At 47.2% G+C, this 132,500-nt stretch overlaps 1 protein-coding gene across 1 annotated transcript; it reads left to right on the top strand.

The window, feature by feature from the left end:
* The first annotated feature begins 40,698 nt into the window (after positions 1 to 40,698).
* Positions 40,699 to 125,261, top strand: tmtc2b (transmembrane O-mannosyltransferase targeting cadherins 2b). Its single transcript, XM_079346021.1, has 12 exons — positions 40,699 to 41,319; positions 76,026 to 76,602; positions 96,536 to 97,382; positions 99,481 to 99,595; positions 99,945 to 100,030; positions 101,785 to 101,969; positions 102,713 to 102,791; positions 106,220 to 106,341; positions 112,136 to 112,217; positions 113,991 to 114,105; positions 118,992 to 119,055; positions 124,981 to 125,261. Exons 1-12 carry the CDS (start codon positions 41,237 to 41,239, stop codon positions 125,158 to 125,160), a joined length of 2,535 nt encoding a protein of 844 aa, XP_079202147.1. The 5' UTR covers positions 40,699 to 41,236; the 3' UTR covers positions 125,161 to 125,261.
* Positions 125,262 to 132,500: the final 7,239 nt, after the last annotated feature.

The following is a 132,500-nucleotide window of genomic DNA, read 5'->3' as shown; positions in this document are numbered from 1 at the left end:
TTGTCCTCTGTGTTCGTGGTCTTGACTTCGTTCCCTCCTGTCTGATTGGTCTGATTGTCCTCACCTGTGTCTCGTTGGTCTCACTTGTGTTTGATTACTCCTGTGTCTATTTAGTCTCAGTGTTCCTTCCCTCGTCAGATCATTGTCCCAACAAGTCCTCCAACCTACACGACCGTAGACGTCGTCTGTCACGTAATACGACCCACAGGAGCGTTTCCTAAATTAGCGCCCCCTACAGGCGAACGGAGAAATGCCAGTAAATCGTCACCCTGCACCGTCACACTGCTTGATGCGCTTACCAAGGTAAGTGCTAATTAACTATTCTTTTGGGGGAAGATGTTAGCTAGCTTGGACTTGGGTTCGGGTTAGGGGTCAAACATCATTCGATGAAGGACACACATTCACCGGATCGAAGTTATTTATACGTTTGCTAGAGGTCGCTTGACTCTAAAACCTAAATGTGGGTCGTAATTTGACGCTTGCACAAACGACCAGTGGAGTCATATCGGTTGGAGGACAGGCTCGTGAGTCCATGTCCCCCCCCCCCCCCCCCCCACCGCCCCCCTCGCCCAACAACAGCTTGTATCGGCTCCAGCCCTCCTCGACCCCAAACGGGGAAAGCAGTACTGACAGTGGATTTTGTACTTTTCATGAAATGTGCCCTTTAAGAGGTGACGTTGAAAATGTCGCCAGCGTGATTTGAAAGCCTTTAAAGTCGTCATCTGGACGTGTGTGGTCACATTGCAGTGTTGATGGAGGCTCAAAGTCACATCTTCTCATTGGGCCCAGAAATCCATGCTCTCTACCCCTCGGTGAACTGTCTGCCACTGTCACCCCCCCCTCCCACCCCGCTCTGGTTTAAGCTTTTGGAAGGACTGACATCACACTTGGAGAGTTTGTAATCTGTGAGAGGCTGGGGGCTTGGACTCATCCGTGGCGCTGCTTTAGTGGTCTTACGGAGCCTCAAAGATCACGTGATGCAGCTCTGATCCGAGATACAGCAGTGGTTGGGAATGCAGCCACGCATGTGGACAGTTCATCCACTCAGATCCACGGTCTTTGCTGGATGATTGTGTAACGCTGTGGCTTCGGGGGTTTTTCAGCGGAGTGGCTCTTTTGTGCTTCGGTCAGGGGGTTGTTGTGTGTGCCACAGGAAGTTAAAGAACTCATTCACATTTTTGCGTCTGTTAAACTTTCTGCGTGTTTCTTGTGTCTTTGCACTTCTGCGCTCTGGGTAAACAATCAGAGCGTTCATGTAGGTCAGACCTACTTCAAAGAGTTCAGCGTCACCTACAAAGCTGCTAAATTTAGACCCCGTCTGACAGCTATGATGCAGTGAGTCTGCTCTTATTGTCTCTGAGCGGCTCCCAACTCGCGCTCAGGCTTCAGTAACTTCCCTCCCTTTCTTATTGAGGTTCACTGATTATTGCTGTACCGTGGCACCCACTAATAACATGGGTTTTTTTTCTTCTTCTTACAACTGACCTTTGTGTCGGACTAATTCATTCTTTGTGATCTTCAACTTGAGTTTGACCTCTAGGGGGCATCATCAAATAAGTGAGCGCTGTGAAAGAATCCAGCGGTCACAAAGAAGAGTTCTGGATACGCTTGTGTTACGTCACTTTAGGGGTTATGAATCTTCTTCTTCTTCTTTCTTTCACTACAACTCTAAACAGTAAAAAAAATAAGATGCTCATCTCTGGTAGCTCAGAATGTAGAGAGTTTAGTTTTGAACCGGCAGGTCGTTGGTTCAAGTCCTGGTGCGGACTAAAGGCTGGATTTTAAAACCTTAGAGACCTCATACACGGCGAGAAATAATCGGAGGTTTCACAGTGTTAGTCGTGCAGTGTGTGGCGTGCGGCCACACAGCAACATCAACACACCTGAACCGATCTCACTCTCAAACATCCTCCAATCAGACGTGAAATCCTCTCGAGATCAAACATGTTTTGATTTTTGGATTCGCCCGGCGTTGCCTCGCCACTTTCTGATTGGCTCTGCGTCACAGTCGACAGGCTCGTGGTCGTTTTCCCCTCAGGGGGGGGAAACACCACACACGATGAGAGATCGGGCCAAAACAATCCCACATGTTGATTATCCTCGATTTGAGATCGGAGCGGTCTGAACACACGGCAGGATTATTATTTATAAGATTATTTTATGATGATCAGGCGTCTTTAAGATGATCTGAAGGGGAGAATCAGCCAACTGATCCTGCCGTGTGAACCGGCCTTAAGTCTGGAGAGGAGGTGCCAGTTCCCTTTGTCCTGTCTGCTAATCGATTATTTACTTTATTTTATATCCTTTATTAAACCCAGAGGTGGAAATTCTGATTCTCACTGTTACTGTGGAGACATGCTTCTCTCTCACACACACACACACACACACACACACACACACAGGCCTGAATTATAAATGTATGAACAGAAGACGCTTCACTGTTAGAGACAAAAAAAAAAGCAACAAATAATACATAAAAAAAAATAATAATAATTTAAATTAGATTTCCAAGTCTCTTGATGAGCAGCAGTTAGGTGACTCTCAGTGGACGTTAAATGTGTTTACATCAAGGCTGATGATCTGCAGCGTTATCAGGGGAAACACGAGGCACTCCTAAATACTTCCATTAGTGCACGTCCATAGGATGGTGTGTGTGTGTGTGTGTGTGTGTGTGTGTGTGTGTGTGTGTGTGTGTGTGTGTGTGTGTGTGTGTGTGTGTGTGTGTGTGTGTGTGTGTGTGTGTGTGTGTGTGTGTGTGTGTGTGTGTGTGTGTGTGTGTGTGTGTGTGTGTGTGTGTGTGTGTGTGTGTGTGTGTGTGTGTGTGTGTGTGTGTGTGTGTGTGTGTGCGCAGCATGCCTCAGTAACACAGTGTAGGAGTGATTTTCTCTCTCGGGATTAAAGGACAGTTTCTTCTTCTTCTTCTATAAACTGTGAGTGAAATATTTTTAAGGAAAAACGCTGAACATGTTTACTGAGAGAGTAAATCTGAAGTGGAAATTGTAGATTCTTTCTGAAGCTGTTGTCGTCTCGGAGCTATTTTCGATCCTCTGTTACTGCTTGGTAAAATACCACAAGTGGGTTACTTCTGTCACAAACAACTCCAGCCTTCATACTCTACCCCCGTGTTTCTACAAAGCAGTGCTGACAGATCTGACTGATACTTTCCAAGGATGTGGCGTTTGGGTTTGGTTGCGCTCTCATGTTACACAGCCAACCTGACTCCTGCCTGTCGCTACGTTGGAAGTTTGGCTGCATGCAAAGCGGGCCAGCTGCTGCTATCACGTCTTATCACACATCAGGACTTATTGTGCAAGACGAGCTGTTACACGCTCCATTTCCAGGATCCCTGCAGACGCACCCCGAGCCAGAACGTTTAGCCTGCGCTGCTGTGTGACGTACTGGAACGCTTCCAGAGCTGCTGCTGTGTCACTGATCCGTCCTGTTTGTCTCTGTGGAATCCATGATGATGATTTTATTACCTCCAATTCAGAAGTGACTGAACGTTTGCGTCAGGGCTGGTCACTCCCCCTTTGAATCTGACGTCATGTCATGATGATCACATGTGAGGACCCCCCCTCTCATGGGAATATGGAGGATTACGTTTGGTGTTATTTACTCTGCTCATGATTCAAAGTGAGCTGGACCTAAGGCCTCTGCACGATGAGCATTATGCAATAAAAGACGGTACGCAGAGACACCTTGCACACCGAATCCAATATGTTTTACTCCCTCTATTAAAGGAAGGACAAAAAGACAAAGCCTCTGCTACTGTTCCTGCAGAGTGATTCAAGCAGTGAAGATGGTTCAATGACACACACACACACACACACACACACACAGTACACAAAAAGAGCAGCCAGGCAGATCTGTAATCTGAAGGACAAAACTGACTTTTATTCCGTCAATAAAAGACTTTCTACAGTATGTCATGAAAGAACAGGCGAGGCTGGCGGCATCATGTCATCAGTTACTCACCTTATGTATTTCCTGAAACAAGCGTCCAAGCTGTTTTATTTCATCTGTAACCTGTGCATGTAAAAAAAAACCTTTTTTTTTTTTTGGCTCCGGCTTTCACAAGTCCTCCTTCTCTGTCCCACGGGACTCATGTTCGGCTGTCAAAGGAGGAAAAAGGCCAGTTTTCTGTCTCACAGTTTGGAGCTAAATGCCGTTTGCAGAAATGGGTTTGTGAGTGTTATTTCAATCATGGCACAGCCTTGTTTTAGGATGAATGGTTGTTTATGTGAACAGAGCTTTGAGTTTATTCTGCTGACAGAACAAAACTCCATCTCCAGCGGGCCTATAGCGAGAGGTCAGAGCTGAGGAATACTCCCCCTCTCAGCTGTTTCTGCAGAGAGGGAGTGGGATCCTATTTCCCCTTCTTGTTTTTCTTTTTCTCCCCGTGACAGTGTTTGACAGCATTCTCAATCAATGTGTTGTTTTGATAACAACCATCGTTCACACTGATCCATAAACAGGACTCTGTAGTGTCGGTGCCAGACCAGTAGTTGGTGTCGTGACTTTGTTATGAAACAGCACATGCATTGGCACACACTGAGGTGTAAACATCAGAACTCCACCTACTCGCCGGCTGTTGTCTGGAGGCGTAAAATGTTCATTTTCAGAGGTAACGCAGTTTAAGTTTGGAACAGGACCTTTAGCTGTGATATAAGACACCGATTTTCAGTATAGTCGAATAGAAGCGTTTTACATTTTCATTTTTTCTTTTGACATTTTTTTTATTCACATTTCTCTCTTTTTTTTTGCTGGACTGGTCACTTTTACACTTTACAGTCTTCTATATTTAATATTTTTGTACAGTCAAATTACCCCTTTTATTTTTTTCTATTCTATTATTGCTAAACTGAGTGTTTGTTGTTATTATTGTTATTGCATGGCCTGCGGAGCAGTCCTCACATTTCACTGCACATCTGTATGAAGCAAGTCACAAATAAAACTCTTGACTGTTGAGAAGCGTGAGAGGAAAGCGGTGACCTCCACCCGACTGAGTCAATGATCCGCTCGTAAATGACTCATCGGCTTACGTCCTCGAATGTTTCTAAACATTTCATCTTCATTCTGCTCCGAAGCTTCATTTTGTACCCCGAGAGAAAGAACGCCATCACGCCGACAGCTTCCCCTCATAAAATAAAACAGGAAGTAGGTTGATAAGTGAAATGAAACATGCTGTCAGATGTTATAACTTAATCTGAACACTATGTTGTCACACTGCAGTAAAACAACTTTACACAATCACACAGACTCTTGTGTTTATGTGCATCCTTATAAACCTAAATTCTACGTTTCGCAGCATTTTGACGCCCGCTGTCTGACCAGGGGCCAAACCTTAAAACAGACCGCTCCCATGTGTCACCTTAACTTCTTAAACCAGCTTTTAAAAGTTATATGGAGGATTGTGCTTCAGTAAAAATACATTTCCATCGCCGTCGTGTTCTTTACAAGCCCGACTATAAATGCATGAGTGATTTATGAGGTGATAACCAGAGATAGGAAAATGTTGGATATTGTAGAGGGTTTGAGCCCTGAAGCTGTGCACAATCAGAGCAGGACTTGAGGTATATATTAGTCTCAGAGGGGACAGGACAGGCACAAACAGGCAGATACTAGAAGCTGTAAAAGTCTCCGTTAATGTCCCAACCTGGGCTGAAAGCAGACACGTGTGTGTGAGGCAACAAAGAGATCGAGCTTCCAGGAGACACTAAAGAGGAAGTAACCGGTCAAACTCAATTTAAGAAGTCAGGTGAAGCCGACAAATCAGGAGTAGGAGTAAGCAGAGAGAAAGTGGGGACAGGCGAGGGTTAAAGGAGCCAGCAGGGAGGAGGCCACACCGGCGAGGCCGAGCCACTGGGATCTACATCAAGCAGACACCAGGGTCAGTCAGTCCAGAAACCAGGCCTGCAGAGTCCTGCATAACAACGACGACCAATCAGGCGTAGAGTGGGTGAACGGGGGGGGGGGGAGACTGCCACTGACATTCTGCGTTTAGACGAGCGTCTGTGGATGGAAATCTGCACGCACACAGTGACGCTAAAGTGTATGAAATATGATGTAGCGTGCACGCTCGGTGTTTCTGTGGGCGCTGCTGTAGAACGCCACAGAGAGAGCGTGCATGCGTTGAAACTTCCTAAACTCGGCTTACCTGCTGAAACGACTCCTGGATAGAGATCAGAGCAGCTCGAACGTCCGACTGAGGGAAATAATCCGACGTGTTTGTTGTTGTCTGTCTGTGCAGCGCGAGCAGCTCAGACACACTTTTTCATTTTCAACGCGACGGTGGAACTTTTTTAAGATTTCCACTCTGGAGGGTTAATTTTGTTTTTTGTCTTTAAGCCTCCACGACAAGGCCGTCTAGACGAAAAGCACATCTGATAAAAGTTTTGTCGGTTTCCACCCGAGAGTGTTATGGTGTAAATCCAGCCTTCGATATTACTCCTTTGTAGTTTCAAAATGAATATAGTGTACTCAAATATTGAGGTGACCACACATTCCTGAGGAAGAAGTCCCCGTGGGAAGAAAACTTAAAGAAGGTGGTTAAGATGAAGTTAAGTGCATGTCAAATAAAGCATGCAGAGCGTACCTCAAACTTGGCTGCACATATTCAAATGGTGGTGAAATTCCTCTGCAGTCAGCAGCGTGTCGGGTTTGTGCGTCTGTGTGCTGCAGCAGCAACAACCACAGGATGTGACAGCTCTCTGTTTCAACAAGGTGTTTTGTGAGTACACTGTTTAAAAAAAAAAAAATGTTTCTGTGTTGAAAAATGAAAAATGAAAGAAACAGGCCACTCAAAATTCCAGCCTAAACCCCAGTGTTCACTGATCTGAACGCTTCTGCTGCTTTTCAGCCAGAATAAATCGTTCATGAGCAGAAAAAAAAAACTCACAGGAAATAATGAACAAGAAATGTGGACGCTGTTTTTGTATTCTCTGTAGATACCACGACCTCCGCCGACTCCATTCATCATACGTTCGACTTTATTTTCATGACGGATTACGCAGAAAGCCCTCGTCTCGCTGGACCGAATAGAAGAACCCCGACAGGAAGTCAGGACGAGGAAGCACATGGAACGTCCAGCCAATTTCAAAATAAAACACAATAAAGAGACTGTTCTGTTACTTTATCAAAATAATGTGGAAAAATGGAAGATCTCTTTAATCCCATGCAATCCTTCAGTCCTCCTGTGATGTGTACAGCTGTGCTCACTCTCCCGTGGACCGATCCGTCGGGGTTGGGGAGGAGTATTTGGGGATTGGGGGTCAGGCTGAGCCCAGACATCCTCCAGAGGAAACTCAGTTTGAATCTTTTATTCTTTATGGCCACTAATCCAAAGCTCACGATCACAGGTGAGGGTTGGAACCAAGATCCACCGCCCGCTTCTTCACCTCAACGGCCAACACAAAGTACCAAATCACAAGTCATCAATAATCACTGTATTATTTAGCATGGAGCTGAGATGACTGGATGACTTACTGCGACACAAACAGGCAAAGACATTCAGGTCCATCCATTCCTAACTTTATGCTTAAAATGATCAGATGTCTGACACTCATTTTGGGATTATGACACATTGACAGGATTTATTTCCAGCATCGTCGATAATAACTTTTTCTCTCGCTTTACCTTGAACATAAAGTGTCGTATCATGTTATGTTTCTGAAGGTGAAATTCATTTCATGTAGCTCCTTTTTATAAATGCAGAACATCCCACTTACTTACCCCTGTGATATGTCCCATAAAGTAACTCCTCCATAAGTTTCATATCACCCTGAGGCGGCGCAGAAGAAGAGTGTGGTGAGAACTGAATCCTCCTCAGGGGATCGGGGGGGGGGGGGGGGGGGCTTCAGTTTAAGGCTAAAGCTTCTTTTCCAACAGGCTCATGCTGATATGTTCCATCGAGGCCGTCTGTCAGCGCTGCTGCCAAAAAAATACATTAAAAAAAAATCTCTCTCGCTGTTCAGTGAGTGTCTGTAAACCGGAGCGTGCAGAGGCCTCCGAGCGAGGAGAGGGAGGGATACAGGTCTGACTTCTGAAGGTGTGGGGCTGGTTTGTAGGGCGAGTGAGTGTGCAGGTCGTGTATTTCAGCGACGCCTGATTTGAAGGCTGCATGACTCGCATAAAGCGTGCATCTTAAAAACAGATGAGAGAGGCGCAGACAGAGAGAGACGGAGACTTTGGACCTCCTACTGATAATCACAGTGATGAATGCGCACTGCCTTCTTGCTGGGTGGTACGGCTTGTTAATGTCTGCTCCAAGCAGACTGCGAATACCACAGAAGTACCAGCCACGTGTTCAGCCAGGCCGCCTGAAGGCCGTGGCATCAGTCCGGACTGACGAGAGGCTTTTTATAACCTCATCTGAGCGGACGAAATGCAGTTTGTTGTTTTTACCATCCTGGACAGAGCGGAGGGAAACTTGGATTTCAGGACGACCTTTTTCTGAGAGTCAACAGAAGTATTTGGTCGAGTTAAAGGTTCCCCTCCAGATTTAACTTCATGAGTCTCATTGGAGCTGAATTTCGTTGACATTTTCCATTTCACTTCTGCACCAGATTTGAACAGATTTCCCCGACTCATATATCTACGGTTTACGCAGCACGCATTCTATGAAGTCAGCCTATTTTCCAGCGAGTTCTTTACACTAAAAAACGCTGTGTTGTTCGTGCGAGTCCTGATTTAGGATCCAGTCCTCTCGTCCAGCTGAGAAGCTCGAAGATAATTTAAAACAATTGGAAATATTAACGTTTGGCTGAAGATGATCGTCGTAAAAGTCAGCCGGTGAGCCATAACTCACAGATGTTTTCTGGATGAGCTTAGCAGTAGAGGTATGTACAGAGTTTTATGGATGAGTCAGGATCGCTATCAATCCTGGTCAATGTTTCTGCTTTTGTTGTTGCTACTCAATGCCGTCAGATGTTTTGTTCTGGTCCCGTTGAATCTTCACCGAGCCAGTCTCCTGTGCCAGCTCCATCAACGAGGAGCAGCCGGTGCGGTTGGCACATGGTGGTCCAGGTTGATCTTAAACTGGTTTGGATTGGGGCAGAGATCGATATGTTTGATAATGCAGTTATTGGAATGAAATGTTAAACACGTTGGGCTTTTAAAGTCCATCGAAACATGATCGCTGACTAAAACCCAGGAGCTTACTCTCCGTCCATCAGAGAGTGCTTTCACATGCTTGAGGAGGCGCAGCTTTAGTTTCAGCTGCGTCTTCTCTCGGTTGCTTTGCCAACGAATAACTAAGGAAGCTAAAGTGAAAACACAAGGCAGAGACGGGGTTTAGCAGAACACGCCTGTGGTTCACTTCAATCCCAAAGAAGAGAGTTGTGTCCGACGTCTTCAAAAAGAAACCGTAAAAATGTTGGCGTACACTGCTGCACATTGCCAGCTGAATAAAAGATGGACGTCGTCACCTGTTGGGTTTAAAGCCGAATGACGTTGGTCACCAAGTTGGAAATGATATGTCCACCCAATTATTGATCAATCCAGAAACAGATAAAGAGCGAAGGCGACCTTGAACCTCCTGGAAAACATCGACAACCCGCCCATCCTTAAATCAAAACATGTCTCTAATCATGCAAATATAAGCGTCTCTTCGCCTTACACCTTTCAAAATGTATGCATCTCTTAGCTTTAAACTTGAAACACGCAACAAATCAGCTATGGAGATCAAGAACATTGTTTTTTTTTATAGCAGGCTTTAAACATCTTTTATTTTGATATTTCTGATTCCTTGGTTTTTAGAGTTATCGTCTCGTGTAACTGCAGTTTTTAGCACTTCTACATCTTTATTCTTTAACATCCGAGGTTGCTCCTAGCAAGAGTCATTGCTGATCTACTGTACACTCACTTTTGATGAGAACCTTGCACAACCCCAACATAAAACACAGAAGCACTAAAGCTCCTGCAGTGAGGAGTTTCTGCTGTTTACGATCAACCTGAAATAATAAAAAAAAAAGATGCCTCTTAAGACATACAAAATCAAAGAGGACCATAACGACTGTAGGAGTCCCCATTACACCTGGCTAGCTAACGTGCTGGTTTGACTCAACGTCAAGTGTCCTTGGTGGAGGTGATGAAAAGCTGCTGGCTTTGGAGGCTGGTTGTTGGCAAAATAATCTGGGAATAAAAATGTCAGCAGTCATGCCATGAAAGAGAGTTATACAGTCCCACTGCAGCGAGAGATTCGGCGCTCGATGAGTGGCTTGTTTGCTTCACTTAAATCCATTTTCTCAACATAACGTTTATATGGTTTGACCTTTCAGCCTCAAGGGTTCTGGACTGTCCTGGAGCATTATCTTCAAGAATAAAGGGGAATATAAGCTGTGTGAGCCGTGCAGCTCTCGGTCAACGTTGTACGGCTAAATCAGAACGCGGGGTTTGATGTGTTTAACGCCTGCCAAAGTGGGAATAACATGAGAGTCGTCACAAATCCGTTTCTCAAAACCCAAAACACTTAGCTGTAATTTCAGTCTGCCGTGAGAGAAAAATGAACTCTGCAAGTATCCTGCAGTTATAGCACGTTTCTATGAATAGACCCGGTCAGAAGTATTCTGGTGCTTGTTATGGATTATTTTAATGGAACGTTATGAAGATGTCCAAAAGAATTTATAGAGCTGCAGAGTTTACACCCGTTTCTGCCTCTCTCTTTTATTTTACTGTTTGCCCTTTGGCTAATTCAGCCTCAACTATAATGTGCATGTCGTGAATCCTAACTCGTTTGTTCTACAGGGAAGACACGACACAAAGAGGAGTTCTGTGCACAATTACCACCCCTTCTCCAAACAATAGCAAAGCGTCCATGACAATGATGTAACACCTCGACGAGTGCAGCCACTTTGCAAGTAATGAGCCACCCAGAGTTCCTCACTCCAAGAGTAAGTGAGCTTCTATTTCTACAGAGAGCCGAGTGAAGCGATCAAGTCTGTCAGCAAAATAGCCAACAAAAAAAAAACAACCTTGCAATCATGTTCCATCTCTTTATCAACACCGAATAAACACAGGAATGAAGAACAAACCATCCTCAGAAAGTAAGTTACCTTTCACAGATGAGGATCACAAAGTGCTTTACAACAATAAAAGGCGACTAACAGTTAAAAACAGAAACAGCAAGACAAACATACAATATGTAAAATAGATAAAAGAGTAGAATAAAACAGCTACTGGTCAACCAAAAGCCTGAAGTCTGAATAAAAGTGTTTTTAACTGCCTCATAAAGATTTCACAGGAGTCGACCGATCTCAGGTTTAGAGGAAGCGAATTCCACAGCTTCGGTGCGAGAACTTGAAATGCGTGATCACCACGGGTTTTAAAATTTGACTTTGATTCTGCAAGAAGTTGAAGTTGGCCAGACCTCAGAGGTCTACTGGGGAAATTCGAGTAGGGTGTTTGACCACACAGAGCTTTAAAAGTGAGCGCCAGTATTTTAAAATGAATGTGATAAAAGATCGGGAGCCAGTAAAGGGAGGATAGGACAGAGGTGATGTGGGATCTACGGTTTGTGTCTGTTAAAAGGCAAAGTAACATCATTCTTCTCTTTATTCTGATCTTGCAGTTCACCTGTGATGTGTGTACAGCTGATCATTCAAGTTCCAGAAGTGGATCCAGTGAGACAGGATGCACGCCATCAGCTGGAGCATTGACGGGCCGGGGACCTACTTCCTGTCCGAGCTCCGTTTGATGAGCTAGCATTGTGCTACAGCAACCGTCGGCCTGTACATATAATTCAACGAGACGCAAACATTTCAAGTACATTTTAATATTATTCAACATTTAAAATGTATTTCAGCACAGAACTTTTTTTTTTTTGGTTGGCGAGCTCCGTGATTGGATAGTCTGACAGGCGCAGTGCATTGTGGGGCGGTATAGTATGACCACCGGTTTCAATCTTACATATTGTGGCCGATCTACTTTACATACAGGCATTTCTCTCTCACACACAAAAACTGCATCCTGTGATTTCAGCTCACTCCATTCATACTCAATGTGACGTCTGATTTAGTATGAATTAAATGAACATGCAGTTTCAGACGCAGGTTGAGTATAATGTTCTACTTGTTAATCAAAATTAGACTCATGATGATGATGGACGTCCAGCTGAGTACTCGCTGCAGAAATATCCGTTTATGGCATTCTTTCGGTATGATGCTGTGTTTGCAGCAGGACTGATTTGAATGCCAGTTCTTGTTAGCCCGGCTCAGATGTGCCCAGAAACTGTACGACTTCATTACATCGAATGATGTTGATGAATAACTGTAACAGAAATCACCTGCGCTCTATTTGTACTTCATGAGTCTTCACACTCAAGTGTTCCCCCTCTGAAGGCTGCTACATTCCTTTATTCATACTTTGACTCCGGGCCAAAATATCACATGACATATTTTAAACAAAAAGTGTACATCTGACCCTGGAATAAAACAAATGAAACGTGTGTATGTGTGTGTGTGTGTGGGGGGGGGAGAAATATGTGCGGCTCTGCAGAGCACAGACACATAACACCCTCCAAAGTAATCACCTGAAATGAAGTCATTTTTAATCCATGATGGATGACATGTTCTCCACTCCAGTTTCTGCTCCTCAGCGTTTCTTAATGAAATAGTTGTTCTGGCCCCTCTCGGCGTATTCATCATTTTTGAGTGTTGCTGCTACATGGAACACTTGTGAACTGGCTTTAAATAAACCCCGAGGTCTGGCTGTGCGAGTGCAAATGCCGTGTGGAAAAAAAAAAAACATGCAAGGAATGATAATCTAGTGGTGTCGGAGAAGTGTTTTGGCAAAATCTCTGGACAAAAAGAATTCAACACGACTCCTCTCCAGCAAGTCCAGATCTATACATGTATATTGGTTCAGGTGCAGAGGCGTTGCTGTTTGACAACAGGCAAGGCAGACGACCGCTAGACCGCTAGAACCCCACAACCACGAGGACTGACGCACTTTAAAAGCACAGTATGTAAATTCCACCACCAGAGGGCTCTCAATTAAAACAATGACAGAGGGTGACGATGTTAGCGGGGAATCATGGGAGTGATTCACTCTGCTACTTCACTACTTGAAAACAAACTCCGAATTGACCGTAGTCGAGACGACCGGGTGAAACCAACCCAAGAAGGTTTGTTTACAGACGAGCTGACGTATCCCAGTATAATTTACATGATGTATTTTTATCACGGCAACACAAACAGCTAAAAGTGCGGCAGCTTTCAGGAGCAGCGCTCTGTGACGTAACAGCCGGGATTTTCTTGGCGACGAGGCCTGCTGACGAGACAGACGAAAAAAATCACAGCTCTATCCACAGACACATCAGAAACATCAGTTAAGACATGATCACTCTTTTAAGCATAACACCAGACGGTGACATCAGTGATGTTAGCTAAAATTTACGTACGCCGCTGTAGAATAAAAGTTTACAAACGTATGTGTTTGGATCGATGATGCTGCTGTTCAGGAAGTGAGGGCCAAGAGATTCTTCACCATTCAAGCATCGGCGATTGCTAGTGAGCTCACATTAGCTCATTAACGTTAGCTAACATAACATTAGCTAACCTAACATAACGTTAGCTAACGCTGGTTTTAGCGATAGTATCAGGATGACTCTCAGTGTCCTGGGTCAGTGATGTGAGGTGACGTTCACATTTTTGATGAGGAGAAGTCCGTTCATTTGTTCCCTCACAGTAAGACCCGGGCTCGTCTCCTCGTCGGTCAGTGTATCACACTGAACAACAACAAGAAATGAAACAAGTCGGTGGGCGACTGAGACGAATAACTTTATTAGCGTAGCATTCTGTGTGACATCAGGTGAAAGCGATCAGTTGGTTAGGTGAGGCCAGCTGATTGGCCAATGACAGCCACAGAAACACAGCGCAACAGAGTGACAGCGGACATTTAAGTGGGGGTTGAACGGGAGACTGACCCGACCGTGAAGTTACATAAAAAGTCTTACTGATCCATCTCGACCGTCCAACAGTCAGCTTGAACTCCAAACAACATGTTGAGACACATAGAAAGATAAAACCAGCGTGTTGATATATGAGACGGTTTTGGATCCCTTTGTACTGAAACCTTTTCGTCATGTTGAGAGAATCTGTTTTTCACAATCAACGAGCTCTGAGCAATAATCCCTCCCCCGAGGAACATCGGTACAAATCCAAGAAACAGCGCCGGTTCATCCTTGAAATAATATTTCTGAAGAGTAGAAGAGAAATCTCCCCGTAGGTTTGGATAATTCCCTTCTTTTCAACCGTTTATTCATTCAGAGGCAGATTTTCCTCATCATCCTTCTCGCAGTACTGACCTCCCAAAGATGACGAACAAGGAGACAAGTGGAACTGATTATGTCTTAAATCTTAGACGTGAATAAAACATGTTCAACTATTAGACGTAACGAAGCAGAAAACTGATTTCGTTGGGCTCATTGGCTTCTGAAAGTTGATATATTCAAACAAGCTAAAGTGCTCGCTGTGAAACAAGAGGCTTGTCTAAATAAAGTGCGCTGTGACAGATGATGATTGGCTTTGGGCACTTTCTAAAGTTCTGTAATTGGCACGTTTTTTATTCCCCGTAAAACACATCATTGATCAAATCTGTCCTCTAACCCTCTAACACGTTTCTCCAACATCAGGGTCCACGCTGTGTTGTCGAACAATAACGCATCTGTCTTGCCATTACCTCAGCTCGTCATACACAGAGCACACTGATTCAATAAATACATTTAATCTGAAAACTCCACTGTGGCTGAGGAACGAGAGCGCAGCAGGTCACTCTGGTCTCCTTCCATCCCAACATGTGTTTCCAGTTTTTTATTGTTTTGGTTTTTAAAAAAGCAAAAGCTGCTGTCAGAAAAAAAAAAAAAAAAAGAAAAAGATAAGAGCCATCAAGCTGAGCAATAAGCCGTGAATCAAACGTCTTCTATTCCAGCAGATGATGAAGCGTGGTGTGAATCTGTGCAGCACATGGTCGATAAATCCTCCTGAACTTCACCTGGATGGAAACCGAGACTCTGAATTCTTCTTCTCTTGCTGTGCCGAGGGATCAACAAGAATAACATTTGTTCCGCTAATATCACACAAAACAAAAACAAACACATTCTTCATTAGCTTGCGTCAGGGTTTCCGAGGCGCTTCCTCTTCTGGCTGCAGGACAGAACTTTGGGTTTATTTTGAAGGCTTTCGTGTTTACTCCAGGCCGCCCATAAGAGGGAGAGGAAGGGGGGCAAGTCGCCTGACGGAGGGCCCACGGAGGTTAGCAAAAACATGGTCCGTCTTACTTTTGAGCAACAGTAACCACATTTTACCACCGTTACCTCAGGAAACAAAAACACACTTTTATGAACTGTTGCTTCTGTGAAACGTCTCCTGTTTCAACATGTAAAAGCTCTCTTCTTTAAATCATATGAACCCTTTTTTTGTCGGGTTAAGGATACCGACGTAAGCAGGCCAGATCGAGCTAATGTTAGCCAGGAAGTTAGCGCTAACACTACTGAACCGATGTGCATATACGAGGGTTTAAATCCCATCCTGCTGAGGCCCGGATTGTTCTGTTTACTTTCTTTTGTCATAGATGTGGTGAACTTTGCACATGGCTCTCTGTTATTTAAGATCAGAAACGTTCATACACTACAACCTTTGAGCTCATTATCCTGATTAACATGCTGTGGAGTCCACTTATTCATTTGTTTCTGCATGAGTCTGCCTCAGACTTTTCTAATTGGAGCGACAAATCTAAAGGTCACAAATGAAGTCCAGTGGACTCGACAGTGATTCAGGAGTGAAGTTGTAACATCGGCAAATTGTTCATTTGGTTGGCTTTGACTTCACGCTGCTCTTAGTCAAGATCACCTAAGCTTGTCTAATGTTGTGTACCGTCGCCAGCTGAAGCTCCGGTCAGTGGCTGCTGCCATCCGGCAAACGCTGCACTGTGACCTAAAGAAAACAGGACAGAGGCATCCTGTAGCACGTGAGATGAAGTCAGGTAGAAGAGATTAAAACCACATTTAGCACAAGTTTGTAGACTTTAACCTCTTTAACTTCTACGCTCTGCTATGTATGAAATATGGAGTACGCTTCAGGCTGGACAGGATGGGAGAACCCAGACAGGAAGTCAGACAAAGAAACGCACAGAACATCCTGTCAACTTCAAAATAAAACACAACATACTTGTACTTTATTTCAACGTTATGACAAAACAGGCACCGAACAAACAACAAAACATCCTCAGAAAGACGACGCAACATGTGGTTTGCACGTTGTTGTCTTTACTCCCGCCGGATCTCAAACTTCTCAGAAACAGATTTTATTTTAAATTATTATTATATCTTGTGTAGTTTTCTACTATCTGTGCTAGTTGTTGTCAGTTGATGTGTCTATTGAAATCTCATTATTTTGCATTACCTCATTTACTTATTTTCTATTGTATTTTGCAACTGTTGTCCTGTGTCTCTTCTGTTTTGTATTGTCTAAATCCACTCTCCTTGTTTTTGCACTTTATTTGTCATGTCTCACCAATTTGTCACCTTATCGAACAAATTTTAGAAAAAAAGAAGAAACAGATCCAGTGGGGATTCGCCATCCAACGTTTGTGTGAATCGGGGGTGAACAACCCGACCCCTGTTTTTGAAGCAGAGTAGAGTTCAGTTCACTCCACCTCAAACTAAACTAATCTGACAAAGTGAAGCGGACTTTGTTCCACGCGGGCCAAACGGCTCCCCGCTGAGGCCTGTACCCCCCTGAGGGGTCTCAGCGTTGTGTTCGTGGTCTCCACTGCTCAACGTCCAGCTCCGACTGGTGCTCACAGGGATTGTGTTTTTGTTTTTTTTTGGCTTCACTTTTGTGCAACATGAGAAGGAGTCGTCCATCCTTGTATACAGTCAATGATCTCCACTATAGCTGTCTGTTTATCCTATAAGCAGCAGCTGGACCGCACTATAAAACATCCATCATTACACAGTTCAGGGCAGGGGAAGTATGCGCTGTCCTCGCCAGACTCGCTCTGAACCAAATGTGCATTTTTGGAGTTTTATGAAAAATAAAGTCGATCTGAAGCCAGAGATTCATCACACTGGAAGGCAACTCGTGTTCTGATAGCAGATATCGTTACAGCCACACAAGCTCCAACGCTGCAGAATTCATATTGATATTTTCCAGACCGACTTTCCTCACAGACACGTAATTAAAGGCCTCACGTTGGTTAGCAGGAATTTAAATAAAATAAATGCTTCAAAGAGACTCTTCAGTGTTAAAGCTTGAACTCTCATTAAGAGACGAGCTCTTGAAGTCTCTGGTAAATCATATTGCTTAAAGCGGGATATTTTGTTACAGCTATCATGCATGAGTTCATCATATAAGGACAAAATTACGGGGCTTTTAAAGACGTCAGTCACCGAACACTAAACTTCTGTCAGTTCGAAGCTGATGACTTTCAGATGGTGACGCTAACGCGATGTGGCTTCTCATGGAGACGAGAAATGTTTGGGCTCGCTGCTGCGGGCTCCCCACGCACACGACAACTCAGGGCTGTCATTACCGTCCGAGTGGATCATTACAAGTCTGAGCTCTTTGTTATGACAGACAGTGAACGTGTCCGCGTTAAACACCGCCCGATCCAGACGCAGACATTAAGAGACTGAGGCTTCACTTACAGGTCGAAAGATTTTACTAACAATGTTCGGTTCCAGGAAAGTGAGATTTGACAATCGTGCAGATTTGTTTTCAACTTGAAAAGTAAAAACAGGAAACATTAAATATTTAGAGACCGTTTAGACACGAAAGATTTATATTTGTATTTGTCACTGTGACAGCGTTGCCGTCATTTTTTTTACCCATTTTGACAGATACACAGCCGAGATTTACGAAGGAGCTGTAGGGCCACATTAAAGGCACGGTTAGTCATTTTCTCCAGATTAACTTTTTTACATTTTTGGTTAAAATTGTCTTCAGGTCTTGACAGTAATTAATAACTCCTACAAAAATAGAAAATCTGTCATCTGTGGAAACTGTAAATAAAAGTCTGAATGAGACTTTGAGTCCAAATAAGTGAAAACAATATTTTTAAATTTTTTTTTTTTAAAGTAAACAATTAAGGAATTTAGTCATTTCTAACTTTCTATGTTAATAATTTTCCGTGATTTTATTGGAAGAATCTTTCGATCTGGCGGTAAAATTAAAGGTCAGTTTCGCCTTTCTCATCGTCTCAGCATCAAAGCAGAAGCTCAGACGGACTCTTCATCTCTCATCTGTGGGAAACTCGGAGCCAAAGTCCAATGCAGTGATGGATAACGTGTACTGTTTCTTTATGTTTTATAGGCAGAGTTTATGAAGAGAGGAGCGTCTCGTGTAAACACAAAGATAAATGATGAGGGTGTCCGATACGTCTCACATCTGTGTGTGTAGTAAAACAAAAAGCTTGGCTGCTCTGCTCCGTGACGAGCGGACGCGGGGCGAGAAGCTAAACCAGGTCTGGGTTTCTGCTTTACGCTGGGAAAAGGTGGATGTGAAAAATATAGCGCTCAAGGTCTCACCGCGGAGCTCGAGGAGAAAACATGCCCAGCTAACCGTCCCACGAGTTTCACTGAGTTTTACGTTTTCCCCGCTCCTCATAATTTGTCTGTTTTTTTGGGGTCTTTTTTTTTCACTGAGCATATGGATGTTTTTCTGGACGCTCTCTCTGTGCATGGAGCCAGGCTTTGAACCGACAGCTAACCATTGTTTACGCTCTCCCACTCCCACAGAGGAGCTTCATCTGCAAACACAGAAGAATAAAAACCCACTGAAACAATATAAACCCTCACGGCTGTTTCTTTGCAAAGATTTACTGTGAAATTGTGTTTTCCTAAACACAGGAAATTGCTCCATTTGAGCTAGATTAAATATATACATTGGGTCTGCTTGTGATGTACGGCACATTGAGCTAATGAGCGTGGGCGCTGCTGATTATAATCCCGTGCTTTTCTCTCTGCGCGTGCAATCATCTGAGCTCTGATCTGTTTGTCAGACGCGGAGCTGCCGTCTCCGTCACACAAATATATATTAATATTATGTGACTGAGTGCCGATATAAACTGTCTTTAAACGTGCAGAGATGCTGTGGTTTGTTATTGCTTCTTGAAGGTATTAGGAACATTTATTGTGTAAAGTTTAAAGTCGTATCAAAATGACAGCTATGATTTTAACGTAAACTTTAAACTAAGTTAAACCAAACAATATAAACTACTATATCCTGTTTCACCAATTAAACTATGACTTTCTGAGCAACTCAATACGTCAGTCTCACAGCCTCTCTATAGTAATATGAGCTCCAAAGTTTGTTTGTACGCAGAACAAATAATTGAGCTAACGGTTAATCAAGCTAGCAACTTTAGCGAGCAAAACAAAACGACTTGAAGAGACTCAAAAACATCACAGGAAAGTTTTACAATCGTTTGTAAACTTTTATCAAGAAGAAACAAACAGATTTTATAACGCATGAATTTACCACGGGCCCCAGCAGAGGGCGCTCATGTTACACAGAGCATCAGTCCCAGTGGAAACTGTGGAAATAAGAATACATAATAAACAGCAGCTTCAGACACTTTGTCTTTCCGAGGACAATTTGTTGTTTCATGTTTTGATGTAAAGTTGATAAACTGATGGATCATACGCTCACCAGTCCGTATGTTGTCTTTTATTTTGAAATGGACCTGTTGCTCTGTGCGTTTCTTTGTCTTACTTCCTGTCTTTTCTCGATCTGATCTGTTCATATGGTGCCGCTTCTTGCATGTGCCGGCGTTGTATCGCGGCGCTAGCTGTGGAGAGCGGCGCATCGACTAGCGTGGCGGAATTGTGCAGCGCTGACAGGCGGCTGCATGCAAAGTGTATGTGGGAATGTGCAGTGAGCCCCGATATGACGACCACGATGAAGGACGCCGTGTGAAGAGGCACAGTGGCCTGATTGTGTCGCAAAGACAAAAACTGACGGAGAACCAGCAGAGACTCAGTTTGGTCTTCAGAGACCAGTGTGACGAACGGCTCGGTCGGTCAGAACATGAAGGAGTGGGCCGGGTCTGCAGAACATAAGATGCGTCTCCGGGGGGGCGATATCTTCAACGATTGATGCTGCCTTTGTTGTGGCGAGGACACTCAAAAGAAGGCTTTGATTCAGTGACAGACTCGCTGTGATGTGCAGAATTAAACGTCTCTGGTGCTGACGGTGGTTAAAACTTTAATGCTGAGGTTGAGAAGGATTTGTCTTCATCCCATCCAGACAGTCGTGCCGCAGCAGATCTGCTCTCTGTGGGTAACAGAGTTCTTTTAATATCTCCCAGAAATTAAAGCTCCTCAAAACGACCGCTTTGAAATCACTAAAGCTGACTGCTGAACTGTAAGTTGAAACTTCTGTCAGCAGCTCATTTGTAGTTTTGCTCTTTGCACCACTTGCTCACAACGCTATCTGGCCTTTTTTTTTTTTTTTTTACAAACAGCCGGTATAGGAGGAAACATCTGCCAATCAAACATCGCCTAATGCTGCCTACACGCGACTCCATTTTGGATGCCATCGTGTAGTTTTCACACATTTATGCTATCCGACTTCCTGTCCTGTACCCACAATCCTCTTTTTCTCTGATCAGGAAATAAACAATGTCAAATATAAGACTTGCAGTAAAAAGTAACAGAGCAGAGTCAATCATTGATTTCTCCTGTTCAGGTCTCGTGGTTTCCCTGAACCCCCCCTCCACTGGATCCTGGATGAGGACTGTATGAGGGGGGGCCAGTGTGAGGGAGAATATCGCTGACCAAACGTTAGCGTCAGGTTATTAATTTAACTCACACACTGGCTTCTTCATGAACGGGTCGAAAAAGATCCGTCTCTGTGTCGTGTTCGAGCGAGTCTAATTAAAGCGCTTGGCTGTGCATTCAAGCAGATCCAATCAGGCCGACCCGAGCCCCCGTCCTGTAGATGATTCGTTTAGGACCGCGCAGCGCTCCTCCAGATGTTCTTTGATTCCACGAAGCGATTATTAAAACACACTTTTCCATCAGGGTTCGACGGCTGCTGTCAAAAAAAAGTGCCGACTGAAACTGGAGGTCTGGGCTGTGTCACGATGTCATGAATCTGTGTTCCTCTCAGAATACATGAATCAAAAAATGAGCAAAACAAACAACTAAAAACGCAACAGACGAGTAAGTCTAAACATTTAAGGGTTTTATTTTTTACTATCTTTTCTTCTCTCTCCTCTGGCGATGACGTCATTTAGCGACCAATAGCTTCTTTCTTCACAGAGGAGTTGGCGACACTGGTTGAACCAAATCTGAAGAAGCCCCAGAGACTCAAACCAGGGGGGGGGGGGGCATTAAAAACCCTCGCAGAAAGAATTGGTACTCAGCCCTCAGGCAGGAACAACTGTAAATGAAAATCTCACGCTCACATGAAAGTTAAAATTACATCCAGAATGAGCACATGTCATATTTTATCTCCTGTGCAACACGCAATACCTCGCCGTGATCTCGCAATCGCTTTCTGGCACTCGCCAGGAACATATTTTTTAATTTTATTCTGCCGACGCCCCCTTTCTTCCCTGATGATGAGTGAAGATCCTGATCCTGGTTCAGGAGTTCAAGCTGCTCACGATGAATCACTATATTGATATTTATATCTCTCGATGTCTGTAAGGATTTAATTTAACAGCTTTAGATTAAAGATCCCCAACGTGCCATCTCTCTCTGGACTTCCTTTCAAGAAGCACATCGTAATCATTCCTGTTTTTTTCCTGTTTCTTATTTGGGATGCCTTCATCCAGACCAGGCTGCATGTTTGCGTGGCCGGCGATCCTCAGGTCAGATGTTTCTCAGCATGTTCTCCATCTATCCTCATATTTTACAGCTCCAGGTCTCAGGGATTTTATTGTGTGGAATTTCCTGTAATGCTGAAAAGATGGCCGGCCTGAAACAAATCACCATCACAGCTGGGACTTCGATTGGAGGTTTTTTTTTTTTTTTCATGTTACAAGTCAGATTAAGGTTCATTTATGGCGTGTAAGTGTCGTTTGGACCTTTTTTTATCACCCAATAAGAAGGAATGTTGATATTGGAGAGAGATGCTGGTCGTCCAATCACCTGAGCCCGTTAAATGCATTTGTACTCGGAGCACGTCGCAGACACCTCTAGTGACCTGTTACAGAGCGCGACATGTGACACGAGGGGAACTCTCTTTGTCACGAGCGCTCACACCCGGGGCCGAGGGAGGACAGCTGAACGTCCTCCTGCGAGTCCTTGACGTTCTTAGATCATCTGGCGTTCTCGGAGAAAGACGGTGCGTGGGAGAGTGAGCGCTGAGTTATGACCTTGATGCAATGCACCCCCCCCCCCCCCCCCCCCCCCACAGGATCAGGGTCTAAGAGAGGCTGCAGTAGTGTTGTGTGGCTGACAAAAACAGAGATGGTGTTGATGTCCAGTGTTCACCATGGCGTCCCGTCTGATGAGGCGTCTTTCTGAGGCTGCAGTCGATAACGGACGGAAACTGCACGGCTGCAAATTTTTTCTTTTTTTGGCTATTTAACCAAGACTCATCTGAAGTTGTGTCCTGCAAAAAAAATACATCAACATCACCAGCTAATTAAGCTAATTAATCACTGCCTCATTCAAAACTACACCCAGATACACGTCCACTGTCCGCTCCGTCCTCAGGCCGCATTCTCACCGCCGGGCAGCCCGAGAGCGATGTATGTGGTGTAGAAACCACATTTCAAACACATCGACAAACACACACACGTTCGTTGTTCTGAACCGTCAAAGCAGAGTCTTTTATTCTGAAAATAAACCGGATGTTTTAATGTTGTTTAGGTGTGGATCTGCTGCGGAGCGCTCTGGGCTGCTGAGCGGCCGTGTTGGAGCGGAGACGGATGGGGGGACGGGCGGCAGACGGTCCACTCTTTAAATGAACTGATGAGAGTAAACAAGTAAACATGTATGGTTAAAAACACGGAGAAGTTTGTGCTCTTCCTCATGTGTAAACATAAACAAATGATGATGTCATCACCAGCCGATGTCGACTCACAGCGAGCTACCCGAGTGTGAAACGAGACACAAGTTCAGATATCAGCCTCATTTTAATGAGGGGGGGAGGGGGAAACATATCTGTTATAACTACACTTCCCACAATCCTAGAGGGCCACAAACAACCTAAGGTGACTTAACTTCCTGTTTGGATACAGTGCTGCACCCTGAGGGACAAAATGACACATGATCAATGCAGTTAAAAAATAATGTTTGGACTTTAATCACGTTAACACTGACCGCTTTAAAAAAAAAAAATCTAATTTGACCTTTGACCTTCTTGTCTACACTATTTTTCTGACAGTTGAATTACCTGAGTTCATAGAAAAGCTCGGCAGAGATTACATAATGTCAGGAAAATAGCTGCTTGTGTTCTCGTTCGAGGCAGACACGTGGACCGCCACGATACATAAACACACACACACACACACACACACACACACACACACACACACACACACAGGGGAGAGGTGATTCATCTGCCTGTTTAACATCTGCAGTAATTGCAGAAGCCATTGTGAAGGCTTGATTACTGTGGGGAGGACATTCATCTGAGCGTGTCCTTTAAATGTCACTGCCTGCGCTCGCCGTCAGATGAAAACCTCTTACCTGAACGGATGATCCCGGGTCGGACCTGATACCGCCAGGAGGCATCGCTCTGAGCTGTCAGTCAATCTATTCGCATCTCATTTCCATCACAGCGAGGTCTTCATCGCCCGTCTGTCGTGTTCACACATGCAAATCAGTTTACCTTTTCAGAGAGCGTTATCACAACAGCTGGAGCTTCACACACACACACACACACACACTCAGGAAGGCGCTGGTGTTGACATCATCGGTGCTCTTTTCCGAATGTAGGATAGTTTCCGTAGTTTTGCCGCGTACGGATCGTGTCCTTAAACGTCGTCTTTGCTTCGTGTCTTCTCCCCACATGAACCATCTCAAGAATAAAACATGGAGGAGGGAGACACGGAGCCGGGTCGGTCATACAGCGGCCGTCGTCGACAGTCCTGTTGTCATGGAGACAGGACGGCCGTGCAGCACTTTCCGAGGACACAGCCAGCTCGGTCCTGCCCGAAGAATAACGATGAAAGACGCAAGGTGGTGCAGGGTGCCTCTGTCACAGGGATGAAAACATCACGCCATGAACGTGCAGTCTGCTGTAAAACGCGCCGTGATACCGATGAGTCAGCTCATCAAACATCACGCTCACTCGTCACTTCCTGGTCACATGGTCACATCCTGGTCACATCATGGTCACTCCTTAATCGTTAACCTTTTATATTGCTGCGTCACAGTTTCACCACCTTCTTCTTGTAAATGTGAGAAATGTGGATCTTATCTTTTTCTGTTTCCATGTCGCTGAGTTTTTTGTTCTGTGAGTCCTAAAAGTTCTGAATCTGTAAAAGTCCATGAAGAAGCAGCTCGCCAGTGTGGACGCCGGCATCATGACATCCATCTGTTACACTGCAGACACCTTCTGACGTCCGTACGTTTATACGTGGATCCTCTTTCTGTGTATTTGACATTTTGACAGGTTTATTCTTTGTCGAGCGTTCCTGCAGGTGTTCTGTGTTTGTGCACTGCCAGGCTCTGCACCTGTTTGCTTTGTTTAAAAAAACATGAAACGTTGCAAACTGCAAACGTTCAAAGTGAAATTCAGCTCGCTGGCTCGCTCGACTCTTTGACGCTCACAAACGCAGCTCGAAGTTACCGAACGCCAGCAGCCAGAGTCAAACTTTGAAGCTTTGAGTTACACCGCTACGCTTGGCAGAACTTTCCACTCTTTAAGCCCGCTCTCTGTTTACTGCGCGACCCCTCCCCTGGGTCTGCACGGTGTGTGCGTTGTGTGTCATAATGCAGAAAATGGCTGTTTGCACAGATGAGCCTGTGTTTGCACAGTGAGATAAACCCCCCCCCAGTGATATCATGCTTGGACCCTCGAACGTGGGACTTGCACGAGTGAGGTCAGAGCTTGAGAGAGCAGAGGGGGTTTGTGTGTCAGGAGTGTGAAGATGAGCTCCAGATGGCGGCATGCTGGGGATTTATGGATGAACAGTGGCTTTGTAATGTAAGAATGAGTGGGACGGGGGGAGAGATCTGTGACCTGAGTGCTGCTGCTTCAACACGGTGACGAGGCCCGGGATCCTCAGCTCTGCTCTGGGACACAAAGTGTGCAGAAAACACTTCTGGAGATGATTATGCATCCAGTGTGAAGCAAATACGTCATCTTTGAAAGTTTATGGTGCGACGTTTACTGCGTCGCTGTGCAGTAATTCTTCCTACCTACAATACGACACCTGTTGTTCGTCTGATTTGTCTTTTCTCACACTCTCCTGCAGGGGGCGCTGTTTCCCCCCCCTGCATCAATAACATCACCCCCAGCTCTTTTCCCAGTGTCGACAAACCCCTGCTCCTAAACTTCAAAGGGTTTTGCACAAGAGGCTAATTAGCCTCTTGCAGGCCGCGGTCCCGCGCTTCCTGGGATGCTACACATGGGGTGGAGCGTGTTCGGTCCAGCGGGCTCGCCACTTCTAAAGAAGAGCGGCTGCATGCAGAGGGGGGAAAGAAGAAGAAGAAGCCTTGATGAGATTAAGCACTTCAAGATGTTCACATGTTGGTTTTAAGCCGAGAGAGAGAGAGAGAGAGAGAGAGAGAGAGAGAGAGAGAGAGGGCCACTCTGGGCAGTGCATTGTCACATCCTGTTGTTTGGAACGGTGTGCACTCTCCCACTCTCTGGAAGTCACGCAGACACAAAGGAAACACTGTCCTGTGTGTGTGTGTGAGGTAAACAAACTCCATCACCGCCTACAGATACGAGTCAGTGTAGGAAGAGATGCACTTGACCATTTCTGCTGGAACAAAAAAAAAAAGAAGTGGAAAGTGGAGAATTATTCTGCAAATAGGAACATTTTAAATCCGTTAGTATTCTGCCCTCGAGCATTAAACTGAAGGAGACTTTGAAGGAGCTTTGAGGTTGAAGCTGCTAAACTCTTCGATGGAAAGAGGCCGAGCACACGAAGTCTGAGAGGCAGCGTGGTGTTAGCTGGAATCTGTCACAGTTTGTGTTTTATTTCAGAGTTTTATTATTTATCATGTTGCCTGTTTTCTCTCCTGTGTTTCTTCGGTCAGTCTTCAGTGTTTCCGGATTTACTTTGTGTTGTCTTAATGACCCGGATGAGTCTCACCTGTGTGTGATGAGTCTCACCTGTGTGTGACGATGACCCCATGTCTCTGTAGTCTCAGTGTTTCTTCCTCTCTGTGTTGGTTTCTTGTCTCATGTCAGTCGAAGGTTTCAGATGTTTCCTCGTGGCTCTTTTTGGACTTTGGATTTATTTCAGTAAGTTTTTGTTTTTTACCTTTTAGTTTAAATAAAATATTGTGGTGTTCCTGCAGTTGGATCCTCCTTTCTGTGTTTTGCATTTATGACAGAATCCTGCAAAAAAAAAAAAAAAAACCCTACAAAGACTATAAAGAGCCTTAAATCAGAGTTTAATCACAAAGGTGGCTCTTCTTGTACCTGCAGGTTACTCTGTCAGGCTCACCTGGTCGAGACGAGTGTTTCCTGATTATTCTTTGTATGACAGTTTAGATCCGCAGATGATATTATAATATTGATAGAAGTAAAACAGTAAAACAGATGAACATGTGATTCAAAAAGGACATTTAGACCCCAAACACACGTCGCTAAAGTTTCTAACTGGTGGGTCAGCTCACTTTAAATTAATGTGGTTGGTTGAAAAATATCATAAATGTGTGTCATGATTTTGTCATGGCGGTGCATCCTGAGGATGGACTGGTTCACTGATTGGTCTGTTGTAATTGTGGACTGTACCTTTAAGACAGACTCGTTGCTTTGGCGAGCGGCGGTGGTTTGTTTTTGATCCATGACGTTTGTTTTGTTGCTGTTTTCCTTCTGCCTCTGAACTCACCAGAGACGTGACGGGATTCTGCTCATGTCTAATAAAATACTCGTCTCTGATTGGCTGATACGGTGCAAACTCTTACTCGTGCGATTGTGCACTTTATCCAGAACGTACACCGAGAGATGCCGCTCCTCTCCACCGTCTGCTTCAGTGGCTGTTTTGTCTGTTTTATCATGAAGCACAGGTTGGCTGCTTCACTCACACTTACTGTACTTAATGTCCAGACTTTCATCTGTGCTTTCAAACAGTTCAAACATCAGAGTGGGGTCAGTCGATCTGAGGCAGCACACGTATCGACGACAGCCCGAGGCGAGGCCTGATGTCCTGATTTCTGAAGTGTGAAGAATCATTTAAAAAAAAAGAAAAAAATCATTTCTCTCTCTCTCTCTCTCTCTCTCTCTCTCTCTCTCTCTCTCTCTCTCTCTCTCTCTCTCAGAGTTCTCACACACCTGACACACATGAAGCTTTTCCCCTCATGCAACCTAAACGTCCATATGAGCCACATCGAGGCTTCTTCCTGTTTATTACTGAGGACGAAGAAAGACGGGGGACGATGTTTCTGTACAGACGGAGACTCAGAATCAGTAGTGTAGTAGTAAATACACAATATACTTTTTATTGATCAATAAATACACATTAGAAGTTAAGGAACCCAACGAATGAAAACGAGCCGGAGTGGACAGTTTAGAAAACGTCCAGCAGCTAAAGGAAGGACGTGATGTTTGTGGACACTTGAAGCTGATGGTGAGCGTCCCTCCAGCTGTGAGCTCTGTGCTGATCACTTTACAAACACTCTCTCTCACAGTGCTGAGCCTCCTGACCTTCCATGTGATGGATCAGTGGACTTCCTCTCTCAAGTAGCACGGCGTATTTCAGGTGTTGAAAAATGATGCAGAGTGTGAACAGCCACCGGTCGTTAATGCGCGGTGAGTCACTTCAGAGCATGTGTGTGTGTGTGTGTGTGTGTGTGTGTGTGTGTGTGTGACGAGCATCATCGCAGCAAAGGAGGAGAGAAGTCTGTGCTCCAAGTCAGCTTGTGCCTGTTGTTGGCGCTTTGAAATCTGGTCAATGAACTCAAATCAAAACGACTTATTTTAGGAGTGAGGAGAAACGTGAAGACTCAGGGAGACGTCGCTGAAGAAACCAGGAAACAAACGACAACAGAGGGAGCGCCGCGTGCACGTTTAAAGTGACCAACAGATGGACTTATTTTAAGAGTCCAGATGTAAAAGCAGAAACTTTCCAAGCAGTTTATGGTGAGAAATAATCCAGCACACACACACACACACACACAGAGTCGAGGAGGGTCGAGTTGGTCGTTTACTGAACGATGGGGAAAATCCCTGCGGAAAAATTCCCCGATCCAACCTCAGAGCCCAGCTCGCTGAGGTGACTCAAAGTGTCACGTGTAAAGTGATACGGTGATGAGCAAAGTGAGAGAGCAGGGTGCTGCGTGCCATCTCATTCCCCAAAATAAACAAAAACGATTACACGTATGATCGACCCAAAGCGTCAGAAGTCCCGATTTAATCGCTCCCAGATGTCGAGGACGAAAATAAACTTCAGCCGACACTCAAAAACCTGCAGAACACGAGCGCGCCTTCGAAATTGAGACTTTGCAGAAAAACTGTCCAAACATGATCGAGCCCACTGTTTATCGTCACTTCAAAATATTTTCCTCAGCATCCCTCCACATCTGTCCCGGCCGCGCCTGCCACGCCGCGCTGCGCCGGGCCGGGCCACGCCGCGCTGCTGACAGGATGTGCAGATTAAAGGGCCCATTAGAGCCTGATGGACGCTTGGATCTTATATCGCAGGGCGTGTGGTGGAGCTGAGTGCAGCGAGGACAAAAGAGACATGGTGTGTGTGTGTGTGTGTGTGTGTGTGTGTGGAGTTCACTCATGGTGCTACGAGGCTGCAGAGCTGCAGCATGAGACGTTCTTCATGTCACTCCTCTCATTATCTCCCAGGCTTCGGTAATAATCGACTCACACTGTGCTGCTGCATGTCGCTGATTTAGCTCTGATTAACATTAATGTTCTGCTGCAGTCACAGAATCAGTATGCTGGAAGTACATCAGGATAATGTTTGCTCCATGAGCACTCGTAAAGCTGAGCATTAGCTTCAACCGTTTAGTGTTGAACCTCTTCAGACAGGATACGAAGCCGTCTGACATTCACAAGTGGGTGATTGATTCTTAGTTAAAGTTTGGAGAGCAGGGGAGTGTAAAAAAAACTCTACTGTAACACAATGTATGAGTTTATTATATATCCATATAAAGCCATTACAACCTTTGAATACAGACAATGCAGGCATTAAAGGAGCAGTATGTAGCTCGCCCCCCTAGTGTTTAAAATGAGTACTGCAGTCTAAACTCTAATCATCACAGAGAGCTGTCTAGCTCCGCCCCCTCCTCTCTAGAGTGGATGCTCACACAGGTCAGCATGTGGTGGACACTGTATCTTCAGTGTTTAGCCAGCTCTGCATGTGGTGGACACTGTAGCTTCAGTGTTTAGCCAGCTCTGCATGTGGTGGACACTGTAGCTTCAGTGTTTACCCAGCTCTGCATGTGGTGGACCCTGTAGCTTCAGTGTTTAGCCAGCTCTGCATGTAGAGACACTGTAGCTTCAGTGTTTAGCCAGCTCTGCATGTGGTGAACACTGTAGCTTCAGTGTTTAGCCAGCTCTGCATGTGGTGGACACTGTAGCTTCAGTGTTTAGCCAGCTCTGCATGTGGTGGACACTGTAGCTTCAGTGTTTAGCCAGCTCTGCATGTGGTGGACACTGTAGCTCCAGTGTTTAGCCAGCTCTGCATGTAGAGACACTGTAGCTTCAGTGTTTAGCCAGCTCTGCATGTGGTGACCACTGTAGCTTCAGTGTTTAGCCAGCTCTGCATGTGGTGGACACTGTAGCTTCAGTGTTTAGCCAGCTCTGCATGTGGTGGACACTGTAGCTCCAGTGTTTAGCCAGCTCTGCATGGGTCTGTAAAGCTTTCTGCGTTCTAACCTCTCTCCATGTTTCATCTCCAACATTGATCCTAGTTTGAGCAGCTTTCTGCTGCTGGAGCTTATTAGAAACATGCAGAGGCTTTTTAGCTCGGGTACAATCACTTCTATCTGAAGCAGTTCCACTGCCCGCTTCCATCGCTGCAACACCTGTTCACCTGATAACTGCTCTCATATCTGGCAAACCCAGGGGCGTCCAAAACGGCCTTCAAAGCCCCGCCTACCTTCTCTGGTCCAATCAAATCCAGAGCATTCAGGAGCAGAATCTAAAGTTAGAAGGAGGACATACTGGCTGCTGCATTGTTGTCAGAGAAACTTCAACACAGCAGGTTTCCTTCATGATCACACAGGAAGAGAGCAGCTCTCTGATTGGTTGTTTAAATATTGAAGACCGTATTTGGACCTGTCAGCTGAATAGAAACAAGGCAATCTGGCACAGACGAACACTTAGATTTGAGTCTCTGCATTTTGTTTTTATTGTTTTGTTGCTGCAGTCAAATTTCGAAAACATCTTAAATTTGATCAGAACATGTGGGACAAGTTGAACGAATAATGGCCGACGCTCATTTCTTTTTCCCTCGAGTCTAGACATTTATGATGACATGATACTTCAGCCAACACAGCGAGGGACTGAGCTGAAAAAGAGGAAATGTAGAAAAAAAAAAAAAACATTCATTCACGTTTGAGTCCAACAGTCCCATTAAACCTCCTCAGACTGCAAGTTCGGCCAGGCAGATGTTGTGTAAGACCAACATGTAAATCTAATTTCATTACAAGTGATGGAAAATATGCAGCGGCTGCTCGTGGTGTCGTGGTTCTGTGAGCGCTTCCTCTCTGTTTAGTATTTGTCATCCTCTTCGTCTCGCATAGCGTGAGCTGCAAAGACGTCCTCTCAGACACGATGTGAAGCGTCTTCATTCAGCGAGTGCACAGACTCATCGTTCAGGGTCGTAGTCATAGTTTCCTCGCTCTGCTGTTGTTTATGGATTCTGCAGACAAACAAACTCTGACTCAGTGATCACGGTCTGCAACGGCTAAAGAAAGGCAGATTCAGCTGAACTACATGTGGTTTTATTTTGCCGTTATCTTTCCGAAGATGTCCGGAGGGGATGTTTGATGCCAGACCACAGCGCGACAGTACGTTTAAAATGTGCACAATTTGAAGAGGAGTCTTCTTGTTCTGGTGGTTTGTACTCAAACCTCACAGCAGGAGACAGGAGGGAGACAGGACGTCTCCTCACGCAGGACAGAACGTGTAACACGGAAAGCAGAACTTTAATTTGGTGCACAGAGATTGTGCCGGTGTACCAGATCGGCTCGGGGTCCTGCGCCTGCTCGTGACGTCACACAAAATAATATGAGAGTTTATACACTTTTCAAGTTTTTGTGGGTCTTTGAGCTAAACTATACTACAACTATAATAATTATATATAATATAATAAATTAGATATAATTAATTTGGCATATATACGGTATAAGACTGTTTTCAATATTTTCGTCCAAAGCCCAGAAACTACCCATCCCACAATCCTTTGCGAGTTATATCTTTTTTTTTTAAGTGTGTTTACTGTTCATGTGAGTGTTGTTCTAAATTGAAGTTTGTGTCCTGCAAAATAGAAACTACATTCACAGCGGTGTGACAAGTTTATTAGTGCTATTTGTGTTAGCTAACTAGCTAGCGAGCGTGCTAACAAAACTGTTACATCCGGCACAGAGGGGAGGGGAAATATTACCACGGTAACAGCAAGCTCAACCAATCAGAAACACTCTGTGATCGTGGGTCGTGCAGGCGCAGGACCCCGAGCCGATCTGGTACCGACACCGGTCATTCGCCCGTCACAGGAGGACGAGCTTACTGTCACGTCACGGAGCGCCGTCGAGGTTCCCGCCATGCAGCAGGAGGTCAGATCGTACAGATTTATCACGTTTCATGTTTGAGATTTCGCACGGACGTCCTCCTGAGCAGGAACATCTGGAAAATGAATCTACAACCATCCAAAACACTGACAGAAGCAGCGGGGGGAGGGGAAGGGGGGGATCTGACCCAGCACCGCCCTGATCATCTTGTGAACCCCGCTTTCGCTGAATCCCATTCCCATCCCAGATTTTGAATGTCGGGACGTGATTTCTGACCACAGCTTCTTGTTTGTCTCTGAGGACGCTGGTCTCATGAGATCACATCACATGCAGCTCTGTCCACCCATCCTGACCCTCCAGTCCTGAGTCCTGAGGTGTGGGCTCCACTTGAGCGCTGTGAGGATCTGGCTGCAGCCGAGCAGGGAGAAGAAAGCAGGCGGAGGACAAAAGGGGAAAAGCGTGTTGTCCTCACCTCTGAAACTATTCCTCTACGTAGAGCGCCGCAAGACGATTCGTCAAGTGTGTGTTGTCTACCAAGAGAGCAAAAATGCAAGTCAGGAGTGACATAAAAGGCCGGAGAGAGAGAGAGAGAGAGAGAGAGAGGGAGGGGGGGGAGAGAGAGGAGGGGGGAGAAGTACAAGGAGTGTGTTGGCAGAGGGAAGAGGGAGGACATTTGTATGCAAGGCCTGACTTTGGCACATCAGCATTCAGTGACGGTTCACTCTCCAGTCTCTGTGCGCTCTCCTCTATAAATCAAACAGCATGTTTACGGCTCAGGAGTGCAGCCGCCTCAGAGGGCGGACCCCGAGACCACGCTGACAGCGCCACGTTAGATTTCAATATTATCTGCAAAGTCGGCGGTCTTTGCCGTTTCTCTCCACGGAGCGGATTCTCAGGAACATCTTGATGAAATTAAAGGAGTGGATTAAATTGCTGTCAGCAGACACGAAACAGAATCTCCTCCAGTCTCCCAAACAGTCATAAAAAAACAAGCTGCAAACGCTCCGCCGTGGGTGTCTGAGTGCTGCTGGTCACCCGCTCATTTAGACCACGGGGGCAGTGACAGGGCAGAGTAGCCCACAATGCTCCTCGGCGTCATGATCCATCAACGCTCAGGAGGCGCTCTGCTCCGCTTCAAGCACGCTGCAGGTTCACGCCAAGCAGGAAGCCAGACAAGGGAACGCACAGAGCGTCCGGACAATTTCAAAATAAAAGACAACATCCGCGCTCATCACCGTCACGTCCCGATGCTTCCCCTTCTCCCTCTTTTCTCTCCTGGAGATGATCTTCATTTTTCTCTTTATTGACAAACTCTGGTTTTCAAGAATGCAGAGATCAGTGACTGGAGCGGGAGCGACCTACGGCGTAGTGAGGGCACGGATGGACGGCGGCGGCGTGCGGTGGAAAATAGGGATTAGCAGGGCAGCGTGAGTGGGCTGCTTTAGGAAGGTTTCATACTGTCTCTGCACATTTTGATCCGCTGCTTTGGATAAACTTGACTGACTGGTCCGGGGCCCCTGACTGGTCCGGGGCCTCGAGCAGCGACAGATTTAAGGAGCTGTGTGTTGATTAAAAACCTCCTTGAACATGTTTATGGCTGCAAGTGAAACATGCAGACGCATCTAAAGAGTTTAGAGTGAATCTTCACATCAGACTGGAGTTCACAGATTTATAGGAGATCATGCAGATTTTTGTGAATCCTGTAAATATTTATTTTCCTCAGTAAAGTTTTTATTTCTCATATCCGACACCTGGGAGGATTTATTAGCCCGTGCAGGAGAGTTGAAGGATTCAGAAGCAGAAACGTCCCTGCTGCTGCTGCACAGGCTCTTTTTTCATTATGTTGAGACATTTTAGCAGAATCAGGATGCTGAGTCGTGCTTTGAGTTCGTCTGACTTCAACTCGTTGAAAAGGAGGAGGATGTGTTGTCTTCCTCTCCTCCCGAGGACGGACAAATCTGCATCAAGAAAACATGAATCCAGTTCATTTCTCATCAATCAGATGAAGTTGTTTTTCTTTTTTCAATCAAGCTCAGACCGCCGAAGGGCGCCAGCTGTATCACAACTTCTACAGTTGAACTACAGCAGGTGATTGGCCGACGCTCCGGGTTCTTATGGAAGTGGGAATGACGGCGGTTACTTTGCATGAAGTCGGAACGACAACCGTTATTCAGACCGCCGTGATGTTTCACCTTCAATCTGAATGTTGCAGAGGCACGATGAGGGTACGAAGTGATCCCACCTCTGCGTGTGTGTGTGTGTGTGTGTGTGTGTGTGTGTGTGTGTGTGTGTGTGTGTGTGTGTGTGTGTGTGCATGTCTGACTGTGTGTGTATGTAAAGCTCCCGCTGTGTTGTGTTTCTGCAAAGCCTAAACGTGACTCCACAGACAGACTCAATATAGAGTATATACGCACAGAGACATGATGGCGGCTGAGCTCAGTGACGACTCCTCAGCAGTCTGACAGCGAGCTGGTGTCAGACGACGGCTGCAGGCGATTGGGCCGCAGGTGAAGGTGAAACATCATTTCTTTTACATGAAGAAGAAAAGAAAAGAACGATACGACCTCACACGCCTGTCAGAAACAAAGTCGGCTGAATGTCCCAGGAGTTTGACTTTGACGTTTTCGAGGTCGCAGCAGAGCGGCGAACGATCCGCTCGGCTCTGAAGCGTGTTACAGTTTAGACTCAGCTGGTTGCCAGTCGTGCGGGCCGTGAGTCAGAGGTTAGGAATAACCGAGGTCTCGGCGACCGTCCCTGGAGTGAAGACGCTGAGTCATCTTCGGAAAGACCTTGCTCACTGTGATTTCATTATGCAGATGAGTGCGAGCGCTCCCTGCCAGTGACCGAGCAGAAAAGGAGGCAGGCGGCGGGCAGGATGTGGATTCTGAAGCAGCAGCTACAGACGCAGTGCTCCTGTTTCCTCGGGTTCACAGTGAAAAACAACAAAGAAAAAGCCTCTGCATTCCTCTGCATATGTCTGTATAGCATAAACAGATGGGAGTTCTGGCTCCGCTGAACCGCAGCTTCACTTCACTGGAACAGCTTTTGTTTTTATTTATAGCAGAAAGCTGGCATTTTTATCCTGTGAAGAATTTAGTGCTTAATCAAAAAAATAAATAAATAAATAAATAAAGTGGAAGTTACTGAACCCTGGAGTGTTAATGATAACACGAATGAAAGTGGACATGTCATATAAAGTGTTGCAGAGCACTAAACTGGGGAGGATTTGTTCCTTATTGTCTCTGTGTGTGTGTGTTATCAAGAACTCTGCACAGACGGTGAAACAAATGAAACCAGCTTCAAGGACAACATGACAAATATCAAAAAGGATCGCAGCGATCAGGAAGTGACTCCTCTCCAGGGGTTTATTCTCGTTCTGTATTTGGAGAGTTCAGGAGAAAATTACAAATATTTCTCAGCAACTTTCAGCCACCAGGAAAAGAGAAGGATGGAGACACATAAAGAGCATGCACACATGTAGTGCCCTCCATAAGAATCTACCACCAATCACATTGTTCACACACTTAAAGCAAAACGGGCAGACAGATTTTCTTCGGTCAGTTTCTCTCCCTTCATACATTGTGCAGCATCTATATGTTATATTTCTACAACATCTATTCATAATTTACTGTGCTGCTACCTGTAAAAAACTCATCTTACCCTAATTATTTTTATTTTCTTATTCTGTTTTTTGGGGGGGTTTTCTAGCTGAGTTCACTTTAAGGTGAAGCCAAATCGTATAATGACAATAAAGGCACTCTATTCTATTCTATTGTATTCTATAAGTCGCCTGCCCTGCTCCCACACAGAGCGGGTAACGAGCAGCGGCGTTGTGATGCGTCAGGTTCAACCTGTGATGGTCTTCATTACTGAATAACAGCGTGACAGAGACGTGAGATAAAACGACATGAAGTGAAAGTTAAACACGTTTTTCTTCCTCGCTCATTTCGGAGCCAGGATGTCGACGACGGAGGACGCATTGTTCTGTACTGTCTCTTCCGCACAGCTGGAGGGACGTGAACTCACCCATCGATCCACAGCATGCGTGGAAGGTAACGACATAAGAGAACAGAGTAAAGCAAACAGACTGGAATAATGTAAATCAATGATTTTAAAGTAAGAAAGTACTGAGGGATCCCCGACACACACACACACACACACACACACACACGCACACACACACACACACACACACACACACACACACACACCTTACTTTTCTTGATACCATTTCCTCTGTGCTGTACTTTATTTCTTATCTTTGTGTAAATGTGACATGTAACGACAAAAACCTGCAAAAAATAAATCTAAAATAAACATTTAAAAATATGAAAAAGTTAAACGTATCTGTCGAAGGGGGAGACTTCAGAACGTGACGTCACTTTGAACGTCTTAAAGACTATGATCAATATGGTTTGAAACTCTTGTTTTTATTTTGTTTGAGATCTTTGAATGAAATCTTCCTGAAACCCTTTTTTTTTTTTTTTTAACACTCTGATAAAGTAATAAAAGAGTTCAGCTGCTCGCCTGAAAACATTTCCAGAGAATTTCAGGAGGACTTCGGCGTGTGGAGTTAGACTCCTTTATTACAGGCGAGAAAATAAATAATCTGAGAGGAAGTTTCATACCAATAGCTAAAAATAATATTTGAGAAAGTATTTTTAGTTCTGAGAAAGAAAAAAAAACTTCTTTTTTTTTGCTATCAATGTAAAAATATTTCCTCAAAAAAAAAGGGTTTCTCTTGAAACTTTTTCTTCTCGCTTTAAAAACCGAAGTATCGCTGTGAAAGTTGTGTCATGGGGGGGCGGGGCCACGTTCCTATTGGCCAGTCGGGTGAGAATCGTTCACACTTGAGCCCCGCTGAAAACCTCAAAAGCGCTGATCATTCTTGGACAAGATCTGCTGAATTGTCTTCAGCTGCTGTTCCACGCGGCGGTCTGTGTGCTATAGAGAGGAGCTGGAGAGAGACTCCAGCATTGTTTCATTTAACCTGACAAACAATCAGCCGTTCTGTTTGCATGCACAGAGCCGTGTGGAGATGTGCTGCAGATTCAGGGGAGTCCATCCTAAAGACGATAACATCGCTGCAGCTGAGCGCTCACACAGCACACTGAAGCCTCCGCTCGGGATTTAATTGCTTTTTAAATTGGAAATGTTGTTCTCCACGCACCGTCACACTCAGAAATGTGCTGTGTGGAGGATGCACGTAAATGTGTGAGTGTGTGTGAAAGTAATTATCTGTGAGGAGTTTATTCAGGAGGAGCAGGTGCGTCGTAATCTTCCCGTGTGAATCTCCCCAGACGTGCGCGCAGACGCAGAAGGTCCGACAAACGTCCCGCCGCTGCAGCCACGGTTAATGGACCTGCCACGTGCATTGACTCACCGACTCCCTAATGAAAGAGAACGACAAATTACATTAATGGAAATGCCAGAGTGCTGCGTGGTGGACTCACTCTTCCTCCACTTTCACTCAGTCTGTCAGTCTGAGCCTCGTTCTCTCCGGCTGCACCCTCCGCTCTGAAGTCAGAGTCGGTGAACTGATTCATCGTCTCTCGGACTGAATACACAAAAGGACAGCGGGCCTCTGCGTCCTCCCGTAGAATAGACACCTGCGTGACGGTCGTTGACATATTTTGAATTTGCATGAATTTCCTTCATGCTTCTCTACAATAAAAGATGTAAAAAGCCCAAAAATAAATCTAAAAAAAGAACGATATCAGTGACGTCTCACTCCTTCACTTAAAGTGGAAGTTAAAGAAAAGGTTTTTCTTGCCTTTGTTTGGCACATCAGCTGCACGTCTTTATAACACAATGTGACGGAGAGGCGAGATGCAGTTTTTCAAATGACCACTAGGGGCAGCGATCACATTAGGAACTTTTTTTGGTCGAGTTTGGAGCGCGCCATGATTTTTGCTTTGCTAAAGAAACAGGTGGCGTTCACAAATCTGACCGCGTCGTTGTAGCTAACGATGAGCCGTGTGACCGCGGTGAAGTCAGAGGTTCGATGTTCGGTTTGCCCGGAGCGAACGTCTATCAAATATCCAGCTTCAAACTAACTTCCTGCAGAGGAGAAAAGCACTCAGTGAGTTGCCATAGTGACGTTAATCAGCAGCTGATAGGACTTTTGAACTGAGCACGGGAATATTGATATTTGTCTCGGTCCGTATTTCACTACGTTTGGAGATTCTGCACCGCTGATCTAATCTGAGCAGTCTCACCTGTGAAGTCGTGTTGTTTTTCCTGAGTATTTGATTGTGCTAAACTGTGAGTTTACACCCACACATCTCTATCTGTGTGCTTCCTTGTTTTGTGTTGAGCTGACTGTGAGTCCCTGCTAAACACCCACAGAGCACATTAAGCCTCTTGGCTTCGTGTAAAGCCGTACTTAGGAGAGCCTGCGTTAAGCATCACTTTCTGTGTCTCACCACACGTTTAGGCTTTTTTTTTCTCTTCCATGCACAAGTGATTCGGCCCTCAGCGAACCCTGTAATTATCGAGCAGCCCGAGCAGTGTGTGTGCCTGTAATGCTTTAAAACGGTCCAGGATCCATGCGACGTGCAGGGAGGTCGTCCTCGCTCACACTCATCATCGGGGACACGTCGCTCCTATAAACAGCACAGATCAACATGTTTACAGCCTGGTACAAACAATCAGCCTGTGCCCCCCCCCCCCCTCTCTCTCTCTCTCTCTGAGGCAGGTTGGTGCACTGAGTGGATAATTGGACTCACCTGTGTTAATCAGGCTGCAGGTGCTTGAAGGAGCGGATTCATTCAGAGCTGATTCGTCCTTTTTTACACCTTTCTAATCTCCATTCTTTCATTTATTCATCGCCCCCCTTGAAATGTGGTCCTGGTCTTTGAGCCGGTCTTGACTTAACACAGACTCTTAAGTCCAGAGTGACCATGTGAGACCTGCCTACAGACACAGTGCACTCACAGTGAGCCCTCTACTGGACACTGTGGGGATAGCTTCACTCATTTTCTACATGGTCAAACCTTCATCAGCAGGAACAGAACCTGAGGACACTTTGAGTTTCCCATAATAAAAGAAAGGTCCTCTTTTCCTGACATTTACATGGAAACAAATGTTCCCCCTTTTCCTGATTCAATGACAGACTTCAGTACAAACACATGAAGACACATGAGTTCCCTTGTTATTCTTCTTCTACAGCTGTGATCATTTGTTTAGTTTATTGAAAGCAGAACAACAGGCTGTAATGAATAAAGCAGTGAGATTCACAACACACTGGATTCATTTGCAGCCATGATTTAATTCATGTAGCCCGTAATAAGATGTGCAACTTCAGCTGGAAAATGATCAGTGACACCTCATGTCCTGCTGCTTGTGGTAATAAACCCAGAGTGACATTAAAGACATTATTGATCATTCCTGGAGCGCCCACCTGAAACCTCCGAGGTGTCCCTGAACGCCCCACCATCAGAGGACCACCTCCACGTTATTGAGAGCTGTTAGCGGCAGAGTGTGACCCGCACCGACTGCTCTCAGCATCATCAAGTGTGATTTATCCCCCAGCTCCGGAGGCGGAGCAGTGCGCATGCGCGTGACATCTCCTCGCCGCCACATGCGTTCGCTTTGCGACTTCGTCAATTCTGCAGAGAGACACTGAGAGCAGGAGCGGAAGTGAGGAGGATTAACTACAGAATAAAAGCACGAAGCAAGAATCTGATACTCGGATATTATAAACAGACTTACAGGCTGTGCATTACTTTATTAAGAGTTATTTTACAGAGAAGAACATTATCACCACATAACCAACTCAATATGTTGAGTTCATCATATCAAAGACTGTATAAAACATGGACATATAGTCTTACTGATGTCCCCAGTTTCTTTCTAAAAATTTTTCTATATTTATTTATGTATTATTATATTTATTTTTCTATGTTTTCTGTCTTTATGAACAGGCAAAGAGGTGGAGCTGAGACGAGTCACATGACTCTCATCCTTCATAAAATCAAGTGTGTGAGGAAAAAGACGTGAGCTCTTCGGCTCAACATCGTGCTACGCTGCTGCTCTGCGCGGTGCGAGGAGAGTTGTTTAAAATGGGCTTTTAATTTGATAACACTTCCTTTGGTATGATTCCTTGAATTTCCTTCGGGATCAATAAAGTATCTATCTATCTATCTATCTATCTATCTATCTATCTATCTATCTATCTATCTATCTATCTATCTATCTATCTATCTATCTATCTATCTATCTATCTATTCAGTTTCCTTAAAGTGGAACTGCAGCGAGTCCTGATGTCCTGATGTTTGTTTTCCGTGGAGTTCTGCCTCCTCTGAAATCTCTGCCGTGCTCCTGATACTCTGATTATAGTGCATTCATTTAAAGTGAGTTTGTCCTGGAAGCATTGTTTAATATGGGACACAGATAGCCTCTGCTATGGGTCTATTGGAGCCTGCCTCAAGTGGACATTAGAGGAACTGCAGTTATTTTAACCTCCAGGTTGGCTTCATTCTTCCACACAGTGAACCACGTGGCAGATAAATACAGTTGACATGAATAAATATCCAGATACTGACTGCAGAGGTTTATTAAGTCATAAGATTGTTACTAGGCAGCGACTTTAAATGTGTGCACAAATCAGAATGACAATATTTTTTTTATTGCTATGTACATTTAAATATACGAGAAGAAAATAAGGTTAAAATAGCAGTTACTTAAATAAAATATGAGACGCAATAAAATAGAATTTAAAAAATAAAATAAAAATAATGGCTTTTATTCCCGACCTTTCTGTTCTAAAAGGTTTATTGTGTTTTAAATAAAACATAATACATAAGCTGTCTCCCAGTTTTTCACATTTTACCTCCCACTCTTCAAAATGAGGTGAAACATGAGCGAGTTTAATTTTCAGAAGCCAGCCGGAAGTTGTGCGTAATCAGTGCGCGTGACTTGACTTTGGTTTTGAATCTCGACGTTTGTTTGGTGAGCAGCGGGCGTCCTCGGAGCCTCAGAGGCTGATCCTCCTCCTCCGTGTGCGGGAGGCGCGCTCCGCTGTCACACGGCTCGGTCCTCCTCTTCTTCCTCTTCTTCCTCTTCTTCCTCTTCCAGCTCTGTGCGGGATCTAAACGCGCTCCGGCTCAGAGCCAACATGGGTTAGAGACGCAGCGAGCCATGGATTACCCACTTTGTGCACTTCGGCGAAGATGGTGATGATGATGATGATGATGATGGGGGGGACTCGGACTTGTTTTCGCAGAGACACAGTGACAAAGAGCCGGGACTGAGAGGGACCCGGGACTGAGAGGGACCCGGGACTGAGAGGGACCCGGGACTGAGAGGGACCCGCCGCCGCCTCGCTTTGTCGTCTTATTATTGTCCTCTTTTTTTTTCTTTCTTTTTTTTAATTTTATTTCTCCACATTTCCCTTCGTGTGAGCGACACACAGAAATGTTTGCAGAATTGCTGTGCAGCGCCGTGGCTCTGCTCCTCTATGTCAACACTCTGGGTGCCGACTTCTGCTACGATGACAGGTAAGAGTGAGTGAATGACACCCTGTCCTCTGTGTGTCCTCACATGGAGCTTCATCATCTGCTGCTGTGACTCTTAATTATCCTCTTGTATACAGATGGATCAGTGGAGTCTGGTGCTTTTGAAGCGATCTGATGTTGCAGCTTTCACGTGTTTCTTTCTGTTTCATCAATAAGCTGAAATGCCTCCGTGCAAAGTGCTGCAGCCTCCTGAGTGTGGAGGAAATAATTGATCTCCAGAGGAAGCAGAGGTCTCCTCATCTCTGCACATGAGAAACTTCCCTTTAAAACTTTCTGTAAAGCTGCACATTTCACATTAAACGAGCTTCCAAGACATGTGGCGAGTCTCGGCCCCGACTCAACGACTCAACTTGAAACCCAGAGTCTGAGCGTGAAGCGCGGGCTCAGCTGGCCGATGCATTACTCATAGCTGGCCTTTTGATATTTGATGGCTGAACGGTTGTCAGTGCCTGGGGCTCCTCTCTGCAGCATCCATGCCTTCATGTAGGTCAGAGGCCTGCTGGTTGCCATGGCGTCACTGGGTTGCATCTTTATTAATAATGAGGTTGTATCCATAGATGTGAGGAGGGAGCGCTGTGCCGCCTCAGCGGTGAGTGAACAGGTGTTGATCTCATTCTCTAACAGAACATCGCTCAGTGTGTGTGTGTGTGTGTGTGTGTGTGTGTGTGTGTGTGTGTGAGGACGCATTCATTTAAGCTAACTTCAACATGAGTTCCTTCACAGCTCTGCAGCCTGCTGTGTGGGAATGAAAGCCTCTCCCTCTGGATCTGTGCTTCTTGTCTGGAGGTGGAGCCGCTCGGCCTCTGCTCCGTGTTACCTTCAGGTGCTTCTGCTCCCGTGCGAGACAGACGGCGCTCTAATAAAGCTGTCAGGGAGCGGCTGCTGTGCAGAGGGGAGAGGCCAGCGCTGCTGCACGGTCAGCTGCAGGAAGTCGTCTGTGAGCAGGTTTGTTCCGGTGTCAGAGCGCTCCACGCACTCTTTCCTCCGACTCCGTCGTCTGTCATTCAGCGCTCTCTGTTTTTCACACCACGCGTCAGCTGAGGCGCGTAATGATCAGCCGGCTCCCGTCCCCTCAGGCTCCACCGGAGGAGGGACGTAGTAGAGGGAGGACGGCGTGGTTCACACGGCGGCGTCACGTGTGTGGATGACGATAAATCAAACAGGCAGCCATGACGGCGTGCCCTGCAGCCTGTGGACACACTTCTATCAGCTGACACTCGTTCATGGATCACTCACACTCTGCATCATTAGTGCAGAGTGTGAGGCCTCGAGCTCCAACACAAACACGACGGATGTCTCCTTCAGATTGCATTTTAAAGTCTAATGAAGCTGCGTGTTTATGAGGAGTCGTTGCGGGAGAATTAAATCTGGATGTTTGGGTCACAGGGTGTTATCGATCGCTCTCTGAGAGAAGACTCTTAAAAAACGAAAGCATGGACTCGACTCTGCCGGTGATTAAAAGTGAACATGTAAATCACGGAGCACTTTAATACAGTGTGGTGTGCTGCTTTCTCGGGCGTGTTGTGCTGCGGGTGTCTTCTCAGAGGCGAGGACGCTGGCTACACGTGAACATGCTAACAGGCTGCCAGGAGGTCACAGTGAACACACACAGTGTTTACATGTGTTGTGAGAAATGTTTCTCCTCCAGGCGGTTTAATAATAATAATAATCAGAGCGGGGCAGTTTTCTGACCCCTGGGGCGGTTACGGCCCCTCCCTGGATAAAAAAAACAACGACAGCTCCAACGAGTGGTCTGTTGCACCGTGCCAAATCGCCCCGCAGAGCTTTTCCTCTCCGGCTCACGAGGACACACTCATCACCGGCACACACACACACACACACACACACACACACACAGCTTTGACACCTGCGCTGGAAAAAGGGAATCATGCGTCGTGTTGCTTCATGTCTGTGGCGCCCTGATGGGCACTTTGTGGAGGGTGAGCTGTGATTGCATGCATCCCTCACACTTCACTTCTGATTGGACAAAAACCAGGCGTTGGTGCTGCAGGTTCACCAGTGAAGTGTTTTCCTGTCCACTTCGACTCGCTTCCTGTGGATTATCTCGAGCTGTCAGCAGCGTGATGCAGCTCTTTTCTGTTGACCGTGTGAGGACGTGGCGTGAAGGCTGCGGGTCACGCTGAAGGACGCAGCCTTCCCGGGCACGGCCGCTGATTTCTAACACTCAGACAGTCGCTTGGTTGAAGGCGAGCTGCAGCTCTCTGAGAGCTGCGTCAGAGGAGTCGGCTTAGTGGAACTGAGCGAAGGTTTCACGCTGATGCAGCTTGATGTGAGTCGATGACGTCATGATCCTACTGACCAATCAGAGCATGGGAGGACAGGAAGTGTTCTTCTTGTTCGTGTGTTGCAGGCGGTGTGCACGGCTCGTGTGTGGTCCCTGTGAGAGAGTGCGTGTTGACCTACCTGGCCTGACATGGACTCGGTGTCTCTCTGGTGGCTGACTCGTCCTTGGCGCTGTGTGTCAGTGCGCTGATCTGGAACCCTGGAACCCTGCAGGATGGGCTGCTCGTGGTTATGTTGAGGGCGGCAACCCAGCAGTTTAGTATCTCCACTTTTTCTCTCCGTCTGCGCCCTGTAATTACCCGCCTGTCTGCAGAGAGAGAGACTCACGGCATGGTGTGGGAGACGGAGCTGCTCCGCTCTCTCTCTCTTCTGTCCGCCCCCCCCTTCACCCCCCCCCCCCCCCCCCCCCCTCCCTTCTCCGGCCTGCAGCGTCCATCATCCCTCGGCTGCCTCCACATGCTCCCGTTTGGTGAGCAGGGTTTTTCTCTCCTCTGCGGTCTGAAGTGGATTCACATGCAGGATGTTGTTTCCAGGACGGAGACATGAAAGTTGGTGATGACACAGCCGGAGGTTAACGGAGTCTTTCTAATGACCGTCCTGCTCCCCTCGCCTACAAGACTTCAGCCTCATCACTCTCAATCTGTTCTGTGCATGTTTCACCAAATCTGTGGAAATATAGATCACGGATCCGGCGCCAAAGAAGGTGACAGCCAGCACCTCGCCAGGTCACATTCAGCGTCCCAGGTCCCAGTCTGTTTGTGCTCACACAGACGGCTTCTGATTGGCTGTTTCCCGTATCACAGGCAGGATGTATGTCAACGTGGCACGCTTCCTTTGTCGTCCACTGATTGAACACAGCGTGACAGGTGATTGTCTTCAAAGCGTGCACGGTGAAGTCCGTGTCATACTCGCACACGATGAAGAGACGAACATGAGTAATAACGCTGAATGGATCCTGGAGGAGGGCTTTCATGTCCCTTCATTTCCTCCCTCAAACCGCAGGAGAGTTGAGGAAGCAGATCTGTGGGAGGCGTCTCCCTGATGCGTCACTCTGACGGCTTCTTCACAGACACACTGCGCCAGCTCGGGACTCTGTTATTCCACACACACACACACACACGAGCTGAGCACCGACAAACTGGGACGAACAAAAAAAAAAGTCATTTTTCAGTTTTCATTCCAGTTTATTTTCCCTCCAAGTACCACGCAAGCGAAAACCTGATCCTGCCAGCCCGTCCCTCACAGAACCGTCTGAGCCTGTGATTATTAAAAACGTCTTCACTCGAGCGTCACCAGCCCGGAAAGATCCGCTCGGAGTCAGAGCACGCTTAGATTGGATCTCCATCTTTTTAAGCTCTCACTTTCCAACAGAAAACAAACAAACAAAAAAAATCAATCATTAAGGTTCAACTGTTACATGACCTCTGGACAGAGTCCTGCAGAGATCAGATCCCTGTGAGGGCCGGGGGGGGGGGGCAGAACCTCTGAAAGCATCCCGGATACAGGCAGGTCATATTCAGGTCAGGAGGAAACAGCTGACTGGAGATGATGCTCTCTCCTCACTATGTATATTTTATATTTCTGCTGTAGTTCACTTCATGCTGTGCTATATTTATTTCATATTTCTGCAACATCTATTCATAATTTACTGTAAACAACTCACACTGCATCGTCCATCTTACCTTCATGACAGTTGTTTTTCTTTTTAGCTGCGTGCACTTTAAGGTGAAGCCAAATCATTCAGTTGTACAATTAATATTCTAGTCTATTCTATTCTAGTCTATTCTATTCTATTCTATTCTAGTCTATTCTAGTCTATTCTATTCTAGTCTAGTCTATTCTATTCTAGTCTATTCTATTCTAGTCTATTCTATTCTAGTCTATTCTAGTCTATTCTAGTCTATTCTATTCTAGTCTAGTCTATTCTAGTCTAGTCTATTCTATTCTAGTCTATTCTATTCTATTCTAGTCTAGTCTATTCTATTCTAGTCTATTCTATTCTAGTCTATTCTAGTCTATTCTAGTCTAGTCTATTCTATTCTAGTCTATTCTAGTCTAGTCTAGTCTATTCTATTCTAGTCTATTCTAGTCTAGTCTATTCTATTCTAGTCTATTCTAGTCTATTCTAGTCTAGTCTATTCTATTCTAGTCTATTCTAGTCTATTCTAGTCTATTCTAGTCTAGTCTATTCTAGTCTAGTCTATTCTAGTCTATTCTATTCTAGTCTATTCTAGTCTATTCTAGTCTAGTCTATTCTATTCTAGTCTATTCTATTCTAGTCTATTCTAGTCTAGTCTATTCTAGTCTATTCTAGTCTATTCTAGTCTATTCTATTCTAGTCTATTCTAGTCTAGTCTATTCTATTCTAGTCTATTCTAGTCTAGTCTATTCTATTCTAGTCTATTCTATTCTAGTCTAGTCTATTCTAGTCTATTCTAGTCTATTCTATTCTAGTCTATTCTATTCTATTCTAGTCTATTCTAGTCTAGTCTAGTCTATTCTATTCTAGTCTAGTCTATTCTAGTCTATTCTAGTCTAGTCTATTCTATTCTATTCTAGTCTAGTCTATTCTAGTCTATTCTATTCTAGTCTATTCTATTCTAGTCTATTCTAGTCTATTCTATTCTAGTCTATTCTAGTCTATTCTATTCTATTCTAGTCTATTCTATTCTATTCTATTCTAGTCTATTCTGTGTCTTGATGCTCAGACCTCCTCCCGCTCTGTCGTGATTTTGGTTGAAATTGTCTTTAGGTCCTGACAGAAATTAATAACTGAGGCGCTCTGAAAAAAGAAACAAACAAAAAAAAAAATCAGCTGTAAACACGTAAAAACTTCGACCAATGGCTGCACTCGGCACACGTTTTCTAAACCAATCACAGCCTCTCTACTCCATGCATGCACGAGCCCACACTCGAAGCCTGAGCAGAAAGGAAAGAAAATGTTGCATAGCTGCATATTTGGAAAAATGTGCAGGAGAGATTATGTTCACACACACACACACACACACACACACACACACACACACACACACACACACACACACACACACACACACACACTGCAGCTGAATGCCAGGCTCCTGTTGCCTCACTGTGGTCTTTCCTCTCTGGGTCAGCAGGTTTCTCCGGGAGAAGTTTGGCGAGTTGTTTTTTTTCACAACAAATAACGGGAACATGACTGATTGTGTCTTTGATCTTGAATCTGACAGAAACAGGAGGAAACAACATGCTGCCTTTATAGACAGCTGTGTGTTCAGTGTGTGTGAAGTTTCACAGTGAACATGCTCCTTTAAGTCACCGGACTCCTTCCACCTTCAGACCCAGGTGATGTCTCCACTCTTTACAGAAACCTGACACACACACACACACACACACACACACCAGTCCTAAATAAGTGTGATATCTGCATGTGGAGCTGGTCACACACAGAGAACCTGCCTGTGGATGAAGCTGGGTGTGAAGGGAGCGACATGAGGCCGAGTCACTGACTCCATTGTTTCTTAAAAGCCTCGCTGTGCCTCTTGCCTGGTCGGAATAAGCCTCCTCAAAGCTGCATTAATCAGGCTCTAATGCTTTTAAATCACACGACTCGTGTGCAGCAGGATGAAGAATAGGCCATATGTGGACGCCGGGTCGCTGCCCGGTGCTGGATGGAAGCGTCCGCTGCACGTCGTCTCCTCGTGTGTCACGTGGTTACAGCAGGAGAAGGTCAAGCAGACAAACTGGAATAATGTGCGATCAACTGATCATGTGATAAACGGATCTGACGCACGCCGGAGAAGAAATGAATCCTGGATGACGAGGACGCATCGTGTGTGTCGGGAGAAGGTCGTCCTGCACCCGGCGTCGTGATCGATAATCGCCGGCCGTAGGTTACGTTCCCATCGTTTAACATGGGAGTTAAATGGTTTGACTCTGCCGGGCTAAGTTGTTAATGGGTCTAGACAAGGGTTTGGATTTGCTGGGCTAATGCTGGCTGATGGCTCTTAAGCTGTGGCCACTCTCAGGCTCTTGGCCCTCTTCATATTAATGGGATTAAGGACTGTGGATGAGGGGGGGGGGGGGGGGGGCACGACGTGTGAGCACTGAAACCCAATCTATTGGAAACAAAAACGTCCCTGTCCCCCCCCCCCCTCCCCTCGTAGCCAACAGGGATGCTATAGATGAGGCGTTTCAGTACGGACGAGGAGAAGGATACCCCTCTCCGCTGGGCCCCTCCATCTTGGTGGCCTTGTTCTCTGACGAGGACCACTGGCTGCTTTCGGTAAGGTTATGACACGAGTTGGCCAGTTAGGGGCCGATGTCTTTGTCCATTGTAAGAAGAGGAGGCTGTGTGGTCCCTCTGTTCTCCCCGGGGCCGATGAAGGAGCCCGTTTGTGCCCAAACAGAGAGGGATTAAGCCCCAGTTGTGTCGGTGTGTTGTTCACGACGCACAGAGAAGCAGGACCTCAGTGTGCTGTTTGAACAGAGCAGAACACTGCTGCAGCCAAGCCTGTCACAACCAATCAGGTGGACTCATTACGGCGGGACGTGCCTCACTTAGAGTTCTCAGGTGGTGAGACAGAGGAAGGAGGGAGGAAGAGCCGCAGCTCGCTCGCTAACAAACGCTCCTTTGTGTTGTGAATATTCCAGCGTGATTCGTTAGCTTGACGTGGCGTTGGTGTTAATTGATGCACTTTGGGGTAAATACAGGACGAGCTGCTCGCCAAGCTCTCAGCTCCCGACTGCCCGCTGACAGAGCGGTCGCCATGTTTTAGTCGTCTGTAATTAAAGACATTAACGTTCGATTTAACTCAAAGCTATAAGCTAGCTGTCAGTCAGTGTGTTTACATGCTGTTAGTACAACATCATTTATGATCTGACCCAAACTGGACGGGGCGTTCTGCACATGCTCCACAGTCCACACGGCACGCTTCGACGTGGAAGTCAGACTGCAAAAAAAAAAAAACGGCGTGCAACCACAAGTCAAAAGCAGGGCGTGTAACCTTGTTTTTCTGTTGGCTAACTTGTTAGCAATGTCAACAAGAAGACGGTCCGACAGTAAGCAGCTGAAGGGCTCACGCTGCTTCCTGCTGTCACGTTTCATTCCTTCATTCGGTCGACCGGCGCTCGCCGCTCTTCACTGACCTTCTTGAGCTGCGACCGCTTCAGGACTGAGCTCTGCATGCAGACACACTGACTGTGTGAGATTTTGACTCAGAGGCTGCCGATGGTTTCAAGAAAGAACACAACTAGCTTTCTCGTTCACATTCATGAAGTGTCGTGACACACGCTTCGTTTTTCAGCCACAAGTCGCTCCAAAATAACACGACGCCACAAAACACCCGGAGCCACCGTCTGTGTGTCGGGAGGAGGTCGAAAACACGTCTGACTTAAAGACAGCTGTTTATTTCCTGTTTTCAACCGCCACTCTCTTTTTTTAAGGCTGAACGACCAGAAGCACATTTTTTTATTGTAACCATGGCGAGGAAGCTCCCAAAACATAAACAAGGTGGTGGATTGAAGGAAAACCACCTCAGCGGTGATTAGTGAACATGTTTGGAGGGCATACGTGTATTTATAGACGTGTTCCTCTGAGGGCTGGACGCTCCACACAGGTCACGTGTTACAGGAAGACAAGTGTGTTCTGTTTGTTGTGAAAGTGAAACACTTTACCGCTAGTCCAGGATGAGGAGGCTGTGGCTCAGTGGTGGAGTTGGTCGTCTCTCAAAAGAAGGGCCGGGGGTTCGATCCCCAGCTCCTGCAGCCACATGACCAAAGTGTCCTTGGGCAAGACGCTGACCCTTCACATCACTGCAGCCTTCAGGGTGCTGGGTCTACTAATTCACATCAGTTTAACAAATGCTTCCCGCTCTCGTCGGCTTCAGGTTCATTCCTAACACATCACATCAGATTGTGTTTCTGTGGCGTGTGTTATTGTTGTGGTTGAACTGGTGTTTCTTCAGAGAGGAAAGAGGGCCTGTGGTCAGCCGCTCTCCTTGGCCTTATAACACTAAACATGATGGACCTGTGAGAGCCGCCAGGCCGCTACATGAAGAGATTATCACACAAACACACACGTCACGTTTACTGTTATTTATTTGTGGTCGTTTGTCACTTGAAGAAGGCTGCAGAAGCGTCCCTAACTTTCCAATTCTATCTGCAAATATAAACATGACAGCCCAGACCAGTAGGGGGCCCCCTAACAGCTGACAAACCTTAAACCACAGCGTTGCTTCAAAATGTGCAAATATTGCAACGACAGTAGGAAACCTCCCTCATGGGGCCCCGTGTGACATCGCTCACTCTCAACGCCCTGCTAAGTGTCGGCTGCGTTATTGCTGTGAAGTTAATAATGGACGCTGGTTGGAGGGGCCAACCAGCCAAGACAGACGGACCAATCAGAGGCCCCGTGTGAATGTTTGCCCTTAACGGACCAGCCAAGACAGACGGACCAATCAGAGAGCTTTGTCCTCGTTCGTCATTGGTGCGTTTGTAAACAAACCAAACTTGATGTGATTTTTTTAACGCATCGCTCCGTGATCCAGACCAGAGCAAACGATCGATGCAGTACGAGTGAAAATATCGTTAGTTGATTCTGATTGGCCAGTTACATAGTTTAGAGGGAGCGCATCTCGTCTCGAGCTGCCTTGACGTGACGCTGTCGAGCCCTGAGAGCGCAGAGCGTTGGTTGCAGCGTTGGCCAGCCTGCAGCGAGCCCCCCCCCCCCCCCGGGACGCCGCAGGTTCTACGCTACCAGACGACCAGTCTGGCTTCAGCTTCTCGTCGAGTTCCATTTAAGTAAGTTTAGAAGAAGTGGCGACCGCACTTGGGTGTGAAGCTTGCCAAGCCTTTCATCAAATAGCTGCGCTGGGAGAGGGCAAGAGTTGAATCCAATCCAGAGCTGTAATCTCAGCTTTAGGGGGCTTTTCACTCCAAACATGTGAAACCAGAGCCTGTGTGTGCGTTAGCTTCCTTCTGCTTCGGCTGCTTTGCTACCGTTTCTGTGTGCACTGACTCTCTCCTGTGCAAGACGCATGTGAAGACGTTATTGAAATAAATGATTTCTTAATAACGAGTCATGTCCATTGTGTGCATTTACAGTGCTTAGATGACATCATCAAACCCCGCCAAATGAGGTGTGAGTGGAGGAGCTGTGACGCAGCGTGGTGAGGCAGATGAGTCTGACATGGCTCCAGATGGAGAACAGCTTGTGTTGTATTGGGTTTCACGTGCAGAGCCAAGTCTCTCCTTCTCTCTCGCTCGCTCTCCGTCATCACGAGTCAAATCACGCCGCTGACAGATTGATGGAATGGCGACGGTTCACAGGCTTGATTTGGCTGCTTTGTTTTGGCTGAGCGCTGACCCTGAGTGTCTGTGGTCGCCGTGTTTCTCCTCATCCTCGACCTCTGCCTGTTTCACCAAGTGAGCTCTTCCTCCGCCACACGAGGTGGATGCACGCAGTTGGCCTGGGTTTATTTTTTGATCCGAGGAGGAAGTTTGGGCGGGGAGAAAGCGTGCACAGCGGGGTTTTGTTTTTTTTTGTTTTTTTTTCTTCACCAGCCTGCGGAGGTTTGATGATCTGGGGAGAAGCGCTGTCAGCTCCTCTGACAGAATAATGAGACTTCTCAACAAAAATACATTTTTGCGAAAGAGGAAAAGAGCTTAGCTGGCAGGAAGAAAGAATGAGTGATGGAGCATTATGGCGTCAGATTTGAAGGTCTGATCCTGTGTGAGCGTCGGGGCCCAGAGGTGATCCCCTTCTCATCGTCCTGACTCTGCACTCCAGCTGCTTCAGGGTCGAACACCATTGACCTGATGAGACGTTAAGAGGGATAAAAACCACCGCCGATCCCCCTCGAGTGTCCTCTCCTAGCGTGTCCAAGCCTGCGCCGTGGACACGTGTCTCCACCGGCACATGGTCGAAACATCAGCGGCTGTTTTAGTTAGGAGGTTAAAGGACCGTGCTGGCTCGCGAGCTTTACTTTGACTGATGTGGTCGTGCATGAAGACCGAGACCTGCAGACAACACGAGGCTCACGACTTTTCAAACAAAGTGTCACTCAGAAACATCCGAGCGTCTCCTTTTCCTGACCTCATCCTGTCTTTAAGTCAAAAAGAGGAGACGAAAAACTAAAAAAACAAACCCGAGGTCGAACGACTTGTGAGGCTCTCCTCCTGCCTCCGCTTCTCATTTAGCACATTAGCTAGCTAAGTGCATCCATCACTCTCTCTCTCTCTCTCTCTCTGAGCATGATTGATGGAGCTGGCGACTCGTCCCTGTGACAGCTGAAGCGGGGCTGCCGGACCTCGGGCACCTGCCATGTGGACTCGTTTGCTCCCTGGAGACTCGGCTCTGTTGTTCGGAGACAATGGAGGCCTGATTGTCGCTGTGATTACATCGCCTCCTAAACGGCACGTCCTGCAGCTCAGAGTCACATTTTCATCAGCAGCTAGCTCCAGCAGCTCATTGATTTTTCTCAGGGGGAATAATCCACGGAGGTTTGCAGACGGTTGGTCCATAATGGGTGAATCAGGAGGATTCACTGCAGAGCTCTATGAAGGAGCTGTGTCTATAAATACATCCCAGCAGGATACATATCTACTAAAGACGTGTACTGGTTCCACTGCGTGTGTGTGTGTGTGTGTGTGTGTGTGTGTGTGTGTGTGTGTGTGTGTGTGTGTGTGTGTGTGTGTGTGTGTGTGTGTGTGTGTGTGTGTGTGTGTGTGTGTGTGTGTGTGTGTGTGTGTGCACACAGACGCTCTGGAACCTGTTTGAAAACTTCAGGCAGTCGTGTCAACGAAAAGTTACCGACCTTAAAACTTCTGATACTTTGAAATCTGTTAACTGAATGATTGTTCAGATCTGGAAGTCGTGAGATTATTATTATGTATTTTTTTAACCTAAAGCTGCCACAATAGACAGAGAGCACCATTTGTGTTGTAGGTCATTAAATAAGGAATCAGCTCAATATTAAAAGTCGAGGAAGAGTGTTTTAGTTTCTGCAGTATCAGAACCAAAACATGATGGTGATCTATTTGCAGATATCTTCCTATGTAAGATGTGTAGATGACTTTTATAGTGTTGATCCCTCAGATGCAGGTGAAAGCGAACTGGTGTAATACAATGAGACTCAGTGACGTGTTTGAAATCAGGTCACACCTGCCATAAAGATAGTTCCTGGATAAGCTAACATTAGCTGCTAACAAAGTCACCAGGTTACTTTCTCTCACAGGTTGTACAGTTGGCATTTCACAACGTTAGAAATCAAAGATGGATGTGTTGATGGACAGAAACATGACGCGGCCTGACGTGATTAAACACAGCTCACAGAAGCCTCCGCGGCCTGTTAATGAATCCTCGCACTGTTTGTTTATTTAATGCACAAAGTGATCTCCAGTTTCAGCCTGGCCTCGGCAGCACATTTGTTTTCCAACATAATTGGCTGTTATTTTTCATGGCTAGTTTGTGCTTTACACCAAATAGAGAATCTGGCTTCCATCCTGTGTAATCACTATTTCCAATCTGAGAGTCACGATGAAGCCTCGATCCTGCCTTCCTCCAGGCCGTGTGCTGCTGTGAACCTTCAGTCTCTGTGCTGCTTCCTCAATGCATAACCTGCGTGGACATTCGTCGTGTGTTCAGCCAAGGCCTAATCACTTAACAATGGAGCGTCTGAGTGAGTCTGTTGTTGGAAAGCTCTCTTTAGCAGTCGTGCCATCATATCATCATCATCATGAATGAACTCATATTTATTAAGAGGACTTCTGCTTTTCTTCAAGAGTCCAGAGCTGCTGTCTCACTCGTCCATTTTCAGACTGATAATTACTCCGATGAAATCAATGCTCCTTTTTTTTTTTTTTTTTTGCTTCATTGCTTTTCCAGTCCAGTCATGTCCTTGACCATAGAGAGCAGGGAACGGCCTGCAGCGTGAAGGAGTGTGTGGGACGCTGTGGGATACTAGGATTATACTACACCGGCAGACGTTCCTCCTGCTTAGTTAACTTTTATTAAATATGACACAGCTGTGTTACCTGCTTGATTCTGATTGGCCAGTTACACACAATCAGCAGTCTGCTATCCCTCGATGGATCGTTTCGAAGAAGAACGCACCGTTGCTAGAGACGCATCTCTTTTTTTTTAAGATTACATTTTGGACTTGTGGAAGTCAGAGAGAGAGAGAGAGAGAGAGAAGGGAAAAGAGCCACAGGTGGGATTTGAACCCGAGGCTTCTGTACATGGCGCTCTCTAACCACGAGGCGACCGGCGCTCAGCTCTGTTGAAGACTAACTTGCTCTGGACTTCCTCTGTGAGTATCCAAAGTGTGATGCGCAGGATGACGTAAAGTGAGCGAGCACAACAACAGCCTCCTGTACAACAGATGGATGTGACAGTGTTGTGTCCTCCCTGGAAACAGATTAAGAATATATTAATTAATTAACCGTAGGATTCTCCCCAAAGCTGTCGTAGTTTGCAGATTTGTCTGACTTAGGAGGCGTTCCATGTGACTGTCAGAGGACTCCTGGGGGGGAGTCAGCTGCTGCCGCCTCGACGCCCCCAGCCTGAACCAGATTAAGACTTTAAACCTTTTAGTCCCCGGTGGAAAGGCTGTTAAACGTCTCAGTGTTTACACCTCTTGCAGGGAGATTTTTTTATGCATACAGGAAGTCGATTAAAGGAGCCGTATGTAAAATGTGTATTAACACACACACGGCCGTTTTGGACACCCCTGGGTTTGCCAGATATGAGAGCAGTTATCAGGTCAACAGGTGTTGCAGCGATGGAAGCGGGCAGTGGAACTGCTTCAGATAGAAGTGATTGTACCCGAGCTAAAAAGCCTCTGCATGTTTCTAATAAGCTCCAGCAGCAGAAAGCTGCTCAAACTAGGATCAATGTTGGAGATGCTTTTGAAACATGGAGAGAGGTTAGAACGCAGAAAGCTTTACAGACCCATGCAGAGCTGGCTAAACACTGAAGCTACAGTGTCCACCACATGCAGAGCTGGCTAAACACTGGAGCTACAGTGTCCACCACGTGCAGAGCTGGCTAAACACTGAAGCTACAGTGTCCACCACATGCAGAGCTGGCTAAACACTGAAGCTACAGTGTCTCTACATGCAGAGCTGGCTAAACACTGAAGCTACAGTGTCTCTACATGCAGAGCTGGCTAAACACTGAAGCTACAGTGTCCACCACATGCAGAGCTGGCTAAACACTGAAGCTACAGTGTCTCTACATGCAGAGCTGGCTAAACACTGAAGCTACAGTGTCCACCACCTGCAGAGCTGGCTAAACACTGAAGCTACAGTGTCCACCACATGCTGACCTGTGTGAGAGGAGGGGGCGGAGCCAGACAGCTCTCTGTGATGATTAGAGTTTAGACTGCAGTACCCATTTTAAACACTAGGGGTCAGGGCTACTTGTTGCTCCTTTGAGCACGCAAATATTCGAGAATCTGAAAATGATGAAGATTGTTGTGATTCATGACTAAACTGTTAAAAGATGGAAAAAAAAAAGGTGCATTTGATTCAAACAAAAAAACGTAAACTTGCGATCAAAGTGTATCAGAACATCTTGATCTGGTTTGAAATGGATCAAAGTATCAACATTTTACACCGAGCCCAGCTGGAGATAAAACACAGATCTGCTCGTGGAGTGCATGCTCAGTGTTTTCTCGTGTGTACACTTATTCCCTCTGACAGCTCCAAACCTTGAAGTGGACCTTCGTAAACCTGCTGACCTGATGTCCACCTTCATGTTTGGACCGTTTGTTGAAGATAAATAACAGTCGTAATGGAAAAAGAGACTCACACACACACACACACACACACACCATGGTACAACAAGCATTCTATGTAAACACTCTTCATGTGAGCGGTGTGGCGCTCAGAGCCTTCACCTTGTCAGTCCCATAAAGCGGTCATGATGCAAGCTGGGCTCCTCGCGGTGCAACCTTTGGCTGATCCGTGACTCTGCCCTCCTGCCAGCTCCGAGGAGGAACTGTAGTTCCTCCTCGCGACTCTGGAAGTCTGGCTGATCCAGACTTCCAGACTTCATTAACGTTCGACATGTTGAGCAGCTTTTTCCCATTTTCCACTTTAATTTCTTTCAGCTTTTTTTTTATTATTATTTTTTTTTTACGGAGAACAAATTGGACGCCTTCCTAAAGGCCTCATTATCAAACAGTGAGGAGGTCAAACGCTCTTTATGAGAGGAACACACAGTTTGTTGAACGAAAGCCCGAAAAATACCAAATCCCAGCGAAGGCCTCACGTTGTTTACGACAAAGTCAATAAAAATGTAATATCCACAGACTGTATATTAAGATAGAAAGAGCAGACGCCCCCCCGTGAAGTGAAGCCAGAGTATTCAGAGCTCCCCCTGCTGGCTGGCAGCGGTACAGATCATAAAACCCCCTCAAACATGGTGTGATCATGACGCGACTCAAAGTGATTTTCTGTCCTTTTCGTTTGTGAAGAGGGTCCGTGGAGGGTCTGAGCGCCCAGCCGCGCACCGCCAAGATTTTATAAGACTGATTGACCACAGAGGCTAAAAGCACTTCACGCTGCTTGGAAGGGTTTGGAAGACGTGAGAGAGGACTGAGGAGGTCCATATGAAACGTCTCCACGTTCACAGGGACTCTAACCACCTGTAGGAAGTTAAATGTGCGTCTTTGTTAGCATTAGCATTAGCTGCAATCTCTCGCGGTTTCAAATTCCTGATAATGCCAGCGTCCATCACGGCCATCACCCGGGTCAAAAAAAAGCAACAGAGGGACGCTGTCATATCTTAAAGCCGTATCTCGATCCTTTCACAGGATGTTGTATCTTTCAATGTCTGGTGTATCCGGAGACTCATCAACACCTTGGAGGTGTATTTTTTTCTTCTTGCTTGCAAACCTCATGTCTCTGACGTAAACATGGCTCATGTCTGCAGGACTGAACAGCACGCCGTAGCAGCTTCTCTTCGTGGTTATCAGCCCAGATGGTGATGTGTTTATGGCTTTTTGGACTTTGTTTATTTGATAGGGGGGGTTTAAGGGTTTATTATGGACCAGCTTCAGTCTGGTACCTGAAATGATTCTGTGCAGCTCCGAGTGAACAGACAGTTACCCATCATGTTTTAACCCAGTGCATAAACAACATTAAAAACGATCAAAATCATTTTTAATGTTCGGGGTAGCCTTACCAAAAACAACCGCTGCCAGCCGTCTTCATTTGAGCCGCTGGAACGCTACAAGTCGATCCTCACATGACGGATGAACCTTCAGTTTGAGCCCAACACAGAAAAGCATCGTCGGAATGAAAGACTGCAGGAGACGGAGGCGGTCTCTGGTGGAGCTCACCAGCAGAGGCAGGTCATTGATCCATTAAATCCCCTGAGTGACTCTGTGAGAAGAGATGACAGTACAGTCCGGGGGGGGGGGGGCCACAGCGAGATCAATACGACATGATGAGTCTGTGCACTCAGGCCGCTGACATGAAACATGTTATTAGAAAAAGCTTTCTCACTGCTCCTGAGATTCGCCTCCTTTCAAAGAGACATCAACAACATGAGATGCACAACACAGCTCTGCAAAGGAACACACAGCCTACACTTCCTGCAGATCCCACAGCGTCCGTGTGCGCTGCTCTAACACGCCTCTGTGCTTCTACTCTGAGAGCAGCTGTTTTTCTTAGCTGTTAGCTGTTAGCATTCGGCACAGGCTTTGGCAGCGGTAACGCTCGGCCTAGTTCTCCCATCCAAAAGTCGGCGGTAGGTCAATTTCAAGTACACTTTTCAAGTCATAAAACGTCAATATACAAATGTTTTTCTTTGGGTTCAGAGAAAAATTCCTCGCCCTCAGGTGAGACGGCTGCGGGGCTGGAACGCAGTAAGGGCTCACTTTGCACCTCGTAAAAACCTGCAAGTGAACCTTGAGTGCTGAACGCCTCGCACCCAAGGTTCCTCGCTTCGCTCCCTCGCTCCCTTGTTCTGCTCCCTCACTCTGTTCCCTCTCTCTGCTCCCTTGCTCCCTCGCTCTGCTCCCTTGCTCCCTCACTCTGCTCCCTCGCTCTGCTCCCCTCAATCCTCCAAGATTCTAGAAGTGATGCGGAGGCCGGTATGGAGGAATATATCGTCTTGTCTCACACATCCAGTGTGATGCATAAAACCTGGGCTGCATGGATTCTTTCACTGTCTTTTTTTTACAGCGGTGGTGAAGTAGCGTTTTCCTGCCGGCCCCTCTGGACGGCCTCAGCTGCCAGGCGACTCTCCGCAGTGCTAAAGCGTGTTTGTCTTTGCCACGAGTGCAAGAAGCTGCACTAAAAGCATGGCTGCTGCGCCGGGCTTGATGTGTGCACTGTGGTGTGTTTTAACCCCGGTTTGCGTGAGTTAAATTTTTAATAGAAGCTGCAGGAATGCTCTGAAATAGCCGGCTGGCAGAGAGCGGAGTTTCCACTCACGCTGCTGTGAGTGATTTCATGATCCTGCAGCGGTTCAGCCACACTCACGAATGCTGCGGGCGATGATAGGAGGCTGAGCTCTCGCTGAACTTCAGTGGATGAGTTATGAGTGGATAAAGTGACAGATGAGCTCTCTGTTTCATCCTCTCTCTCTCTTCACTGCTCCGTCCACGCTGCATCGATCGGAGACGAGCCGTTTGTCCCACAGGTGGAAAGGGCGGCATCGATTATCTGAGTGCACCACAAATCAAGACCGGTCCGTCTTTTGACTGAAACATGAGCAAGCAGAGTTTATGAAGAAGCTTAGAAAGGTTACTGGAGCAGGATTACTTTTTGGACTCTGCTCCTGTGATTTAAGATTTAAGAAGGAGAGCAGCAGCAGCAGCATGTAGCCTCCCATGTTCGACTGGATCCTTCCTCTCATTCTTCATTCACCTTCTTCCTCCAGGTCCGAGCCGCCCCGCTGTTAGCAGCGCTCTGACATGCTAACATGTTGTCACGCTGAGTCTTCACACCGACACTCGTCACCTTCTTCGTCCCTCCGCTGTGACTTCATTAAGCCTTCTGTTTTCTTTAATTAAGTTGATCTGTCAGGGACGGGCTCCATGCTGCAGACAGTGTGTGTGTGTGTGTGTGTGTGTGTGTGTGTGTGTGTGTCTCTCGTGCACTGATACATATATGTTATAACACTCCCAGAGCTCTGAGACAGATAGCACATAGACATCATGTATCAATGAGCTGCATCCATTTCTGAGGTTTCTGCCTTTATGTCCGAGCTCAGACAGATAGTGAGTCTTTATGGCAATTAAAAAAAAAACATATTGTACCTGACGCTGCCGGATGAAAGCGAGAGAGCGCTGTCTTAAATGAACTGATCGATTCAGTGATAAAAGTCTAAAATGTCTGTTTCCTGCTCGTCCTCCTTCCAGCAGCAAAGTGACGTTGTAGCTGGAGGGGTCGGGTCAGTCATATTCTGCACGTGACCCGTGATGTCATCATGCACGCCATGAAACTGCTCCTTTATGTTTTTTCCAGTATCTTAACGTCATCGCAGCGTTGGTGTGACTGGACTCTGCAGCTTCGTCTGTAACTGAAAACAGCTATTGTTAGCATGTAGCGTTAGCATTTACCGTTAGCATGTAGCGTTAGCATTTAACGTTAGCATGTAGCGTTAGCATTTAACGTTAGCGTGTAACGTTAGCATGTAGCTCGCGATCGCCTCTTTTTTTTTTAAAAAGGTTTTATGGTTTTAATGAATCATCAGAAAAACTTGTCACGTTTGTGAGAGCAGAAAAAATGTTGAATTTATTCTGTAAAGTTTCTATCACAAAACACAAAACTCAAATAACAGCTAATGTGTGGATCAATATCTGCTGTGTTGATTGATGAATCCCTTCAGTATGAGGTCTTTCTGAGTGTTTCTGCTCTGAACGTGTGAATCAGGTGAATCAGTGGTTTCTGAATATTTCCGTCAGCGTCGATCCCAGACTGAACACACACCTTCTGTCAACATGATGTTTTTCAGATGATATTCCTCCCGCTCCTTCAGGAGGAAATGAAGTTGACACAGTGAATTTCTTTCCATTTAAGCAGCCTTAATACTTAATGTTGTTTTGTCTGCCCCTGGGGCCGGCTGAGTGCTGGCACACTTTCTCCTTTACCTCTGGAAGAAAAAACTTCCCCTGCTCATGCACAACACTGAAACCTGATCGTCACGCTGCAAGCAGCTCCTGCAGGAGACGCGGCGTCCTGCACACCCGGTGGAGAGGAAACGAAACATGTGCTCATTTAACATGGATTCACACCCGAGGTGAGAGGAACTCTGGGTAATGACAGGACGTGTCATGAAGCCCTGAGCACGCTCCTCGTGTCCTCTGAAGTGTCGAACGTGGACAACTTCTAGTTTTAAAGCTGTGAACAGAGTCGGGCTCTGTGTCCACCTGGCGCTTCGTTCTGAACGCCAGCGGCTTTTTTAAGAATCAGCGGCTCCACCTTTTTTTTTTTTGCTGAGCGCTCCGGTTCAGAAAAGGCGCCCCGCGCTTTTGTCTCGTGTCGTGACTGCACACACGTCCTTTTTGCTCCGTGTCTGACGGTAATAAGCGACGGAGCAAAGTGGCTCAATCCAGCGACAGACTGTTGCCATAGAGACGGGACGTTTTTTTCTTCTCAGCGCACAAACAAGCTTCATGCAAGCCTTCCTGCGATAACGCTGACTGCAGAGCTCCGAACCTGCAAACTGTGACGGCGTTCTCCCGCAGAGAGAAGCGATGACGAAGTGATAACGAGCCTTTCTTTAGTTTGAAACCAACACAACAGGAAATCAAACACCAACCTGCTTGACATCACGTGTTTTAGAATCCTTCAGGATGTTTGACTGTCTGTGTTAATTCATGAGCACATTCTCCAGTGTGTGTGTGTGTGTGTGTGTGTGTTCCCAGTGGGAGCTCATTTTTACAGCCGGATTCCTCCGGGATGAGTCTGACTGTTTGGTGGAGCGGCCCTGTGGCGGCCTCCCTGCCTCCGTCCTAACGAGCACGCCGTCTAACAGGTGGTCCATCACTATGTGTGACGAGGCTTCACGTACAGTCACATGCAGCAGCGTGTGCTCGACATGATCCAACACTTCCTGTAGACCTGCGAGGCCGCCTCCGTTTACAGACTGTTTATGGATGTTGACGTTTCATAAAATCCCCCTGAGAACCAATAAAAGCGGGTCAGAGCTGTACGAGTGATAATCACTTCCAGCTCCCTGAACGTTGTGTGATATTAATCCGTGTTCACTTTCTTTCACTTTTTAAAAACGTCGTGACAGCAATCACGTGTGCTACAGTGACTAATTCACACGCTTAACGTGCAACAACCACACGCTCAGTCAGTGACTTTGCACACCGTTCCTTCACAGTCGATCAGAGGTCAGCGTGCTCGAACCTGATGACGCTCTTCCAGCGTGCACACGACTCCTGCACCTGTCTGAAACTTGTGGGAGGAGCTGAACTTTTCACCTTGACTTCTTCATGCAAATGTCTGAAAGTGTGTTCATGTGCATACACATGTTCATGCAAATCAGAGAAAATGTTTTCCCTGTGCATGCACAATAAGTCTGTTATGTTGTGTTCAACTTCCTGGATCCAGATTCTGCACATAAAGGTAATAGCTAGCAGCTAGTAGCTCGTGCAGGGGCGGGGCCGATCTCCTTTGATATCCTGCGAATGACACACGGCCGGTGAAACCTTCCCGCACATATCTTTATAATTTGCTCATTTCTTCTTGACTGTTTTTTTTTTCTTCTTCTGCTTTAAATGTTCTGATGACATGTTCTGACATCCCGCCGTAAGGGACACAAGCCAGACGTTTCCATGTGTGAGAACGGCTTAGGTTGATACAAACTTTAAACATGGTTAGCATTCTTTGTGAGCATGTTAGCATGCCGATGTTGTTGTCTGCTCAAAACAAGGCTGCACCCGATTAAAGCTCAAAAGCAAGAACTCTGTTTATCAAACATCCACAGAGAGAGGGAGAGGGGGAGAGAGAGGGGGAGGAATAAACAAAAACAAAAGCTCTTTCCCCACAGTGTCCATGATGAGAAGACTTGATGTCCAACAGGAGGCGTCTTGTTTCCTTCAGCTGGTTTTGATCCAGAGAGGAGGAGCTGAAACATGAAGAGGCTAAAGAGCCTGAATCACAAACGATGTGCTGCTTCATCTCCAGCTCAACTTTATTCATACAGCACATCTATACATACATTAAGTCTCACTCTCAGAGGTCATAGTGCCGATGACGTTGAAGAGCTCCGTGCGGTTCGCTCCGTGCGGTTCGCTCTGGTTTGGGAGAAAAGTGAAACGCCGACTGACCAGCTCTCGCTCTGACTGGTCCATATAGAGATAATTGGGGGGGGGGGGGCCGGGGGGGGATTTCTGAGCCTTTAATCTAATCATGACCACTTCCTCATTTTTAACTCCGCCTCCTTCAGGTGTGACACTGTATCACTGTGTTCAATTCTTCTTCTACTCCTGTTATTCCTGCTGCTTCAAACTCCCCCCAGTGTGTCCTTTAATGGCCGTGTTTCCTCCCAGTGGACGACCAGTATGTCCAGTGTGACCGTGCATGTCTTGTTGTTTTGTAGTGGGAGCTCATTTAATGATGGTGTGTTTGAGTGTTAGGGTGGGGTTGGATGGGGAACCCCCCCCCCCCCCTCCCGTCTCTGCAGCTGATTTCTAATGGAATCTGGTTTGGGAGCTTGTGAATAATTCCTGTGGGGTGGGGTTTGTAGGTCATCGTGCCATTATGGCGTGTTCCTGGGATGTCTGAGGGAAGATGCATGCATGCATGCGTGCGTGTGTGTTTGTCTGGGTCTGTGTCTGTGGGGGAGGGGGGAGTAAGGCACGAAGGATTCAGCTGCATGTCTGGTCGAAGCGTCGCAGCTTCTCTTTGCACTCTGCTGTGGGTGGACACCGAGTGAACCCCTCCCCCCCCTCATCCCCCCTCCTGACCCACAAATCCCTTCCTCTGGGCAACAAAGGGATTATGGGAGAAACAGACAAACTACTTTTCTGAATTTACCTATGCAAAGTGTTTGCCCTGCTCGCCCTGGCTGCAGTCTTATCTCTCTTTGCTTTCTGTCACCTGATGCTCGGAACACTTTTATACTTTCTGTGCAGAACAGAACGCTGCAGTCTCAACGGAGGCTCTTTGTTTTCTCTATTTGAGACACTTGAGGAGGAACACTGAGCTTCTTCGGGGCCACCTGCAATAACAAATGACTCCCCAGCGTGGAGGAAACATCCACAAGCAGCACACTCTGGATGAGTCCTGATTTATTAAGATCCTGCACATGCCTGAGGGCGGTGCAGGAAATACAGCTCGAGGTGTTGCAAGAATGGAAAAAAAAAAAGAGCACCATTGTGCAGGCCAATTATATTCAGGAGCACATTCCTGGAGTGACAGTGTGTTACGTGGACAAATGCTTGGAGAGCAGCTTTCACCTGCGGTTGGTATTTCAGGACTCAAACAGCTTTTTAACTTTCCTTCCAGTTTGTGTGTGCAAGTCGAGTCTTTATGTGCCTCACCAGCTGGTCTCGGGTCAGACTGAGCACGTGCAGTTTGAACGCTCCTGAGAGAAAGCGACCCAGTCGGATCCTCCCATTATACTTCCTCCTCAGACTCCCCCGACGTTTCCTAATGAGCCTGCGTGTTAGCACGTACTGTGCCGTGATTGTTTCCGCTCCACGTTGGGCCTGATGATGAGAGATGGGCTGATATTTATGTTGAAGGGAAGAGCTTTGATTTGACACCACAGGAAGAACATGTGGGCTGCTGTTGTGTTGCACAGCGTTGGATTGTGTTTGACTCATTTCCAGATGCCGGGCTTGGGTGGTCACTCCCGTAGCCATGTTGCACAATCGGAGTTTACCGCGTGCAGTTAGTTAACTGAATCTAGTCTCTGACCTCCAGGTTTGAAAGAAGAGGAGCCTGCACGCCAGGTGTGTTTCAGCGCTCCACCACAGGATTGGAACAAAGTCACCGAGCTGTCGTGGTGATACTTCCTGTGCCACATGTTTTAATGATGATCTCATTCCCCTTGTGTGTTCACAGTGTGTTCACCATGGTCCAGCAGCATGAACTCAGGAACATGCGCCGTTTCATCCCGGCTCAATATAAGTCGACGAAGTTAAAGGCAGGGTTGGAAATTTAAAAAAACAAGCATGATTTTTGTGCTCACTTTTAAAGCCACGCCCCCTCTCTTACATGCACGCGTGCCATTGGTCCAGAAGCGTATTTCCGCTCGTGCATGGATGTGTGGGCTCGTGCATGCATGAGGTGGAGAGGCTTGATTGGTTTATTAAAAAAAACAAACCATCATCTGACATCGGTCGAAGTTTTCACATGTTTACAAACTGATTCTCTTTGTTCCTTTTTCAGAGAACTTGAGTTTTTAATCCCTGTCAGGACATGAAGACAATTTGAAGTGTGTTGTTGTAAATCCACTCTGATCCTGTATTTGATCATGTCTATAAACCCCTCTATTTCAGCCCTGCTCAGAACAGGCTGTTTCTGTGTCTGTAGCTTTAAATATGTAAATGAGCTGTGTCTGACCACGCCCCCTCTCTGGAAGGGCTCAGTGGTTTCTGGCACCCGATTGTTTATGCTGATTGATTATTTTGGTGACCTGTTGACCTTGTTGCTCACAGTGTGAAACGTACCGTGACACACGCCTGCGGTGTGTTGACATTTTGACCACAGAGACAGTGACGGCCGAGAGTAGCGTTAAGCCTCTCGTGCACCGACCGTAACAAGCTGCTGAGTGTCGTGTGAGGTATGAGGTGCGTGGCGTGCGTGGTGTGCGAGGCGGGCGCCACCGCGCTGACGGATGTGCAGTGACAGCCGTGAGATACGGCCTGTCGGACTCCCAGGTCAGGGATGGTGCGCTGAGCTCCCGTGTCATCAGAGCGGATAACGCCACTCTAAAGCCTCTTGTGTAAGAGAGCTGATCACCAAAGACAGGACGGGGGGGGGGGGGGTGACGTACGCGTCCTCCCGGCGCTCCTTCTATCCGTCACTGATCTCTGATCCTAACTCTTTAAGGAAAGGCTTCCTGAGAGGAGGCGCGGCGTGCTCTCTGCTGACCTGGAAACAGAGAGAGAGAGAGAGAGAGAGAGACGTTAGCGTTGTTTGATCTAAACCGCCTCTCTGCTTTTCTTTCTTTTTTTTTTGTTGATCTGATGAAGGACACGGCTGCATCTGTTTCCTGCTCCCGAGTGCGGCGGCGTTCCCCGTCACGTCGGATGAAGACACACGGGATAAATGGGAGGGATGAGTCACAGCTTTGTACCCGTGTTGTGACAAGCGCTTGTGCTCGTGTGCGAGCGGCTGGAGATATTGACGCGTGTGTTGGTGGTGTCGTTAAAAAGTGATGAACACAAACAACACGTCTGTCTGGAAGTGTTTACTCGTCCTTCGTCGCCGTGTTTACTCGGCTGGAATCCTTTGTTTGCTCCGTCAACAAACAAGCCGGCTCACATCGTGGGACATCAGTTCTTGTTGCCCCCCCCCCCCCCCCCCCCCCCCCCCCCTCAGGAAGCTCATCATCCACCTCCACACTCGGACCGATCCGTCTCCAGTGTGTGCGTGCGTCCTCCTGGGTGTCATCCTTCACCACCTGTCGGCTCCATTGTCCTCGCCCCTGAAGAAGAGCGAACCTGTGCGGCGACCTCTCCGCTCGCCCCTCTCCTCACCAGGCTGGTGCTTTTGTTCCTACCGGGGGTTTTTTGAAGGCAATCAGCGAGGGGGGGGGCATCCGTCTTCCCATTGACGGAGGCGTGGCGCTCGCTGCTTGCTGGGACTGATAGAGGACCACACATGATCGGGCTCCAGGACCCGGGCTCTCTCCGTGCGTGGGCACTGGCTCCTCTCTCTCTCTCTCTCTCTCTCTCTCTCTCGCTCGCTCACTCTTCTTCTCAGCCTTTTGTGCGGGCCCTTTCACTCAGCCTCAGCTCTGCTTTGTCCCTCCATCAGGGGCCCGGTGCCTCAGCGTCCCCTCCCTCAGCTTTGTTCGCTCCACCTACACTACGCCACCAACAAGTATTCCAGAGATGCCATGAATGCCGCTCTTTCTGCCGGCGTGAATGTTCCTCAGTGAAGGAGGAGAAAAGGAGTTTGAGATTTCATGTCGCTCCGGAGGTGCTGCTGATGGTTTGGGCAGTTTTCTTGACGTTGATGAATTCATCAAACACCGAGAACGACTCTCCTGACTCTGACAGGAAGTTCAGCACCATTCGGTTTTTTTTTCCTGGATGATTTCCTGCGTGGAGTTTCTTACATTTTCTCTCTTAATGAGATAAAAGTTTTTTTAAACAGTCAGTTCAAACCTCATGCATGCTTCAGTGCAGACGACCCCACAACAAAGAGCAGAGCCGGTCCCTGCAGACCCCCATCTCAGACCACAGGAATCCCCCACCAGGCCTTTCTTCATCCGACCTGCAGACATATTTATCATAGTGGAGTGAATATAAAACACAGACGGCTGCACTTAAAACCATAATATATGTCCCCCCGTCTCCACGTCCTCTGACGTCCGTCCGTGCAGCCATAAATCTGAATATGTGAGCTTTATTAAGTCTGTACGGACCTCTTTGATGTCTCACATGCAGCCCGTGAGCTTTGCGTTCTTCTTCCCTTCGTTACGTTTGACGTAGAAAAGTTCAGTCGAAGTCGGCGCTGACACTTCATCGACGTGCCGCCTGCAGGACTGACGATGAAGACGAGTATCACAGCATCCGACCTCCACGTTGTACTACTTTATATTTGTCCCTGTGGATAAAACAGGCATCAGTCACTCCATGCTAAGTGCTAATGCTAGCTCCCGGAGACTGCAGCAGTGTGGACTCATTCAAACACTTTGAATCTGTTTATCTCTCCCCACTCAGGTGGCCTTCAGGTAGTAAGGGGCGGAGCCAGTCCATGCACCGAGGCATGCTGGGTGTTTGAGTTGTAAGCTGAGGTTTTCCTCCTCTGCTCCAGTAAAATAATCTGCTCCACATACGCTCAGTTCTCAGAATCATCGTCGTCACATGAAAACTTGAAACACGCTGTTCACAGTGGTTACCACGGTTACCATCACCTCACCTCAATTGTCAAAAACAATGAACACGTGAAAAATGTTCTGGCCATCCCTCTGCAGGGACAGTTTGGGTCTCATCTCATTTACACATTCTGCTCACCACTCAGTGTCGTCTCTTTTAGTCTCATGTGATTTCATGTTTACATTTAAAAAACAATAAAAGGGGAGAAACCGACTCACAGAGTGACGTCACAAGAACAAAACACACTCTCTCTCTCCCCCCCACTCTCTCTCTCTCTCTCTCTCTCTCTCTCTCTCTCTCTCTCTCTCTCTCTCGTTTTGCCTTCACATACATCAACATTGTCTCTGTGTGAGTTGTTGATGCTTTCGTCGCCTGCTCTCCTCATCCAGGTCGCCGTGCTGCCCGGAGTGTTTGAGCAATCACAGGGTTAAAAAAAACAACAACACACATATCTTCATATCTGACCTCATCCAATCAAAGAGCAGCTCCTGAAGTGATGAAGACAGTCGGTCACAATTTAAAAAACCTCAGCGTTTGTACCCCGTCACGTCCCACAGGGAGATCAGGCTCAGATCGTTAACGGCAGCCAATTAGGAGGAAGAAAACAAGCATGTGTCTGCTGAAGAGTGAGCCGGCCCTCAGGACAAGAAGACTATAGATCAGTGAGTGTGATACGTGCTCATCGATTAAAGCCAGTTCATCCTGCAGGAGCTCAAAGCTAAACATGGAGCCGGGCAGTAATGAATCTGTTCTGAACCCTGCTGAGTGCTGCAGCTTCTATTGTGTCTAAGTCTGAGAAATGGGAAGAGAGGAGAAACGGCTGATAATACGACACGGAGCAAACATGAGCCGCACGAGGAAACACCTCTGTGAATGGAGGAGCTTTATTGGATACACACGTTCACACACACACACGCAGACACGGGACGCGTTCACACCTGCACGCCGTCGCGGAACGCGTTCACATTCAGGACGTTTCCTTCCTTTTTTCTCGTTTTTTTGCGCCTCGAAGCGTCGCTGTTAAAGAAACAAAGGCGAGTCTCCGTGTGACGGCGGCGAGCTGTGAATCAGCTGATCGACACGTTCACTGGATGTGTGTGTGTGTGTGTGTTTTAGAGAGTCTCCTCCTTCGGAGCGCCGTGTACGGAGGGCGCTGCTGCGGTTCCTGTGATTTGTGGCCATAAACACGTAAATGAGCTCCTTTGCAAAAAAGCAAATTGCCACCATGTGGAAGACAAAGCGTTTAAAAAGACGTAACGGGCTCTTGGGGTTAGTTTATTGGTGAACAAGGCAGCGCTGTCTCACGCGATGGAGGCCGACCGGCGCTGGAGAGTGGCGTTCTGAGCTGAAGAGCGTGCACCTCGCACAGTACGGTGGCCCTGAAGGTCAACACAAAAAGCTCACGATTCCATTTCTGATTCATGATTCAAAGTCTGTTACACTGTCAGACTCTTCCTGATCCCCTGAGGACCACCGAGCCCTCGTCCCTCCATCCGGACCCTGGCGGCGCCCTCGTGCTCACGTGGCTCTCGGCGGGGCGTCTCGGCTCCACGTGCCCTCAGTTAGGGAGCCTGAACGGGAGAGTTGAACAACTGGCCTGTTGTGATGGATCTAATGAGATCACTCAGAGCTGCATCCTCCAGCGCCGCCGTTCATTAAAGTAATGATTCCCCCCCCCCGTGTGTGTGTGTGTGTGCGTGTGTGTGTGTGTGTGTTTGTGTGTGTGTGTGTGTCTTGCTGTGTTGTAGTTGCAGACGGAGTCTAAGAAGAAGAGATCTGTGGAGGTTTATAAAAGTCCAATAAGCTGAGAAAAAAGCGAAGAAGTCGACCGCTCTCTGCCGACTTCAGCGTGCGCCGTTAGAGCTCGAGTTCGATTGGTTCTCTCACATTTATTTGTGACTGATTGATTGCACATTGCACATAGTCACTATTTCCCCCCCCCCCACCTGCATGCCTGCAGAGTGAGAAGAGCACTCAGCGTCTTCATATTTAAAGAGAGGGGGCCGTGTGGCGTGCAGGAGGCTTCAGATGGAAGACGGCCGGCCCACTAAAGACGTCGTCTCCTTTCTGCTCCAGCGGCCTCTCCCTGCTCCTCGTGAGCGGAGGCCTGGGTGCTCGCTCTGCAGAGCTGCTGTGCCTCGTAAAGCTGCTGGAAGGATGCAGGACAGATGATCCAGTCCCCCCCCCCCCAATCTGCTGTGATCCACACTCCAAACCCAAAGCAGAGAGCCTAAACGGGCCGATCTGGACGGGTCTCGCAGGCAGACACAGACGGTGCAGCCTCCTCGTCATCGATCGGCCTCTCGGCGCTCCGAACAGAAGAGCAGGAACAAACAGAACAAATTTATTACCCCGAGGCTGCGAAGGTCAGAGCGTGACAAAAAGGCCTCCTGTTGTGAGGAGGAGTGCTGTTGAGTGGCCCCCCTCCAATCAGAGCCGGGGCGAGGACGGCAGCATTAGACACGGGTCATTCACAGGGGAAACATGGAGGGCGAGCTGCTCTCGGAACAAAGAGCGTTTTCTTGTCTCTTACTGGGATGTGACGTTAATTTAAAGCACAAATCTGTGCGGGGAAATGTTCCACTTCAGTGTTTTATTAAAGCTTAAAGAGACACAGAGGAGCCATTTTCTTTTCTGTCGGCTCTCTGACATGTCCAGAGGTCAGAGGTCAAGTTTACAGCATATAACACATTTGAACAGGGCAAACACATTGAGACTGAAGAAATAATAAAAATCCCTGAAGTGACATCTGAACACATGTTTGAATAAAAAGCCTTAAAGTTCAATCGATTTAAATAAATGAGAGTTTGGAGACGACGGACACGTGTTGATGTCCAGCGTTCTTCCCTCGTGCGTGCTCGGCTGTCCTCGGCCAACGGGAGATCAGATTGTAAATAATGAACATCTTTAATGATGAACTCTAAAGAGGAGTTCAGGATTCAGAGAGTCCCTGACAAAGAGAGAGAGGCCGGGCGATCCAGCAGCTCCCTGCTGTCCTGCCACAGCGAGCACATGCTGACAGATTTATTGGATGGAATAAATCGGAGTGTATATCACCCCGCGCCGCTCTGCACAGGAAGCTCTTTTAATTGGCTCCTGCACCTGGAACTGACTATAAAACATCGGCTAACTTTAAAAAAAGTAGGGCTGGTGCGTTTTGTGATTTGTTTGGAAAGTGATGTCGACGTTTTAGTGTCCAAACGCTCCAAATCAGCTGTGTGTAGAAATGCTCGAGTTGAAGGGTTGGGAGGAAGTGGGCGGCTGGATCAAAGCGAGCGGCGGCCTTCAGGCCTGTGCTGGACTTCAGAGGACTGAGCAGGACTCGCTCCGGACCCTGGCTGCGTCACACCGGAGGGGGGAGGGGGGGTTGAATGTGGAGCTGCCAGGATTCCTGCCCTGCCAGCGCCCGTTGGCCGGACAGAAGTGTGGCTCGCCGGTTGGTCGGTTGCGTCGCTGGCTGGCGCCGTGCTCGGCTCTGACCATCGTCATGCAGGTCATGCCCTGCAGCGGCCACCCAGCGCAGGGAGCTCACACACACACACACGGCTCGCTGCCGGACCAGCCTGCCCCGCTTCAGGCTCGGCGTCTTCGTGTTTGCGTGTGTGCCATGAGTGTGTGTGATGGAGCCAGAGGAGCCGCTCATGCACACACACACACACACACACACACACACACACACACACACACACACACACACACTCATTAAGGGAGGCTTCTTCTTCTTCTTGACTAAACGTTATGTAATGTTTTGTTGTGCAGTCCTTACATCACTGTCGCTACGTGCAAACCGGTCGTATCGGCAGAGCTGCCATATGACAGGACACGTTGCCATGGAAACAGCGGATGTTAAGTGATGCATAAGGAAGCGTGAGCTGCTCCTGATTTTAAAAAAAACAACAAAAAACCGTCATGTAGATTCTACTCGGGTACGTTAGCTCGTTCCACTTAATTTGGTCGTCATGACAACGGTCAACTCAGTTTGTTTTCATCTGGGCTGTGTGTGTGTGTGTGTGTGTGTGTGGAGTAGCAGAGAGAATCACTCCCATGATTCCCCGCCAGCCTAACGACCTGGCTCAACGTGTTGATTAACCTCCACGGTTTCTGACCTTTATCCTGACTCGCCATCGCCACTGTGGCGGAGCGACGCATCAGCTGGAACGCTTTTCTAATACTGCGTGTCAGAGTGATCTCCAGAGAGGCTGAATCGGAGAACTCGGCTCTGTGTGAAGACAATGAGCCTGTTCCTTTTCTCCCACTTTTATTACGGTTTACTAATCACATGTGTCGAACGAGAGAAAGCAGCCATTTCATTCCAAACAAAGGAGATTTTACGGCGTCCCCTGTGGCCGTGTGTTGGCGTTCTCTCCGTGTCCTCTCCAGGCCTCTCGTGTTTTCACTCTGTGTACTGAGTGGATGTCAAAGATAACATATTTAATCATTGAGTCTCTGATGCCTTTCGAGCCTTTAATCATATTTAGCGCTAAAGAGCGACACTCAAAATGACAGCGAGCCCTGTGATTGGTCCACGGCTGCGTTCCCCCCATCCTCCTCTGTTCCAGCGGCCGTATTATTCACTCTCCTCTGTTTTAATCTCTGCAGTCGTTTCAGTTTCATCAACGGCTGCTCGATATTCTCCTTCTCCATCATCTCGCTTTTAGTCGCCATGGTTACCTGTACACAAACAAGCAGAGCGCGCGAAGGAAAACCGGAAAATTAGACACAGAAGTCGCTCTGCTCAGCTCGCGTTGGTTGTGTTTTCATCAGGGTGTAGGCTGTTGGATCCCAAAGTGGGGGGTCAGGAGGGGGTCGCGAGACGCCCTCCTTAAAAAAAAAAAAAAAAAAAAAAAAGCTCTCTTCACTCTCTGAGGTGTGTGTGTGTGTGTGTGTGTGTGTGTGTGTGTGTGTGTGTTCCTCTTTGGGTCAGGGGCCACCATGTGGACCCCCAGTCTTTGGGAGCCCCTGGTGTAGATGGAAGTATTAATCAGACTTCATGAATGTTGAATCAGTGTTCTGTCCTCATGTTGAAGAGGAGCGAGGAGCTCACCCCCCCCCCCCCCCCCCCCCCCATCCTCCCGTCCCCCCGTCCCGTCCCGTCCTCCCGTCCCCCCCCTCATTAAATGTTGATGCCTGCTTATATTTGATGGAGTTTGGCGTCCGCGCTCTGCCGCTGGAGGGTCTCATCCAATGTGTCCAAAATCATAATTGTCCTCCATGTTTGTGCATCTCATCTCCGTCCCGCTCCGCGTTAATAATTGATGTATTTAAATTTGCTCTTTTTGGGGGTTTGATTGATTTTTCTTTTTCCCACTGAATAAATTCATCTCAGCGGCCCGGAGGCACGAAAACAGGACGTCGTTCATCCGTCACTTCGGAGAGCAGAAACAAATCATAAGAAGGCTTCACTCCTTTTGGTTATAAAACATTTATTCAAGCGAGCAGATTGAATATGTGAAGTTTGCCCCCAAAGTGCAGCGAGGTGCGGCGTTAATCACGTGCTCGGTGTGCCCATGAGAGGAAACGCTAGACTGAGAGGCTGCCGGACACGGCGAGCGGGCGGGCGGCCTGCCCCGGAGTCTCCGTGGGCACTCTGTAAATACCACTGTGCCTCCTCCACATATTAAAGCTGCTTGATGACATGGACTTGGCAGACCTTCGATCACTTTTCCCCAAACTCCCACCAGAGTTCACTTTCTTCCCACAGATAGATTTTACAGGATGACGTTGGAAACTAAAGCTGGAGATTTTTTCCCCAAACCAATCCTTCAACCTTTTGACACACGCTCGCTCAGATACTTCCCGAGAGTCTGGAGATCACTGGAACGTCAGGTTGTCGATAAATCGGAGTCAGTCTGTGAAGAATTAAAGAAAAGATGAAGAGAAAAGATGATGGCGTGTTTGGGGCGATCAAGCTGCTGGTCGTTTAGACATTTTGTAGCAGATTGGCGAAATTTCTATTTAAAAAAAAAAAAAAAAAACACATATTGGATGTTTAGGATTTCTGTTTTGGTTTCCATGGTAACGAAAACGGTATCCATACTGTTTTATCTTTTTTTACCGGAATCTGAGAGTTCAGGTAAACGGACTTGAGTGTGTGTTGTGTTTTTTTTTTTTTTGTTTTTTTTTTGGCCTTCTGACCAATCAGAGCGTTTTAGTTTTAAGCGTTTTAAGTGTTTTGCTCGAGGACACATTGAACATGTGACTGCAGGAGCTGGGGATCGAACCCCCAACTCTACCACTGAGCCTCAGCCTCATTAATATCACTGAAAAATATTTTTTTTACAAAGCTTTTTTTTTTTTTTTTGTCACCAGTTATGAATCAATAACCGTAACCATGGTTACCAAATTAAAGCGAGTTCAGTCTCCTTGTCTGGCATCATCGAATGAGCCACTTTTCAAAATGGTGGAAGCGTCAGTTCCTGTTCTCCGACGTGTTAAAGGTTCAGGGACGAGGCTTTTTTTTTTTGAGCGTCCTTCAGCCGTCACCGATATTTCCAGCGCACTAAATGTAAATGTGCTCCGAGTGATTCCAAGGCCTCTCAGCACCGGCATCTATCGGTGAGGATGTTTTTGCTCTTTCTTCAGGCTTCGGAGGATTTATTCTGAAGGTTTGATTTGATTCCGACGGCTCCGTTTCACTCACCGCTTCATCTCAAATTCATGGAATAGTTGTGGAGGGAAAATCCTGATGACACGTCCTTGGTTTTCAATCTCCTTTTAGAAGATCCAGCCGCCCCTCCCGTGTGCACGCTCGATGCCTGGACTGCAAAGTAAAGCCAATCAATCTGCAATCTCTGCTGGCCTCTCTTCCCACATTATAAGTGAGACTGATCCAGGGGGTCAAGAGGTCAGCGCTCACATGATTGTTTCTCAGGAGCGCTTTTCATGGACGTATTCTGAAGTCAGCAGAAACGACTCAGAGGAGGAATAGTTTTAGATCAGACTCATGATTACACCTGATTACAGCCTCAAATGTAACAACCACTCATTACATTTTGTGTCCTTGTTAGATTTCAGGGTCCAATAAGGCGTCACAGTACGCTGCTAACCATGCAGCGTACTGTAGTACTTAGTTTCTGTGACGCGGATACACACGTTTCCAAAGGCAAATCTTCGTTAATAATGATGATCAGAGTGTCTGTGGGAGGCAGAGGAGGAGAAACAGCTGGCTCAGAGAGGAGCAGACGGCAGCAGGGACTGACGCTGAACGCTGACGTACAGCGAACACAGCTCAAAGTGTTCGAGGCAGAGAGAACTGAAAGTCAGTGTTCGACCCTTCAGTTAAATGTTCGTCTCTGTTTAAGAGAGTTTTTAAAAAAGTGAAGTGAAGTGTGTCCTGCTTCCATGTGAAGTTAGTACGCTCGTTAGCTCGTTAGCTCGTTAGCTCCAGCGTCCGCCTCCTGACACACCAACACACGGCTGAGATCCACACAAGCTGTGGACGGATCAGAGCTGGCAGCAGGAAGTAGATGATGGAGACAGAGTAATGTAGAGAGGTTCTTTAGGGGCTTCTCTTGTTAGCGCCCCCCTCCCCCCCCCCCCTCGTTCCTCTGGGAGGCGGCGCTCAGGCGCGTGGTTGTCAGAGGAATGTGCTCCCGGCTGCACACACAGGTTCCTTCCTGCTGCCAGCCGCTCCGAGAAAGGAGTCCAGAAACTCGATCTCTGTCTCCAGCTGGCCTTTTGGCTGATGATGGAGGAGGAGGAGGAGGAGGAGGAGGAGGAGGAGGAGGAGGAGGAGGAGGAGGCCTGCAGAGGATTCAGGATTTTGCTCTAGATTGAGATGACTTGACTTGACGCTCATCTGTCCCCGTGTCTCTCGGCCCGTCTTTGAGGGATCACCAGCAGGTCGTCTGAAGACGGAGGCCGCTCCTGCACGCCGGCTCAGGCGGCGACTGGCACTGGCAGCTTTCTGTGCGTCGCTGCCAGAAAATCTTTTTGTGGTTTTGAGGCAATATATAAAGTATCTGGGCTCGCTGAGCTCCACCGCAGTGCGCTCTGGAAAAAGAGAACACTTGTCTCCAGAATGGCTCTGATATGTAATTGAACCGTAATGCCTCGTATGGGAGCATCTCGCGCTGGAATGAAGATCTCGCCTGACAAATGGGCGAGAGAAAATAAGCTGGCGTATCTAAATGAAGCGGAGAAGTCGGGCTACTGGCTGCGAGGGCCCGCTGGTGGAGGGCTGCAGGAGCCAGAGAAACCCAATCATCCGTGTGCCGACATCCAGAGCTTTTCTATTAAATCCCAGCTGATCATTTCTCTGCCTCGTCCAACATCCCGAGGCCAAGGCAGGTAGTTTTCATTTCCCTCAGATCCATCACGTCTGCTCGGCCCTCTCAAAGGGAGCGCCGGTTCATTTCGGGGGGATTTGACGAATGCTGCACCACACCAAAGTCCCCGTGAGCTTCTCGGCATTGAGAAAGGAGAGCTGCCAAGGCGGAGTGTTATTTTAGAGAGCTCCACAAACAGCCGAGGGAGCCGTTTCATAACCTCCGAGTCGAGCTCCGTTCAGCGTCTCCACCATTAATATTTATTTAATTTACACATTTCAAACCCTGGTTCATCTCGTCTGGCGCTCGCTCAGCCGTCCATGTGACCTCTGTGACGCCGCTGCACTCGGATGCTCGTCACGTGTCACGTCCCAATCACCGCACCTTTTAATTGCGACACCTCCGCCTCCCGCGGCGAGCAGCCGAGCAGCCCGGCCCCTTCTGAAGGGAACAACATGTCTGCTTCTCTGTTGACCCCCGCTGGCTTCCACCCACGCCGCCGACATACACAACCTGTTGTCGGACGTGGCGGCGCTACACGGGGGTCACAGAGGTCAGGTCATCTCGTGCAGAGTCAGAGCACACGGCCGTCGTCCTGTCTCATGGAGCCATGTTTCTGTTTCCTCTGCCCTGTCGAGCATCACCGCAGCTCGCCCTCTCTCTCTCTCTCTCTCTCTCTCTCTCTCTCTCTCACGGCATTCCCCGCCTGCGTGCCAGTATTTGTTTGTGGTAAAAGGGTGGGGTGCTTTTTTGCTTAATCCCCGAGTCCGCAGCTGTAAGAGCTGTGGCGGCGGCGGTGGCGAAGCAGCCCCGAGCTTGAAGCTCACCCTCTGCTTTCTGCTGTTTGTGAACGCCACACGACCGCACTCTCAGGGCCGAGCTGTTGTGAGCGCTTCATTTCATAGCAACCTGTGTTTTGTGCTGCGTCGGCGCTAAGTAAAGAATGGCTGTGCATCTTTCTCTGAGAGTCTGCAGCGTGTGTTTTCAGACACAGCTCTTCTCCTGAATGTGGCGGGGAGATAAACGTTAGCGTTAGCTGTTAGCTGCTGTGTCCTTCATTAATCTGTCTGCAGTTTTCATCTTTCTTACTCGTGTCCTGTGTGTCTCTTTACAGCCGTGCAATCAAGACCAACCAGGACCTGCTCCCAGAGACCCCCTGGACGAACATCTTCTACGATGACTTCTGGGGCACCTTGCTCACGCACAGTGGAAGCCACAAGTCCTACCGGCCTCTCTGCACCCTCTCCTTCCGTCTCAACCACGCGGTGGGAGGCGTGGAGCCGTGGGGTTACCACCTGGTGAACGTCGCCATCCACGGGGCGGTGACGGGCCTGTTCACGTCTCTGGCGGGGCTGCTGCTGGGGGGGGGCCCGTGGAGCCTGCTGGCCGGCCTGCTCTTCGCCTCTCACCCAATCCACACGGAGGCGGTGGCCGGCGTGGTGGGCCGGGCCGACGAAGGCGCCGCCCTCTTCTTCCTGCTGTCGCTGCTTTGCTACGTGCGTCACTGTAAGCTGCGCGGCCGCGCCGGGCCCTGGAGGCTGGCGGCGTGGTTCCTGCTCAGCCTGGGCTGCGCCGCCTGCAGCATGCTGTGGAAGGAGCTCGGAGTGACCGTGCTGGCCGTGTCGGCGCTGTATGACGTCTGCGTTTTCCACGGACTCAAGCTGAGGCAGGTCGTCACGCTTCTCCACAAGGTAAACAGTTTGATCTGCAGCTTTATCACAGGGAAGAATGTGTGGAACAACATGGGAACATCCACATATGAGAGGGTCCGTGTGTGTGTGTGTGTGTGTGTGTGTGTGTGTGTTAGGAGAAAAACATCTGCCAGTGTGTGCACAGCTGTGTAGTTAAAGTTGTGTTGATGAAGGAAACAGGAAACAGTCTGTCTGTGCAGAGGGCGCACTGCTTTATTGTGAAATGTGTATCTCTGATTACGTCTGAACGTCCTGTTAGGAGCGTTGGATTCAACTCGTCACGCAGCGTGTTTGATTGAAACATCTGTCCCTGCCGTCCTCTCCCTGAATATTATTCTAATCATCAAATTAAGAAGCAATTAAACTGATTGAGCGTCCGTTAAAGCGAAGCCGATGAAGAACGGCGAGTTAGTGTTTATTTGGAAAGGCGTTCTGATTAGTTTCACACAGATGAAGTGTCTCCGGAGAGTTCTTCCACGTTTCTGAAAGAGAAGAGGAGAAAAAAGAAACTCAAATCTTTTTCTCTCTTGCTCTTGAAGAAGCTTTCTCCCTCAACAGCTCCTGTCAGAAGTCTTTAGTGTTCGCCGTCGAGTCGATGTGACATCCATGACTCTGTCCACATCACAACAAATTCAACAGGACGTGTGCTCGAACATGAGAGAAGGGGCATGGGGGAGCAGCCAATGGGAGGCGAGCTTTAAGCCCCCCCCTGCAGAGGACAGCAGCAGCGATAGAAGCAGGAAAAACTAAAAGAGAAAGAAAGAAAAGAGCGAAGTGGTTCTTCTCTCGCCTGCAGAGTGAGCGAGTCTCTGCTGCTCTCTCCTCCACGCCACCCGCTCATGATTTAAGCCTGTTCTGACTCCGTGTCCTCTGGAGGACGGCCCATCCATCGCAGCAGACGAGGCCTTCAGAAGGCTCGTCAGGCGTGGCCAGACCGGAGAGGAAGCAGGGCCAAAAGGGCTGCAGGAAAGGATGCCTCATCTCTGACAGGTTTTTTTTTTTTTCCCAGCTCTTTGATTGAACTTCCACAAAAAGCCAACTGATCCCATTATCTTTGAGAGAAAGGGGGGAAAAAAGAGCAGTGGCTAAAGGTTACAACAAACCCCGTTCAGATCCTGCAGGACGAGCGTGTGAACGTGCGACTTAACGCTAACGTGCGTCACTGCTGCAGCGTGTAATTAGGTTGCACAACAGACAACATAAAAGAAGCAAAGACAAAGAGCTGATGTAAATCACTGTCAGTCTGTAACGTGACTCTGCTCTGTGATTATGGATCCAGATGAATTCCGTGACCTGATCTGTTCTTCTGATGGTTAACCAGTCTCTCTCTCCGTCTCTGAGACGAGCCGCCACTTTAACTGATGATCAGCAAGAAGGAGTCACGCAGCTTCAGCCCCCCTGCATGGACTCTAGTTTAATGCATAAAATAATCGCAGTGATAAGAAGTGCAAAACGCCCCAAAACGTAGAGCTTGAGATCAGTCAGGCGACTCGGCCACCAGATCCCCGAACTGCAGAGAGGAAGTGGGACATTAATGTTGTGACGAGATAAGACGGATACAAGGCGTCCTCCGTGTCTCATGACTAAAAAAAAACCCAGATCTTCAGTCAGACTCGCTGCGTGACTGACGCACCACAGCGAGGCCGGCGCGCTCTCACAGAGCTCTCCACTCAGCTGCAGTCATTTTACATTTAACGATGTGAAATGGTGAAAGGATCCCGCTTATCTGATGGTGACGCACACTGTGCATTACATTAGAGCTTTATATCGGCTGAAAATCTCCTCGGTGTCGTTGCTGCTTCTGTGTGCGGTTTGATGGATGAAGGCAGCGCAGACTGGGAGCTTTGCTGTAATTCCATGTGGGCTCATAACTCATCCCATCAGGACTTTAACTGTAGTCGGTCTGCATTCAGATCACATGGAAGGGGTAATGCATGGATATTATCGTGATTGATTGGCTGCATGGACACTCTTAATAAAAAGAGATTTTTAATCTCAATGAGGTTTCTTTCCTGGACAAATAATAAATAAATTAGTGGTGGGACTTGATTTAAAAATGATTTAATTAACTCAGGGCTTTCTAATTAATTAATCAAAATTAATCACCCAAAGCTAATCTAATTTGCCTGAAACAGAAACACTTCTCAATCGAAATGGATTTTGGTGGATGAATAAATGCAATGCATGTAATCATACTTGCTTCTTAGTTTCATGAAGCTGTTTGTTTGAAATGTTTTAGTTTTTCTGCACAGCAGCTGGAAAGTTGGATCCCACGTTGCTAGCTTTAGCACATTTCCTCACCCTTTACCTTCCAGCACTAAACGTGGCCTACAGTCCAGAGTGATCAATTTAGAGAGTGAATTTATAAAGTTATCAGACGTTGAATTACTAATTTTGGCCCTGAAGACAGTCATTTATTATTATTTGGCGGCAAACGCTTCTTGTTTGTACTTGTGGCAAAGCTAGCGCCAAGCTAGCCCAAAACTAGCGATAAGCTAGGACGAAACTAGCTATGAGCTAGCGCGTAGCAATGACAAACAGTTCCGCGCTGTTTATGAGGCAAACTGTGATTTAATGCATTAAAAAAAATTTGAACGCGTTATTTTCTTGTAATTAATGAATCGTCATTAACGTGTTAAAGTCCCGCCCCTAAAATAAATATATAACATGAGTGTCTCATCTTGGAACAGGAATGATACTCGCCCAGGAGTGAAAGTCTTCATCCGGATCACTTGAAGACGGGCGCTGACTCTGATCAGGGTGTTTGACGTGCTTCTGCCTGTGATCATGTTCGAAGTACCAGAATGTTTTTGGCTGAAAGAGAAAGACGAGGCAGCGAGAGGGAAACAATGGTGGCCGAGCTGTAATTGAATAAACACATGTTTGGATCCCTCTGGCATGGAGAAGCTTTTATTAAGAGATTTAGTGTAACGTCATAATGCTCAAAGAAAAGCACGATGCTCTTTAGATAAATCAAAGTCACTCATCAGCACTTTGGGTTTTTTGGGTTTTTCAGACGATGAAGATCAGCAGTTTCCCTTTTTATGTCCTGTGATGGTCTCGATCAGGCACAGCGGGGAGAAATGGGCCTGCAGAGTTATGAGCTCCCCTTCTAATAAAATAAAGATGAGGACATTTTTTCTAAAAAAAAATCACAACAGATTGTTCTTAAAATTGTTTGAACCTAAACCTTTGTTTGAAACGTAGCAACGGCTAATCTTCCTATACGGACGTCAGATGTTTTCACATGAGAGAAGGAGAGAAGAAGAGATTCCCAAACTTTTCGGCCCGTGATCCCCAATATAACTGAGGACTGTCCCACTGTCCCACTGTCCCTGGAGCTGCTTGAAGTGTTTATCATTAGGCCTCAACAAACACGACACAAGAGCCCAAACAACGTCTTGTAAATATTTTCAAATTCATGAGAATTATGCATTTGTAAACCATTTTCCATTTTTAAATGTTTTGGAAGGACTCTCCCATAAGAGTGTCTGGTGACTCCCACCAGTGCCCGAGAGAGTTCCTTGGGAACGACCCGGCACGGGGACTGCATTCACACCCCCATGCTTCTGGGAGAGCAGCTGAAGAAGGAGTTCTAAAAGGTTCCTCTAAACGGGTTCGACGGGCTGAAAAGGTTCATCGTTCCTGCTCTGTGCAAAATCAGTAAAAAAAAGGAGGAAGGCTTCCAGCAGTGCCTGAAGAAGTCCAAGCTCTGCAGCCTCCTCCTCCAGTCACTTCTGCAGTTGAAATGATTGACAGGTGTCTTGGCACGCCTCCGTGATCTGCTCACAGGCCGTCCGCCTTTCACTGATGACACAACTGTAGTGAAGTAAAATGAATGTCAGTGCGATGCTAGTTTTGCTAGCATCTTGGCATTTATTACGGTTAGCATCAAGCTATAAAAACTCAGATGCCACTGGTCCACTGCCAGCCAACACTGTTCTACTTACCTTTTAATACCCCCCCCCCCCCCCCCCGCCCTTCTCAGTGTGTGTCTGCAGCTCACACTGACTTCTACTTATTTCCTTCCAACACTCCTGCTGTCTTTAAAAGTGAAATCAAACCTGTAATTAAACTGTTTACTCAACCTGACCTTTACAGCGGTGATACTCTCCACTTCTCATCCGAGCATTTACAGCCATGTGTTTTTTGCCTCTCAGCTCCTCCGAGCTACAAGCTGAGCGCATGCAAAGTGTAAACGAATGTGTTGTAATTTAGATTTATGTGGAAAAGTTTGCTTGTTTAATAAGACTTTCTCCTGCGCTGCGTTCGTTAGCAGGCTCATTTTCACAAACAGATACTGACACGTAATTAGAGCTCTTCATTAAGTGGAGGAAGGAATGTTTTTTATTGTGACGCTTATTCCATCGTGTAGCGCAGTAAATGATCTGTCCCGAGGACTTCTTCCTCCGTGTGCTGATTTGTACAGTATTAATCCTAGTGATGTGACAGACTACTGTTTTTGCAGCCGTTGTTCTCCTTACACTCTTTGGCTGAATTTATAACAAGAAAGAGAAAGTGTGCACGAGTCGTTTTCACAGCGGAGACACGATACTGATGGCTAACACGCAGGTGGAGTGTGAGCCGCAGCAGGCCCCCGAGGGGCCGACCATCCTGACAGGAACATGACGAGAGAGCGAGGATTTGAAAACACGACACAGAAATCTGACGCTTTGAAAGTGTAAACCGGATCAAGAAGAATCGCCTCGGTGATGTCATGAACGGTGCTGTGAAAACACGCAGGCTCAAATACATCTTCAGAGAAACGTGAGACGCTCCTCTGCGGCCGCCTTTGTTCCCCCGTCCACGCTGAGACGACGACACGGCTGGAAAACTATTTCCAAATCTGGGACGCGACCCAGCTGGTCCTTTTGAGAGTGTCAGGCCTTTACACTTTGTCTCTTCACACCTCCAATTTTCTGTTCACACTTCGGCTATTAGCGCAAGGTCACTGCTCATGCTGTGTGTGTGTGTGTGTGTGTGTGTGTGTGTGTGTGTGTGTGTGTGTGTGCCTGGAGGGCGACAGAGCTCAGGTGTAGTGGTGATGACCTCAGTGATGTCAGGTATGGAGGACAAGGAGGGCAGATGTGTGCGTACAGTAAGTGTATGTGTGAGCTACAAACTCTGCATCCTGAATATGACAGCCGTATCTCCCCTCGCTGTGTATCACACGAGGAGAAGGGAAACACAGGCCGGCCGATGCATTCCTACCTGGGGCTCCACAGATGCTCCTCCATGCTCTAATGGCTCCTGTCACGGTGTGATGGATCGGGCCTGGTGGGCTCGGCTCGTGCCCCCTGCCCCTCGCCCACCTGCCTCTCACATGGGGATACACACCGCCGCCTCTGGTCAGGATATGGAAATGGGCAGTGCGGGGCATGAATAATGGAAACACATTTAGAGACAAACAAAGTGACTCATTCTGGGGAACATGTTTGTTTGCTTCGTTGCTGAGAGATGTTTGATGTCACGCAGCCGAATCAAATCAGTACCACTTTAAATTCAGGTCCCAATAATGACCTCAGAGTCTGCCCTCCATACTTATTCAATTATCCTTATTGATAATAAGTTAGGAAGTTGTTGATCATGAAAAAAATAAAAATAAAACCAAGGCTGAAGTGTAACATCATGCAGTTCCTGGAGTGTCCACTAGAGGCTGGCTGCAGCAGCACAGGAAGTCACATACACACCCATTCAAACAGCCTGTTTTTACAGCAGACATGAACATGTTAACAGCCTGCTCATGTCTCCATCCACACACTCTGTACGGGGGTGAGTTGTAAAAAAAGTTTTTTTAATGATGGATGTTATTTATAGGTAGGCGTGTCGCTGAGCTGATTGACAGGTGGGCGCCGTGTTTATCAGGAGGTTTAAAACCCGCCTCAGCTCTCAGCCTGTCGTTAGCTTGAATCCAAGTTAGGATTTTAAGACGGGATTTCCAGCGTGGAGACTGCAGCGCCCCCTGCAGGAACAGGAATGTAAACTATACAATCTCTGGTTTTTGCTAATTGATGACGACCAGATTCTGTGAGCAGAAATAAAATAGTTTTGAAGGGTTAATTATTAACATGTGACGCCGTTGATTATTGTGGATCCTGGGGTTTGGCGTTAAGCTGCACGTTTTAGTCGTGTGACAGGAATGATGTCATTTTCGTTGGCCGGAGAGAGAGCGTTCAATGTTTGAAATGTCTGTTTTCATTGTGCTGAATGAGTGCACTTGAAAGTCCACTGCAGAGGACTCTCTATGAAGGGAATGAGGGATTTCATATATACGTGCTTGAATGTAATCTCTAATATTCACTCATAGCTTCATATGGAGGCCGCTGCTTGTCTTATTAAAGAGCAGCTGCAGGTAAAGACATTTCAAACCCAGGTAACTGTACTGGTGCTTCATGTGTTGCTTTGGGGTAAAATGAGGGGAGTGCAACCACAGTGATGGAAAGTGACTTGAGCTGGGTTTGCTTCAGCCTCCTGTTCATCAGGGATAAGTGAACCTGACAGGCAGAGAGCCAGCGACAGCCAGTACGGTGACCCTGACTTCATCCGCCGTGAGGAGAAGGAATCGAAAAAGAAAAGAGAATAGAAAAATCCCCCCAAACAGCAGCATGAGGGTGAGATACAGCTGGAGAGGGGAAATAATTCTCTCACTTCACTTCTTGTAGAAAACGATGACACATTTTGTCTTTTTATAGCCAGCGTGTCCATGAATCCATGCTTCCATATGTCACATCATGCCTCCATCCTGGATGGGGATGTGAGCCAGCACCAGCTCCCTGCAGCATCCGTCGAATGCAAACATCAGAGCATCTTTGACATGAATAGATTTATTGGTTACCTTAATCATTAAGCTTTCACGAGGGATTATTGATGAACACAGATGTGTTTCAGGAAAAAAAACACGAGCACAATATCTAAACACGGTATTTGTTGGAATGACTGTGACCTTTTTATTCCCCCTTAAGTAACACCTGAAAAAAGTGGCGTTGTCTTCTGTCCGGGGTCTGGACTTTGAAACACTGATAAACTTTCACAAACACAGACAGAGCCTCTCCTCCTCCCTCTGCACCTTTATGTAAAAGCTAAAGACCCAGATCTTTAACAACACCTTTGACCTTCAGGACCTTCTGAAGGTCACTTCCTGTCAGCACCTCTGGTCGCTTCCTGTTAGCACTTGTGGTCACTTCCTGTCAGCACCTCTGGACACTTCCTGTCAGCACCTCTGGTCTCTTCCTGTCAGCACCTCTGGACACTTCCTGTCAGAACCTCTGGTCACTTCCTGTCAGCACCTCAGGTCGCTTCCTGTTAGCACTTTTGGTCACTTCCTGTCAGCACCTCTGGACACTTCCTGTCAGCACCTCAGGTCGCTTCCTGTTAGCACTTGTGTTCACTTCCTGTCAGCACCTCTGGACACTTCCTGTCAGCACCTGTGGTCGCTTCCTGTCAGCGTCTCTGGACGCTTCCTGTCAGCACCTCTGGACACTTCCTGTCAGCGCCTCTGGTCACTTCCTGTCAGCACCTCTGGACACTTCCTGTCAGCGCCTCTGGACACTTCCTGTCAGCACCTGTGTGTCCTATCAGATTTAAAGCGGGTTGTGTCCGCCTCTTGTCCGTTCCTTTGGATGAAATCGTCAGATAAATAAAATGTAGAATCTCTTGATAAATGACTCTTGAAAGAAAATTTTATGCTCGTCTTATTTTCTGGACAACATGGTGACTGTTCTGCTTTGTGTCATTATTTCTTGTTTCTTTTATTCCAAAACAAAATCAGGGAAAGTCGTTCTGCATATTTTTACATTTAGCGCTTTGGAAACACGAGTGAAATGTATATCTTGTGCCTTTGTGTCAGAGTTCCTGTTGCTTTACTGAATTTCCTCCTGGAAGTATTTCTGATTCTGATTCTGATGTCTGGCTCTGTTTTTATGCTCCCAGCTAAAAACCTGGCGTGTCGACTCAGGACTTTGGACTTCCAGTTCTTAAAAAAAAAAGGGAAAAAAAGGAGGAGGCCTTTGTTAGTTCTCATTTGAACAGATCGTGAAATCTCACTGTTAATTTCATGTCCAGCTCTATCCACAGTTGTTTAGCAACTCGTTGACTTTTGGGCCTTTTGTGTGAGTTGTCGTGTGAAGCTAACCGAAGAGATGAATGTGTGCGCTGGAAGGCCTCACAGCTGTGCGGCAGGTTACATATTTCTCATGTGAATAGTTTGTTTAAGACAGTAAATACGACGTTTAGGAATCCTAATCCAAACAAGCATAACCACATATCCAATAAACTACAAGCTGCTGCCAAAGTCTGTGAGATGGATGAGAGAAATGAAATCGTTCAGATGTGAATCGGGCAAACGGCCACTTTCAACAAACAGCGACCGAGGAAACATGTCGGCTTCTGTCTTCAAGCTCGCCGCTGCATGGCGTCAACTCGTCCTGTAAGCGCTCCCTCCGCCTCCTGGCGACACGGCGGTCCACACGGTCACCTGAAGAAGGCGGAGTCCTCTTTTGTGCATTTTTTTCCAGGCGAGGTCTGTCATCAGCGCGGGCGCTCGCAGCACGGAGCGGGAGAGCTGAGGAGAAACGGGGCATGTGTGAAGGAGACGAGGAGGCACGGAGACGTTAACGGAGGGCCAGCCAAAGGACAGAGGGAGGGAGGGAGAGTCTGCTGCAGACATTTTCAGGAGGCGATGCGTCTGTCAGATGGCCTGTCGCTTCCCATGAAGCAGCAGAAACAGGAGGCTCTATTCTGGGATGCAAACACCCACACAGCACGCTGATGTTACTAAAACCAGCGATATGAATCAGGCCTCTCTCAGCCTGTTGTTGCACTTATGGTTCGGGATATTAGTTTGTTTTTGACTGTATATTTTATGATTTTCATATGTAAAGTGCCTTTGAGCATTTGCAAAAGCGCTTACAAATAAAATGCATCATTATTATTATTATTATAGTCTGTTAATCTGGAGAGATTACACGTCATCATTTCAGTCCCAGTTAAAAACCATGTTCTTGTCACATGACTGATTCTGAAGTCAGGCTTCCAGCGTGCGTCTCGTCTCATGATTTTTGACACGTCTTACGAGCAGATTCCCCAAACTTCATTGCTTCTTCATTTTGCTGATCGTGACTTCACTTTTGCCAGGCCGATTGAAAGCAACGGAGCCGATGATGAAAGTTTCTTGTTGCCAATGAAACTCTGAACATGTGGATATTCTGCTTCAATCAATAACTCGCATCCCGGATAGCAGTGAGAGCGTTTTTTTAACGGCACACAGACGGCAGTCTGAGAGTAACACCTGCCTTATTTCAACAGTAACACGCCCGTTTTTTAACGATTTTTTGGGGGAAGAATTTCAACACATTCTGAACGTCGGGTCCAACAGCATTTAATTTCCTCTCCATGTGTGGAAAGGCATTGCAGGGTAATTTAACAGGATCTGTGAGGGGTTAAACTGTTGCATTTAAACAAAGTGGAATCTCAGCCTTTTGTTATGTAGCATGTGCAGACTGTGGTCTGCTCTCTCAGTCCGCTCTCTAATTGTCTCCCATTCGTTCCTGTTTAGCTGCTGAGCTGCAGTTTGAAACGTTCAGTCGACCGTGTGGACCGAAACGCTCTCCGGCCCAAACCAGATCCTAAAGTGTCTTCAGTGACTCACGGGAACGATTATCACAGCAGGCAAGCAAGAGCCGCTCGGGACAATAAAAACTGGGTAGGAAACACGGAGGCAGAATGTGGAAAGAATTCTCCACTAAACGATCAGAGGAGGGAAAACTTCCAGGGAGTGAGGCCGGTGCTGTCAAGTCCAGTCCACGCCGTCTCTCTGGGACTCATCATATACCTGCAGCTTGTTTTAAAAAGCCTCATCAGAACCGAATAGAGACGTAGAGGTGCTTGATTCTGTGGGAATTCTTCGCTGGATCCCTCGATTCATTGGTAATCTAGAGGCAGATCGGTGTAGAAGGAAGTTTTCCTACCTCGGTGTCAGTTGAAGCCGGCACAGAGGCCTTCAGAGAGAAGTTTCACTTTTTCATTTGGATTCCACTTTCTACGTCTGTCGTTTCGTTCTCCGTCATATTTCCTCTCTCACATCGTTTTTTAGTTTATAACTCTGAATTAAAAAAAAAAAATTAAGTTGATTTTTATGAGTGTAAAAGGATCCGTGACGTGACAGATCATGCAGCGCCCTGTTTGGTATATAGACTTATTTTAACTCTCTAAAGCACTCAGCCGGGCCCAGAGCAGGTGGTGATTGTCTGCGGGTTTGTCTCTAGTGTTCATCTTAATAAACGTCAACATTTGATGCATTTTTAACCATCACTTAGATCGCTGTAAGGCCGCAGACTGCTTGTTCATCGTTGTGTGGAAAACCTTTGAAGGTACCCGGGGTAAAAAAAGAAAAGAAAAGTGGAAGTCACCATTACGTTTTGGGTAATACTTGTCCCTGCTGTTCGTCATCATCCCACACCACAATTCATCTTTTTTTTTTTTTTTTTTTTACATACTCGGAGCTGCTTGTTACTAGCCAGAAAAAACAGCAACAAATGGCGTGCCGTCACTGAGATGTGGTCGATGGTAACATGACACACCAGAGAGCTATTTTCAAAAAGCGGTTCAGAGGGAAAAAATGCAATCGGAGCAATTTCTACATTCAGCTTCTGACGTCCCTCTGACAGTTTATCTGCTTAGCTTTGGACCCGAGCTCTGGCTGTGTTTGTCTTATTCATGCAGGAGCTTACCGCCTCTCTAAACCTCGCAATACAATGACTCTGATCTCCCAAATGCAAAGTAATGACTGGAAATCCATGCATGGGCTGGACTAATCTGGTTTGGATACAGCTGGAACAAGCCTTTAGAAACTGTCCATTTTGATGTCTTTTTCTTTATTTATTAAATTCCATTTATCCCTGAAGTCCTTGAGAGTCTATAAGCAGCGTGGAGCACAAAAGCACTTCCCTCCAACCCACACATCTGTCTCTGTAGAGCTTGAATCAGCATCTTGTCAGAGCAAATTTGCAGTAGTGGTCACATAGTCTAGTTGGCCCGCGCAGGAAAAATAAATATGGGAAACTAAAGACCAGAAATCAGGAACACTCCGTTTATTTTTCAAACCATTTCTGTGGTTTCACTCAATAAATATCTCGAATGAAACGTTAAGGGGTTTGAGTTGACTTTGTTTTCCGTCGTCATTATATCCTTATTGTCCGCTCCAACTTCTTCCGACTATAACTTCAAATTTTATTACGTTCAGATGACAATAAACGAGGTGTTGTTACATTTCTAAGGCTTTTCAAATCTCTAAAGGTCAAATATTCTCCTCTTCTTCAACTGGTTTAAATCAGTGTCCTCGCTCCTCTTCATCATGTGTGTGAAGTGTGTTGTTGTAAATCCACTCTGATCCTGTATTTGATCATGTCTATAAACCCCTCTATTTCAGCCCTGCTCAGAACAGGCTGTTTCTGTGTCTGTAGCTTTAAATATGTAAATGAGCTGTGTCTGACCACGCCCCCTCTCTGGAAGGGCTCGGGTGTACTCGCTGCTTTCTGGCTCCATGTCCTATTGTTTACGGTGAGAAGGCAGACTCAGAGGGCAGAACAAACACCTAGCTGTGGGAGTGTCACCCACCTGGGGGAGGGGCTACTGCCCTTTGTGATGTCATGAAGGGAAAATCTCCAAACGGCCTGTTTGAGCAGGCAGAAGACGGAGAGGATGGACTTTTCTCATCAAATGAATACCGAGATTAACAGACGTACTCCAAGCTGAGTTAGCAAACATAACTCGTGTCTTCTTAGCGTAGCATAGTTTTACGTGCAGTATCATGAGAGATTATTTATTGATCCTGAGTGAATATCATGGAAGTATCATGTTGTGTCTCTTGTTTTTGTCCCGCTTGCTTTGACGGATTCTTAACCTTAAAACTTTCACTGGCTTCCACTATGTCCATGCACCTCTCTTCTCCGGCTACTGGCTTTCAACAAGAGTATCCATTAGCATTAGCATTAGCATAGGATAGCCTAGAAGTTATGTGAATCATCCTGATGCATTGAGGCTGTAATCCTCGCTACAGCGACCCTTTACTGCTGGTCACCCCCAACTCTCTTCCCCTCACATGTCTTGATTGCAGATCTGTTGTTTAAAAAATAAATTTAACACTTTAATTCTGTCTCAGTGATTGAGGTTGTCCATATTTGTTTTATATTTAATTGCACTGTGAGGTATTGTCACATCCTTAAGAGGTAGTATAATGGTTTTCTTACAATTTTGGGTCATCAGGTCGGGTCGGTTGAGGACCCGTTCTGGAAGCTGACTTTTGGAAAACATTTTTGAAAGAATTTGTTGCCTTGGTTGCGTTTTATCAACTCAGGTTTCAGAAACCACTGAGAAGTTGGCAAACTGGATGATTTTCCATCGATTATCTGTTTATGGATCCGTGCCTCAGGGACTAATTTACGTCCCTCCTGCCATCCTCACCCCTCTATTACAACTCAAGTTCAGATTTCATCCCTTCACAAACACCCGCTGGTTGTCAGGCGGACACGCAGCTTCCCGATGCCATTGTAAATCTATTGATGCCTGATTGCCGTTGAGGAAAGAATAACTGCTCCCTGATTACAGCGGCGGGGACGATCGAGCCGCTCTGACCTCCACGCAGGGATCACCTGGCTTAAGTACACAGTGTAGATAATTTGTGGCATGGTGGGAACACTTAAAGTAAGTGTGTTTAATGGGAGACGAGCGGGAATGTTGAGTGAAGGGTTCAGGAGAAATGGATCCCGTGTTGGTTCAATGATTATGGTTAATAAAAGCTGACCGAGAGAGCATGAGTTGGCGTGTTTTTTTACGAGGTCAGGGTTGGAAAAGTTCTCGCTTGGATTGATTTGCTCTCACCAAGTATTCCTCCACTTCTTTTTTTTCAGTCGGTCGTGATGTTCTCTTCCTTTTTCAGGACAGTAAATGTGAACCTGCCGATCGAAGGATAGCCTCAAACACATCTCCCTTCATGTTTTCGCCCCCTCGTCTTTCATTTCTCACAGTCACTCCTTTTACTGTTTCTTAGACGGATCGTCTCGCTCAGCCTCCGGCCGACCAGACCAGCTGACTCTGAGGGTTTTCTGATTGGTTCACGGGGGTTAAAAGCTTTCATCACGAGCAGTGCCAGTCAGGCCTGCTGCAGGGTTTGACTTTGTGACCCCTGGCACCACATGGTCCACGATCCAGCAGACGTCCTCTTGCTGTGACGTAAACCGTGCTCTGCAGTTAATCTGTGCTGGAGCGATGACGAGAGCTGATCTGAGCTACGTATGTGACACACTCAGCACTGGGAATGTGTTGGCTGTCAGAGTTATTGAACGTGTGTTCATACGGTCGACTGACAGAATAATGAGAGACACTTCTGGTGTGTTCAACATTGCTCTCAGATAAGACACGCTTTCGTCTTCAAGGGGAAATTAGTCTTGCAGACTCTGTCCTGCAGCTACAAGAGAATAAACACAGATACAGTAATGTTGCAACAATGAGCCAACAGCTTTCATATTCTGCATCAGAGAGCGTCAGGCTTAATCACATTTGGAAACACGACGCAGCTGCTGGTGATCCATAACACGTTGTTAGGACGTGTAATAGTCAGCTCTTATCTTGTTTAGTCGGCTCACACCCAGGTTTTTACACCCGGGGGGGGGGGGGGTGTTGAACAGCTGCAGCTGATAAGAAGGAGAAGATAAGTGGAGAATGTGTTCTTCTTCAACCGGCAGCTTGATTGGTCGATCCGACAGAAAAAGAGAAAAGACAGGGGACGAGTGTAGAGCAGCCATCCATCACACTTAGAGAAAGAAAATACACTTTTACAAACAATCTGCTGTTCTTACATCTCAGGTATCTATTTCAAGTGTGTGTGTGTGTGGGTGTGTGTGTGTGTGTGTGTGTGTGTGTGTAGGTGTGTGTGTGTGTGTAGGTGTGTGTGAAGGCGGTTATACTCTCTGATTGGTACCCTGAGCTCATTTTCACTTCCATTACAAGTCCATCAATGTGAAGCAGGAGCTTGATGAAAGGCCCTCTGCAGATGATGATGGGGGGGGGGGGGGGGGGGGGGGGGAGTGTGAGCACGGTCGTGGCGTTGCAGTTTGATGGGCTAGTTAGAAGCGTCGTGTGATTGATCGTTCTTAAATGCTCTTGAAAAATAGCATGGCGTGCATGAGCCAATTATGCAGACAGGCCGTGAATGACTGGAGGTTTTTTTTTTTTTTTTTTTTCTTCTCCAGACTGATGAATTACATTTCTCTCTGAGCTCCAACGATTCATTCACAACATCCCCGTGGTTGTTTCAAAAAAAAAAAAAAAAAAAAAAGAAAGCGTTTTCTCCTCCGTCAGTTGGAGGCAGGCGCGGGCATTAATAGGGATTCTGTAATTGGCCTGTTTTGCATTTCATCTCCAAGGATATGTTATTCACACGCCTGCCTTATAAAGGCTAAATTGTTTCAATTCTGAGCGGATTGCGCCTCCAACACAAGAGGGGGAAGAAAAGCCTGCCCTCTTGCCTCCTGTGGGGTTTGGCTAAACCACTTATTTCAAACTAAACTGGATTAAAGACTAAAGAGAAAAGCTGGAATGCCTCGCTTTTCCTGCATAATGGAGCCGGAGCACCCGGGGAGCCGCTGACCGGCTGGCAAATGAACTCGTCGTGCTTTCGAATGAACATATCAACCGCAAACATATCAGTGAAAACCCATGTTTGTTTATTCGAGAGACGGGTTCATGTCGACCCCCGTCCTGTAACGCGTCCTCCAGAACGTCTCTGGAGAACTTCCCGTTACGCATACCGCCGATGTGCTTCTTTGCTTTCACATGAACGGTCCTCAGAAAGTCTCGTTTCCAAAGCAGGGCAGGAGGAGCAGTGAGGTTACGTTAGTGTGAAGTTCAGTCAGGGTTTGTTTTAAAGACTTTAGTCTTCATGGAAAACGTAAATCTCACTGTGCAGCATCCCGAGGAATGCAAATGAATCGCTGCCTCTGTCCTGAGCAGCGATGTACGGAGGCATGACAGGGATGAGTTTAAATGAGCGCCGTCAGGTCGTTAGCTGAAGCACATTCAGAACTTCTGGTGTACAAGACGCAGTTTTAATACTAATTTATTCATCTGAAGTTTGGGCCGGGTCTCCAGTGGAAAAAACTCCATCACCTAAGATATGTGCTATCATAACTCATGTGTTCTACCAGCATCACACGTTGCAAATGTGGATACGTAGTGACGTCGACCAGGCTGGGGGCGCCATTTTTTAGAATCTGTTCTCCCTCATTGGGTTAGCATTTAAAGCAGACTCAGGTGTAATGCTAAGTGGATAAAGTGCGTGGAGTGCTGGTGTTATTGTCAATGAAAGACAGTAAAATGTCAGCAGTGATTGGCAGAACAACACGCAGGCCGTCAGTCTGTACTTCACAACTAAAGGTTAAAAAAAGATGCCACGAGAAGAAGCTAAACAGCTGCACAGGAAGTTCATGTTGTGGACTTTGATCATTTCACAGGAACACAGTTTAACCCTTTAACCTCAGAACAGGCTGAGTCCTACATACATGTGTGACTGCGGACGCTGGTCACGTCACTGCAGGAACAAAGCGAAGACGTGCAGATTGAAAGGTGCAGACGTTGGCCGTGCAGGAACAGAAAGGAGCTCAGGACGGGTCGGGTTCTGAACCTGGCAGAGTGCTCCTTTAAGACGGCCGGTTCACATGAAGAAAAAAGAGGCGGCTTTTCTCTCCGCACGGTTCTCTGAGTTAACTTGGAGCTGGCGTCTCTTAAGCCCGTGCTCGGGCCTGAGAAGAGCCTCGTAAATCCACCCTGGATCTCCCCCGAGCAGTGATTGAGATGTATTAACACTGCTAAGCAAAGCGTCTGCGTTGAAGTCTGCACAAAGCACAGCCCCGGGGCCTCTCGGACCACTTCAGTCCACTTCAGCTCTTTGTAGAGTTCCTGCTCACCTGCTTTGATTAAAAAGTAGCTGCAGGATCTTTGGCTCTCTGCTCCACTCAGTTGAGGTGATGGAAGGAGCATGTTGAAACCTTGTGTGTGAGATTTGAAGAGGATGATAACCATCCATCTATCCCAGGAGTTCACATGGAGTTCAGATGCGAGTCGTACTTTGAGTTAAAGGAGAGCGCTCCCTTTGGACAGCTGCTGCCTGTAAATAACACCCAGACTCTTCACATTTAAGCTCTTCACTAAGACGGCATGCTCAAATCTGACATATGAAGAGTTTGATTTGTTCATCCAGACTTGAGTTTTTTTCAAAGTAGTTTTAAAGGTGTGTCAGGTCTCATATAATAAGATCCATGCATTGGACAGGATGGAGGCGCTTGGAGATGATTCGTCACCTCTCAGTCTTTACTGGAGGGTGACCATAACTTCAAACCTCACAATCAGTGCACTTTGGTTTAAACTCGCATGTATTGATCCACAGATCTGTCCTGCACTGGCTTCTCAAAGTGGAAGGTGAATGTTCCTCCCGAGCAGCTTCTTAAAGTTGTCTGTTTGCCTCACTGGAATAAATCGCAGCGGTTCTACGCATAGCCTCGACCCACCGGCTTTGTATGACGGCATTTCAACCTGGGCTGAAAATGAACACTTGTTGTATTTGCAAAAAGCAGCATGCTCATTTCTTAAAGGAAGCGTTCACTCTCCTGAAGCTCTTTGGAAAACTTTGACTTCCTCTTCACCATGACAACTCGCCTGCCTGTCGTTAGGCAGCGCGTCCTGTTAGCATGAAAGCTAGGCTAGCTAAGCAACCCCAAGATCCCAGTGTTGAACATTAGAGGTGTTTTCCTATTTGCTGTGATTGATTGACATATCAGGGTCATTTCAATGGATTCAAACCAGGACTGGGTCTGTTCAGAACCAGGACCTGTTACTGCTTTATAGATATTTGTGAGGTCCGGACACTGGGCTGGAAAACTTGAAGGTCCCAGTCAAATTGGTGTTTATGATCAACCCTACTTTAGGCTCAAGATAAAGCTGCAGCCTGTTAGCTTAGCTTAGCTTAGCACAGACAAACAGCAGAACACCTGTCTCTTTGAAGGTCATAAAACACCTCTAGAGCTCACCGATGAATGCATTCAGCTGCTGCTTCATTTACAAAAACACGAGTACTTCACAGTCACATGGTTGATGAACAGTCTTAAGAGACTTCCCCATGTGTAGTTTATCACACCAGTTGCAAGCTGTCAGTTTATTTTAATTGGCGCCTCTCAAATGGTCCAATCCCCTGCAAGACTGGGAACAAAACTGCAGATCTTGTTTTCCCGTATCCGTCTCGTCTCCGCTTCCTGGTGTTTATGTTTGTCTTAAGTCAGCTTTAGCAGTGAGTCCCACAATCAGCAGGAGCACAGACGCTGCTTTGCTACGTGTCACTGAGGGCTAATTAAGATGATACATCGACGACGTGTTAACCTTTGTTTAACAGTAGGGGGCTTATTCCATGTGAGCACTGAATACACTGCATCATCCTAGGGGGGCGTTATGGTCCAGTCTTTCATTGGCTGGAGCGTAGTGAACATTCACATCATCATATCAGACATACATGTTTTACATTCTCACATTAACATTAAGGGAAAGTTGATTGTCTGATGCACTTCAGCGTGTTGTATTAAGTTGTCCACATGTGGTCTGAATACAGGATCAGTGGTTTCCAGTTTAAAGGCAGGGTTGGTCATTTCCTCCAGAGAGATTTGGGTTGAAGTTGTCTTTAGGTCCTGACAGAAATTAATAACTTGTGTTCTCTGAAAAAGCTTTAACCTATGTCTGCCATGAGGTACCAATCCGATGAACCAATCACACGCCTCCCTGGCCTTTTTTGAAGGGAGGGGGTAGATGTAGATGGAGCACTGAGGGAATGCTACTTTCAAAGTCATGCTACTTTTTGCTAGCTTCATCAGTGGTGTGTCCAGACTTTGTGTACATTCAAAATGTTACAAGTCAAAGTAATGTAATGCATCACAACAGCAGTGATGATCTGGGACTGAAAGAAGACCAGTCATAAGAAGAGGAGTTAGCGTTGGGAAAGTGGCGGACATGATGGTTGCGGGGGGACCTCGTTGGATTTTTGCCCCAGCGGACTCTTAAATTTCCACTGCCTGAGATCCAACACAGCATGACTGATTGAAACTGAAAGTGGGTTACCTCCTCGTATGTTATACTAGGGGTGGGACTTTAACACGTTAATTACGATTAATTAATTATAATCACCATTATTGTGATTGTATAGCATTTGGTGAAACTACCCATGATTCCTTGCCTTCTTTATCCTTCCTATGAGACACGCAGTAAATGACCTTACTCTCCTGACATGTCTGCAGAGCTGACTGTAACAGCTGAGGCAGATCCTTACATTAATGAGAAATGTTGACGTGGATAGAAACGACGCCCTTTTGATACCAAGCAGCTGAATGTCGTCTTCATGGGTGGAATATCTTCATGAGACACGGAGGAAGTATACGGGTTGTTGTCAGAGCTCCCCCGAAGCTTTTGACAGAGCTGACCTTCTGTGTGTGATATTTTCACTGCTATGAATATTTTATACCCACATACAGTGCTGTTCTCAGCCATGCTAACGTGCTTCAGTGTGTCCGAGCTGGTTAGGATTTAGAAACATGGTGAGATTAACAGTTTTTATGTGTTTATTTTAAACACATTACGAGGTGTTCCTTTGGTACGGCTCGATGTCACCACAGACAAACGTGGTCGTTTTGTTGTCTGCAGAACTTGCCCGTGGTGCGTTCACAGCCTGGTCTCCTGTGTTTTCAGTCTCACTGATTGTGAGCAGACAAAGCTCGTCCCCTGCAGTCCGACGTCTCTTCACACATGCAAACCTGTGAATGACAGCGAACGGGCCGGGAAATCAATCGATTATACATCGGCCAAAGCAGAGGTTGGAGATGAAGCAAGATCACATCCAGTCGAGTCAAAGTACAGTGAGGGTGGAGGTTAAAATGTGTGAAATAATCAACATGTGTTCAAACGAAAACAAAAGGATTTCATAATGGATTAGGATCAGCTAATCAAACCTCCAGTTTGTGTTAGTCAAACGGTTTGAGTAGGATTACAGCAGAAGGCTGGATTACAGGCAAAAGTGAAAGAAACAGTTAAATGTGTCAAACAGAAACACGATCTGTACAAGAGAGATGACGTTTTCAGTTATTTAAATCAGATTTTCTTCTGGGACAAACCACATGAGGGACACATTAGAAATGTAGAATAATAAAGTTTTCTCATAAAACATTTCAACGAAAAGCATTAATCTTAACACGTGTCCCTGATCTGTCTACAAACCCCCCGATGATGAGAAAAGTCCGTCCTCTCCGTCTTCTGCCTTTTCAGAAAATGTGTGCTCAAACAGGCCGTTTGGAGATGTTCCCTTCATGACATCACAAAGGGCAGTAGCCCCTCCCCCAGGTGGGTGACACTCCCACAGCTAGGTGTTTGTTCTGCCCTCTGACTGGTCTGGCTGTGGAGGCCTCGGAGACTCAGTGCTAATGCTCTGGATTTAATAACCCTCTTCCCCTCCTCTGGGTTGGCTTAAGAAGTCACTAATAGAAAAGAAAAACACCGGACTGATTTGTTCTCTCCAGCCAGAACATGAGTTAGTGATGAAACGCATATCAAAGCTTCGCGATGTCGTCAACACTTTCTAAACCGTCCTTGAGCACTCGCTTGGTTCCAGATGGCACGACACAGCTGTGGAGGCCATTTTATTCTGGAGCGTCAAAGTGATGGAAGATGAAGCGTTTCTGTGATCGATGTCCAATCCAAAGCCTCCGTCAGGACAAATGTGAAGGTCCAAGATTATTGAATATTTCAGCTGCCCAGAGAATGTTGAGGGTTTTCTCCAAGAGTTGTCCCTTTGTGTTTACTCTGATCTGAGAGTCTGATCAGTGTTTCTGTGTCTTCTTGTGTCTTCCAGAGGAGGAACCTCCACCTGCTGCTCAGTGTGTTTTTGCTGGCAGCCTGGGGCGCCGTCCTGCTCGCCGGACGTTTCTACTGGATGGGAAACAAACCCCCGAACTTCTCCAACTCGGACAACCCGGCCGCCGACTCGCCCTCTCTCCTCACCAGGACGCTGACCTTCTTCTACCTGCCCGCCGTCAACTTCTGGCTTCTCCTCTGCCCAGATATGCTGAGCTTTGATTGGTCGATGGACGCCCTGCCTCTGATCAGGAAACTTTCCGACTGGAGGAACTTTCACACGGCGGCCTTTTACCTGGGATTGTTCTTGCTGGCGTGGTTCAGCCTGCGGACGCCTCCCACAGCTAAAGGGAAGGAAACCAATGGCAAAGCTCATCACTACACCAACGGCAGGAACGGGAACAGTAACGGACACAGCTACCAGAACAACAACCATGAACATTTGAGCAACTCCCACACAGACAATCACAATAACAGTGAACAAAATGGAACCAAAAAGCACTACGAGAGCAGGACTTCTCTGCCCACCACGGAACAGGTGGTGGTCTTCTCTCTGGGTCTGCTGGCCGTCCCTTTCCTCCCGGCCACAAACCTCTTTTTCTATGTGGGCTTTGTGATCGCAGAGAGAGTACTGTACATCCCCAGCATGGGCTTCTGCCTGCTGGTCGCCGTGGGGATGAGGTGGTTGTACGTCCGTCTGAGACGCAGGTCCTCCAGGACAATGTTGGTGTACTGCAGCGCCGCTCTGGTGCTCCTGTTTGGGGTCAAAACGGTCCTGAGGAACCGGGACTGGAAGAACGAGGAGATGCTCTACAAGTCAGGGATTTATGTCAATCCTGCTAAAGGTACGTTTGAACCTTTATTTATACCTGTAGTGGACTCTTTGATAGAGAGGGGTCATAAGAATGCCATCATAGTGTGTTTAAACCTGCAGTTCCTGGAGTGTCCACTAGAGGGTGGCTGCAGCAGCACAGGAAGTCACATACACACCCATTCAAAAAGCCTGTTTTTACAGCAGACATGAACATGTGTACAGCCTGCTTCAAAAAAGGTTTGATGACTCATCAGTTTTGATTGGATGAAGGATCAGAGTTTTTCACAATAAGGCGTATAGCTGACATTGATTGACTAAATACTTGTACAGATTGCTGTTTTCTCTCAAACTCGCCTTTAAAGACATCTGTGGCTTCTTCCAGCTGTCCCTAAGACAACCTGTCAAAGGTTTTCCGTGTCATACGGTGGTATGGTAGATGATCATTTCCTGTCGGTTCCTGTGTAAGAATGATAACATGGTACGCTGGAGCAGCCAGTTCTCCGTCGTTGTTCAAATAAAATGAGTTCCAGGAAGCTGCAGGCACATCTTCCTCCGTCATGTTGCAGATTCTTCTCTCACTGCTTTCTGGGCACTTTGTCTGAATAATGAGGAAGCTTTAAATAATGTGTCTCTTCTGAAACCGTCAATAATTCAGCGTAAAGCTGCTCCAGTGTCTCAGCCTTGTCACAGACAGAATACTCTATAAGTTTGTAAGTGTGACTCTATGACAGCTCCCATATCCTCTCCTACCCAGCATGCACTCTGTTCAATTACACCCCAAGTCTGATCTCACTTGGAAGGACACCGTCGCTCTTCCTGAACTGACAACTTTAACAGCAGCAATAAAATATTCAGCAGCCTTTAAATTCAAGGTCAGCCCAAACAGAGTCCAGTCCAGAGCGGGGCAGGACGGAGGAACTCTCAGGACAACACGGGGACATGTTGTGGTAGCTAATTTCCCTTTCAGATTCTGCAGTGGAGCTGAGGCATGACAGCTGTTTGTTTTGGCAGAGCGTCAGCCCCGCAGAGCTGCAGCCATGTCCCTCCCCCCCGCCCCCCCGCTCACTTTCAAGAACAAGTTTAAGAAATAATGAACAGAAAACACGCTCGCTGCTTCCTGTGAGCGGGGAGATATGAAGGATGCACAACGCAGCGTGTACCTGTGAGAAGTCACAAACGATCGGCAGCACCGATTGTTGTTGTTTTTTTTTGCTCTTTAATTCGACCAATCACGGGAGCTGTGACACTTAGCTTGAAGGCATCTTTTAACACTTTAAACTCGATGTTAACATCACTTAGTAACACTCTGACGAGGACTTGAGGTCAACTACACTAGACTGAAGAGACACTGACCGAGTGACAGGCTGAAAACTATCACCTGCTTTAACAGCTGACGTCGGCGTTTTTCCATTTTAGAAACGCTTTCTCCTCCTTCCTCACGTTTAATGCAGAAACACCAAAAGAGGTTTTTCATGTAAAACAAGTAAAAATGATCCCTCCTCCCTCTTTGACCAATACAGACGAAAGCTGTTTCAGCAGCAGGCTGTAAACGTGTTTAAACACATTTTTTATTTGGGGTCCAATCAGCAGGCCTTCTGGAGACAGCCTCTAGTGGACACTTGAGGAACTGCAGGTTTTTTGGACTCCCGGCTCTCTGCAGGTTTCCCCTCTAAGCAACACAACAATCTGCACAAGCTCCTTCTTTTTTTAAACCAATTATTTTTCTTTTGTCCATTCACTGCCTCAACATTAATCTTCACACTCCGCGGCGTCTGCACAAAACGTGCCAAAGCTTTTAGCGACCCTGTTTCACCTGCCACTCACTCTGCCATTCATCTGCAGCGCTGTTAGCTCCGCGGTGGTCCTCCTTTCATGCACTCTGTCATAATGACCGGTGCTTTTGGCGCTAACCTCCCCCTGGTGTGTCATCGCTCTTTAGCCGCGCGCTCTCGGTGCACCAGGTGCAGCAGAATAACCTCCTCCTCAGGGACTCAGAGCGTGCGTCAGTGCACGCCTGTGAATAATGACTGTCCTGCTGCTTTTTTTAACATTCTGACAAAGTTGCATTGAAGAGGGTTAAAGTGTATTTTCTGTTTTTTTAATGAACCTTCTCTTTTGTGTCCTGTCAGCGTGGGGCAACCTTGGGAATGTGTTGAAGAGCCAGGGCAGCATGGAGGAGGCGGAGCAGGCGTACAGGAACGCCCTCTACTACCGCAGCAACATGGCCGACATGCTGTATAACCTGTGAGTCCCTGCAGACTGAGAGGCTTTCAACTCATACGTATTAGACGAGTGTTTTCACTTAAAGACACTTCAATGAGCGTGTGTGTGTGTGTGTGTGTGTGTGTGTGTGTGTGTGTGTGCATTGATCAGTGCTGCTCTCTCAGAGGAAGTGCTGCTGTCTTGTCTTGTATTCTCCAGAGTGTCGTCAGTCCGACAGGGTTATTAATGATGCTGTTTTACCCCGGGGGAGGAGGGGGGGGGGGGGGGGGGGGGGGGGGGGCATCAGCTGCATGTGTCCTCATCTCGTCTCCTCTTTTGGGTTCCTTGAGCTCTAAACCGTGCGCCCCGTCTCTCCCTCTGTGTGTTCCAGCGGTTTGCTGCTGCAGGAGAGCAACAAGTTCTCAGAAGCGCTCCACTATTATAAGCTGGCCATCGGGAGCCGGCCAACTCTGGCCTGTAAGTACAGCTCTTCTTCTTGTTTTTGTTTTTTTATTGACAATCTCCAACCGGCTCTTGTGGTCGCGGCGGTGCTGTGTCCATGGCAACAGTGAACACAGGCTGTGGTTGTGTGAGAGGAGAGGAGAAGGTTTAAGAGTGTGACTTTAACCAGCCAAACACCAAATATCTGCTCCAGATCATCCATCAGAGGGAGAGAGAGGGGGGGGGGGGGGAGGGAGAGAGAGAGGGAGAGGGGGGGAGAGAGAGGGGGGGGAGAAAGAGAGGGAGAGAGAGAGAGAGGGGGAGAGAGAGAGAGAGACACAGAGAGAGAGAGAGAGACAAAGAGAGAGGGGGGGAGAGAGAGAGAGAGACACAGAGAGAGAGAGAGAGAGAGGGGGAGAGAGAGAGAGAGGGGGGGGGGAGAGAGAGAGAGAGAGGGGGAGAGAGAGAGAGAGACACAGAGAGAGAGAGAGAGACAAAGAGAGAGGGGGGGAGAGAGAGAGAGAGAGAGAGACACAGAGAGAGAGAGAGGGGGAGAGAGAGAGAGAGAGAGAGAGAGAGGGGAGGGGGAGAGAGAGAGAGGGAGAGACAGACACAGAGAGAGAGAGAGAGGGGGGGAGAGAGAGAGAGGGGAAGGAAGTCTTCATGAATGAAGGCGAGCGAACCACTAGGCCACAGGAGCCTCATCATTCAGCTTGTTTAATTGGGGAACGAGCTCCATCATAGCTTATCACCTGCCATGAGGGAGGCACGCACACACACACACACACACACACACACACACACACACAGTCGTGCCCGTCATCTTCCGCAGGTTTGTTACCTGATGAGCACAAATTGCTCACAATCTGCTGCGATCACGCACTAAACGAGCTCCCCGCTGTCGGACGCATCAGTCAGCAGACGGACACAGAATTCCTAATCGTCTCTTCTTTTAGTCCCCGGATTAATTATAGACCTAATCAAGATCCAGGAAGACAAGAAAAATCTCATTCGGGATGCAATTGCAATTATTCAATCGGGAACAGCCGATAACGAGGTTAATTAATTACCTGGAGCGGCAGGCGGAATAAGAAAGTGACAGTCAAAGCCGTTTTTCAAGGTGACGCCATCGCTCGCTGCCTAATTGGGGAGAAATCCACGCTGGTTATTTCTTTGTGTGAACACGCAGAGCCGGCCGTCCTTTCACGGCGAATTCAAATCAGTTAAGAAAGCTGATGAAATTGGAAAACTTTCCTCGGTCCGTCTGTCGATGATCTTATCTGTTCTGCTTTCATAAAACTACATGAAGAAGAGAGATGGGACCTGAAACCATTAAACGCATCATCAGGTCGGGTGGATGAAATGATGCGAGAGCCGCGGCGTTTAAAGGAGAGACCGCGGGACAGATCTGATGAGACGTCGGCGCCTTATCGATCCGTCTCAGGTTAATTTATTCCGAGCGTGCAGAGAGGAACGTCTGCAGAGACTAATTACTCTGCAGCTCCGTATCGACCCTTCGATTCTGTCTGAGTTCGCTCAGGAGAAAGTCTAACGAGTAAAAGTAACACACACACACACACACACACACACACACACACACACACACACACACACACACACACACACACACACACACACACACACACACACACACACACACACACACACACACACACACACACACGCACACACTCAGAATCCATATTAATCCCAAACACAGAGTGAAGCATGAAAATCCCCCGCAGGGATTCACTTCCTGACTCCACGTTCACCTTGTCTTCGTCCCACAGCGGCCTACTTGAACACGGGCATCATCCTGATGAACCAGGGCCGCCTGGACGAGGCCAAGCGCACCTTCCTGACCTGCGCCGACATCCCGGATGAGAACCTGAAGGACCCGCACGCACACAAGAGCTCGGTCACCAGCTGCCTGTACAACCTGGGCAAACTGTTCCACGAGCAGGGCCACCAGGAGGTAACATTTCCCACAATGCACCTACTCAGAGATACCTTTTTTAAATACCGCCTTCACTCCTCAGGACGCCGCAGCTCGTCCTAATGTGGCTCTTTCAAATTAAAATCATCATGTTCAGGGACTCTTATTGTGAAGGATGTTTTGGGAATAAAACAGTTTAGAGCTGCAGAAGGCTTTTTTTATTTTGAAATCTTCTTGGACTGAAGACAAGCGAGACATCGGTTTAAACAACTTTAAGAAGGTTTAATAATAATATTTTTTTTTTTAAAAAAGGAATAAAATCAGTTCAATAAGTCAAAATAAAAAAATATATATTTATATCTCTCTATAAGAGGGATATTGAGAGGGAGCGTGATCATTGTGTGTGGGTGAATTGAGATAAAGAGCCTGACGCCCCTGAACACCTCCAGCGCTGGCTAAACTCACGCTGCAGGTTTATATTAAACACGAGCTGCTGCAGGTTCAATGAAAGGCTTTCATAGGTTGTTGGCGCTCTGCACAAACTTAACGCCTGACCACGACGCTCGCTTCAGAGAGAAAGACGCTCCAGATCCTTCTGCGGGGTAAATCACTGCAGCTCCACTCGTGTCCATGTGTGACTCGGCGTGCTAACAGCCGTGACTCTGAGCGACCCTCGATTCCACGCTGTCGGGGGGAGGAGTGAGTCTTTTCTCTGGCAGGGTCTCTACGCTCACTAATGCAGACCCCCCCCCCCCCCCCCCCCCTGATTGTTTGTTTCACAGGAGGCCCTCACAGTGTTTAAAGAAGCAGTCCAGAAAATGCCTCGACAGTTTGCACCACAGAGCCTCTACAACATGATGGGTAAGAGCTGTGTGTGTTGTTTCTAACGTCTCTACATGAAGCTCACTTTAAACAGGTTTTATTTATGGAGGACGAAGGACAGACGACTGTCATCAGTTTGACTCTGAAGTCTCAGAGTTTTTGGCGACGTGACGTTTGCACGTTTTGCGCTCATCCTCCATAGAACGGGGGGAGAACTGTGGCGCTGACACGGCGCAGCCTGCAGGGACTTCAGCGTGATGAAAGTGACGTGTTTTTTTAATGTAAATATCTCCAAACTCTAAACTTGTGATTCTTGATTTTAAACCTGCAGAATCGACCGTCTTCTTTCCTTCTTTCCTCGTCCCGCTCAAATCCAGAATTTACTCTGCATATTAACAGCAAGTCGTATGAGCTGAACCTTCACGTTAGTCTCTCTTAAAGATAAAGGAAGAAGAAGAAGGTTCATCTATGTGCAGCTTTAGTTTCTGTAAAACTTTAAAGGAGAGCAAAAATGAGAAACGTCTGATAAACGACCTTTAAACTGGGGTCATATCCAGTCGTGTTCATGAAGTCGGGCTTTGGAAATCTCCTCTGGAGTGATAAAGTGTTTTCAGCAGACTTCTGTAAGGTTTACAATATCTCGTTAATTAGACTTGATTTGCTTTTTTATTACAAGAACAACCCGGCTTATTGGCTTACAGCTGGAGAGCAGCTGCTGTCGGCCTCCTTAGACCTGCTTTTCCCCTCCTTCTCCCTCGTACACAAGCAGCTACTCACACACACACACACACACACACACTCACACGGGATGTCTGTAATCTTGGTAATGCCACACGTTTACTTATAACTTAGCAAAATGCGATTTGACAGAGCGACTGGAATGAAGTCAGAATGTGGATGAAAGCTTCAGTCAGCGTCTGCAGCCGCAGATCTGGGATTTCTGCAGCTTAGCGTCGTGTCCCTGCTGAAGCGATTTGCACACTTGGCACACCTGCTCACACAGGTTTCCACTTTGGGGGTTCCTGCGGCGCTCGCGTTGCTGTTCGCCAGGCGCCTCGGAGCGCAGGCCTGGGCGGTTATCTGCACCGTGCTGCTCTCGCTCCGGCGCTCTCTGCTGGGCCGAGGAACGCTCCACCCCCCCCGAGGAGGCGCTTTGCAGCTCCTCGGATTCCACGTCACTTCTAATCGCACGTTGATGTTTGTGCAAACCTCACGCCGAGATCTGCTGCCAGGAAGGCCAGACGAGCTGCTTTAAAATCTATCATGAGAAAAAGTTCACGTCAAAACAGACTTTCAGACTATTTAATTTGGATATATGTATTTCATGCTGAGTGCTTCGTGGGAAATATCTGTTACCCAAGCCGACATGCATCAGCACGTTTTATTTAACTGTGTTTTCTCATGAGGTCGAGAAAATGTTTTCAGGATCTTGACTTGTGTTTCTTGTTTTCTCACCGTAAAAACTTCAAACAAGGTGATTTTAGAAGTTATTCATCTGCAGCTCTTAAAGGAGCTCTACATAACTCTGCCCCCTAGAGTTTAAAATGGGTACTGCAGTCTAAACTCTAATCATCACAGAGATCTGGCTCCGCCCCCTCCTCTCACACAGCTCTGCATGTGGTGGACACTGTAGCTTCAGTGTTTAGCCAGCTCTGCATGTGGTGGACACTGTAGCTTCAGTGTTTAGCCAGCTCTGCATGTGGTGGACACTGTAGCTTCAGTGTTTAGCCAGCTCTGCATGTGGTGGACACTGTAGCTTCAGTGTTTAGCCAGCTCTGCATGTGGTGGACACTGTAGCTTCAGTGTTTAGCCAGCTCTGCATGTGGTGGACACTGTAGCTTCAGTGTTAAGCCAGCTCTGCATGTGGTGGACACTGTAGCTTCAGTGTTTAGCCAGCTCTGCATGTGGTGGACACTGTAGCTTCAGTGTTTAGCCAGCTCTGCATGTGGTGGACACTGTAGCTTCAGTGTTTAGCCAGCTCTGCATGTGGTGGACACTGTAGCTTCAGTGTTTAGCCAGCTCTGCATGTGGTGGACACTGTAGCTTCAGTGTTTAGCCAGCTCTGCATGGGTCTGTAAAGCTTCCTGCGTTCTAACCTCTCTCCATGTTTCATCTCCAACATTGATCCTAGTTTGAGCAGCTTTCTGCTGCTGGAGCTTATTAGAAACATGCAGAGGCTTTTTAGCTCGGGTACAATCACTTCTATCTGAAGCAGTTCCACTGCCCGCTTCCATCGCTGCAACACCTGTTCACCTGATAACTGCTCTCATATCTGGCAAACCCAGGGGCGTCCAAAACGGCCTTCAAAGCCCCGCCTACCTTCTCTGGTCCAATCAGATCCAGAGCATTCAGGAGCAGAATCTAAAGTCAGAAGGAGGACATACTGGCTGCTGCAGGTTTCCTTCATGATCACAGAGGACGGTCTCAGCTCATGATGTCGAGATAATTTGATTAATGAGTCAAAATCTGAGTAAAACAGAAAAGTCCTGATTTTTATGGTAAATACAGATAAAGATGAAAAGAGGTATTAACACTCATGATTTATAAATCTAAAAGTGGAGACCTGACTTGAGAAGCAGCCGTACTGTTCCTGACAGTGTGTCGACCTTTGACCCTTTGAAAATAACATTTCTATTCATCCCCTCTGGAGACGTTTGAAACTCTCTCAGCTGGACTCTCTGCAGGTTTGATGTCGGCCGCCTGCTGGGACCTTCCTCATCATGTAGCTGATTTTGTTTTTGGATTTCCAGCTCTGAAATGAGAAACATGAGGCTGCACTGATTGATTAAATCTTGAATATATTGGTTTGTCTTGCTTTACATCTCCGGGGACGCGTGCCGAGTCTGGAGCTCTCGTTGTTTCATCCTAGAACAAATGTGACACGCCTGTTTCCAGACGTATCTTTTACACTCTTATCTCGCGTCTGCGTGGCGATTACGTGTCGCACACCTGGTGCTTATCGCAGCTGCTGATCGAGGGGAGTGATTAGTTTGGATCCCTGCTGAGTTAAACTCTCGGAGGCCGCTTTAATCCAAACAACTTGTCGTCTCATTTGAAATCTGAACCGCGTTAAAACATTTCTGGTGAGATTTTAACAAGTGTGAAACATCCAGATTCTTCCCGTCGGCTTGTTCTGCTGTTGACTCGAGCAGTGTCGCGCTCATGTGGTCAGATTCCTGCAATAACACGAGTGTTATCGGACGGCTGTGAGAGGGAGGTTATTGTTGTTTCAGGTGTGAGCGGGCGGGCGGAGGCTCGGATCTGTTTTAGATTTTTTTTAACGCAGCGTGACGAGTCTCATTTTTGCCTCCTCGTCGTTTTGGTGTCCAGAAAAGAAAAGTCACGTGAGGATGTTTTGTGTCTCTGTGGAAAGAGACTCTGTCCCGGAGCATCACGCAGCTGCAGCGGCGTCATGATGTGTAATATGTTAACCTCTTTAACCCCCCCCCCCCCTCTGCCCCCCCCAGGAGAGGCCTACATCCGACTGAACAAGCTGCCTGACGCTGAACACTGGTACAGAGAGTCTCTGAGAGCCAAACCCGACCACATCCCGGCACACCTGACCTACGGAAAGCTGCTGGCTATGACGGTAAGACCTGCGTCCTCCTGCCTGGGTCTCACTTGGTGGGGGGGTTGGGGGGGGTCAGAGGGGGGGTCAGAGGCCACGTGGTGGGAAGGTGGAGTCACTCGTCTGTTGAGGGGATCGATGCTGTTAGCGTGGTATGAACTGGACGAAACAGCAGTGAAGGGAGCTTCTCATTGGTCAGGTTGCATGCAGCTGTGAATATTTACCCATGATGCTTTGCACATATCTAACACAGTTGAAATACCTCAGCTGACTTCATAGCAGCTCATGACGTCATCAATGATAATAACACACACACACACACACACACACACACAGAAGCTGCTCCACATGTCACGTAATGGAAAAATCACCATATAAGTGATTGGACACGCAACCCCAGAGGTCACCTGACAGGTCATGTGACGTGTCGAAACCAGGAACAATATGCAACTCATGTTAAAGGTGCACTCGACTCCAGCCGTCAGCCGAGGACGAGCAGAATAACTTGAAACCGACATGATGACGTGAAAGAGACGCACACGCATGTGGACACACACACCCAAACACAGAACGGACCAATCATAGGAGAGAGCAGCAGAACATCAATCTGGACCCAAACGGCGTCCACGTCTGACCTCGGCTAACTTTTCCCTCTTCTCATTCTGTACCTGCACTCCCTCACTTCGCTCGCTCGCTCGCTCTTTATTGCGCTCCCTTTCATCACCGCTGGCTTTTCATCGCCTCTCTCCGGCTTTCACTGATGGTCGTGATGTTCTCCTGCAGTCTCTACAGTTAATCAATAGTGTGTGTGTGTGTGTGTGTGTGTGTGTGTGTGTGTGTGTGTGTGTGTGTGTGTGTGTGTGTGTGTGTGTGTGTGTGTGTGTGTGTGTGTGTGTGTGTGTGTGTGTGTGTGTGTGTGTGTGTGTGTGTGTGTGTGTGTGTGTGTATGGGGGGGGGGGCTCGATTCAAACGCTCGTCCTTCCTTTGAGGTCGTAACAAGCAGCTTTAAAAAAGAGCAGCGGCGTGCGTGCAGTGTTGCTCTGCGGGGTCAGGAATAAGGAGCGTGTTTTCCAGCACGGCAGAGACGACTTCCTGTCCGGGTCACACGGTCTGACCTGGACTTAGAGGAAGCAGAGAAGCAGGCGTCTGAGTCTCGGGTTTACGGCGAGGCGGTCATGTGGTCGGGTCACGCAGTCGTCGGTTACAGATCGCAGCCAGATAGACGAGCTTGGAGTGGAGGATTAGCTGTCACTGAGGAGGATCGTCTGACTCCTGATGAGTCCTGATGAGTCCTCATGAGTCCTAATGAGTCCTAATGAGTCCTCATGAGTCCTCATGAGTCCTCATGAGTCCTGATGAGTCCTCATGACTCCTGATGAGTCCTCATGAGTCCTCATGAGTCCTCATGAGTCCTCATGAGTCCTGATGAGTCCTCATGAGTCCTCATGAGTCCTGATGAGTCCTCATGAGTCCTGTCATTAACGGACTCGAGCTTGTAAAGTTCTTTTCTTCTCAATTCTACGTTTTGATATCTGACTCGTTTTCTTTAGCACTGTTGTGGCGCCGATCCTCGTGGTTGTTGCACGAGAGGCGGGGTTACACCCTGGACTGTTCACCAGCCAATCACAGACAGACGCACTCACGGTCACACCTGCGGGTCATTTTAGAGTCAGCAGGTAACCTAAGGAGCATCCTCCTGTCAGACAGGGATTCAAACCAGCAACCTCCTCACTGTAAGGGGACGGTGATAACCACTGAACCAACGTGCATATGATGCTGCCTCCGTTGTTGAAAGATGCTCGTGGAGCTGACGTGAACTCGCTCTGTGTGACAGTAAAGTGTGTGTGTGTGTGTGTGGGGGTGAACACACAGGACAGCGTTCAGACTCGGGGAGCAGCTCATCTCACTGAACGCCGTGTTATTGATCCTGCAGGAGAGACCTGCTGAGCTCTGACCGTGATGGATGATGGAGAGGCTTTAGAGCTCCCATGATCCTTTGAGGGGAAATAACGCCATCAGAGGAGGACAGTTCGGACCCACTCGATCCTGCTAAACCTCCTTTATACAAAAAAAAGAAAAACATGTTTGAATTCAGATGAGCTGTGAACATGTTGATACACGTTTTTGGGGTCTTGAGGGACCCAATCAGAATCAACGTTGTTCACACACGTCGTCTCGGCTCCTCTGACGGCATGTCTTTCCATTTTCTTCGAGAGTAAAGCAGGAAATGGTCCGTCGTGTCCAAAGACCCCCCCACTGTGTGTCCCCTGTTGTCCATCACTGGCAGCGAGGTGGGCGTGTTGCACCTGAAACCACACCGCTGCTTGCTCAATAGATTGTGATTCTCTCTGAGATTATCGAAGTGTGAGAGGAAAGATGTTGGTCTCACTCTGCTGTCGGGGGGGGGGGGACGGGAGGTTCAGATCCCTGCAGGAGAGGTTGCACAGGCGGTGAGACGGTGGGTTGGCGTCGGGGTCAGAGACAGGTGAGAGGACGGAGCGATGGAGCTGAGGCTCACGGAGCAGAGAGGAAGAGAGGGTTCATAAAAACAGATCAGTATCACACTGACCCCCTCCACACCTCCGCAGACTCCCCCGGGGGGGGGGGGGGGGGGGGGGTCAGGATGTGTTTCAGGCTCTGGGTACACACCGCAGGTCAGAGATGGACACGGCCACCCTGCTGCTTTTATTGGATTCAGTCATCTTCCTGTCATTTCCTCTGCTTAATGTAAAGCAGGCTGCGTCCTCCTGCGTCCTCAGAGCGCCGCTACATCTGCTGCTAATCTGATGCTTCTCAGCAGATTGGAAGCTGAAAGGGAAGGATGTGATACGGACACAGAGAGGAGAGGAGAGCGAGGCGTGGAAGGACGATCGGCGTGCTGATATTCACGTCTTTCACCTTTTCTTAGGAGGAGCGTTTAATCCAACAAAGAGGGGTACGACTGACCCTCCTGTTTGTGGATTTAACTCCTACCTGTCACACAGACCAGATCAGATGGCACATAGACGGTCTGTGTGTTTACTGGTCTCATCTTTCGATCCTGTCAACGATTCCATTCGATATCACGATGCATCCTGAAGGGTTGCATCCTTTTTTTCCTCTCCTGCTGCACACGGCTACTTTTTCATCGATGAAGACGAGCAGTGAAGTCAACATGAACTCCCTTTTATATTATCTAGAAAGTTCTTCAGAGGTTGGATGATAGCCTTAGCTGTCCTTTAAAAAAAAAATGTTTCACCAAAAGATTTCAGCATCTAAAATGTAACAGGCCGGGGGGGTAAAAGCTTCCAGGAGCTTTCACAATCACACGGTGACTTTTCTCGACACATGGTTTTTAGTGTGCAACACGTTGGCTTCATTCTGAAACACTCGGAGACAAAGAACAACTTGAGGTAAATAACGTCTGACAATAAACACAAACCTGATCCGAGCACAGGAACCAGACGAAGCCTCCCCTGAAGGAAACACGATCCCTCCCTGTCAGCGGTGGATACGCTGCCCTCACACATGGAGAAAGTGTTTTCAATGTGCTCAAACAGGCCTGTTTGGAGATGTTCCCTTCATGACATCACAAAGGGCAGTAGCCCCTCCCCCAGGTGGGTGACACTCCCACAGCTAGGTGTTTGTTCTGCCCTCTGAGTCTGCCTTCTCACCGTAAACAATAGGACATGGAGCGAGAAAGCAGCGAGTACACCCGAGCCCTTCCAGAGAGGGGGCGTGGCCAGACACAGCTCATTTACATATTTAAAGCTACAGACACCGAAACAGCCTGTTCTGAAATAGAGGGGTTTATAGACGTGATCCTCTCCACGTTGGGCTTTAGCTGAACTCTCACAAACACACGTCGGCCTTTCTGATTATAACATACGCATTCCTGCATCCTTTGAATACATGACGCACAGAGAGGTGACGACGCTGTTCATGCTGAAGCCGCAGCGATCACTCTCTGGCTCCGGCAGCTCCATCAAACATACTCGGCACTCAGGCTGGATTTTCTGCAGCGTGAAGGGAAACGCCGCTCCGATATTTACAGTGGAAATGATGTATTTATTGAATCTACAGCTCGCCAAACGTGTTCGCCTGGCTGAGTAAACAGTCATTAATGCAGCTCTGTGCTGTTTGGACTGCAGCCCGTTCCTCTGCTTGAATAAACGGAAGTCTTTGCTGATTTTCCCTCCGAGTTCGTGAACCTTTTTTTTTTCTGTCTTTATTTGATTTGTTTGACCTCCTCTGATCAGTCGACACTTTACCGCATGCCGTCATAACCTCGGTGCAACTCCAGGTCATTCATTATTCATGCAGAAACATTGTCTTTAATTAAACACGACACTGATGGTGGCCATTGTTAATGCACAAAAAAAAAAAACAGAAACATCAGCTCGTACAGATGAGTGCACATTGTTAATTGTTAAAGAGATGACATCTGGTGCCCAACTGAGTGCAGAGATGTGTCAAGAGTCCCAGCTGGCACATCCATTGGCCAGCTGCTCGTGTTCTGTGTGAGCTGTGATTGGTTACGTGTCACTGTCTAAAGGACCGGAGGGAGCTTCAGTGATCCTTGTCCTCATCATGCTCCGCTCACCTTTCCACCACTCGTTCATTTATCTCTCTGCAGGCTTCCACAAACACTCCAGCCGGATCCTCCAATTACAGAGCCGGGCTGCCAGTGTCCTCGTTCTGCTCACGCACCGTTAATATTTAGAGACGAACGCGGCCGACAGGTCGTCCTGCTCCGTGCAGGTTCGGCTTGTTTTTAGGTATCTGCATCTTCACTCTGAGAGGAGAGGAACTGTCCTGCAGGACAAACACACGTTCGATTATATTCAGACGACACATCCTCATTTTATTTTGTTTTTATTATTTGTACAAAACGTCAGCTTTGTTCCTCCTGTAACTTTTCGTTCTTTGTAAAGGCCAAAAAAAAACGTCATAAATGGAACAAAATGGAATTAAAAGTGATGTCAAAGTGACATTTACTGACTTTATTTGAAGATGTTTGAAGTCATGCAGAGGCCGAGTTCTTCTCAAACAAAAACTGAGTCTCAGTCTTGACGGTCATTTTTTAACTCCCGCTGCGTTCGACTGACGTTACTGACTCTCTAATCTTGATGCTTTTTGCAGCGAGGATCGTTTGCATTGAAAATGGAAAATGTTCCCCCCCAATAGCGCGCGTAATGGTTTATTCTAATACATGCAAAGTGCCAGGGTTTGCTCTGCTGCCCAGTCAGAGATGCATTTAACCCTTTGCATGTGTGTTTTGACTCAACGGGTGGAGATCTGGCCGCGCGTAATGGTTTATTCTAATACATGCAAAGTGCCAGGGTTTGCTCTGCTGCCCAGTCAGAGATGCATTTAACCCTTTGCATGTGTGTTTTGACTCAACGGGTGGAGATCTGGCCTTCAGGACGAGACAAGTACCCGTTTAGAAAAATGAGGAATTTTACAGTTTCATGTCTAAATTTCAATCCAGCGAGATTTTTTAACATTGCTGAAGCTTTCGTCAGAATAAAAGACCAAATAATGTATAATAAGAGGATAAACAGATTCTCTCTCTCTCTCTCTCTGGTTGCACAGCGGTCGGGCCACACACACGGGGGAAGCTGCAGGTCTGCTCTGGGAGTTATTGAACAGATGAAAGTGAATGGGCCTTTGCCCCTGTCTGCTGCTTGTGCCGAGCATGACAAGTGTTTCCACGGACAGGACGACACTGGAGCTTGAAAGATGTCCACTCGTGCTCCGTGTGTCTGTCTGTGAAGATTTATGGACTTTAGCGTTCGTGTGGTGTTTCTATAAGGAGCTCTGTTTCATCCTTCAGGGGCAGAAGACAGAAGCAGAGAAGTACTTCCTGAAGGCCATCCAACTGGATCCCACCAAAGGCAACTGTTACATGCATTATGGTGAGTCACCTTTTTCTATTCCAAAGCTTTTAAATGTGACATTTCCTGATGTGACTCCGGCATCCTCGCACATGATCGCCGCCTCGAATGTTTGCACAAAGGCAGGAAGTGAGACGTTTTCGGGGAGGCTGTTGGGACAACAAACTTTTTCTGACCCTTCGGTCAACTCGTCCTCTGATCATCTCTGGTGTCGCTCTGTACGTGCAGCAGAGAGGATGATTTCCTCGCATTGTTCTCCCTCCACTGGTGGAGATATGGAACGTGACAGTTTCAGCATCTCTCGTCTTTTATTGTTCCCGTGACGACGGGTGTCACCTCTCAGATGTGGATCGCTTCTCGTGATGGCGTTCAGTGCACCCGCCTGCACGCAGTGTGACATTTAGAGCGATCAATGCTCCGGGTTAAAGGTGGACTCTGGATGTTCAGTGAGTCCAGGTTGTCACACGTAGAGGTTAACGACTCTGTTGGCGAGTATTGATGAGTCATTGAACAGAGAACAGGAAGTTGATTGATCCCGAGCTCGACACTCTGTTATCTACCAAGCAAACACCAGTTTAAAGTGTCAGTCTCTAAATCCACCAGTTTGCGGTCCTGCCACATCCTCTGCTGGTTTTGGTTAAAAGGTAACCATGGCAACTGACAGCGAGTGCATCGTGCTGGAGTCAGAGGTTCGAGTGCAAAGAGCGTCTCTTCTGCAGAATCCTGCTCATGGAGGCCAGGCTGGAAATATGAGGCTATGCTGCAACTGCTTGGGGCCCCAGACCAGAAGGGGGGCCCCAGACCAGAAGGGGGGCCGCAGACCAGAAGGGGGGCCCCAGACCAGAAAGGGGCCCCAAATCAGCCGCCTAAAACTGTGCACATTTTGCAATGGCGGTATTGGAAACATGGCCCCGCTGAAGGCTGGAAGGACGGTCCCCCAAAGTGATTTTTGCGGAAAGGCCCCCGACAGAAAGCCACTGACCCTGCGGACCAATCACAGAGCTCCATAGTTACATGTTTGTGGGATTCACACCAGGCTACGTATGCAGGGGAGAGAGGCGGACAGATTTCAGGAGGTGAAAGATTCATCTCGTCTGTGTATCACATCTTCACTGTTGTTGGTCTCAAATCAGTGAATCATCAATCAAACTAGTCGAGGGGGATGAGTTCAACTTTTTCCTTTCGTCTGAAGATCTCAGACGGAGCGGTCCAAACTCCTCACACAAGAAGACGGGTCGGCCCAAACATCAGACTCTGGTCTTATGTGACATCCTGAAGTGTAGAAAGGCGATGGAATAATAAATGCAGAGCTTGTTCTTTCCTTTATATAGAGACGTTATGAAAGTCTGAGCTCTCACTTTACACACGTCTCTCCCCTCAGGCTTTTACTCTCATCCACACTTATTAAGAAAAACATGCTGCGCTTCATATGGTGGTTTAGCATCCTGGTGCAGCAGTGGGGCTAACCAAGGTCAACAGGGAACTCATTCCTCTCCAGATCTGGGTCCGCCCTCGGTTCACGGCTCCGTCTCATCCAGGAGGTCCGCTGAGGTGAACCGCCAACACGGCCGCCGCGCCCGAAATAACACTCAAAGCTCCTGCGAGGCAGATCCATCAAAGTTAGCCAATCTGAACAAACGAGTCTGAGATGATGGTGTCTCGTGTTTCAGGAGATTATTCCAGGGGCCAGACGAGGCCGACCTCCTGCTCGGGGAGGGGAGGGGAAGCGGGGGGGTCTCAGTGGGGGGTCGCTCAGCGTTTTAACAGTGCTGCTGTTCTCTCCCGCCCTCGCAGGTCAGTTTTTGCTGGAAGAGTCGCGCCTGCTGGAAGCTGCAGAGATGGCAGAGAAAGCGGCACGCCTGGACAGCGGGGAGTTTGACGTGGTGTTCAGTGCAGCACACATGCTCAGGTGAGTCCTTGTCTTCATTTCACATTTCCATCCCCCCCCCCCGCTCCGCGTGCAGCCGATGGACAATCAATCACTGGATATAGTTTGCATTTTTGTGGAGGAGGTGGGTGGGCTGCAGTTCTCCGAGAGTTGATCCGCAGGCTTTACACTTCTCCTCAGCTGCTGTGATTCACTCGGCTGTTCTGTGTAATCCTCTTCTCTCGCTGCAGTGCCAGCCCCTGAGCTGCTGGTTTGTCTTAGCATGCTGCGTCGCTATGCATCTTCATACGCTCCCTCTCTGTCGGCTCTGGCTCCTGCTTGAAAGTCTGCCTCCAAATCAGCGCTCGCTTGAGCTGATGATCCTGAGCGGCAGAGCTTTAGCGGCCGACAAGCTGTTGTTTTCCTGAACGCGAGCCATGAGGGGAAATTAGTAAACACAGCCATGTGCTAGCTTACAGTATGTCGCGCCGCTAACCGAGTGAAGCTACACATTTTAACAGGACGAGCCAGAGTGGAGACACACGGCTCTGTTTCTCACCATGAGTAACTTTAATAGTGGAAGCAGGGGGGGGTAACAGCCAGGTCCCCAGAACAGCCAATAATTAACACCTCATGAACTGTGTTTGATCCAAACTCTTCAAAAACGGAGAAATGGATTTGTTGAGTCGGCGCCTCCAGGAGGACTTCCTGCCTGAAGACGTGCAGGTCACATGGTGAAAACTGTGTGTAGATACAAACCTGACAGAACAGACGTTCTCTGGAGATCCAGACGGTTTTTGCTTGGGGGTGGGGGGGGACCTGGACTTGGACCTGGACCTGGACCTGGACTCTAGTGTCTGTACATGGGGCGTGCAAACTAACCACTAGGCCCAAGGGAAGATGGAATTCTTGTTTTTTCAAACGAATGTTAGCCCAAACAAAGTCTCCGACTTGGGAAGTCATAGCGGGGAGACGGCCACGCCAACCCACTCCCCCCTCCATGGAGGCGTGGCTAACAGTTAGAGAGGGAGATGGAAAAAACATGTATGACCCATGTGAGCGCTGTCCGTCCGTGTGAAGAGCGAGCTTTATTAAGTTATCACTCAGGGATGTATATCTGGTGAGGAAATCTTTAATATGTGCAGGATGCAGCTTCACGCAGAGCTCCGCCCCCTGGCCGTCTGATCCCGCAGGTTCTCTAACCCCCCCCCCAGCGGCTTCTGGCACAGAGCGCCTCCTCCAGGGTCCAGACCTCTGGCAGCCAGAGGGAGCTTCACGCGGCGCTCCTTCTGAACTCTTCTCCGTCTGCTTGGCGTGGGGGCCTCACTCCTCCACAGCTCGGGTTCTTTATGTGTTTGTGTTGGACGCAGACGTGGAAGGCCGCTCGGCAGGAGGCGGCCAAGTCATTCTACACGGGAGAAAGGAAGCGATTCAAAGCAGAGGAGGATGCTCTCAAATGTTCAAATGTCTTTTATTGCTCTCTGGGGCTGATGCTTTTTGACCACTCTGCTTCCAAACTAATAATTTCCGTCCACCTTCTTTGAAGGGATAGTTTCCTTTTTTATGATTTACGGTGTGAATGTAGAGCAGGCTGTTGAACTGGTTTGTTCGATATCAGAGACGTTCATGTTGTTAATCCTCCTCCGACAGGACAGGAGAAAACAAGTCTCCTCAGGTGATGCGTTCACAGTTCCCATTCAAACCACGTGTTTTCTATCCTGAGCCAATAAACCTGAGCGTGTCACAATGTTAGATAAACCAGTTTGTGGTTGCAACTGCACAAATTCTTCATAGTTGATTTCCTTAAAATGGTGATGGAGGATGTAACGCACATCCCTCAGGGAAGATGTGTGTGTGTGTGTGTGTGTGTGCAGCGTAGCATTTTAAAAGAGAGAATATTGCTTTGCAAAAAAAACCCCACAATTCTGTTCTGAAGACGGATGGTCTTTGTGTTAAAGCATAAATATGTGGCTGTTGCTGAGAGTGCATTTTGTTCTTTGAGGTCATTCGTGTCCAACGATGTGGCGCTCGCAGGCCGGCGTGTCAGCGCGGTGATTTGTGCACGTCTGGGGTTAATAAAGCATCTGCAGACACCAAGACGTCCGCGCGCACAAAGATCAGCGGTCCACTTGCTGATTTGAAATATTCTCTCCTCCTCCGGGGATTGTTTCCCGTCTTCATCCCGTCTCCTCCTTGTTCTCCCTGTGCTCTGACTCGCTGCTCGTCGGGTTTGAACCCAGCCGGTGGTTCACATACTTGGCTCAGCGTGTCCTGCGGCCCCTCCTCGGGTGGTGGCGTGGCAGCTCTCCAGCTCTGCTCTGATAATGTGTTTATAAATGTGATAATGATATTATAGAATTAGATTTGGCCCTTGTCCCCCCCCCCCCACAGAAGGTCACACTGTCTAAATATTTTGCTGGCAAACAAACATGGAGTTGTGGTTGGACAGGAAACCCACATTTATAATCTCCGGACAAATTCGGCAACACGAGTCTGTGTCTGGATCGCTTCAGGAATGTGAAACGCTTTTTTGGAAGAGAGCTGGAAAAAGTCAGCTGCGTAAAGAAAAGCTAAGCAGCCGTGGCGTGTTCTTCTGTATCTGAACTATGTCTGTGCTCAACATGTGGGATAACTCAGCTGAAGCTTGCTTTCACTTTATCGGCTGTTAGCATGCTGACGTTAGCATTTAGCTCATTACAAAATGTAGGTAGAGCTGCTCTCTTGTGTTTAAACTATTACAGCTAAAATGACTTTTACAACTCGGTCTGGAGGGACCCGGGTTGGGAACCAGAAGGTTGTGATTCAAGTCTTGGTTCTGGAGTCTCTTGGTACCTGAAGGAAGAATAAACCAGGGACCCTCCAACCAGCGTTCGTTCATCCCCATCACGTCTTCCTGTTTCCTTTTTCTCTCCTTCAGACGGATCGTTCCTCTTCATTTTTCCTTTTTCACTTTCAAAGACAAACTTCGGTTTCCTCTGCAGTAAAAGCAGGATGGGGCCCCCCGTAGGGAGGTCTCCTACTGTCGTTGCACATTTTAGGTCTCTGCTTTGGTTTCAGATGTTTAATCAGTCAGGGGTCCCTGCTGGTCTGGTCCTCCGCTTACTACCCCGAATTCTTAGAGAATTGTGATGTGTTGAATCCAGTCTGTCCAAAAACCTGATAGGACCAATCACAGGAGGAATAATCTAACGTTAGGGGGAGCCTCAACAAAGCTCCCTGATTGGTCGAGGCTCGAGCTTTTTCCTTAAACAAAATCAGTGATTTGCTTGTTTGTTCCACTTTGAGCACTTCTTTAAAGCGAGCACAGCTTGACGACGTCGTATGTGGCTGAAGTTTTTTACTCATTGATTAAAAGTATATTTTAACACATCAGACAGTGTCTCTCAAACCAAACAGTCACAGTGTGTGTTTACATTGGCCCTGCCTCCATGGAGCGTTCTCCTTTCATGTCGATGATCAACCCTTAATAGGCTGCGACAGCCTCAGTGAAACTGTGGCTCCAAAGACCCCCCCCCCCTCTCCCTTTGATCATTACGACTCAGGGGGCTCCACAGCCGCCCGCCGGCGTCCACCCTGCCCTTGACTTCGTCAGAGTTAAACAGTTACCATGAGTGCAAAGCATGCAGCTGCAGGCCGCAAAGGTGAGCATTAATAAGAGGAAGGGTCCTGTCACAGAGGAGCCACAGGTCTGAGGAGAACAGTAGGCAGAGCGGGGGGGGGGGGGGGGGGGGTTGGAATAATTCTTTTAATATCAGGCGTTCCTGCTCGGGCTGCAGATTTTATGCCCTCAGGAACATCCAGTATTTTCGGTTCCGGGACGTCACGCCGACAAGCCATCTGCTCGAAGTGCGTTTTTGTCACTTTGACATATTCAGTTGGTTTTGGTGCGTCTGTGACATCGACTCTGATGTCCTGCTTTCTCTCAGTCCGTACAGTTCATGTTCCTCCGGTTGTAATCTTAAAATCGGATTTCTCAAAGTTGAGCCAACACACACACACACACACGCATCACGTGCTCGGGGGTCGATTTCCTCTTGGACCCAAACTGCTCTACGATTCAGAAGTTTAGAAAACAAACAGCTCCTCGTCCTCAACGCCGCCGACAGGCTGCAGCCGCCTCCCCTTCCTCCATCGGCCTCGACTGCGTGTGAAATCCTCTTCATCAGCATCAGTTTGATGTTGAAACGTACTTTTTTGGTCCCCATTCTCGGTTCTTCTCAGCATGTTAGCATAGCTTCTTAGCAAGATGGCGGACGTTGCTTTTAGTGAGGTCCCGTGAAAACATGAGAAAACATGAGAAGGAACTGGCGATGTAGTTTCATCCCTGCTAACCAAAACATCCTCCGATGACGCAGAATGACGATGTTTGCATCATGGCGTCCTTTCAGAGAAGAAACACTGAACGCTCCCGCCTCAGTGGAAAGTTAGCGCTGGATGCACGACCATTAAAAATGCTGCCAGGTTTTGAGCAAAAGCCCCAAAATAAATCTTAAAAAAAATAAAAAAATAAGGGTAAGGGCAAAAGGGTGAAGTACCCCTTTAAATGTTCTGTGTTTTCCACTTTCAGTTTTCTGCATTCATCCAGCATCTGGAACCAGACTCGACCCCGCCGGCTTGAATCTGAAATGCACAGTGAATATTCCTGAGTTTCCTTCAAGTATCCAAGAAGCCAAAAGTCCTGACCTCCAGGTTCAATTAGAGCACAAAGTGCTTACTCTGCACTGCTGCGCTCAGACGTTATGGAGTGAAAGATGAGAGAGAGAGCTGAAGGAGATTGGATGGGCTTCTCTCATCCCTCATGCTGCTCCTTCATGTTATTTTCTCGCTGACCCCTGAGTGCCAGTAAACACGCAGGGTTCAAGGCCTCATCCCGAGCCAGCAGCAATAAAGATGAGTAATGAGCGCCTCTCTCCGTGTTTCTCTTGCAGACAAGCCAGCCTGAACGAGGCCGCCGAGAAGTACTACGGACACGCAGCCAGCCTGAGACCGAACGTGAGTACAGCCACCACCAGCTAATCATCCCCCATTACTATTTACTCAGCCAATCGCAGTCAGGGTACGGCCCAGTCTGCCTCGCCACAACGGCCCTCATTGTCAGTGGAGCTCAGGAAACGAGGGCTGCCTCTCTGCTGAGCGCAGAGGTTTGTTTGTGTAGCGTCCATCACCGACTTCAAAGGACGAGCCAAGGTAAGTAGATTGGAAAGAATAATGATAATAACACCCGGTCCGGACTCTGACATGTTGAGAATGAATGGGCTCCAGTCTTAGAAGCTCTGGCAGGAGGGGGGTCGGGCTGTTTGAGCGAGGGAGGGAAACATGTTTGGCGTGCGGTCACCCTGTTTGTTCTGTGTTTTGATTAGAAGGAATCAGCTCGGGATTAATGATCAGAAGAGATCTGGACAACATTAAGCAGACAATGAAGTTTGGTTCTGAGTGCACACAATGAACTATAACGTATACAAACAATGACAAACAAAAGCTCGGGCTAAAAGTCAAAATGTCCACAGAAACATGAAACTAAGCTCGGATCCTCTTTGTGTTTCTCCGTGCAGATGTGCACGCCAGTCGCTTGTGTATTTTAATTCAACCCAGATAAAACAAAAATCTTTTCCTCAAAGCTTTGGATGCAAATAAGCTGTTTTCTTAAATATGTTGCAAAAGATATTTAGGCTGTTGGTTATCTTTCGATTTGCTGTAATTCAATTCATGAAATTTGGTTTGGTGTGCGTTGGCGTCCCCCAAAGGCCTGTGACCGAAATACACTGAAAACACAACGTCTGCCCCTTTAAGGCCACATGTTCACATTTTCTTCTGAACAGAAAGGAACATTTTTTTCAGTTGTTTTCAAAGAGAGAAAAAAGCAGAAAGCGTCTGCCGGGAGAAGAAGCGCACCTTCTTTTTTTTGTGCGGCCGCTCGAAGCGCTCAAGACGAAAGTTTTTAAACCTTTCAGAAAGAGCTCGGCTCCTGCGACGCTGAACGGTTCACAATTATCACAAACACTTTTTTATCTCTGTGATATAAAGTTAAACACAACGTGCACGAGCAGAAGGACACAGATTCGTGATTCTCCGTCGAAGTGAGCTGCGTCCTCAGAGAAGTACTTGACGTGCACCAAAGAGCCGAGGACCGGAGTCAAATCTGGGACCTGCGGGGTCACCGGTGGCGCAGCGGCAGTGCGCGCGACCCCACGTATTGAGGCTCAGTACTCGCGCGCGGGCGGCCCGGGTTCGCGTCCGGCCTGTGGCCCATTTCCCGCATGTCTCTCCCCACTCTCTCTCCCCCTTTCCGACTCTATCCACTGTCCTCCCTCTATCAATAAAGGCAAAAAGGCCGAAAACAAAACTTTAAAAAAAAAAAAAAAAAAAATCTGGGACCTGTGGGAGGAGTTTGGCGTGCGCTCCATACCTAGCGAGCTTAAACAGGCCCCTCCCATTGAGGCGGTCTGTGTGAAACAGCAGCTGCCTCTTAAAGGCCCCGCGGTTGTGTTTGTTCGGTCACTTTCACAGGACGGCTTCTTGGACACTCTTACTGCACAAACAGCCATTTTATTGTCCTCATCCAAACACCGAGGCCCCTCTCTGCACCGACTTGGTCACTTTGGCTCGGATGCCTTTCGCCCATTAATATTACTTACAGCTGAGGCACGATTGTAATTCAGCATCCTCATCCATCTTCTTTACTGTTATTCTTTGTTCTTTCCGATACGACTTGACTTAAGCCATGTACCCTGTCCATCTTCATTTGTCATTTCATGCTTTACTGCGGCCTGACTCTTCCCTCTCCAAAGGTCCCTGATGTTTCTTATTAAGCCCATGTGTGAGCGCTCTCTGAGTGAGAGAGGACAATTGCCTCCATTCAAAGGCTTTAGTCCTTCAGTCTCTGGACGGGCTAAATCCCGTCGGATGTTTGGTTTGCTGGTGGATCTCTGACGTCTGCACATCCTTTCTGCCTTAATGCCAATCTGAGGCCGTAATGGCGAGGTCTTTCCAGCTCAACTCCGGACTCTCACAGTCTTTGTAGCATGTGCTGCTTTACGGTCCAGGTTAATACGCTCCACATCTGGCCTCTCCTCGGCTGCTGCACGCCAGCTTTCTGCAGGGTTCGGAGGCAGAGAGGTTACACAGCGGCAGGAAATTAGGGAAAAAAATGAAAGCTTCTGACGAGGGAACATTTCGCAGAGTGTTATGAGTGTGAGGAGTAGGGATATAAATCACTGAAGCCTGAGATGTCCAGAAGTGCAGGAGAAAGGATTTGGTGAGGAAAGGTTGGGAGTCTGCTTCCAGTGAAAGAGCTGCAGCTGCACTGAGAGAGAAGTCCGGATAGAGGGGTCTATGAGGTCTCTTTAGACTCATCAGTGTCTGTCCTCGGTGACAGTCAACATCGACGGGACTCTAATTCAATCACTAAATAGTTTTAAGTCCTCGGCAGAAGAAGAAAGGCCGTACATCACCCCGGGATGAGAAGCTTACAAACGTTCGGTTGGCTTCGTTTATTTTCATACAGCAGAGACAGAGTCGCTTCACAATCTGATTCCCCCTAAAAACCTGGTCCGTGCTTTTATTTTTAGTCGATGAGATTATTGTAACGCACTTTTTGAAGGTTTGAAAAATCAGCTCCAGCTCGTCCAGGATGCTGCAGCTCGAATGCTGACAGAAACACTTTAATCTCCCTTCAACCCATAAAAACAAAGAATTCATTTAACTGTCTTCAAATCCGTGAATGGTCCCGCCCCTTCCTACATTACCCACATGCTCGCTCAATGCAGACCCCTGAGATCTCTCTGGAACCACATGACCACATGACCTCAGATCTACTATAGGTTGTTTCTATAACAAACTAAAAACAGTGACTTCAGACTTTAATTGATTGTGATTAGCCAGTTAATGCCTGATGTGAAACTTTGAAGGTTGACTTTAAAAATGTAGAAAACTCTCATCTTCATGTTGAGTCTGCTGATATTCTCATAACATTGTCTCCATGGCAGAATCAGTCATGTCCTCACGTCCACCTGCAGTTTACATTCCTAGCTTGCAGACGGATCCCTCCTTGTAATTCTGTGGTTTGACCTTTGAGTGCAAGGTCAAACACAACCTAATTATAGTGCAAACTGCCTCAGAATTAGCCGAGCATTAGAGGCCAAAGCTGTGAGGGGAAAGAACAGGAACACGAGGAATAGATTACTCCTGGTGAATGATGTGTTTGCACTTCATGAAACCAGCTGATGAGTCGATCTAAAGCAGCCCAAACGTGAACGTGAGCCGAGTGTTTAAGGTACATAAAGGATGGTCGCAGAGTCTGACAGTTTGATTCTCCCTCTGAGAGATGAATCACTACTCGGCCTGTTGTTTCAGTTCAGATCTGATCGCACGCCCAGCGCTCATCACGCCGTGACATTCGAGCGTTTTAAGACGAGGGTGGAGCCGTCTAATGAGCGAGGGAGATTCATGCAACATCCAGAGGTTGTGCCGATCAATCACAGCCTCCCTGTCTCCCTGCTCTCTGATGAACCAATCACAGGCCTCCCTGTCTCCCTGCTCTCTGATGAACCAATCACAGCCTCCCTGTCTCCCTGCTCTCTGATGAACCAATCACAGGCCTCCCTGTCTCCCTGCTCTCTGATGAACCAATCACAGCCTCCCTGTCTCCCTGCTCTCTGATGAACCAATCACAGGCCTCCCTGTCTCCCTGCTCTTTGATGAACCAATCACAGGCCTCCCTGTCTCCCTGCTCTCTGATGAACCAATCACAGGCCTCCCTGTCTCCCTGCTCTCTGATGAACCAATCACAGGCCTCCCTGTCTCCCTGCTCTCTGATGAACCAATCACAGGCCTCCCTGCTCTCTGATGAACCAATCACAGGCCTCCCTGCTCTCTGATGAACCAATCACACGCCTCGCTGTCTCCCTGCTCTCTGATGAACCAATCACAGGCCTCCCTGCTCTCTGATGAACCAATCACACGCCTCGCTGTCTCCCTGCTCTCTGATGAACCAATCACAGGCCTCCCTGCTCTCTGATGAACCAATCACAGGCCTCCCTGTCTCACAGCTCGTCACCACTGACAGAGTTTATACTGAGAGTTTAGTCACCGCTGAATGAGACATGAGACGACGTCGTTTTCTTCCACTTCTGGAGCAACGGGCGCTCGTGTGTGTAAGTGAGGGGGCGTGGCTTAAGAGGGGAGGGGCTGCAGACGGAGCACTGAGGGAATAAAGATGACCACAAATAACTCCCTTTAACATGCATCAAGCATCATGGATGGAAGTCATTTGTAGGTTTTAATGTCTCCTCTGATTTTATTGTCGTGATGAATCAGCGAGCTTCGTCTGATCCTTTTTTCTGCTCTCTCTGTTCCTCCTGCTGTCGTCGCTGCTTCACTCGGCCTCGACGCTCCGCAGATCTTTAGAGACATTCATAAAACGCTTTTCATGTTTCTGTGAGAGTGACTCTGATCAGTTAATAATCCATGACAAAGAAATGAAGGCCTGTGGAACAACAGGATCATGTGCCGTGCGACGTGATTTATGTGGTGATAATTACAGCAGAGAGGCCACATGATGGGACTGGTTCATTTCAGCATTCCTCGTCTCCATGGGATGTGATTCCAAACATTGGGAGCGTCTGAAGCAGTAAAACAGTAGCTCCACTGCAGCGCTGACGTCTTCTCCACACGTCCAAACAAAATGGACATCAGATGTTGTTCCTCTCTCCGCCTGCGTACTCAGAAACTTTCAAAGTGATCTGGAGCTTTTTCCTGCGTGATTCACCGCTCCTCTTCATGTCGATGACTTTGCCTCGCGGCGGCGGCGGCGGCGGCGGTGGCGATGGCAGGACTGGACATCCGAGGGGGGGGCGGGCGGGGCGGGGGGGTCTGTGTGTGTGTGTGTTTCAAACAACCGTTTGTAAAGCGTTTTTAAAAAGAGCACACGGGATCGTGAGCAGGATTTGTCCACACTTCCTCGCCGCTGAGGTGGAGGTCGTGCGTGAACGAGGATGGCGGTGATTGAGTGTGTGTGTGTGTGTGTGTGTGTGTGTGTGTGTGTGTGTGTGTGTGTGTGTGTGTGTGTGTGTGTGTGTGTGTGTGTGTGTGTGTGTGTGTGTGTGTGTGTGTGTGTGTGTGTGTGTGTTCTCAATAACGAAGAGCAACAGCACGTTTTCCCCGCTGGGATCACTAAAAGAACAATCCTCAAAAGTTTTACTTTTAGGTTATATTTGGTTTTTTTACTCGATAACTTTCCTCGCTCGTTCCCTCCGACGCTTCCTCGTCCTCATATCCTGATTTCCCTCTGATCATTGTTTGCTTGTTTGGAGTCCAGAGATTGAATCCGATGTGTCTGCATGATGAAAAACAAATCCCCGCTCCCACTCTGAATGATGTGAACCCTGAAGTGTGTATTCGGAGGCCTCTGATGTTTAAAAGATGAATATTGATTAAATCGTTCTTTTATCCAAACAGGCCGTCGATGGAGGGCAAATAAATGTGTTTGCGATTTACACATAAATATCTCATAACTCACCAGCGTGTCCTGTGTGAATGTGTGTGTGAATGTGTGTGTGAACGTGTGTGTGAACGTGTGTGTGTGAGTCCTGACTGTCTGCAGTGAGGGAGAAGCTGGAGTCCTGCTGGCTGTGTTGTTGTCAGAGCTGTGTTTACAAAGGGGTTGGAGGTGTGTTGCTCTAGGAGAGCGGAGGCTTCAGTATGGAGGAGGTGTGGCCTAATTAGCTGTAAAGCTGTGTCTATTAAAAAAAAAGGGGGCGGAGAAAAAAGGCGCTCATTACGAAAAAAAAAAAAAAAGACTCTGGGCGCTATCTGCTGCAAACACTCGACTCGTAAAACAAAACTAAATAATAAGACGCTGTGGACCCGGCGTCCAAAGGCTACCCTGAGTTCTAACGTCAGACTCTCTTCTGGTTTCAGTATCCGGCCGCCCTGATGAACCTCGGGGCGATCCTCCATCTCAACGGGAAGCTGCAGGAAGCCGAAGCCAATTACCTCCGAGCGCTGCAGCTGAAACCAGATGACTCCATCACCCAGTCCAACCTGCGAAAGCTGTGGAACATCATGGAGAAACAGGGCCTGAGGACCAGCGGGCCCTGAGCCCGGCCCGCCCGCCCGCCTACCTGCCTTCTGCACGCCACATCTGGGGGGGCTCCTCTCATGACCGAGCTGTGCACGCTCCGCGGGGCCAGCAGCTCGTCCTCTCACAGGAAACACTTTTCATTTGACGACTGCAGCACTTAAACTGGACGTGACAAAAGCTGCATCCCTTTGTTTTGTCCCTCCGAGGGAAGGAACCCCGCCCTCAGCAGGGCGACACGAAACCTGATCACATGTTCAAACGTGATCATAAAGAGACATTTGGTAAAACAGGGAGAATTGGAAACCATCCTAAAGCTCTAAATGAATCATGTTAATTAAGTTACGTCCACATCCTCACTTTGAGATTTCAGGCGCAAAAAAAAAAGAGACAATTAGCATCATCTTTGAAAGCTATGTGTAGCAGGAGTTGTGATATTTAGTGTAAAAAGGGAAAATATTCATTAGAAGCCATCACAGAGGCCACCGCTCGCCGTTTCCTGCTCTGCACTGAGGGAGGGAGGGAAGAAGCCAAGTCGCCATGGTAACAAAAGAAGCTATAAATGGAAATATATTAAGCTAACTCCGGTTGGGAGTGCCGCAGAAGGAAGGAGGCAGGTACACGTCGACGTGGTCAATGTGCGTGACGAGCGGACGACGGAGATCAAACCAAAATACGGGACACTACGCCGACGCCACACGCCGTCCGTCTCCGACAGAGCAATGCTAAAAGACATGAGGGAAAATGTTGTAACGCCTGCGTCGTGTTTGTACAGAATGAATCTAATATATACTTACAGTGTGTATAGTATACAGAAAATCATGCAGCAAAAAAGTAGCCCGACTCACAGAGGAAGCTCAGATACCGGGCCGGTTTAGTCCGTGACGTGACGTGTGTCTCCGGCAGTCTTAAGGGTCTCCTTTGTTTTGTATATATTCTGTGTTCTTAACATCTCTCGGTTTATCGACGTCAGCAGCTTCCAGGGAGAAAGACCGTGTTTGTTTGTTTGTGTTTATTGGCCACAAAGCTGAAATATTTGCGTCCTCACTTTGGAAGAACTTTGTAAGTTATTGCTTTGTGTTTCGAGGGCAACAGAACCAGCTGGCACTGTGTTTGTCACATGAAGGAAGTCGAGCAGTGACGTCACGTTGAAACATGCACGCGTGTCTCGTTACAGGGCGGGAGATGTGCACTCGCTTGTCTGGCTGCTGCGTCGTCATGAACGGGACCGTGTGATTGGACGATGATACCTCTGAAAACAAATGTGCGGACACCAAGCAGCAATCGATGCTGTAAAGTGTAAAATCCTGCAGTTCCTCCAGTGTCCACTAGAGGCTGGCTGCAGAAGCACAGGAAGCCACATACACACCCGTTCAAAAAAATGATTTAACAGTAGAACTCACGTTTTTACTCGTCTTTGTCTGCACACACACACGATTCGTTTTTAGCCACACCCACGTGGGTTTTTGAGGATCAACAGTTGTGCATAATTAGGGGCGTGGCTAACCTGACTGAAGGGTGGGCGCTGTGAAGCTGTGTGTCAGGAGGGTTTCCAAACCCCCCCACCCCCCCCTTCAGTCCTGACGCCACTCAGGCTTCATCGCATTCATATTTAGCAACATGGCGGACGCTCAACGGAGGTTACTGTTGAGCGTCCACGATACGCTGTCCTCCATGCACGCCGTTAAACTGTAAACCAGCTAAAAGCGTCTTTTAGATGCACACGACACACACAAAATATCTGAAATGTATTTTTTGGATGTTTAATTCTGTACATGTTCAACAGAGTCTGCTGATTATTGAAAATACCCAAAGTAGTTAAATCTCCAATTCGCCGCAGCAACCGATCAGATCGACTTTACGGCGCAGAATACAGACAGTCTCAGAAAATGACCACGAGACAACTTACAAATGTTCTGATTCCAAACACCATTTTCAATATGTTTAGTGTCTTATGTTTTAAAAAAACGTCACTGAGGTTTAGTACAGACGCGTCCTCGCTGCCTCCACACTGCCCCCTACTGTTCATGTGCGTACTGCAGCTGCGCGAGTAAATCTCTCCGTCACGTCGATGTTAACGCTGCACGGTGTTGTCGTGATGTCGTGGTCACCGGTGATGCGTTCACATGTTCACACTGGTTCCTGTCCCGCACACTCACAGCGCCCCCTGGTGTCTCCTGTGTGTATAAAGTGTTTCTGAACAAATCGCTGAGAATCGTCGATACTCGAGTGAAGATGTAAAAAAGAAGTGTTTCACTCTGTGTCTCTGCTCAGGGATCTTCAGCAGTGGGTTGTTGCAGAAACTTGTCCACAGAGCGTTTACTAAATTAAAGATTTATTTTTGAAAGTTGTTGTATTTGTATAAATTATGGAGATTTGTAGCTTTTTTTCTCCTCTTTTTTGTAATATACAGAAGAACAATGTGCCAGGATAGACTTTTCTTCTTCCCGATGTTGCTTTTTTTTCCACAATAAATTTATGGTGTTCTGCTTTTACTTGGCTTCCTGTGCAGCTGTTTTCTAAGACGACCTTTTGACATTTCAGGTGATTTATTGATTTTGTGTAAACCATATTCGTCCAAGGATAAGACGACCCTGATCACCTGATCAGAATTATTTTTTAGAAAAAATCATGAAGAAAACTGTTTTATTTTGAAAAAAAAAATAATGCAGACACAAAAGCACAAAATAAAGAAGGAAGGCTGATGTGTTTTTACGCCTTTTAAAAACAATGTTTTTGGTGTCTTTAAATTCAATTTGCTACATTTCAATTCAATAGATGATTAAAATATTTCCAGGAGACTTCACAGTGATTGATTTCTCATCTTATAGTTTGTTTTCATGAGTTAATCACAGAGCGCTTTAAATAAAACAGCTTCTGTTCCCCGCGCTCCAGACGCTCTCCGGTCAGTCTCCACTTTGAAGACCAAGGTTTTGTTTTTTTTGTTTTTTGAATGTTGGGACCTTTTCACGTTGAATTAATTTGACAGCTTGAGAAAGACAAAAAGAATAATCTTTATTGATCCCCCAATGGGGGGAAATGTGTTTTTTACAGCAGCTCAAAAACAGGAAACAGGAAATATAAACAGCGTCAATGGCACAAAAAAAAAAGTAATAAAAAGAAAAGAAAGAAAAAAACAATAAAAAAATAAATAGATAAAGGGAGAAAAAATAAAATAGTCTTAAATAATGCTTGGCATAAACACTGTGCAGTCTCACTTGTGGAAAGACAGATAAGTAGAGAATGACATGCAGCAAAGGGCAGAGATCAGATTCGAACCCACAGCCTCTGTACATGCGGTAGCAATATAGCCACTAAGCTAAGCTAAGCTATTCACGCTCCCAAAGCAAAGCTCTGGATTTAGCGGTTGATTGTCATGAGCTTTGAGTCATGTCTCGAAGAATAAGACTTCAGATACCAGGATGTCACTTCTCCTGCAGGAGCCCGTCAGGGAGGGTCAGGACGGCTCCTGGACGCCACTCCAGGCACGCCCAACTCATACGCTTGTGTATCTGTTCTAGCCTGCGAATGATTCAGAATTCCCCCCCCCCCCCCCCGTGAGGAGCTGGAAAAAGAGGAGAGGGGAGTCTGGGTTGATTTAGCCTGTACTTGGATAGAAGGAAGAAGATGGATGGATGCTGGCTCCGTCTTTTGTTGTAAAAAAATAAAACGTAGGTTTGTATCAATGCAGGATTTAAAAACCTCCCACCGTGTTTAAAACAGCCATCCTTTCACATCTCCACTTCTTCTTCTTCTTCTTCTTCAGGGTTTCTTCATTATATGAGACTCTCTGGCGTGCTGTGCAACACGTTTTACAGGCATTTAAAGTTGCCCCCTTCAAATCTGCTAAAAGATGTCATTAAATTCGCTCCAATGCATCTCGTCCACTTTGATGTTTGAAGAGGAAAAAAGCAGACGTGTAAATGTTCCCATATGGACGGGCCGGTGCAGCGTCTGCACACGGCTCCTGTGTTTCTACTACAAACGCCCCCCCACAAGTCAGACCCCGCTGACATGCAGCGAGCCCCTCCTGAGAACAGAGCGCAGTCTGCCCTGTGATCTCTCTCACATGTCGACGTGGAAGCTCACAGGGCGCCCAGATTGGACGTATTGGACTGGAATGCACAGAGACGGCGTGCGGCGTTTGAATCGTCCTCTCACAACGCAGGTGTGCCTCACTTCTCTGACTTCAGACAATATCAGAGTGTTAAACGTCAAAAAGCTACTCGTACTAAAAGAAATAAAAGTCCTATCTTTAGTATAAATACTTGCAGGCAAAGTACCACAAACACATTACAGCTAATACAGCAACAGAATATAAGTAAGACGTGGCTGAGTGCTTTTATTTTGAAATACAGTAAGGATGAGTGCTGAGCGCTTTTATTTTGAAATACAGTAAGGATCTAACAAAGGTCAACGTGTGATGTCATCAGGTATTTTTATTTTGAAATACAGTAAGGATGAGTGCTGAGCGCTTTTATTTTGAAATACAGTAAGGATCTAACAAAGGTCAACGTGTGATGTCATCAGGTATATAAATTAGATGAGGTGAAATAAATCTACAGGGAGCCTGGAGGGACAAAAAAGAAGCAGAAGATTAATGGTGATTTAAAAATGTAACGTATTGATTAATCCTGATTAAATCGTTAAAGCAGGTGACGTGTGTGGTGTTGGGAATTTTCAGGAGCGAATACCTGACCAACGGTTATGTTGGGTTTTATGAAGTAAAATTTGATTGTCAAAATAAATTAATAATTAAGTTTATTTAATTATTAATCTAAATCAATAATTGTTATTAAACTGCGTTTAATAAACCTCGGGGCACCACCCTGTAAACAGGGAACAACCAAAATATTACCAATATCAGTCTCAAATTATTTAATTAAATACCAATATTAATAATCTGTATTTAATTGAAGGTGTGAAATCCGAACACAAAGCCCTTTCACCCAGCCTGAGTCACAAAGCAAATTCACAGTGATCACAAACAACGACCTTTTAAAATATAATAGAATTTATTTAACAAAGCAACATCAAGTAAATCAATGAAACTCAATCAAACAAACAACTATCATAAGCCAAACTACAATTAACAAACAAAACAAACAGGTGTGGCACATGTGTGTGTGTGTGTGTGTGTGTGTGTGTGTGTGTGTGTGTGTGTGTGTGTGTGTGTGTGAGAGAGAGAGTGAGAGAGAGAGAGAGAGGGGGGGGGGGGGGGGACAGACAGACAGACAAAAATGGCGGCGACCACGCGTGGTCACGTGATGGCGGACACAGGGCGATCTACGTTTCAGCAGGTCTGGAAAGCCACAGATCTCTATGTGTGTGCGTTTACCGAAAGGTGCGTGTGTGTAAAGCGAGAGAGCGGGAGAGATACAACGCCCCTCGACAGCTCAATCTCGGACTGGAGCTCACCACAACTCAGAGCATAGTAACTTCCACTTATCAGAAGCCAGCGGCTGGATTTGTATCAGACAGCGTTCACACTAGTCTTTCTGATAATGAGTCTATTGCCCGGTTATGACGCGGGAGCTCACAGATAAACACAGGGGGCACAGCGACACAAATAAAGGAAACAAAAGAGATTTTACTCTAGTAAAATCTAAGACACATCGGTCAAACACCAAGCAAAATATTATCACCGTTTCACCATAATAACTCAGTTATTAAACACACTCTCTATATCTAACTGCCCAGACCTAGCTAAGCCTCACTTGTCACCGTTTCGTCCACGGTTGATGAAAGGAAGAAAAGAGGTCCTGGAGCGGCCTTCCTGCAGTTGTTAGCTGATGGCGGCGTGTGTGTCCAAAGGGGTTGAGCAGGGCCGTCGTGTCCTCCGTCGAGCGAGGTGATCTCCGTGGGTGTCCTTTCTTTAAAGGACGGAACGAGACGTAATCCTTACAATCTCTCTCTATACCGTTTTAACACGGGAGAAATAAACGATCTGCTTGGGAGATGCGTTCAAGTGGATGATCTAAGCTCGGAATTTCGGACGTCGGTGTGCTTCAAGGCCTTTGGATTAGCTGCGCGCCAAAACTTAAACAAAGAGCAGCGTGCTGGAAACAGGAACAAAGTTGGGTATCTTCGGACATCGGCAGGCGACGTTTGAAAGAGCGTGAACAATGGGGCATGGCCGGCTTTATACCTCCCAGACTTCACACCTATGTGTTAGGTGTGGCAAGGCATTCTGGGAGTACCTGCAAGGCATGCTGGGATAAAGAGTCTTTTGTCGTAGTTCTCCAAACATACACAGCCTGAACTTTGCCATCCTGGCTGGACCCAACAGTGGAGTCGACCTGCCTCTCACACTTCTCCTGGTACATGAACACAGCAGCCAGGTTTAAGCTGCTCCACATGCTGTTTAAATGCTCTCCTAATAAGGAGCTATAATAATAACACCGAGCCCTGCAGGTAAACTGTGAGCTGATTGGTTCACTGTGATCTCTGTTTGAACAAACTGTGAAGATTTCACTCTCCTCTTCTCATTTGCATTCAAACCTCTGAAGAGTGCTAATGAGAGCCTGTGATTTACTCAGCTGTTATTTGCAAAGCACAGATTTAATCACAGCCATAAGGATAAAAAAAATAATAAACACTTCCTGCTGGAGAAAGCTGAAAAAGAAATCAGAAATGTAGTTTGAACATAACTACTCCAAAAATACTTTGTACGTTTCTTTTTGTTTTGTTTTGAAAAGTTCCCATTTATTCAGCAGAATTAGACCAGAGCACTTTATTTAAAACACAAGTCGTGTCAGCTTGAGATGAAGTACAGCCAGCAGGCAGGACCAATCAGAAGAGGAGCAAACGATGACAAACAGGAAGTCACGCAGCAGATTCAAAAACAATGTAAATAAAGTTTGTCATTGAAAGTCAACAAATGAAAATGAAGAGGAATTATCCGTCTGTAGAAGAATCAACCGGGTCCAGAGGTTCAGCTGAACAGGTGGGTTTTGAATATGTTAAAGATGTAGATTTGTTCTGTTTGTCAGTAGTAGATCTTTATTTATATATTTATTTATATATCGCACTTTTAAAACAATTAGTTTCAATGTGTTTCACAAATGCAAAAAGTAAAAAGAGTCAAACAAACACAAAGAAAGAAAAATAAATAGATAAAAAAAAGTGAAGAGTCTGAGTATGGGGTGGAGAAGGTCTAAGGGAGTCGGGGGGGGGGGGGGGGGTTCTGATATGTGTAGGTGAGGAGGAGGATTTTGTATGTGATGCAGGACTTGACCCAGAGCCAGTGGACTTTGGTTGGGGTGGAGGAGGTCTAAGTTCTGTGAGGTGTAGTTTAGTGCAGGTGAGTTCTGTACACACTGGAGCCTGTCCAGGGCTCCATGTGCCCGGCTGTTATCAA

The sequence above is a fragment of the Symphodus melops genome, assembly GCF_947650265.1.
Source record: "Symphodus melops genome assembly, chromosome: 6".
Taxonomy (NCBI): Eukaryota; Metazoa; Chordata; class Actinopteri; order Labriformes; family Labridae; genus Symphodus; species Symphodus melops.
Note: the sequence above shows the minus strand (reverse complement) of the source record. Positions and strands in the feature narration are given on the sequence as shown.

Coding starts and splice junctions, on each gene's coding strand:
- tmtc2b (XM_079346021.1), top strand. CDS start 41,237: ATGTTTGCAGAATTGCTGTGCAGCGCCGTGGCTCTGCTCCTCTATGTC. Junction 41,320..76,025: donor GACTTCTGCTACGATGACAG/GTAAGAGTGAGT, acceptor GTCTCTTTACAG/CCGTGCAATCAAGACCAACC. Junction 112,218..113,990: donor CAACTGTTACATGCATTATG/GTGAGTCACCTT, acceptor CCGCCCTCGCAG/GTCAGTTTTTGCTGGAAGAG.